The sequence below is a fragment of the Ranitomeya imitator genome, chromosome 4 (assembly GCF_032444005.1).
Source record: "Ranitomeya imitator isolate aRanImi1 chromosome 4, aRanImi1.pri, whole genome shotgun sequence".
In the NCBI taxonomy this organism is placed as follows: Eukaryota; Metazoa; Chordata; class Amphibia; order Anura; family Dendrobatidae; genus Ranitomeya; species Ranitomeya imitator.
The window spans coordinates 510,600,851-510,745,029 of record NC_091285.1 but is presented as its reverse complement, the minus strand read 5'-3'; the positions used below and the strand labels follow the sequence as shown (position 1 = coordinate 510,745,029).

At 44.0% G+C, this 144,179-nt stretch overlaps 1 protein-coding gene across 1 annotated transcript; it reads left to right on the top strand.

The window, feature by feature from the left end:
- The first annotated feature begins 26,705 nt into the window (after positions 1 to 26,705).
- On the top strand, positions 26,706 to 111,562 carry SLC27A2 (solute carrier family 27 member 2). Its single transcript, XM_069766076.1, has 10 exons — positions 26,706 to 27,271; positions 62,859 to 63,068; positions 65,490 to 65,648; positions 68,517 to 68,641; positions 71,583 to 71,777; positions 82,463 to 82,553; positions 86,476 to 86,674; positions 91,852 to 91,949; positions 95,853 to 95,983; positions 109,954 to 111,562. Exons 1-10 carry the CDS (start codon positions 26,794 to 26,796, stop codon positions 110,128 to 110,130), a joined length of 1,863 nt encoding a protein of 620 aa, XP_069622177.1. The 5' UTR covers positions 26,706 to 26,793; the 3' UTR covers positions 110,131 to 111,562.
- The last annotated feature ends 32,617 nt before the right edge of the window (positions 111,563 to 144,179 follow it).

Below are 144,179 nucleotides of genomic sequence, written 5' to 3'. Positions count from 1 at the left end.
GACAAAGACTGTCATGGTTGGCACATCAGCCAAAAAACACTCTCTACTGAGGACATTCCGGGAGGATAAGCTATGAACAGAACAGTGCACTACTATTTGTCCATTGGATTACAGTGGGTAAGAGATAGTTTGGCCTAGTGCGGCTTCTCTGATCCGAAGATAGGCTTTCCTTTGGAGTATCTCAGAAACTGACTTAACGTTTTATCTTGTTTAAAGTTGTGTTATTGCATTGCATGCATGTTTGGTTTCATTTTCTAGGTTGTTGGACATTATTTCAAGGACATTAATATAGTGAAATCCCTTACAGAATTTCAGACAGGGAGTGTGCTGTTCCATGTATGTTTCCATGTATGTTGTTATATTTCACTCTGTATTTAACTCTGCTGCCACCCAATGGCCTTTTTCCGTATGGCAGCTTGTTATTCATTTATTTCTTGTGGGCATGTCTTACTTCCGGTTCAGGGGTCAAGTCTTCACTTCCTCTGGCAGCCATTTCAGTTTCAGTTTTATGCTGTTATGAGAGGACACTTGAACCGGCTTAGGAAGGCATCAGCCTTTCGACCTCTTGCTGCTCTTTGTTGCTCACACTTGCAGACATACTTGGTGCTATATCTTACTGTACCCTGTCTACACCTGCATTTCTGGAGAAAGTACTGTATTACCAGTTATCGGCTGTATGTCCAGATTTCCAAATAAACAAGTCTGGATTACACAATCCCTGGAGTGCATCATCTCTTCGGACACTGAGCAGCATTGGTCCTGTCTGCCTCACTTGGAGGAAAATACGGGAGGTACGTTTCTCTCTCACAACGCTTATTAATCAATCACACCTCCATTCGCCTCATGTGGGGACAGAACATCACCAATTAGCGAGATTGGGTAACTTGCATTTCTGAGTGCGTTTTTTTTTAAATGCATTCAAGTCTAAAGAGAAAATCTACAAAGAAAATGCATATTTACCACAAAAAAATTGATATATTGATCGCGGATCTCAAACACGCACAGCAGGTCAGTTTACGCAGTGTGAAAAAAGCACAGTGGGACACTTTGCTGGAACTGTAAAATATGGAGATTTTCCTGCAACCTACAATAGTAGCGGAAAAAGTGTACCAAATGCTCGCAATGGGCCTAAAGTTTTATCAAAGCTAAGTAGGAAGTTTCCCAAACAAAAAAGTTAACGAGATAAAAATTGCAGCTGAAAAAAAAAGCATGGAAAGAAACACATTGAAGAACATAATGAAAAAACGGCAGGTACACACGACATCCATCACTAAGGGTATGTACACACAATCAGTAAGCGCTGCGGGCTGGACGCTGCGTACATCCGCAGCGTCCAGATGTTACAGCATAGTGGATGGGATTTCAAGAAATGTTCGCAGCATGTTTATTTATCTTGTGGAGACGCTCAGTCACAATGTGTTGGACATGGTGATTCCACACGGTTCAATGAACACATGCAGAATCACCTGTGTTCAATAGATGAGAGAGCTTTGGATGCAGTGAAAATACGCTGTATCCAAAGCGCTGCTCATTCCGGATCGTGAGCCCGTAGCCTAAGGCTTCTTTCACATTTCCGTCTGGACTCTCCCGTCCTGCTGGGTTGCCGAGACGTAGCGACGGACGTGTGTCAAAACGTATGTGACGGGTGAACTGGGCCCGTCTTTCTGACGGACCCATCTAGGCTATTTGCACCTGTTGTGTATGCGTCTTTGCAGCGGTTTTCCGCTGCGAAAATGCATACAAAACACAAACCAGGTTAAAAATAATAAAAAAATAAAAAACATCAATATTCTCACCTACCGGCGTCCCGCGCAGTGTTACCGATGCTCCCGGCAGCTAGCTTTCCTAGTAATACATTGCGAAATCTCACGCATACGCAGCATCAATAGTAAAAAAGAGTAAGAGACGGGAAATTCATCCACGCATGCTCAGTTTGAAAAGACGGGACCCGTCGCTGGATTCCTGCTTTTCACAGTCAGCGACGCATCCTGCACCCATAGGCTTCCATTGTAGCCAGTGACGGACAGCGCAGGATGCGTCGCTGACAATTTTCCGACGTGCAGAAAAAACGTTCCTCAGAACGTTTTCTCTGCCCGACGGACCGTTTTTTTTATGCAGGATCCAGTGCATGACGGATGAAACGGATGGCCATCCGTCACAATCCGTTGCTAAGACAAGTCTATGAGAAAATGCAGGATCCTGCAGATTTTTTTTGCAGGATCCTGTATTCTCAAAAATCAACGTATCTCGACAGGAGCTGAAAGACGGAAGTGTGAAAGAGGCCTAAACTGTTGAGGTGTGGTTTCTCTGTACTCCAATAAATCCTGTGGTGTGAACAAGCCCTCCCAGGGTGCAATGCATCTTCTTCAGCTGAAGTCAAGACACATGGTGATACAGGATGGAGCATTTACTACATAAGTGGTTATAGATGACAGTAAAGAGCTATTGACTATAGTACCAGAGCGGTCACCTTTGTGTATCTGTGTGTGGTGGGAGGACAGTGAGTAAATGCACACCCCTTGTCCTAGGTACCTGTGTGTGGAGTGGGAGGGCCGTGGGTGAGCGCACATCCCCCGCCCTAGGTACCTTTGTGGAGTGGGAGGACAGTGGGTAAGCGCACACCCCCCCGTCCTAGGTACCTGTGTGTAGAGTGGGAGGGCAGTGGGTGAGTGCACACCCCCTGTCTTAGTACCTGTGTGTGGAGTGGGAGGGCAGTGGGTAAGTGCACATCCCCTGTCCTAGGTACCCGTGTGTGGTAGGAGGGCAGTGGGTAAGCGCACACCCCCTGTCCTAGGTACCTGTGTGTGGAGTGGGAGGGCAGTGGGTAAGCGCATGCCCCCTGTCCTAGGTACCTGTGTATGGTGGGAGGGCAGTGGGTAAGCGAACACCCCCCGTCCTAGGTACCTGTGTGTGGAGTGGCAGTGGGTAAGCGCATACCCCTTGTCCTAGGTACCTGTGTGTGGAGTGGGAGGGCAGTGGGTAAGCGCACCCCCCCCTGTCCTAGGTACCTGTGTGTGGAGTGGGAGGGCAGTGGGTAAGCGCACCCCCCCATCCTAGGTACCTGTGTGTGGTGGGAAGGCAGTGGGTAAGTGCACCCCCCCCCCTCCCCGTCCTAGGTACCTGTGTGTGGAGTGGGAGGGCAGTGGGTAAGCGCACACTCCGTCCTAGGTACCTGTGTGTGGTGGGAGGGTAGTGGGTAAGCGCACACCTCCTGTCCTAGCTACCAGTGTGTGGTGGGAGGGCAGTGGGTAAGCGCACCCCCCTGTCCTAGGTACCTGTGTGTGGAGTGGGAGGGCAGTGGGTAAGCGCACACCCCCTGTCCTAGGTACCTGTGTGTGGTGGTAGGGCAGTGGGTAAGCGCACACCCCCTGTCCTAGGTACCTGTGTGTGGAGTGGGAGGGCAGTGGGTGAGCGCACACCCCCCGTCCTAGGTACCTGTGTGTGGAGTGGGAATGCAGTGGGTAAGCGCACACCCCCTGTCTTAGTACTTGTGTGTGGTGGGAGGGCAGTGGGTAAGAGCACACCCTCCGTCCTAGGTACCTGTGTGTGAAGTGGGAGGGCAGTGGGTGAGCGCACCCCCCCGTCCTAGGTACCTGTGTGTGGAATGGGAATGCAGTGGGTAAGCGCACACCCCCGTCCTAGGTACCTGTGTGTGTGGTGGGAGGGCAGTGGGTAAGCGCACACCCTCCGCCCTAGGTACCTGTGTGTGGAGTAGGAGGGCAGTGGGTGAGCGCACACCCCCTGCCCTAGGTACCTGTGTTTGGAGTGGGAGGGCAGTGGGTGAGCGCACACCTCCTGTCCTAGTTACCTGTGTGTGGTGGGTTGGCAGTGGGTAAGCGCACACCTCCTGCCCTAGGTACCTGTGTGAGGTGGGAGGGCAGTGGGTAAGTGCACACCTCCCGTCCTAGGTACATGTGTGTGGAGTGGGAGGGCAGTGGGTGAGCGCACACACCCCATCCTAGGTACCTGTGTGTGGAGTGGGAGGGCAGTGGGTGAGCGCACACACCCCATCCTAGGTACCTGTGTGTGGAGTGGGAGGGCAGTGGGTGAGCGCACACCCCCTGTCTTAGTACCTGTGTGTGGAGTGGGGGAGACAGTGGGTAAGCGCACACCCCCAGTCCTAGGTACCTGTGTGTGGTGGGAGGGCAGTGGGTAAGCGCACACCTCCCGTCCTAGGTACCTGTGTGTGGAGTGGGAGGGCAATGGGTGAGCGCACACCCCCTGTCCTAGGTACCTGTGTGTGGAGTGGGAGGGTAGTGGGTGAGCGCACACCCCCCGTCTTACGTACCTGTGTGTGGAGTGGGAGGGCAGTGGGTGAGCGCACACCCTCCGTCCTAGGTGTCTGTGTGTGGAGTGGGAGGGCAGTGGGTAAGTGCACACACCCCCCATCCTAGGTGCCTGTGTGTGGAGTAGGAGGGCAGTGGGTGAGCGCACACCCCCCGTCCTAGGTACCTGTGTGTGGAGTGGGAGGGTAGTGGGTGAGCGCACACCCCCCGTTCTAGGTACCTGTGTGTGGAGTGGGAGGGCAGTGGGTGAGCGCACACCCTCCGTCCTAGGTACCTGTGTGTGGAGTGGGAGGGCAGTGGGTGAGCGCACACCTTCCGTCTTAGGTACCTGTGTGTGGAGTGGGAGGTGTTGTGAATTCTGTTGTCGGGCTCCCTCCTGTGGTCATGAATGGTACTTCGGCTGGTTCTGTCCATGGACTTCCTCTGGTGGGTGGAAAGTGGTACTGCGGCTTCTGAGTTTCCTTCCACAGGTGACGAGGTTAATGCGTTAGCTGCTGCTCTATTTAACTCCACTTAGATCTTTGCTCCAGGCCACCTGTCAATGTTCCAGTATTGGTCTAGTTCACTCCTGGATCGTTCTAGTGACCTGTCTTCCCAGCAGAAGCTAAGTTGCAGCTTGTATTTTTTTGGTTTGCTATTTTTCTGTCCAGCTTGCTATTATTATTGTTGTCTTGCTTGCTGGAAGCTCTGGGACGCAGAGGGAGCGCCTCCGCACCGTGAGTCGGTGCAGAGGGTCTTTTTGCGCCCTCTGCGTGGTCTTTTTGTAGGTTTTTGTGCTGACCGCAAAGTAACCTTTCCTATCCTCGGTCTGTTCAGTAAGTCGGGCCTCACTTTGCTAAATCTATTTCACCTCTGTGTTTGTATTTTCATCTTTACTCACAGTCATTATATGTGGGGGGCTGCCTTTTCCTTTGGTGAATTTCTCTGAGGCAAGGTAGGCTTTATTTTTCTATCTTCAGGGCTAGCTAGTTTCTTAGGCTGTGCCGAGTTGCATAGGGAGCGTTAGGCGCAATCCACGGCTATGGTGAAAGAAACCCACATCCGCACTGCTCGAGGGTCAAACTAAGTGACCGTGTTATATTATCGGTCTGGCACCAAAAAAAGTGATACTGGCTGTATAAATCCTCTACATCTAAATCAACGGGGTGCTGCAGCCAGAAAAAATGTTCACAGAATGCAGTAACAAAATAGAAAAAAGTAGGCGCACACTTACCCTGTTGCGGTGAATATCACTTTATTAGGACATATTAACAAACGAAAAGCAGGGAGGGATAGAGTCAGCTACGGACAACGGCCGTTTCGTGCTCTGCGGCACTTCAACGGGTCCTAATGCTGTGTGGAACAAGAAAGAGTTTTATAGACCCATCTGGATCTTAAACTCCTCCCCCTGGACTCCAAACATAAACAGTGTTACATTTAAAATAAAATTATGTTAAAAACAACAATATTAAAATAGCACATATTGAAAACTACAAACTAAACCGAATATAACTTTTGGTAATGAAAATAGAGACACTCTATAAGAAGACCGACATGTCGACCTTGTCATTTAAACCAGATGGTCCTGCTGCGTCTGTGCGCAGGATCCATCTGGCTTCCCTACGTAGCAGGAGGCGGCACAAGTCCCCTCCTCCTTCAGGCAACGAAACCCGCTCCAGACCTGCAAATCTCAGCACTTGGGCATCTCCCGCATGGTGAGTATGTAGATGGTCTATTAACCTCGGAGCTCCTTTCCCTGTTCTGATGGAATAGAAATGCTCCCTAATACGAACAAATAGTGGGCGAAACATTTTGCCAATATAAAAGCATCTACACGGGCAAAAAAGAACATAGACGACATGAGTAGTCCTGCAAGAAATAAAGTCTCGTACATGCTGTATATGACCTACTCTAACTCTATTGCCTGTATGGTGGTATTTACAGAAATTACAGCTCCCACATGTGAAGTTGCCTGTAGGGATACTGTCCGTGAGCCAATTATTTTTGGTGGTAACAAAGCGATTACGGACTATGCTGTCTCTAATATTTCTAATGCGGCGGCTAGCAAAAAGAGGTCCCCTATCTGCTACTTCTTTAAGGTCGGTATCTTGTCGTAAAATAGACCAATTTTTACGTATGAAGGTTCTGATGTGGTTGTCGAGAGGACCAAATTTAAAACTAAAAACAAACTTTTTTTCTTTTTGTCTTTTTTTCAGGTTGGTAGAAATATCCGTGGCAACTGCTTTATCATAGGCAGTATTTAGCACCAATGGGGGGTACCCTCGTTTCTTGAACCTACTAATCAAATCGACTGACTGCTGCGCAAACCTTACAGGGTCACTATTGATTCTCTTGACCCTAAGAAGTTGACTATAGGGCAAGGATCCCTTCATATATGGCGGATGAGCACTATTGTAATGTAATAAAGAATTACATGCCGAGGGTTTACGGTAAACTGTAGTGGAGATCCCTCCATCTTCAATATGCAACTGGACATCTAGAAAAACCAAATTGGTACCTCCAAATTGCGAGGTAAACCCCATGTTCATGGTGTTGGATGTCCCCAGGTACCTCACAAAATCTGCGAAGGCATCCTGGTGCCCATCGCACACCATGAACATGTCATCGACATACCTAGCATATATGATATGTCGAAGAAATGGGTTTTTTTTGGAATAAATATATTCCTCCTCAAACCTCGCAAGAAAGAGGTTTGCCAGGGTACATGCGACGGGGGTACCCATAGCGGTACCCACCGTCTGTAGGTACCAATGGCCATCAAAAGAAAAGGCATTATGTTCTAAAATGAACGAGAGTCCATCACAAATGAACTCCACAGTATCATGACTGGTAGGTGTATTCTCCAAAATGCATCTGATCGTTTCCACCCCCAACTTTTGTGGAATACGTGTGTAGAGACTTTCGACATCAATCGAAGTCAAAGCGTATGACTCATGCCATTCAAAATCTTTAATCATATTAAAAAAATCACCCGTATCTTTAATATACGAAGGGACGTCTGATAAGAGGGGGCGCAGCAGCCAGTCGATGTAAGAGGAAATAGGCTCAGTCAAAGAACCCACCCCTGACACTATAGGACGGCCAGGGGGGGTTTCTACTGATTTGTGTAATTTGGGTATATGATACCAATGTGGGCGTCTCGGAAAATCCGGTAATAGCTTTTCAGCTTGTTTAAAAGAAAACACCTTTTTGTCCACAAAATTTCTTAACAAAGAACGCAAGAGGTTTTTAAATTTTACCGTGGGGTCCCCTTTAAGCTTCAGATACGTTGTCTCATCTGACAACTGTCTCAATGCCTCTGTTTTGTAGTATTCTCTTGTAAGCAGCACCACATTACCACCTTTGTCTGCACTACGGACAACCACATCAGACCAGCCCTGTATTTCACCTAAAGCCTGTTTCTCTTTCAAGTGAAGGTTTTCTGTGGGCTTTTCATATATTAAGGCCTCCATATCTTTTAAGACCTGCGACTGAAAAACGTCAACAAGATTACCTGGAGCCACAGGGGGCATGTAAGTGGATTTATTCCCCCCAGTGAAAGGTGCACTCACTCTATCTTTGTGACTTATAGAAACCGGGGTGATCCCCATAGAATCCAGAAGATCATGGGTCTCTTCCCGCACATCGCCAAATGGGTCCTCCGAAACAAAAAAGCCCAGGGGACCCACCTGGCAAGGTGACTCTCCTGGATACACTTCACGAGAGGCCGCATAGTTTTTTACTGCAGAAAACGATTTAAACAAATGAATTTTACGAATCGCCTTAAAAAGGTCGATTTTAAAATCTACCAAATTGAATGGTTCTGCTATACAAAAATTTAATCCTTTTGACAAGACCGACAGGTGTGCTTCACTCAGAGTTCGTGGGGTTAAATTAACAACCGCTACTTCGTTGATCTCCAAGAGACTTGTCGCCTTTTCTTTGGATTTTCTTCTGCCATTTCTCCTACCCCCTCAGCGCATCCTGCGTCTAAAGGGGAAACACCTGAAATAGATGCTAGTGGCAGAGGCGCTTGATTTTTAGATGTACAAGGATCTTCTGTAGCGCTAGTGTCTGAGTCTGTTGTGAGGTAGTCTTTTTTATTTTTGTTCTTTTAAAACAAAGGCTTATTACGTCCTTGTCCCTTGTTCTGATTCCATTTATTGCGGGATCTGCGATGACCCTCTGACAAGTTTCCTTTATTCCAAGTAAAAATTCTATCTGTTTCAAAATCAATTTTGTCTCTTATAAACTTGTCTCTTTTTCTTTGCTTTATCTCATTTTGTAAAATAACCAGTTTTGTATCAAGTTTTTTGTCAATTGTTAACCATTGTGTATCCGACAACCTGGTTTTCAATTCTTCTTTGGTTTTAGTAAATTCGGCTTTAGTGGCTTCATAATTAATAATGTTTTGCTTCAACACAAGGCGGAGCAGTTCCTGGGAGCATTGTAGTAAAATTTTCTCCCACTCTTTAATGAAGGATGCATTATCTTTATATTGAGCCATTTCTTTTATGACACGCAGTCCTCGCGGTACTCGGCCGAATTCCATGTAGGACTTCAAAGAATTATTTGTCCAAAACAAATTTACCTCTCTTTCTGTGGCCATAAATAGTTTGTGTTCCAGCGTTTTCGTGCTAAGTGAAAAAACGTTGTCATGTAGTTCACATTCAGAAAAATAAGCATCCACATTTTCCCTCCCTGCTAAAAGTCCATGTGATAGGGAAACAGCCTCGGACTCCATAATTCTGGAGATCCAAACAGTGCAACAAACAAAACCTGTTGATGATCACCTGGTGCAAGGGTGTGAGCGACCGAGCGTGCTGGTAGTGTGTGCAAAGAAAGTCAATATACAAAGTCCAATGGTGAAAGAAACCCACATCCGCACTGCTCGAGGGTCAAACTCAGTGACCGTGTTATATTATCGGTCTGGCACCAAAAAAAGTGATACTGGCTGTATAAATCCTCTACACCTAAATCAACGGGGTGCTGCAGCCAGAAAAAATGTTCACAGAATCCAGTAACAAAATAGAAAAAAGTAGGCGCGCACTTACCCTGTTGCAGTGAATATCACTTTATTAGGACATATTAACAAACGAAAAGCAGGGAGGGATAGAGTCAGCTACGGACAACGGCCGTTTCGTGCTCTGCGGCACTTCAACGGGTCCTAATGCTGTGTGGAACAGGAAAGAGTTTTATAGACCCATCCGGATCTTAAACTCCTCCCCATGGACTCCAAACATAAACAGTGTTACATTTAAAATAAAATTATGTTAAAAACAACAATATTAAAATAGCACATATTAAAAACTACAAACTAAACCGAGTATAACTTTTAGTAATGAAAATAGAGACACTCTATAAGAAGACCGACATGTCGACCTTGTCATTTTAACCAGATGGTCCTGCTGCGTCTGCGCGCAGGATCCATCTGGCTTCCCTACGTAGCAGGAGGCGGCACAAGTCCCCTCCTCCTACAGGCAACGAAACCCGCTCCAGACCTGCAAATCTCAGCACTTGGGCATCTCCCGCATGGTGAGTATGTAGATGGTCTATTAACCACGGAGCTCCTTTCCCTGTTCTGATGGAATAGAAATGCTCCCTAATACGAACAAATAGTGGGCGAAACGTTTTGCCAATATAAAAGCGTCTACACGGGCAAAAAAGAACATAGACGACATGAGTAGTCCTGCAAGAAATAAAGTCTCGTACAACATGCTGTATATGACCTACTCTAACTCTATTGCCTGTATGGTGGTATTTACAGAAATTACAGCTCCCACATGTGAAGTTGCCTGTAGGGATACTGTCCGTGAGCCAATTATTTTGGGAGATGCCCAAGTGCTGAGATTTGCAGGTCTGGAGCGGGTTTCGTTGCCCGAAGGAGGAGGGGACTTGTGCCGCCTCCTGCTACGTAGGGAAGCCAGATGGATCCTGCGCGCAGACGCAGCAGGACCATCTGGTTTAAATGACAAGGTCGACATGTCGGTCTTCTTATAGAGTGTCTCTATTTTCATTACCAAAAGTTATATTTGGTTTAGTTTGTAGTTTTCAATATGTTTGTTATATATATATATTATTATTATTATTGTTATATATATTGTTGTTTTTAACATAATTTTATTTTAAATGTAACACTGTTTATGTTTGGAGTCCAGGGGGAGGAGTTTAAGATCCGGATGGGTCTATAAAACTCTTTCCTGTTCCACACAGCATTAAGACCCGTTGAAGTGCCGCAGAGCACGAAACGGCCGTTGTCCGTAGCTGACTCTATCCCTCCCTGCTTTTCGTTTGTTAATATGTCCTAATAAAGTGATATTCACAGCAACAGGGTAAGTGCGTGCCTACTTTTTTCTATTTTGCAATCCACGGCTATTTCTAGTGTGTTTGATAGGATTAGGGATTGCGGTCAGCAGAGTTCCCACGTCCCAGAGATCGTCCTTTATTATCAGTAACTATCAGGTCATTCCGTGTGCTCTTAACCACCAGGTCCATTGTTGTCCTGACCACCAGGTCATAACAGGGAGGGTAGTGGGTGAGCGCACACCCCCGTCCTACGTACCTGTGTGTGGAGTGGGAGGGCAGTGGGTGAGCGCACACCCTCCGTCCTAGGTGCCTGTGTGTGGAGTGGGAGGGCAGTGGGTAAGTGCACACACCCCCCATCCTAGGTGCCTGTGTGTGGAGTAGGAGGGCAGTGGGTGAGCGCACACCCCCCGTCCTAGGTACCTGTGTGTGGAGTGGGAGGGTAGTGGGTGAGCGCACACCCCCCGTCCTAGGTACCTGTGTGTGGAGTGGGAAGGCAGTGGGTGAGCGCACACCCTCCGTCCTAGGTGCCTGTGTGTGAAGTGGGAGGGCAGTGGGTGAGTGCATACCTCCTGTCCTAGGTACCTGTGTGGAGTAGGAGGGCAGTGGGTGAGCGCACACCCTCCCTCCAAGGTACCTGTGTGTGGACTGGGAGGGCAGTGGGTGAGTGCACACCCCCTGTCCTAGGTACCTGTGTGTGGTGGGAGGGCAGTGGGTGAGCGCACACCCTCCGTCCTAGATGCTTGTGCGTGGAGTGGGAGGGCAGTGGGTGAGCGCACACCCTCCGTCCTAGGTACCTGTGTGTGGAGTGAGAAGGCAGTGGGTGAGCGCACACCCTCCGTCCTAGGTACCTGTGTGTGGAGTGGGAGGGCAGTGGGTGAGCGCACACCCCCGTCCTAGGTACCTGTGTGTGGAGTGGGAGGGCAGTGGGTGAGTGCACACCCCCTGTCCTAGGTACCTGTGTGTGGTGGGAGGGTAGTGGGTGACCGCACACCCTCCGTCCTAGGTACCTGTGTGTGGAGTGGGAGGGCAGTGGGTGAGTGCACACCCCCTGTCCTAGGTACCTGTGTGTGGTGGGAGGGCAGTGGGTGAGCGCACACCCTCCGTCCTAGGTACCTGTGTGTGGAGTGGGAGGGCAGTGGGTGAGCGCACACCCTCCGTCCTAGGTACCTGTGTGTGGAGTGGGAGGGCAGTGGGTGAGCGCACAGCCTCCGTCCTAGGTACCTGTGTGTGGTGGGAGGGCAGTGGGTGAGCGCACACCCTCCGTCCTAGGTACCTGTGTGTGGTGGGAGGGCAGTGGGTGAGCGCACACCCCCGTCCTAGGTACCTGTGTGTGGTGGGAGGGCAGTGGGTGAGCGCACACCCCCGTCCGGCCTGAGTCATCAATGGATCGCATCCCATTGTGGGTGCGATTCATTGATGACATATTCTTTATCTGGCAGGGGTCAGTGGAGTCTTTAGAAAATTTTATGTCAGTATTGAATCAGAATTCTCGTAATTTAAGGCTGACATATAAATATGATATGAATATGATGGAGTTCTTGGATGTGAGTATACACAGGGATGGTGAAAACTGTTTACAAACTAGGATGTTCCGTAAAGAGACAGCTGTGAACTCCCTGTTACATGCGACATCCGCACATCCTCCTACAATGATCAACTCCATCCCCATTGGCCAATTTTTGCGGCTGAGGAGAATTTGTTCTGAGGATGTAGAATTTGAAAGGCAGGCTTCTGAACTCAAGGACAGATTTCTAGAGCGTGGCTATAGCCGACGATCAGTGAAAAAAGGCTATAATAGGGCAAAAAATATTACACGGCACCAAGCACTTTATGGAACAAAACCAATCAAAACTAACCAGGTGGTAAGATACATTACACAATATCATGGGCAAAGTGATATGGTAAGGTCCCAATTAAACAAATCATGGGGAATTCTAAAGGCTGACCCCATTCTATCCCAATATATTGGTGAGAAACCCACGATTACTTACAGGAGGACCAGAAATTTAAAAGACTGTCTAGTGAAAAGGCATTATCCACACAATTCAACTCCCCCATCATTTCTGGATAACGCAAAACGAACATTGGGGTGTAGGCCATGCGGAAAATGTGTGGCGTGCCCAAATATAGCGAGGGAGCAGACTTTCTGTAACTCAGATGGTAAAAATGTTTTTCAAATCAGACATAGTATAACATGCACGTCCAAGGCAGTCATTTACTATGCTACGTGTCCTTGCTCCCTGATATATGTGGGTATGACTACTAGGCAGCTCAAAACACGGGTCCGGGAGCATGTCTTGGGGATCATAGCGGCAAAAAATGTGGAGGATGTCTCGTTCTTGAAAACCATCCCGAAACATTTTAGAACCCATCACAACTGTGATTCTTCATTGTTTAAAGTAATTGGCATCGATATTATTGAAAATGGGGAACGGGGTGGACCAATTACAATACCACTTTCAAAAAAAGAAGCGAGATGGATATGGGTTCTAAATACAGTGTCACCAATGGGCCTAAATGAAAATTTAAGCTTTGCCCCCTTTTTATGATACAGGATCTCAAACTAACCAGTTTTTTAATTATATTATATATCTTAATATTTTTCAGGCTCTTGGGTCTGGATTTTAGTGATTTTATTATTCTTCTAATATTTTTAATACTTTTTTGTTTCTTTAACTATTTTAGATTGCTACTTACCTAGGATCTGTAGATCATGGAGGATGTTCGGTGGTTCTTGATGATGATTGTTTTCTGCACTGCGTGGATCCAGATGGAAGTCTTCGGCCCATTTGGTGAAGATTTCGATATAGTTAGGATTGATTATTACTCTGGAAAAGATTAGGAGGATATATTTATCTTTGTAACATTATGTTCATTACATGCAGAGATATATTTATAGGCAAATAATTCCACTTATCGGGATATTACGAGTATTATATCTATGTATATATGTATTGGATGTTGTAGATATTAACATTCATGTAAATGTAGGAGTGATTATTTAATCTTCTATTATGCACCGTCTCTGTATAATATCATACATCTGATGATTCCACTATGAGCTAACATATTCATCTGTTTAAATTCTAATAGATGTGGAACCTTTTAAATAATGGGTCACTTGGGCCGTAATGGTGAACCACAATACATGTACTCCCTATGGAATATATATTCTTTATTAGAATTCTGTCTGTGCTCCATATGGAATATGTTGTATTGGGATGCGATTATTGTGTTCCAATGATATGGATAATGTGGATGTTTACATGCTCTTGCTATTGTTGCATAGCATGTGATATCCATATTAGTATTTAGCAGAGATAGGATATGATCTTATACACCTGTTGAGTATGTATATACCGCATTAAAAGACACGACTGTTATTGAGATTCAGCATATGGTCAGTGTCAGATATACTAAATGCTCCCCTCTGGCTTTTTTACAGGTTAGTCATTTGTTTAGTTTGGTTATTAGAGTAGTAGTTATAATACCGCGTTATTCCTCCTATAGTACGCTCCAGGTGGAGCGCATGCGTGGTTTGTGATCCGGAGTCTGTGTGTGGCATCCCCGTGTCCTTGGCAACGTCGGGTACTCGGCCCCGTACGTCCGGTCACGTGGGGCGTGACCTCAGTCTCCTGGATCCTCCTGACTGCGCATGCGCCGAACTCACAGGGGGCGCGAGGGATAGGGGAACGCCGATATATAAACTCCTTTCGGACCCATAGTTTACACCCCCTGACGAAGGATTTATCCGAAACGCGCGTCGGGGTGCGTTACCATCGGACACAGCTACCCAAGGTATATACCGGTATTAATACTATTACTATAGGTCCCCTCCGCGCACTATATGTACACTCTGCCACATGGTGCATGTATGCACTTAGATGCGCATTTATTATTCCTTGCACGTAGCACTTCATTGTTTGGTTTACTATTTGCAGACCATATATATAGCACTTTGCACATTTAGTTTGGTAGGCTGAGATTTGCAGGTGTATACCAGCTCATCTAGTAGCATTTTTTTGCACATAGCACTTTAGTATTAGGCTTATAATAGCTGTCCATTTGCATAGCACTTAGCACCTGTTGATTTTCAGTGTTGTTGATCAAACAAGCACCTGTAGGTGTATTTGTAGTTTGTCTTTGTTTTTTCTTGGCACATAGCACTTTTTATATAGGCCTGAATTAGCTGGTCATACTCTTGAACCCTTTTAGATGTATGTAACTCATATAACATTTGGATAATTTTTTAACTATTTCTGTGTGATTCTTGTATGTTATATTGCACAGTGTTTATTTTGGTGGGGACCTATTGATGCAATATTGGGTACGCGGTTATTTTAACACTCTCTCATTGTCCTATGGTACGTACTAAATTGTGATTTTATATGATATATATTTTTATCAATATTTGTTGCCATCTTTGAATTATGTAATAAAGGCACATTTTTAATTACTATTCCTTGTATGGTGCTGACTCTGGTGTGTCTGTAATCAGGGTGTCTGGGATTAGTTACTCCACATGGTGATGGTAATCACATAATTGCACAGAGTACCTGGGACTGATACATGATTAATGTGAAATAGGTATATAATATATTTCTAGTTATCATTTGGTACTTTCTGTGTTTTAATTCTATACAATTTACTGTGTTTTGCACAGGCTTTTCTTTCTCCCTTCACTGCGATTATGGACTTTAAAACCAGGGAGGCATCATGGCAGGGTCAGATCAATGAGGTTTTCTCAAATAATGATGTGGCAACTACATCAACTGGTGGTATACAGTTTGAGGAGATATTTAAAGCAATAAAAAATTTAGCATATAAGAGAACCCGTTCCTGGTGGAACAGAGCTTTTTTAGAGAACTACATCCAGCATCACCTGATCCCGAGAGGATTACGCATTCATGTCACTCCAGCATTTCCAGTAAATGATGATGAGTTCATTAAAAACTGGGAGGAGGTATGTAATGGTGCATCGAAACAACTTATGGAGCTTGTGGTTAAGCATCATTCCAAGAATTTAATAGAAGTGGATAAATTGCTGGATGACATGTTTATAAAAGCCAAGTCCTGTTTACCAAATGACCAATTTTCCTCTATGGATGGTCAACTTGAAAAATTGATGGACCAATGGATAAAGGAGATCCGATTGAACCAAACAAATAAATTAATACGTGACCAGAGAGACTTCTCAAGTGGGAAAATTTACAGATGGCGTAAAGATAACCCAAACGTGGAAACCAGAAGTCGGAATTTCTCTGCTTCATCTAGCATTGCCGTCGTGGATATGTCTGGTGCCTCCTCTTCCGCCTCAGGGTTTACAACTACAGCCTCTACACCTAAACGAAAACGGGAGCCGCGCTATGTACCAGCCAAACGTAACTTTGGACAATCTCCTGAGAGATTTGGAAATACATTAAAGGTGATTAATTTGAGTTCTCATGTATTGTCAGTAAATGAAATTGATGTCCTTCAGAGAGGTTTGATGTTTTGCCCTACGGCCAATTTTAATAAGTTTGTGGCTGTTAAGGACTTGCATTTATTTTCAAGGAAACTTTTGTTTAAGAGACATTTTCATAACGAGGACACGTTACGGTTGTTCCCTACAGAGGCGGAACAGGAGGCACTAGCCACCTTGGAGGAGTTGGCTCATGAACACAACGAATCAATAGGAGGTAAGATTCCGCCGTCCATTCGCCCTAAATCACACAAGTTCCCACCTTTGTCAGCCTGCTCTACAATTGATGTTTTTGTGAAGACAGTGAGTAAGGCCTTTGATAAAATCCCTAAATACCCTCAGAGTGAGAATCTAAGCATGGGGGAGAAAGTTGCCTTGAAAAATCTACAAAATTTGAAGGATGTAATAATTAAGCCGGCTGACAAGGGTGGGAATGTGGTGGTGTGGCCAAAATGCCTCTATGAAAAAGAAGCCCTTCGCCAACTAAGGGATGAGGTATGCTACAAGAAGATGACATTCAATCCGTTGATAAAATTCCAGGGTGAACTTCTGTGTATGCTCCGAGAAGCCTATGAGGGAAAGGTGATCTCCAAGGATTTATTTTTGGCTCTTCAAGTAATGGAACCTACAATACCAACGATGTATTTGTTACCTAAGGTCCACAAAGACTGTAATAATCCACCCGGGAGACCAATAATCTCAGGGTGTGGGAATTATATAGAAAAAATAAATAAATTTCTGGACGCTAAACTAAAACCATTAGTTGAAGAGCTACCATCGTTTATTAAGGACACAAATGAGTTTTTAAAAAAAGTAGATGGTTTATACGTTGGTACAGACTCTCTTTTGGTGTCATGTGATGTGGAAAGTTTATATACAAACATCAGACACAGTGATGGGGTTCAGGCTGTTAAATATTTTTTGGAGTCGTCTTTTTTGCCCATAGCCATGAGACGATTCACCATTCAATTGTTGGAATTCGTATTAACAAAAAATTTTTTTCTGTTCAGGGGGTCCCTCTACCTACAGCTCCAGGGCACTGCAATGGGCGCGGCTTTCACGCCCAGTTATGCAAATTTGTTCCTGGGGCTGTGGGAGAGGGACCTGTTGATGTCGGGGCCTGAGTCATCAATGGATCGCATCCCATTGTGGGTGCGATTCATTGATGACATATTCTTTATCTGGCAGGGTTCAGTGGAGTCTTTAGAAAATTTTATGTCAGTATTGAATCAGAATTCTCGTAATTTAAGGCTGACATATAAATATGATATGAATATGATGGAGTTCTTGGATGTGAGTATACACAGGGATGGTGAAAACTGTTTACAAACTAGGATGTTCCGTAAAGAGACAGCTGTGAACTCCCTGTTACATGCGACATCCGCACATCCTCCTACAATGATCAACTCCATCCCCATTGAGCCAATTTTTGCGGCTGAGGAGAATTTGTTCTGAGGATGTAGAATTTGAAAGGCAGGCTTCTGAACTCAAGGACAGATTTCTAGAGCGTGGCTATAGCCGACGATCAGTGAAAAAAGGCTATAATAGGGCAAAAAATATTACACGGCACCAAGCACTTTATGGAACAAAACCAATCAAAACTAACCAGGTGGTAAGATACATTACACAATATCATGGGCAAAGTGATATGGTAAGGTCCCAATTAAACAAATCATGGGGAATTCTAAAGGCTGACCCCATTCTATCCCAATATATTGGTGAGAAACCCACGATTACTTACAGGAGGACCAGAAATTTAAAAGACTGTCTAGTGAAAAGGCATTATCCACACAATTCAACTCCCCCATCATTTCTGGATAACGCAAAACGAACATTGGGGTGTAGGCCATGCGGAAAATGTGTGGCGTGCCCAAATATAGCGAGGGAGCAGACTTTCTGTAACTCAGATGGTAAAAATGTTTTTCAAATCAGACATAGTATAACGTGCACGTCCAAGGCAGTCATTTACTATGCTACGTGTCCTTGCTCCCTGATATATGTGGGTATGACTACTAGGCAGCTCAAAACACGGGTCCGGGAGCATGTCTTGGGGATCATAGCGGCAAAAGATGTGGAGGATGTCTCGCTCTTGAAAACCATCCCGAAACATTTTAGAACCCATCACAACTGTGATTCTTCATTGTTTAAAGTAATTGGCATCGATATTATTGAAAATGGGGAACGGGGTGGACCAATTACAATACCACTTTCAAAAAAAGAAGCGAGATGGATATGGGTTCTAAATACAGTGTCACCAATGGGCCTAAATGAAAATTTAAGCTTTGCCCCCTTTTTATGATACAGGATCTCAAACTAACCAGTTTTTTAATTATATTATATATCTTAATATTTTTCAAGCTCTTGGGTCTGGATTTTAGTGATTTTATTATTCTTCTAATATTTTTAATACTTTTTTGTTTCTTTAACTATTTTAGATTGCTACTTACCTAGGATCTGTAGATCATGGAGGATGTTCGGTGGTTCTTGATGATGATTGTTTTCTGCACTGCGTGGATCCAGATGGAAGTCTTCGGCCCATTTGGTGAAGATTTCGATATAGTTAGGATTGATTATTACTCTGGAAAAGATTAGGAGGATATATTTATCTTTGTAACATTATGTTCATTACATGCAGAGATATATTTATAGGCAAATAATTCCACTTATCGGGATATTACGAGTATTATATCTATGTATATATGTATTGGATGTTGTAGATATTAACATTCATGTAAATGTAGGAGTGATTATTTAATCTTCTATTATGCACCGTCTCTGTATAATATCATACATCTGATGATTCCACTATGAGCTAACATATTCATCTGTTTAAATTCTAATAGATGTGGAACCTTTTAAATAATGGGTCACTTGGGCCGTAATGGTGAACCACAATACATGTACTCCCTATGGAATATATATTCTTTATTAGAATTCTGTCTGTGCTCCATATGGAATATGTTGTATTGGGATGCGATTATTGTGTTCCAATGATATGGATAATGTGGATGTTTACATGCTCTTGCTATTGTTGAATAGCATGTGATATCCATATTAGTATTTAGCAGAGATAGGATATGATCTTATACACCTGTTGAGTATGTATATACCGCATTAAAAGACACGACTGTTATTGAGATTCAGCATATGGTCAGTGTCAGATATACTAAATGCTCCCCTCTGGCTTTTTTACAGGTTAGTCATTTGCTTAGTTTGGTTATTAGAGTAGTAGTTATAATACCGCGTTATTCCTCCTATAGTACGCTCCAGGTGGAGCGCATGCGTGGTTTGTGATCCGGAGTCTATGTGTGGCGTCCCCGTGTCCTTGGCAACGTCGGGTACTCGGCCCCGTACGTCCGGTCACGTGGGGCGTGACCTCAGTCTCCTGGATCCTCCTGACTGCGCATGCGCCGAACTCACAGGGGGCGCGAGGGATAGGGGAACGCCGATATATAAACTCCTTTCGGACCCATAGTTTACACCCCCTGACGAAGGATTTATCCGAAACGCGCGTCGGGGTGCGTTACCATCGGACACAGCTACCCAAGGTATATACCGGTATTAATACTATTACTATAGGTCCCCTCCGCGCACTATATGTACACTCTGCCACATGGTGCATGTATGCACTTAGATGCGCATTTATTATTCCTTGCACGTAGCACTTCATTGTTTGGTTTACTATTTGCAGACCATATATATAGCACTTTGCACATTTAGTTTGGTAGGCTGAGATTTGCAGGTGTATACCAGCTCATCTAGTAGCATTTTTTTGCACATAGCACTTTAGTATTAGGCTTATAATAGCTGTCCATTTGCATAGCACTTAGCACCTGTTGATTTTCAGTGTTGTTGATCAAACAAGCACCTGTAGGTGTATTTGTAGTTTGTCTTTGTTTTTTCTTGGCACATAGCACTTTTTATATAGGCCTGAATTAGCTGGTCATACTCTTGAACCCTTTTAGATGTATGTAACTCATATAACATTTGGATAATTTTTTAACTATTTCTGTGTGATTCTTGTATGTTATATTGCACAGTGTTTATTTTGGTGGGGACCTATTGATGCAATATTGGGTACGCGGTTATTTTAACACTCTCTCATTTTAACACTCTCTCATGGTACGTACTAAATTGTGATTTTATATGATATATATTTTTATCAATATTTGTTGCCATCTTTGAATTATGTAATAAAGGCACATTTTTAATTACTATTCCTTGTATGGTGCTGACTCTGGTGTGTCTGTAATCAGGGTGTCTGGGATTAGTTAGTCCTAGGTACCTGTGTGTGTGGTGGGAGGGCAGTGGGTGAGCGCACACCCTCCATCCTAGGTACCTGTGTGTGGAGTGGGAGGGCAGTGGGTGAGTGCACACCCCCGTCCTAGGTACCTGTGTGTGTGGTTGGAGGGCAGTGGGTGAGCGCACACCCTCCGTCCTAGGTACCTGTGTGGAGTGGGAGGGCAGTGGGTGAGCGCACACCCCCGTCCTAGGTACCTGTGTGTGTGGTGGGAGGGCAGTGGGTGAGCGCACACCCCCGTCCTAGGTACCTGTGTGTGGTGGAAGGGCAGTGGGTGAGCGCACACCCTCCGTCCTAGGTACCTTTGTGGAGTGGGAGGGCAGTGGGTGAGCGCACACCCTCGTCCTAGGTACCTGTGTGGAGTGGGAGGGCAGTGGGTGAGCGCACACCCCCGTCCTAGGTACCTTTGTGGAGTGGGAGGGCAGTGGGTGAGCGCACACCCTCGTCCTAGGTACCTGTGTGTGGAGTGGGAGGGCAGTGGGTGAGCGCACACCCTCCGTCCTAGGTACCTGTGTGTGGAGTGGGAGAGCAGTGGGTAAGCGCACACCCACGTCCTAGGTTCCTGTGTGTGGTGGGAGGGCAGTGGGTGAGCGCACACACTCCGTCCTAGGTACCTGTGTGGAGTCGGAGGGCAGTGGGTGAGCGCACACCCTCGTCCTAGGTACCTTTGTGGAGTGGGAGGGCAGTGGGTGAGCGCACACCCTCGTCCTAGGTACCTGTGTGGAGTGGGAGGGCAGTGGGTGAGTGCACACCCTCCGTCCTATGTACCTTTGTGGAGTGGGAGGGCAGTGGGTGAGCGCACACCCTCGTCCTAGGTACCTGTTTGGAGTGGGAGGGCAGTGGGTGAGCGCACACCCCCGTCCTAGGTACCTTTGAATAGTGGGAGGGCAGTGGGTGAGCGCACACCCTCGTCCTAGGTACCTGTGTGTGGAGTGGGAGGGCAGTGGGTGAGCGCACACCCTCCGTCCTAGGTACCTGTGTGTGGAGTGGGAGGGCAGTGGGTGAGCGCACACCCACGTCCTAGGTACCTGTGTGTGGTGGGAGGGCAGTGGGTGAGCGCACACCCTCCGTCCTAGGTACCTGTGTGGAGTGGGAGGGCAGTGGGTGAGCGCACACCCTCGTCCTAGGTACCTGTGTGGAGTGGGAGGGCAGTGGGTGAGCGCACACCCTCCGTCCTAGGTACCTGTGTGGAGTGGGAGGGCAGTGGGTGAGCGCACACCCCCGTCCTAGGTACCTGTGTGGAGTGGGAGGGCAGTGGGTGAGCACACACCCCCGTCCTAGGTACCTGTGTGGAGTGGGAGGGCAGTGGGTGAGCGCACACCCCCGTCCTAGGTACCTGTGTGGAGTGGGAGGGCAGTGGGTGAGCGCACACCCTCGTCCTAGGTACCTGTGTGGAGTGGGAGGGCAGTGGGTGAGCGCACACCCTCGTCCTAGGTACCTGTGTGGAGTGGGAGGGCAGTGGGTGAGTGCACACCCTCCGTCCTAGGTACCTGTGTGTGGTGGGAGGGCAGTGGGTGAGCGCACACCCTCGTCCTAGGTACCTGTGTGGAGTGGGAGGGCAGTGGGTGAGCGCACACCCTCCGTCCTAGGTACCTGTGTGGAGTGGGAGGGCAGTGGGTGAGCGCACACCCTCGTCCTAGGTACCTGTGTGTGGTGGGAGGGCAGTGGGTGAGCGCACACCCCCTGTCCTAGGTACCTGTGTGTGGTGGGAGGGCAGTGGGTGAGCGCACACCCCCTGTCCTAGGTACCTGTGTGGAGTGGGAGGGCAGTGGGTGAGCGCACACCCTCCGTCCTAGGTACCTGTGTGTGGAGTGGGAGGGCAGTGGGTGAGCGCACACCCCCGTCCTAGGTACCTGTGTGGAGTGGGAGGGCAGTGGGTGAGCGCACACCCTCCGTCCTAGGTACCTGTGTGTGGTGGGAGGGCAGTGGGTGAGCGCACACCCTCGTCCTAGGTACCTGTGTGTGGTGGGAGGGCAGTGGGTGAGCGCACACCCTCCGTCCTAGGTACCTGTGTGTGGTGGGAGGGCAGTGGGTGAGCGCACACCCTCCGTCCTAGGTACCTGTGTGGAGTGGGAGGGCAGTGGGTGAGCGCACACCCCCGTCCTAGGTACCTGTGTGTGGTGGGAGGGCAGTGGGTGAGCGCACACCCTCGTCCTAGGTACCTGTGTGGAGTGGGAGGGCAGTGGGTGAGCGCACACCCTCCGTCCTAGGTACCTGTGTGTGGTGGGAGGGCAGTGGGTGAGCGCACACCCCCGTCCTAGGTACCTGTGTGTGGAGTGGGAGGGCAGTGGGTGAGCGCACACCCCCGTCCTAGGTACCTGTGTGTGGTGGGAGGGCAGTGGGTGAGCGCACACCCCCGTCCTAGGTACCTGTGTGTGGTGGGAGGGCAGTGGGTGAGCGCACACCCCCGTCCTAGGTACCTGTGTGTGGTGGGAGGGCAGTGGGTGAGCGCACACCCCCGTCCTAGGTACCTGTGTGTGGTGGGAGGGCAGTGGGTGAGCGCACACCCCCGTCCTAGGTACCTGTGTGTGGTGGGAGGGCAGTGGGTGAGCGCACACCCCCGTCCTAGGTACCTGTGTGTGGAGTGGGAGGGCAGTGGGTGAGCGCACACCCCCGTCCTAGGTACCTGTGTGGAGTGGGAGGGCAGTGGGTGAGCGCACACCCCCGTCCTAGGTACCTGTGTGTGGTGGGAGGGCAGTGGGTGAGCGCACACCCCCTGTCCTAGGTACCTGTGTGTGGTGGGAGGGCAGTGGGTGAGCGCACACCCCCGTCCTAGGTACCTGTGTGTGGAGTGGGAGGGCAGTGGGTGAGCGCACACCCCCGTCCTAGGTACCTGTGTGTGGTGGGAGGGCAGTGGGTGAGCGCACACCCTCGTCCTAGGTACCTGTGTGTGGTGGGAGGGCAGTGGGTGAGCGCACACCCTCCGTCCTAGGTACCTGTGTGTGGTGGGAGGGCAGTGGGTGAGCGCACACCCTCCGTCCTAGGTACCTGTGTGTGGTGGGAGGGCAGTGGGTGAGCGCACACCCCCGTCCTAGGTACCTGTGTGTGGTGGGAGGGCAGTGGGTGAGCGCACACCCCCGTCCTAGGTACCTGTGTGTGGTGGGAGGGCAGTGGGTGAGCGCACACCCCCGTCCTAGGTACCTGTGTGTGGAGTAGGAGGGCAGTGGGTGAGCGCACACCCCCGTCCTAGGTACCTGTGTGTGGAGTGGGAGGGCAGTGGGTGAGCGCACACTCCCGTCCTAGGTACCTGTGTGGAGTGGGAGGGCAGTGGGTGAGCGCACACCCCCGTCCTAGGTACCTGTGTGTGGTGGGAGGGCAGTGGGTGAGCGCACACCCCCTGTCCTAGGTACCTGTGTGTGGTGGGAGGGCAGTGGGTGAGCGCACACCCCCGTCCTAGGTACCTGTGTGTGGAGTGGGAGGGCAGTGGGTGAGCGCACACCCCCGTCCTAGGTACCTGTGTGTGGTGGGAGGGCAGTGGGTGAGCGCACACCCTCGTCCTAGGTACCTGTGTGTGGTGGGAGGGCAGTGGGTGAGCGCACACCCTCCATCCTAGGTACCTGTGTGTGGTGGGAGGGCAGTGGGTGAGCGCACACCCTCCGTCCTAGGTACCTGTGTGTGGTGGGAGGGCAGTGGGTGAGCGCACACCCCCGTCCTAGGTACCTGTGTGTGGTGGGAGGGCAGTGGGTGAGCGCACACTCCCGTCCTAGGTACCTGTGTGTGGTGGGAGGGCAGTGGGTGAGCGCACACCCCCGTCCTAGGTACCTGTGTGTGGTGGGAGGGCAGTGGGTGAGCGCACACCCCCGTCCTAGGTACCTGTGTGTGGAGTGGGAGGGCAGTGGGTGAGCGCACACCCTCCGTCCTAGGTACCTGTGTGTGGTGGGAGGGCAGTGGGTGAGCGCACACCCCCTGTCCTAGGTACCTGTGTGTGGTGGGAGGGCAGTGGGTGAGCGCACACCCCCGTCCTAGGTACCTGTGTGTGGTGGGAGGGCAGTGGGTGAGCGCACACCCTCGTCCTAGGTACCTGTGTGTAGTGGGAGGGCAGTGGGTGAGCGCACACCCTCCGTCCTAGGTACCTGTGTGTGGTGGGAGGGCAGTGGGTGAGCGCACACCCTCCGTCCTAGGTACCTGTGTGTGGTGGGAGGGCAGTGGGTGAGCGCACACCCCCGTCCTAGGTACCTGTGTGTGGTGGGAGGGCAGTGGGTGAGCGCACACCCCCGTCCTAGGTACCTGTGTGTGGTGGGAGGGCAGTGGGTGAGCGCACACCCCTGTCCTAGGTACCTGTGTGTGGTGGGAGGGCAGTGGGTGAGCGCACACCCCCGTCCTAGGTACCTGTGTGTGGAGTGGGAGGGCAGTGGGTGAGCGCACACCCTCCGTCCTAGGTACCTGTGTGTGGTGGGAGGGCAGTGGGTGAGCGCACACCCCCTGTCCTAGGTACCTGTGTGTGGTGGGAGGGCAGTGGGTGAGCGCACACCCCCGTCCTAGGTACCTGTGTGTGGTGGGAGGGCAGTGGGTGAGCGCACACCCTCGTCCTAGGTACCTGTGTGTGGTGGGAGGGCAGTGGGTGAGCGCACACCCTCCGTCCTAGGTACCTGTGTGTGGTGGGAGGGCAGTGGGTGAGCGCACACCCCCCGTCCTAGGTACCTGTGTGTGGTGGGAGGGCAGTGGGTGAGCGCACACCTCCGTCCTAGGTACCTGTGTGTGGTGGGAGGGCAGGGGGTGAGCGCACACCCTCCGTCCTAGGTACCTGTGTGTGGTGGGAGGGCAGTGGGTGAGCGCACACCCCCGTCCTAGGTACCTGTGTGTGGAGTAGGAGGGCAGTGGGTGAGCGCACACCTCCGTCCTAGGTACCTGTGTGTGGTGGGAGGGCAGTGGGTGAGTGCACACCCTCCGTCCTAGGTACCTGTGTGTGGTGGGAGGGCAGTGGGTGAGCGCACACCTCCGTCCTAGGTATCTGTGTGTGGTGGGAGGGCAGTGGGTGAGTGCACACCCTCCGTCCTAGGTACCTGTGTGTGGTGGGAGGGCAGTGGGTGAGCGCACACCCCCGTCCTAGGTACCTGTGTGTGGTGGGAGGGCAGTGGGTGAGTGCACACCCTCCGTCCTAGGTACCTGTGTGTGGTGGGAGGGCAGTGGGTGAGCGCACACCTCCGTCCTAGGTACCTGTGTGTGGTGGGAGGGCAGTGGGTGAGTGCACACCCTCCGTCCTAGGTACCTGTGTGTGGTGGGAGGGCAGTGGGTGAGCGCACACCTCCGTCCTAGGTACCTGTGTGTGGTGGGAGGGCAGTGGGTGAGCGCACACCCTCCGTCCTAGGTACCTGTGTGTGGTGGGAGGGCAGTGGGTGAGCGCACACCCTCCGTCCTAGGTACCTGTGTGTGGTGGGAGGGCAGTGGGTGAGCGCACACCCTCCGTCCTAGGTACCTGTGTGTGGTGGGAGGGCAGTGGGTGAGCGCACACCCTCCGTCCTAGGTACCTGTGTGTGGTGGGAGGGCAGTGGGTGAGCGCACACCCTCCGTCCTAGGTACCTGTGTGTGGTGGGAGGGCAGTGGGTGAGCGCACACCCCCGTCCTAGGTACCTGTGTGTGGTGGGAGGGCAGTGGGTGAGCGCACACCCCCGTCCTAGGTACCTGTGTGTGGTGGGAGGGCAGTGGGTGAGCGCACACCCCCGTCCTAGGTACCTGTGTGTGGTGGGAGGGCAGTGGGTGAGCGCACACCCCCGTCCTAGGTACCTGTGTGCAGTGGGAGGGCAGTGGGTGAGTGCACACCCTCCGTCCTAGGTACCTGTGTGTGGTGGGAGGGCAGTGGGTGAGCGCACACCCCCGTCCTAGGTACCTGTGTGTGGTGGGAGGGCAGTGGGTGAGTGCACACCCTCCGTCCTAGGTACCTGTGTGTGGTGGGAGGGCAGTGGGTGAGCGCACACCCCCGTCCTAGGTACCTGTGTGTGGTGGGAGGGCAGTGGGTGAGCGCACACCCCCGTCCTAGGTACCTGTGTGCAGTGGGAGGGCAGTGGGTGAGTGCACACCCTCCGTCCTAGGTACCTGTGTGTGGTGGGAGGGCAGTGGGTGAGCGCACACCCCCGTCCTAGGTACCTGTGTGTGGTGGGAGGGCAGTGGGTGAGTGCACACCCTCCGTCCTAGGTACCTGTGTGTGGTGGGAGGGCAGTGGGTGAGCGCACACCTCCGTCCTAGGTACCTGTGTGTGGTGGGAGGGCAGTGGGTGAGCGCACACCCCCGTCCTAGGTACCTGTGTGCAGTGGGAGGGCAGTGGGTGAGCGCACACCTCCGTCCTAGGTACCTGTGTGTGGAGTGGGAGGGCAGTGGGTGAGCGCACACCCCCGTCCTAGGTACCTGTGTGTGGTGGGAGGGCAGTGGGTGAGTGCACACCCTCCGTCCTAGGTGCAGGGCTGTCACCTGCGCTCGCACAGAATGGTGCATGTTCTCCGGTGCCGGTGCAGCTCCTGACCGCGATGATCACCGTGTTCTTCACTGCCCTCCCGGGGCTGCTGCTTCTCCCGCTGCTCATCAGCTTCATCTTCCCCTACATCTTCCAGGACATCGCCCACTTCATCACTGTGGTGCGCTTTGGCATCAGGGACAAGAAGCAGAGCACGCGGACCCCGCCGCACACGGTGGTGGACACGTTCCTGGAGCAGGTGGAGAAGTCTCCGGACAAGCCGTTCATCGTCTATCAGGAGGAGGTGTACACGTACTCCGAGATAGACCGGCTCAGCAACCAGGCGGCCCGGGCGCTGCGCAAACACGCGGGGGTGAAGTCTGGGGACTGCGTGGCCATATACATGAGCAATGCCCCCGCTTACATCTGGCTGTGGCTCGGGGTGGCGAAGCTGGGCTGTGCCCTGTCCTGCGTCAACAACAACCTCAGGTCCCAGTCCTTCCTGCACTGCTTCAGGTGCAGCGGGGCCAAGATCCTCCTGGCAGAGCCGGGTAAGTGAGTGCACCCCATGGCGAAAACCTCTGCCCTATGGAGCCAAGCTACACTGACAGCACATGGCTCTCCTGCTGCACCTCTGTTACTCTGCTATTACACCTCTGTTACTCTCCTATTATACCTCTGTTACTCTCCTATTACACCTCTGTTACTCTCCTATTGCACTTCTGTTACTCTCCTATTACACTTCTGTTACTCTCCTATTACACTTCTGTTACTCTCCCATTACACTTCTGTTACTCTCCTATTACACCTCTGTTACTCTCCTATTACACCTCTGTTACTCTCCTATTACACTTCTGTTACTCTCCTATTACACCTCTGTTACTCTCCTATTGCACTTCTGTTACTCTCCTATTACACTTCTGTTACTCTCCCATTACACTTCTGTTACTCTCCTATTGCACTTCTGTTACTCTCCTATTACACTTCTGTTACTCTCCTATTACACTTCTGTTACTCTCCTATTACACCTCTGTTACTCTCCTATTACACCTCTGTTACTCTCCTATTACACTTCTGTTACTCTCCTATTACACCTCTGTTACTCTCCTATTGCACTTCTGTTACTCTCCTATTACACCTCTGTTACTCTCCTATTACACTTCTGTTACTCTCCTATTACACCTCTGTTACTCTCCTATTACACTTCTGTTACTCTCCTATTGCACTTCTGTTACTCTCCTATTACACTTCTGTTACTCTCCTATTACACTTCTGTTACTCTCCTATTACACCTCTGTTACTCTCCTATTACACCTCTGTTACTCTCCTATTACACTTCTGTTACTCTCCTATTACACCTCTGTTACTCTCCTATTACACCTCTGTTACTCTCCTATTACACTTCTGTTACTCTCCTATTGCACCTCTGTTACTCTCCTATTACACTTCTGTTACTCTCCTATTACACCTCTGTTACTCTCCTATTACACCTCTGTTACTCTCCTATTACACTTCTGTTACTCTCCTATTGCACCTCTGTTACTCTCCTATTGCACCTCTGTTACTCTCCTATTACACCTCTGTTACTCTCCCATTACACCTCTGTTACTCTCCCATTACACCTCTGTTACTCTCCCATTACACTTCTTCTATAACACTTTTATTACACTTCTGTTGCTCTCCTATTACACTTCTTCTATAACACTTTTATTGCACGTCTGTTGCTCTCCTATTACACTTCTTCTATTACACTTTTATTACACTTCTGTTGCTCTCCTATTACACTTCTATAACACTTTTATTGCACTTCTGTAACTTTCCAATTACACTTCTTCTATAACACTTTTATTACACTTCTGTTGCTCTCCTATTACACTTCTTCTATAACACTTTTATTACACTTCTGTTGCTTTCTTATTACACTTCTTCTATAACACTTTTATTACACTTCTATTACTTTCCTATTACACTTCTTCTATAACACTTTTATTGCACTTCTGTTGCTCTCCTATTACACTTCTTCTATTACACTTTTATTGCACTTCTGTTAATCTCCTATTACACTTCTTCTATAACACTTTTATTACACTTCTGTTGCTCTCCTATTACACTTCTTCTATAACACTTTTATTGCACTTCTGTTGCTTTCCTATTACACTTCTTCTATAACACTTTTATTGCACTTCTGTTGCTTTCCTATTACACTTCTTCTATAACACTTTTATTACACTTATGTTGCTCTCCTATTACACTTCTTCTATAACACTTTTATTGCACTTCTGTTGCTCTCCTATTACACTTCTTCTATTACACTTTTATTACACTTCTGTTGCTCTCCTATTACACTTCTTCTATAACACTTTTATTACACTTCTGTTGCTCTCCTATTACACTTCTTCTATAACACTTTTATTGCACTTCTGTTGCTTTCCTATTACACTTCTTCTATTACACTTCTGTTGCTTTCCTATTACACTTCTTCTATAACACTTTTATTACACTTATGTTGCTCTCCTATTACACTTCTTCTATAACACTTTTATTGCACTTCTGTTGCTCTCCTATTACACTTCTTCTATTACACTTTTATTACACTTCTGTTGCTCTCCTATTACACTTCTTCTATAACACTTTTATTGCACTTCTGTTGCTTTCCTATTACACTTCTTCTATTACACTTCTGTTGCTTTCCTATTACACTTCTTCTATAACACTTTTATTACACTTATGTTGCTCTCCTATTACACTTCTTCTATAACACTTTTATTGCACTTCTGTTGCTCTCCTATTACACTTCTTCTATTACACTTTTATTACACTTCTGTTGCTCTCCTATTACACTTCTTCTATAACACTTTTATTGCACTTCTGTTGCTCTCCTATTACACTTCTTCTATTACACTTTTATTACACTTCTATTGCTCTCCTATTACACTTCTTCTATAACACTTTTATTGCACTTCTGTTACTTTCCTATTACACTTCTTCTATAACACTTTTATTACACTTCTGTTGCTCTCCTATTACACTTCTTCTATAACACTTTTATTGCACTTCTGTTTTACTTCTATTACATTCCTGCTATACTGTACTTCTATTACACTTTCATTTCACTTTGTTTGTTTTTTACTTGTATTACACCTCTATTGCTTTTCTTTATGCTTCTATTAGTTTTCTATAAGTTGATCTCCATAAAGCTAGTGCATTGACCTGGCCAGATCTCCTAATAAGAATCTTATAGCAGAGAGTGGAATATTCTCATGATTTCTGCATTAGATGAACCATGTCTGTCTGTCTTTTATATGTTTCTGTACCAGACTATACATTATAATCCAATGCAGAGCCCAGATTAAATGCTGTAGGTCGCCATCCTATTACTGTTTTATCTACTGATATTGGCCTTTTCATTATAACAGATCAGACTGGGGTACTACCTGCGGCTATCAGCCTGTTTACATTATACCATTACTAGTCATCATGAGCTATTGTCCGCTGTTATCAGCAGTTTCCTTTAATACCACGGGCACGTCAAAACGACACACGCAGACGCATCCGCGTACAACGCATGTCCCTGCATACCCAATGTTAAAGATAGGTACGCAGGCCACATGCACATCTATGCGGATCTGCAGGGAAGAAGTACGCAGCCCTACACAGAGCACCAAAATGCAAATGTGAACCCGGCCTTTGGCTATGCTCACACTATCAGTATCTGAAAGCCAAAACCAGGAGAGGCTCTTAGGGTACCGTCACACTAAGCGACGCTGCAGCGATACCAACAACGATGTCGATCGCTGCAGCGTCGCTGTTTGGTCGCTGGAGAGCTGTCACACAGACAGCTCTCCAGCGACCAACGATCCCGAGGTCCCCGGTAACCAGGGTAAACATCGGGTTACTAAGCGCAGGGCCGCGCTTAGTAACCCGATGTTCACCCTGGTTACCAGCGTAAACGTTAAAAAAACAAACACTACATACTTACCTTCAGCTGTCTGTCCTCCGGCGCTCTGCTTTCCTCTGCACTGTCAGCGCCGGTCAGCCGGAAAGCAGAGCGGTGACGTCACCGCTGTGCTTTCCGGCTGGCCAGCGCTGACACAGGATGCAGGAGGAGTGCAGAGAAGCAGAGCGCCGGGGACAGACAGCTGAAGGTAAGTATGTAGTGTTTGTTTTTTTAACGTTTACGCTGGTAACCAGGGTAAACATCGGGTTACTAAGCGCGGCCCTGCGCTTAGTAACCCGATGTTTACCCTGGTTACCAGTGAAGACATCGCTGGATCGACGTCACACACGCCGATCCAGCGATGTCAGCGGGAAGTCCAGCGACGAAATAAAGTTCTGGACTTTCCTCAGCGACCAATGATCTCCCAGCAGGGGCCTGATCGTTGGTCGCTGTCACACATAACGATTTCCTTAACGATATCGTTGCTACGTTTCAAAAAGCAACGATATCGTTAACGATATCGTTATGTGTGACGGTACCTTTAGGCTGTCAGTGTATGCAGCGGAGCTCCCAGCCAAGCTCTGCAGCGGCTGCATACACTGACAGCCTAAGAGCCTCACTTCCATTGTGTGGGGACTGGATAAACTTAAAGGGACACTGTCACCTGAATTTGGAGGGAACAATCTTCAGCCATGGAGGCGGGGTTTTGGGGTTTTTGATTCCTTACCCGCTGGCTGCATGCTGGCTGCAATATTGGATTGAAGTTCATTCTCTGTCCTCCATAGTACACGCCGTACTACGAAGGACAGAGAATGAACTTCAATCCAATATTGCAGCCAGCATGCAGCCAGCGGGTAAGGAAAGGGTGAATCAAAAACCCCAAAACCCCGCCTCCATGGCTGAAGATTGTTCCCTCCAAATTCAGGTGACAGTGTCCCTTTAAAAGGACTATCATTTCTATGTAGCATCTACTGAGCATTATAGGGACTTCTATCCCTCTACACTGCAATCTTCCTCTTGGCATTGTATTAACCCCTTTACCCCCAAGGGTGGTTTGCACGTTAATGACCGGGCCAATTTTTCAAATTCTGACCACTGTCCCTTTATGAGGTTACAACTCTGGAACGCTTCAACGGATCCCAGTCATTCTGACACTGTTTTCTCGTGACATATTGTACTTCATGATAGTGGTAAAAAATTTTTGATATTACCTGCGTTTATTTGTGAAAAAAATGGAAATTTGGCGAAAATTTTGAAAATTTTGCAATTTTCCAAATTTGAATTTTTATGCAATTAAATCACAGAAATATGTCCCAAAAAATACTTAATAAGTAACATTTCCCACATGTCTACTTTACATCAGCACAATTTTGGAACCAAAATTTTTTTTTGTTAGGGAGTTATAAGGGTTAAAAGTTGACCAGCAATTTCTCATTTTTACAACACCATGTTTTTTTAGTGACCACATCTCATTTGAAGTCATTTTGAGGGGTCTATATGATAGAAAATACCCAAGTGTGACTCCATTCTAAAAACTGCACCCCTCAAGGTGCTCAAAACCATATTCAAGAAGTTTATTAACCCTTCTAGTGCTTCACAGGAATTTTTGGAATGTTTAAATAAAAATGAACATTTAACTTTTTTTCACAAAAAATTTACTTCAGCTCCAATTTGTTTTATTTTACCAAGGGTAACAGGAGAAATTGGACCCCCAACGTTGTTGTACAATTTGTCCTGAGTACGATGATACCCTATATGTGGGGGTAAACCACTGTTTGGGCGCATGGGAGAGCTCGGAAGGGAAGGAGCGCCGTTTGGCTTTTCAATGCAAAATTGACAGGAATTGAGATGGGACGCCATGTTGCGTTTGGAGAGCCACTGATGTGCCTAAACATTGAAACCCCCAAATGACACCATTTTGGAAAGTAGACCCCCTAAGGAACTTATCTAGATGTGTGGTGAGCGCTTTTACCCACCAAGGGCTTCACAGAAGTTTATAATGCAGAGCCGTAAAAATAAAACAAAAATACTTTCCCCCAAAAATTATTTTTTTAGCCCCCAGTTTTGTATTTTCCTGAGGGTAACAGGAGAAATTTGACCCCAAAAGTTGTTGTCCAATTTGTCCTGGGTACGCTGATACCCCATATGTGGGGGGGAACCACTGTTTGGGCCAATGGGAGGGCTTGGAAGGGAAGGAGCGCCATTTGGAATGCAGACTTAGATGGAATGGTCTGCAGGCGTCACATTGCGTTTGCAGAGCCCCTAATGTACCTAAACAGTAGAAACCCCCCACAAGTGACCCCATATTGGAAACTAGACCCCCTAAGGAACTCATCTAGATGTGTTGTGAGAACTTTGAGCCCCCAAGTGTTTCACTACAGTTTATAACGCAGAGCCGTGAAAATAAAAAATCTTTTTTCTTTCCCACAAAAATTATTTTTTAGCCCCTAGTTTTGTATTTTCCCAAGGGTAACAGGAGAAATTGGACCCCAAAAGTTGTTGTCCTATTTGTCCTGAGTACACCGATACCCCATATGTTGGGGTAAACCCCTGTTTGGGCATACGGGAGAGCTCAGAAGGGAAGGAGCATTGTTTTACTTTTTCAACGCAGAATTGGCTGGAATTGAGATGGGACGCCATGTCACGTTTGGAGAGACCCTGATGTGCCTAAACAGTGGAAACCCCCCAATTATAATTGAAACCCTAATCCAAACACACCCCTTACCCTATTCCCAACAGTAACCCTAAGCACACCTCTAACCCTGACACACCCCTAACCCTAATCCCAACCCTATTCCCTTCCGTAAATGTAATCTAAACCCTAACCGTAACTTTAGCCCCAACCCTAACCCTAACTTTAGCCCCAACCCTAACTGTAGCCTTAACCCTAGCCCTAACCCTAACCCTAGCCCTAACCCTAATGGGAAAATGGAAATAAATACATTTTTAAAATTTTTCCCTAACTAAGGGGGTGATGAAGGAGGGTTTGATGTACTTTTATAGCGGGTTTTTCTAGCGGATTTTTATGATTGGCAGCTGTCACACACTGAAAGACGCTTTTTATTGCAAAAAAATACTTTTTGCATTACCACATTTTGAGAGCTATAATTTTTCCATATTTTGGTCCACAGAGTCATATGAGGTCTTGTGTTTTGTGGGACGAGTTTACGTTTTTATTGGTAACATTTTCGGGCACGTGACATTTTTTGATCGCTTTTATTCTGATTTTTGTGAGGCAGAATGACCAAAAACCAGCTATTCATCAATTTCTTTTGGGGGAGGCGTTTATACCTTTCCGCGTTTGGTAAAATTGATAAAGCAGTTTTATTCTTTGGGTCAGTACGATTACAGCGATACCTCATTTATATCATTTTTTTATGTTTTGGCGCTTTTATACGATAAAAACTATTTTATAGAAAAAATAATTATTTTTGCATCACTTTATTCTGAGGACTATAACTTTTTTATTTTTTTGCTGATGATGCTGTATGGTGGCTCAATTTTTGCGGGACAACATGACGTTTTCAACGGTACAATTGTTATTTATATCTGTCTTTTTGATCGTGTGTTATTCCACTTTTTTGTTCGGCGGTATGATAATAAAGCGTTGTTTTTTGCCTCGTTTTTTTTTTTTTTTTTTTTTTACACATTTGGAAACATTTTTTTTTACTTTTTTACTTTGTCCCAGGGGGGAACATCACAGATCGGTGATCTGACAGTTTGCACAGCACTCTGTCAGATCACCAATCTGTCTCAGAGCACTGCAGGCTTACCAAGCACCTGCTCTGAGGAGGCACTTGGTAAGCCACCTCCCTCCCTGCATGACCCGGATGCCGCGGCCATATTGGATCCGGGCCTGCTGCAGGGAGGGAGGTAAGAGACCCTCGCAGCAACGCGATCACATCGCGTTGCTGCGGGGGTCTAAGGGAAGCCCGCAGGGAGCCCCCTCCCTGCGCGATGCTTCCCTATACCGCCGACACACCGCGATCATGTTTGATCGCGGTGTGCCGGGGGTGGTCCGTGACCGCTCCTGGCACATAGTGCCAGATGTCAGCTGCGATAGGCAGCTGACACCCGTCCGCGACCGTCCGCGCTCCCCCTTGAGCGCGGCCGATCGCGTATGACGTACTATCCCGTCGGTGGTCATACGGGCCCACCCCACCTCGACGGGATAGTACGTCATATGGCAGAAAGGGGTTAAGCGATTCTGTGCTAAAGGCTCCAGAGGAGCCGAAACGTTGTTTTGTTAATATAATCGCTTCCACTGCATAATTCTGTTATGCTCCCTGATTTATTGTATGAATAAAATTGCAAGCTATTTGGAAAGATAATCCACAGAGTGTGCAGTAAATTTTCATAATCTATGTTTTGTGGACGGAACAGGACCATTCAAGTGGATTGGTCATTGAAAAAGAATGAACAGCACACAAATGCACATGCCATCCTAGTTGAAAAGCCTCCATTGGTTTCTATTGCATACAAGTATAAGAGGTAACATATTATTATTATTATTATTATTATTTACAGTATTTATATAGCACCATTAATGCCATGGTGCTGTACATTAGACTGGGTTACATCAAAATACAAATATCACTTACAATAAACAAAACTAACAATGACAGACTGGTACAGATGGAAGAGGACCCTGCCCTTGCGTGCTTACATTCTACAGGATTATGGGGAAGGAGACAGTAGGTCGGGGGTTGCGGTAGCTCCGATGGTGTTGAGTTGATCATTACAGGTTGTAAGCTTTTTTGAAGAGATGGGTTTTCAGGTTCCGTTTGAAGGATCCAAATGTGGTAGATAAACGGACTTGTTGGGGCACAGAATTCCAGATGATGGGGGGATATTCGGGAGAAGTCTTGGAGGCGATTGAGTGAGGAGCGAATAAGTGTGGAGGAGAGAAGGAGGTCTTGGGAGGACCAGGGATTACGTGAGGGAAGATATTGAGAGATTAGTTCAGAAATATATGGAAGAGAAAGGTTATGGATGGCTTTGTAGGTCAGTGTTAGTAGTTTAAACTGGATACCCTGGGAAATTGGGAGCAAGTGAAGGGATTTGCAAAGAGGAGAAGCAGGAGTGTAGCAAGGAGAGAGAGATTAATTAGTCGGGCAGCAGAGTTAAGGATGGACTGGAAGGGTGCGAGAGTGTTAGAGGGAAGGCCACAAAGGAGGATGTTGCAGTAGTTGAGGCAGGAGATGATTAGGGCAGGCACAAGCATTTTTGTAGAGTGAGGGTTGAGGAAAGGACGGATTCTGGAAATAATTTTGAGATGGAGGCGACAAGAGGTGGTGAGAGCTTGGATGTGCGGTTTGAAGACAGGACAGAGTCAAGGGTTACTCCGAGGCAGCGGATTACTGGAACAGGGGAAAGTGTAAATTAATTTATTGAAATAGATAGATCAGGTAGGGAAGGTATGCGAGATGGAGGAAAGATAATTAGTTCAGGTTTGTCCACATTGAGTTTGAGGAAGCGAGAGGAGAAGAAGGAAGATATGGCTGATTGACACTCTGGGATTCTGGAGAGCAGAGAGGTGACATCTGGGCCAGAGAGGTAGATCTGAGTGTCATCAGCATATAGCTGGTACAGGAAGCCATAGGACTTTGAGTTGTCCCAGGCCAAGGGTATAGATTGAGAAGAGAAGAGGTCCTACGACAGAGCTTGAGGGACACCAACAGAGAGGAGGCGAGATGAAGAGGTAGTATGGGAGTAGGAAACGCTAAATGTGCGGTTGGTAAGGTATGAGGAGATCCAGGATAGGGTAAGGTCTTTGACACCAAAGGAGGAGAGGATCTGTAGTAGGAGGCAGTGGTAAACTGTGTTGAAGGCAGAGGACAGGTCCAGCAGGAGGAATATAGAGAATTGTCTGTTAGCTTTGGCTGTAAGCAAGTCGTTCGTAAGTTTGTTTAGGGCAGTCTCAGTGGAATGGTGGGGACGGAAGCCAGATTCTAGCTTATCGAAGAACAAGTTAGATGCAAAGTGAGAGGAAAGTTCAGCGTGGACGTGCTGCTCAAGGAATTTGGAAGCAAATGAGCGCAAAGATATGGGGCGATAGCTGGACTTAGCGCTCGGGTCAAGGGAAGGCTTTTTTATGATAGGTGTGATTGTGGCATGTTTGAAAGCAGAGAGGAAGGTACCAGAAGTTAGTGGTAGGTTGAACAGATTGGATAGGGATGAGATAAGTGTAGTGGTGAGGTTGGAGAGTAGGTGGGATGGGATGGGATGGGGTCAAGTGTACAAGTGGTGAGGTGTGATTTGGAGAGATGAGCAAACTGTCCTTCAGTGATTTTGGACAGGAAAGTTATGGGGTTAGGGCATGGTCTGACAACAAAGACTTGCCTTGTATGATCTTTCTTATTTTTAAGGTACCTTCACACTGAGCAACTTTACAACGAGAGCGACAACGATCCGTGACGTTGCAGCATCCTGGATAGCGATCTCGTTGTGTTTGACACGCAGCAGCGATCAGGATCCTGCTGTGACATCGCTGGTTGTAGCTGAAAGTCCAGAACTTTATTTGGTCATCAGGTCGGCGTGATTCGTCATGTTTGACAGCAAAAGCAACGATGCCTGCAATGTTTTTTCACGGAGCTAACAACCAGCGAGAACGATAAGTACGTCACTGGATCGCTCCTGCATCGTTCTGGAGTTGCTGTGTTTGACGTCTCTACAGCGACCTAACCGACGCTCCAGCGATATAGTTTAGGTCAGATCGTTGTCTATATCGCTGGAGCGTCGCTAAATGTGACGGTACCTTTAAAGTGAGTGTCAAAGTCCTCAGCAGAGATTAGGGAAGTCGGAGGGGGCAGTGGGGGGTGGAGGAGGGAGTTAAAAGTGTTGAACAACTGTTTGGGGTTGTGGGATAAGGAAGATACAAGGGATGTAAAGTAGGCCTGTTTAGCAGAGGTGAGAGCTGATTTAAATGCAAGTGTTGCTTTTTTTTTAGTGTTAGTGACATCATCTTGCAAATGTGTTTTCTTACAACGCCGTTCTGCAGTTCTGGATACTTGCAGAAGCTTTTTAGTGATGTGATTGTACCAAGGTTGTCTATTGATTCGTCGCACTCTGCTATGCATGACGGGCGACCGAGTCGATGGCTGACGCCAGAGTGGTATTGTAGAAACTAGTGGCAGTGTATGTCTCGTGGAGTGAAGATATGGAGGACAGCGGTAGAATAGAGTCAGAGAGTGTGCAAGTGTCTAGATGTGTAAGGTTTCTGCGGGGGAGCGCATGTTGCTGGACATGGGTGACAGGTGTGGAGGACAGTGATGAGAAAGTGAGTAGATGGTGGTCAGATAGAGGGAGAGGGGAGGTGGTGAAGTTAGATAGGGAGCAGAAATGGGTGAAGACCAGGTCTAATGTGTGTCCGTCTGTGTGGGTGGCTGAGGAGGCTTCAGACTGGTGGGTGTCAATGGGGATGTTGAAGTCACCAATGATGATGGTGAGAATGTCAGCAGAGAGAAAGTGAAGAAGCCAGTTGGAGAATTGGTCAATAAAGGCAGTGGTCGGTCCCGAAGGTCGGTATATGATGGCCACTTGGAGGTTGGAGGGAGAGAAGATGCGGACAGAGTGGACTTCAAAAGAGGGGAGGATAATCGAGGGTAGAGGTGGGATTGTGTTAATGTTACAGTTGGAAGAAAGGAGAAGGCCCACTCCTTCACCATGTCTGTTGCCAGGGCGAGGAGTGTGGGTGAAGTGGAGGCCGCCGTAACATTGCGCAGCAGGGGAGGCTGTGTCAGAGGGTGTCAGCCATGTTTCGGTGAGGCCCAGGAAGGAAATATTACAAGAGGTAAAGAGGTTGTGAATCACGTGGAGTTCATTGCAGATGGAGCGGGCATTCCAGAGTGATCCAGAGAGAGGGAGCAGGGTGGTGGGCGTCAAGGGCATGGATTTGAGGTGGGCAAGATTTCGGGTGTTTATATTGGGTTGGGAGTGATAGAAGGGGATAATAATGGGAGGTATGAGATGTGGGGGTCCAAGATTGGGAGATATGTCACCAGCAGTGAGAAGCCGAGAGAGACAGAGCAGGTGGGAGAAGGAGAGTGGGCGCTTGTTTTGTGCTTTATTAGGAGAGATCTGAGGTTGAGGAGCAGTTCAGCGAAGAAGGTCAGGTGGGGAGGGAAGGAGAGATTATTACTTGGTTAGAGGGTGCTGGGGTTTGTGGATAGCAAAGGAAAGTGAGAAGTAATGGAGCCAAAACTGTTAGAGCGTATGTCAGCATGATGAGAATAAGTGTTGAGGGAAGAGAAATAAATTTAGTATATTTAATAACCGTGGTTACCTTCTGTTCACTTCTGGCTCATTTCTGGCATATATCTGCTATATCCTTTTAGAGACATCCTTATAGCTACAGACCATATGGATGGTATAAAGGAACACACAGACTAAAAACTGATTTAAAAAAAATCTACTTTTTTGTGGCCATGATAAAACAGTGACATGTAAATAAGGCCATATTAAATGACTCCTTTGCACCATAATGTATGTCTGGTCACCTTTATCATATTTTTTGCATGTGATGCTAGTTTTACTATATATTTGATGTCGTTCTATACTTTCATTATGTACCATTTCCCTGAAGAAGGGGCTGTTATGCCCTAAAAAGAGGTTTTTTTCTTACTAATATATCCCTGCGAGAATATTCCATCTTACTCTTATTGAGTTCTTACTTGAATCTTGGTCCAGGTCTTTTCTTCAGTATCAAATAGATATTAGTCTTTGTTGGACTAAGGTGTCTTTTTCTTTTTAACCAATTCATAAGGTGAGGGCACTTCTGCTATAGTATATGTGTGGAGGTCATGTATTTTTGGGGTTAATTACAAATACTATGATTATTTCTCTATGGAATATTGCATTGTTTTTGCATTGTTATATTTTACTTGCTAGAAAAAAGTATTTCCCCTCAAATATGATGTTAAGTCAACGTGGAACTCTACCATTAAGAAAAAAAAATTCTGATATACTTTTCCATGTAGGCAGAGTTGCATGTGGAAAATCTGCTATATATTTTAGTATCAGGATTATCAATGAGTTTTCACAAAACTCCATTCACATACTGCATGCAAAATCGGCATAGTCAGTGGACCAGGGCTGCAGATTTGAAATATGCGGCATGTCAATCAATTTATGGAGCAAGCAAAGAGGGAAAACTCCGGCAGATCCTTACCTTTCCTGCAATAAAGTCTGCAATAAAGTCCATAATGGTAATTACAGACATGTGAACGGCCCCATTTATTATAGGTAGCAGTGCTATGTGTGAACAACACGGATAGCACTCATACACAAAAAAACGTATGTCTGCATGTACACTAATTTTGCTCCATGATTCAGATCAAAATTTGGACATGTCTGCATGATTTTTGTAGCAGACACTAAATGTAATGGGAAAGTGTTCTATCCATGAAAACCATGGATAGAACACATACATGAAAAAACGATGTTTGAATGGGGTTTAATTAGAACGTACAGTACCTTGCAAAAGTATTCGGCTCCCTGGAACTTTTCAACCTTTTCCCACATATCATGCTTCAAACATAGATACCAAATGTAAATTTTTGATGAAGAATCAACAAGTGGAACACAATTGTGAAGTTGGACGAAATGTATTGGTTATTTTAAATTTTTTGCGGAAATTCCAAAACTGAAAAGTGGTACGTGCAATATTATTATTTTAATAATATTGCACGCACCACTTTTCAGTTTTGGAATTTCCACAAAAATTTAAAATAACCAATAAATTTCGTCCAACTTCACAATTGTGTTCCACTTGTTGATTCTTCATCAAAAATTTACATTTGGTATCTTTATGTTTGAAGCATGATATGTGGGAAAAGGTTGAAAAGTTCCAGGGAGCCGAATAGTTTCGCAAGGCACTGTAAATAGGATTGGGGATCTGGGCGGGCCCTCCTTCCCTCATGACATGTTCGTTGTCACGCTACTGGCCGAAGACCAGTGATTCACTCACCAAAAATGACCACATAGTGATTGTAAAGCTTTCCAGTTAAAAATATAGTAAAGTAGAATTCATTTGTTTATTACTGTGCCATGAATTAGAATGTGTAAGGAAAGGGTTATTATCCACAACTACACCACAGGATAATATTGGCAACAGGCTTGTTGTAGCGGCAGCTAATTAAAATAGGTGCCCCCAGACTAAATAGAGTCCTGTGGGATCTAGAAACTTGGGACATTTTAACTGTTTATCGGCTTAGCTGCCATCACGTATCTGTTGAAAGCCTGACTATATAGTGAACATTTGTTTTCAGTGAGGTAGATGGATGAGAAAAAGGGGCTGAGAAGTGTTAAATCATTACACTATAAGGCCACGCTCCCACATTTAGTATTTGGTCAGTGTTTTACCTCAGTATCTGTAAGCCAAAACCAGGAGTGGGTGATAAATACAGAAGTGGTGACGTTTTTCTATTACACTTTTCCTCTGATCGTTACACTCCTGGTTTTGACTGACGAATACTGAGGTAAAATACTGACCGTGTGAACATGGCCTGAGGCTACATTGACAGGACCACATATTTGGTCCGAGTTCTTCCCTTGGATCAAACTGATATCACACAGACAGAACTATGACCGACGTTATTCATATTGGCTATTCAGAAGACAGTTGTTTTACACAGATCGAATGTCTATGAGAAAAAAATCTAAGCATGCACTGGTCTTTCCCATATTTTGGATGAGACTTGCGTATTCAAGTCAATGAGTGCGTTAAACAAATCTAATCCCATACAGACATGCGCGACAATCGGACTTCACTTTTTTTTTTTCCATGGTCTCATTGACTTGCATGGGTGGCTGTGATTCAATAATCAGATCCTACTGCGGCAAACTGCAATTATTTTCCTAAGGCCAGCTCTTGAGAACGGCAAAAGATGCATAAATTTAGTACAGTCGCCAATTGTGATAAAATCATGCACATTTTCAAAGATTTTTGTGCCAGAAAATTGCTCCGAAGCTTTGATGTATAAGACCCCTGAGTTTTTGAGGAGCTTTTCATTCAAAATCCTTTTCAAATGCTGCTTCAAAAATGCTTGGAAAAACACTTTCTTTTCATTTGCATGAGAAATAGACTTTGAAGAAAAATGTGCATGAGACTACTTTAGCTGATCTTGATGGAATCTGCTCAGCTGCTCACTGGCTTTTCAAAAGGCTCCAAAAATGTTTAAAGAAAAAAAAACTTTAAACAATTCAGGAAAAGAACAACCCTTCCGCTTGAACAAACCCCTCCACATTATGAACAAAGCCTAATATCTCCTTACCTGCAGTATTTGTGCTGTATAATATGTCCTATACTTTCTTCCGTAACCAAACGATTATCTTCTTCAGCACCTGTAACAATTTTTTTATTCCTCACTGTGAAATGTTTTGGGCAATATTATATGTAAAGATTTACGGTATTTCCCTTTCTCAGACATACAAACACATTAGGGCTAACTTCCTAGAAAACCAATGAACCCATTGAGGGGCAGATATATCATTGGTGTAACCTATTCTGCCTCATAGGGGCCCAAGAGGAAAGGGGACCCAACTCTACTTCCAAAGCAGCAAACAGTTTCTGTTATAAACAGAATTATTAGTCTGCAAAGAGCCTATATAGTGTTCCTGCACAGGGGCCCTTTTCTGTCTATGTCCACCACTGACCCCATTAGAATGTTTTTGCAGTGTTAGGCCGGTTTCACACTTCCTGATACTTCCGTTTTTTCCAGAACCGGAGATGTCCGTGTGTTGCAACTGTGTGCCGCATCAGTACCACACGGATGGCCACCAGGGAAGAAGCGCTACAGTAAGCGCTGTTTCCCGGCGCCGGGTGCTGGAGACGCTCTGCGAGCAGAGGAGAATGATGAGAGTTGCCACACATGTGCCGCAAGTATTACATTCACAACACACGGACACATGGATATCTCCGGTACCGGTTTTTCTGGTACTGGAATTATCAGGACATGTGAAACCAGCCTAATTCAGTATACCTACAGAGGGTGTACTGTCTTTAATACAGTTTCCAATATAAAATCATATTCTAGACATGAAAATATGATTCATGGGCTTATGTATTGTTGTTTTTTATTTAAATTTTTTTTATAAATCTTTATCACATTACAGTTACACTTTAGCACAATACTAAACCACGTTAATTTACAATCAGATATCTACAGGATCCGCCATGTTCCCACACAATTATGGTACTTTTTTATTTTTCTTTTATTGCTCTAAATAGTGATTATTGTACTATAGCGCTGACTTAGCTGTCAAAGCATCTGTCTGTCATGTGAGGGGAGAACACTTACTGTAATGTTTTTTCCTGACAAAGTAACTTGAAGCTCTAGGGTCCCAATGCAAAGTGCCGTATATACACTGTGTGTACAATTATTAGGCAATTTTTATTTTTGATGACTAATTCTACTATTAAACAACCACAGTGGTGTTGATCAATCCAAAAATTTAATAAATCTGAAACCTGAATATTTAAGAAAGTAAAAATGAAGTTTTGTCTTTCATAGTAGAATATCTATGTGTGCAAAGTAATTGGGCAATTACTAGTATGCAGTATTATTATGCAAATAAATGAAAAATGTATATTTCCCATCACAATTGTTTATCTTCATATTTTAGTGAGTGTTACGTGTTACGAAACCACTCAGCACCCAGAATATGTTGTGCAGTTATATGTATGTATAATAGGTTCCATGTGAGATGCATGTCCCTAATCCATCAGCCCACAGGCTGCTCCCCTGGGCAGAGGGGACACGATATTCCCCTTTTGTCCGCCCACCCCCCCCCACCTTTGTAATTCCCACAGTAAATATCGGCAGGCTCCGGCCACCTGCGGCTATTGTATTGTGTGTCTGGCCTGCCGCTTTTCTATTGGCCTGCCCTCTGTATCTGTGTTATATATTCTGTGTCCTGTGAGTAAAGTGTTGTCAGACTGGAAATACGTGGAGAAGCAGTGATCTTTTATATGCGCCCATGTAACCAAGGAATTCCAGCCAGCGTCCTTCATTCAGACTCCAGCCAAAGCAGAGTGGACCGCCGGAAACACGGGGTGGTACTGAAAGAGGTACCCCAGATTGGTAGACCCCGTTACAGTGAGAATAACCAAACAACTCAAAATGTACAAAAATTTAATTCTGACATCTAAAATAAAATATCAGTAACCAATATTGCCTCTTTTCTTTTTAATAACAGTCAAAAGTCTTCCAACAATGGAGAGTGTCAGTTTCTTAATCAACTTTTTGGGCAGCACCAACCACAGCCCCCAAGAGAGGTGACTGTTTTTCTTCACTGTACATTTCCCGTTTAAGAAGGGCCCACATATTCTCAATATGGTTCAGGTCAAGTGACTAAGGGGCTATGTGATTATTTTTTCATCTTTTAAGGCCTTTACTGGCATCCAATTAGTTGAGTACTTCGATGCTGTGATGGAGCATTGTCATGTATAAAAATCATGGTTTCCTTGGAAGATCTATTTCTTCCTGTTTTTCCCTGTTTTTAAGTCTATCTTCACTCCTTAAGGGTCCAAATAGCTCATCTATAGCACCAGCACATAGCAGTATCCCACCTCCACCTTACTGTTGCCTGAGTCGAAGTGGAAAACTGTGATCATTACTAATCCCGCCATGGGCCCGCCCATTCATTGTCCATCGAGAGTCACTCTCTTCTCATCAGTCCTTTTAAACCTTTGAAAAATTTGTCTTCATATACTTATTGTCCCAGTCTTGACATTTCCTCTTCTGTGTCTTGTTCAGTGGTGATCGTGTTTCAGTCTCCCTTACCTTGGCCATGTCTCTGACCACTGACTGAACATCTTGTACTTCATTGACATCTTGTACTTCATTGACACCTTGTGCTACATTGACCCTTTGAAATAAAACTTTGGACATTCCCTAATATCTTAGCAATTTCAAGAGTGCTGCGTCCCTCTGTAAGACAACAGTTTTTGAGTTTTCAGAGTCAGTTAAATCTCTTTGAGCCTGTTTTGCCTCAGGAAAACACCATGCTTAATATTTCTGCACACTTTGATAGGTAGTGATATCATTAGATCTCACCCTCCTCATTACACAAATTTATACAACTTGGACTTTGAAAATGTGTATAAAATGATGATATGGTCAAAGTACTGACTTGCCTAATACGGTAATTGTGCTGACAGTGTGTTAAGGACCCTCTTCTGCAATTTATGATAATCTCATTTATAATAATGGTTTCTTCCTATTTGACAGAAGGGCCTTTGGGCCACCTTAGCCACTAGGGTCTGTGTGTGGGTAAGGTTTCTGCCCCCCACCATAGCTATGCTATGCTTCTGACCAAGGCATTCTCTGTCAGGGCAGAAATTGACTGGTGACTTCTCCCCTATATCAGTTCTGCTGGTATAAATTGTGATTGCAAAATGTAATTTCTGTGGTGAAATTTATATGGAAAAAGGAGCTTTGGATTAGGTTCATTCCACTCTGTATGTTATCTTGATGGCAGCACATGGTGTCCCAATGCAGCTCCGCAACACCTTTTTAATTAGTATTACCTTCATGGCAGCATGTCAAATGACTGTGAGACATTAAAGCTTGGTGCCCTGTCGGGATGATGTGTTGGAACATGACAGAACACACCATCAAATTACATTTCCACTAGTTTTTTAAAAATCTCTTCCCTTGAAGTATTTTACCATCACGCATAATTACGAAACCAGCAAAATGAAATGACGAAAGTGAAGTTTTAGGAAATAATGTGACAACTAATATAAAATATTCTTTAGATGGAATGGTGACCCGTCCACATTTTTACACACCTTCTACTCACTTGTGTTATTTAGGATCTAGGTCATGTAACCTCCATTCTTAAAACAAGCCTGGTTAAGCTGGTCCTCCTCTATTATTAGTCAAGACCGGCTTACCTTTCTCCAAGATGTTGCTTTCCCATATACAGCACTATAGTTTACAGTTTAACATTCACAACATTGTTGTCAGAAATAGTGTGTCCACATGTTCTGTACATATTAGGTCATGTGTGATGTCAAGTGACCTTCTACCTCCCATGTAAAAGAACACAAAATCTGCTCTCTGAATCCCAAATATGCTTCTATCCAACAGTTGCTCAAGTTTTCTGGTTGTAGTCATTGAATGGAAAACTTCATTGTTTATTTCAGATGGTCCTTTCCCCTCTGTACCAGTCTGTCACTGTAAACTTGTTTACTGTAAGCGATAGCTATAACTCTGTATGTAACCCCTTTCTCATGTACAGCACCATGGAAGTAATGGTGCTATATAAATGAAAAATAATAATAATAAATCTGTCATGGGATGAGCATGCAGGCACATTGCTTATTAGAAGAGATTCTCCCTGCGTTTAGCATGTACGCCAAAATAGGCCCCCAATATACACGGTAAACTTGGGCATATGGCTCTATTCCCAAATGGAGGTCAAAAGAGTATTCGTCAGTATAGAAAAGGTATTAAATAGTATATGGATGACAGATGACATTTTCTGGCGTCCATCACAGTTGTCGATGTAACGGGGACATAATAAGCCTTTTCAATAGCTTTTCATATCATGTACGCTAAATTATAGAATTTGGGTGATGGATGCGTTAAACACAAAATTACTATTGAGGCTACATTTGCATCCATTTAACCAATATTTAATAAAATAGATTACAATGTATCTACTAAACAGATCCCTTATTTGTCTATTGGTGACTGATACCACAGCTCATGTTTAACATGTACGGTACTTTTAGTGCTTCTAGCTGAGACCAAAAACACCATGTTAACCCAGCCTGACTTTAATGAGCTGCAAGTCATTGGGGACCATCTGTATAAAGGACTAAAGCTAGAATACTACTTTAGAGAGGTAAATTAAATAGTAATTGCTAAGGAGAGCCACCATACAGTCTCCTGCCCAAGCTGCAGGCAGGAAGGTTGTGCACTGCAGAAAGTATTCTGTAGTTTTGTGGATGTTTCTGATGACAATGGAGTGTTGCAGGTTCTGAAAAATGGATCTGGTGTGGCGGTTTTTCCATGATCGAGACAGGATTTGAATGTTTTGATGTGCTCTATTGAGCTTTTTAGTCTTTAGATACAGGTTATTTGACATTTCACTCCTGGGTTTCAGTGTGTTCACTACCTGTGCAACACTTTGATTTTCTTTGTAGAATCGGTGTGTAATAGGGTATACAGGGCTATTCATCGTTGAGCAGCGGCACCTTTGCACATATTAAGGCTGCCAACCTCCATGGTTAGGTAGGTACATATTAGGGCCCGCTAGAGACAATTAGTCTCTTCTTGAGTCTTGGCCATCCCTTTCATTGGTAACACTATTCTTTTTTTAACCTTTTTTGAGGATGTTTTTCTATTTTATGGGTAACTTAGTAAAAGTTATATTTAAGGGGGAGGGTTTCTGTGTTGGTTTATAACTAAACGGAGACTAAAAATACCATATATTTTTTAGTAGACTACGCTTTTCCAACTAGTAAAATGTATGTGTTCAAGGGATTAATTTTTTAAATATAAAAGTCGGCAATAAATTCCATTGTTGGCATCCGTCAAAAGCCTCTGTTTAACATATACAGTGGGGAAAATAAGTATTTGATACACTGCCGATTTTGCAAGTTTTCCCAGCTCCAATAAAAGGAGAGGTCTGTAGTTTTTATCGTAGGTACACTTCAACTGGGAGAGACAGAATCTAAAAATTAAAAAAAAAAACCAGAAAATGACATTGTATGATTTTTAAATAATAAAATTGCATTTTATTGCATGCAATAAGTATTTCATCACCTATCAAACAGCAATAATTCTGTCTCTCACACACCTGTTAGTTTATTTTTTAAGAAGCCCTCCTACTCTGCACTCATTACCTGTATTAATTGCACCTGTTTGAACTTGTTACCTGTATAATAGACACCTGTTCACACACTGAATCACATTCCAACCTCTCCACCATAGCCAAGACCAATATTAGGATTCTAAGTAGAAACCTGAGAGTGGACCCTCTGGGTCATGGCTCTAGAGCCCCTGAGGGTGAGCGGACCTGATAGAACCACCCCGTATACAGGGAGCGTTAGGGGCAGGCCCAAGAGGGATGAAACCACAACCGCTGTAGCCAAAGGGGCAACTAAGGGCAGGTCAAGGAAGAGAAGAGACCGGGTTATAGACGGAGTGGTTAGGAAACAGAGAACAACTGGAAACAGAGGAATATGGGAGACAGGTGGAACCAGGAAGACCAGAACCTGGTAGCTGCACGATGCTGCAAAAAAGGGAAAACAAAAATAGTAATGACTGGCAGGTATGCGTGGAACTGGCAGACAAGACTAGACACTGGACAGGCACAGCTGAGACACAGGGCAAGCATGGCTGAGACACTGGACAGGCACGGCTGAGACACAAGACTGGAATGACTGAGACACAGAAAAGGCACGGCTGAGACTAATTAAAGAAAACCGTGATAGGGAGCCTGAGAACGAGGGAGAGCGCCAGCAAGGATGCTAGCGTAACCGCAATAACATAGTAACATAGTAACATAGTTAGTAAGGCCGAAAAAAGACATTTGTCCATCCAGTTCAGCCTACATTCCATCATAATAAATCCCCAGATCTACGTCCTTCTACAGAACCTAATAATTGTATGATACAATATTGTTCTGCTCCAGGAAGACATCCAGGCCTCTCTTGAACCCCTCGACTGAGTTCGCCATCACCACCTCCTCAGGCAAGCAATTCCAGATTCTCACTGCCCTAACAGTAAAGAATCCTCTTCTATGTTGGTGGAAAAACCTTCTCTCCTCCAGACGCAAAGAATGCCCCCTTGTGCCCGTCACCTTCCTTGGTATAAACAGATCCTCAGCGAGATATTTGTATTGTCCCCTTATATACTTATACATGGTTATTAGATCGCCCCTCAGTCGTCTTTTTTCTAGACTAAATAATCCTAATTTCGCTAATCTATCTGGGTATTGTAGTTCTCCCATCCCCTTTATTAATTTTTTTGCCCTCCTTTGTACTCTCTCTAGTTCCATTATATCCTTCCTGAGCACCGGTGCCCAAAACTGGACACAGTACTCCATGTGCGGTCTAACTAGGGATTTGTACAGAGGCAGTATAATGCTCTCATCATGTGTATCCAGACCTCTTTTAATGCACCCCATGATCCTGTTTGCCTTGGCAGCTGCTGCCTGGCACTGACTGCTCCAGGTAAGTTTATCATTAACTAGGATCCCCAAGTCCTTCTCCCTGTCAGATTTACCCAGTGGTTTCCCGTTCAGTGTGTAATGGTGATATTGATTCCTTCTTCCCATGTGTATAACCTTACATTTATCATTGTTAAACCTCATATGCCACCTTTCAGCCCAAGTTTCCAACTTATCCAGATCCATCTGTAGCAGAATACTATCTTCTCTTGTATTGACTGCTTTACATAGTTTTGTATCATCTGCAAATATCGATATTTTACTGTGTAAACCTTCTACCAGATCATTAATGAATATGTTGAAGAGAACAGGTCCCAATACTGACCCCTGCGGTACCCCACCGGTCACAGCGACCCAGTTAGAGACTATACCATTTATAACCACCCTCTGCTTTCTATCACTAAGCCAGTTACTAACCCATTTACACACATTTTTCCCCAGACCAAGCATTCTCATTTTGTGTACCAACCTCTTGTGCGGCACAGTATCAAACGCTTTGGAAAAATCGAGATATACCACGTCCAATGACTCACCGTGGTCCAGCCTATAGCTTACCTCTTCATAAAAACTGATTAGATTGGTTTGACAGGAGCGATTTCTCATAAACCCATGCTGATATGGAGTTGAACAGTTATTCTCATTGAGATAATCCAGAATAACATCCCTCAGAAACCCTTCAAATATTTTACCAACAATAGAGGTTAGACTTACTGGCCTATAATTTCCAGGTTCACTTTTAGAGCCCTTTTTGAATATTGGCACCACATTTGCTATGCGCCAATCCTGCGGAACAGACCCTGTCGCTATAGAGTCCCTAAAAATAAGAAATAATGGTTTATCTATTACATTACTTAGTTCTCTTAGTACTCGTGGGTGTATGCCATCCGGACCCGGAGATTTATCTATTTTAATCTTATTTAGCCGGTTCCGCACCTCTTCTTGGGTTAGATTGGTGACCCTTAATATAGGGTTTTCATTGTTTCTTGGGATTTCACCTAGCTTTTCATTTTCCACCGTGAATACCGTGGAGAAGAAGGTGTTTAATATGTTAGCTTTTTCCTCATCACCTACAACCATTCTTTCCTCACTATTTTTTAAGGGGCCTACATTTTCAGTTTTTATTCTTTTACTATTGATATAGTTGAAGAACAGTTTGGGATTAGTTTTACTCTCCTTAGCAATGTGCTTCTCTGTTTCCTTTTTGGCAGCTTTAATTAGTTTTTTAGATAAAGTATTTTTCTCCCTATAGTTTTTTAGAGCTTCAATGGTGCCATCCTGCTTTAGTAGTGCAAATGCTTTCTTTTTACTGTTAATTGCCTGTCTTACTTCTTTGTTTAGCCACATTGGGTTTTTCCTATTTCTAGTCCTTTTATTCCCACAAGGTATAAACCGCTTACACTGCCTATTTAGGATGTTCTTAAACATTTTCCATTTATTATCTGTATTCTTATTTCTGAGGATATTGTCCCAGTCTACCAGATTAAGGGCATCTCTAAGCTGGTCAAACTTTGCCTTCCTAAAGTTCAGTGTTTTTGTGACTCCCTGACAAGTCCCCCTAGTGAAAGACAGGTGAAACTGCACAATATTGTGGTCGCTATTTCCTAGATGCCCAACCACCTGCAGATTTGTTATTCTGTCAGGTCTATTAGATAGTATTAGGTCTAAAAGTGCTGCTCCTCTGGTTGGATTCTGCACCAATTGTGAAAGATAATTTTTCTTGGTTATTAGCAGAAACCTGTTGCCTTTATGGGTTTCACAGGTTTCTGTTTCCCAGTTAATATCCGGGTAGTTAAAGTCCCCCATAACCAGGACCTCATTATGGGTTGCAGCTTCATCTATCTGCTTTAGAAGTAGACTTTCCATGGTTTCTGTTATATTTGGGGGTTTGTAACAGACCCCAATGAGAATTTTGTTACCATTTTTCCCTCCATGAATTTCGACCCATATGGACTCGACATCCTCATTTCCTTCGCTAATATCCTCCCTTAAAGTGGACTTTAGACAAGAATTTACATAGAGACAAACCCCTCCTCCTCTCCGATTTTTACGATCCTTTCTAAACAGACTGTAACCCTGTAAGTTAACTGCCCAGTCATAGCTTTCATCTAACCATGTCTCGGTTATTCCCACTATGTCAAAGTTACCTGTAGATATTTCTGCTTCTAGTTCTTCCATCTTGTTTGTCAGGCTTCTGGCGTTTGCGAGCATGCAGTTTAGAGGATTTTGTTTTGTTCCAATCTCCTCGCTGTGGATTGTTTTAGAAATGTTCTTACCTCCCATCTGAGTATGTTTTCCTGGGTCTTCTTTGTTCAAGTCTAATGTTTTTCTTCCCGTCCCCTCTTCTTCTAGTTTAACGCCCTCCTGATGAGTGTAGCGAGTCTTCTGGCGAATGTGTGTTTCCCAGGTTTGTTGAGGTGTAGTCCGTCTCTGGCAAGGAGTCCATCGTACCAGTAATTCACACCGTGGTCCAGGAATCCGAATCCTTGTTGTCTGCACCATCGTCTTAGCCAGTTGTTTGCATCAAGGATCCTGTTCCATCTCCTGGTGCCATGCCCGTCTACTGGAAGGATAGAAGAAAAAACTACCTGTGCATCCAGTTCCTTTACTTTCTTCCCCAACTCTTCAAAGTCTTTGCAGATTGTCGGTAGGTCCTTCCTTGCCGTGTCATTGGTGCCAACATGTATCAGAAGAAATGGGTGGACGTCCTTGGAGCTGAAGAGCTTTGGTATCCTATCGGTCACATCCTTGATCATCGCACCTGGAAGGCAGCATACTTCTCTTGCAGTTATGTCCGGTCTGCAGATGGCTGCTTCTGTGCCTCTCAGTAGTGAGTCTCCCACCACTACCACTCTTCGTTGCTTCTTGGCTGTACTTTTTGCTGTCACTTGTTGCTGTGTGCCCTTTTCTTTTTTGCTTGCTGGTATTGCTTCATCCTTAGGTGTGCCATCTTCATCCTCTACAAAGATTTGATATCGGTTCTTCAGTTGTGTGGTTGGTGATTTCTCCATGGTCTTCTTGCTTCTTTTGGTCACATGCTTCCACTCATCTGCTTTTGGAGGTTCTCTGACACTTTTTCACCTTCTGTGACCAGTAGAGATGCTTCTGTTCTGTCTAGAAAGTCTTCATTCTCTTTGATGAGTTTCATCAAAGAGATACATCAATAGATGTTTCATCAATAGATACACAAGCGTCTTACCACAGAAGACGCCGAGAAGAAATGCCCGGTGGACGGCGCACGCCATGATGAGCCGGAGCCACCGGGTCAAGACCTCCCAGGAAATTGAGTGGTAAAGGAAGCGCGACCGCGCATGCGCGATCTGCTGCGATCCCGAGAAGTCGGGCGAGGAGCGGCGAGGGACCATGTTGGGAATGAGCCGAGTGATGGAGACAGGCGGGTAAGTATCCGAGGCCGTGACAACCAAAGAGCTGTCTAAGGACACCAGGGACACAATTGTAGACCTGCACAAGGCTGGATGGGTACAGGACAAGAGGCAAGAAGCTTGGTGAGAAAACAACAAGTGTTGGCACAATTATTAGAAAAGAAGAAGAAACACAAGATGACTGTCAATCTTCCTTGATCTGGGGCTCCATGTAAGATCTAGACTCGTGGGTTAGGATGATTATGAGAAAGGATAAAAGCTCAAGGCAAGGGATACAAAGATTCATAATATTCTTAGTAAATATAAGGTATGCAATTTGTGTATATATGATGTTATATGTATCCCATAATGGACGAAATAACGGACAAATCGGAAGGAGATATATATATTGTATTGAGGTATTGTGCCTTCTCTTTGGTTTTCCTTCCCCTCTACCATTTGGTATATTTATATTTATTTCTAATAAATCTATTTAATTTATTTGGACATTTGTTCGGTTTCTTTGTTCTCTTCCTTTGATTATGAGAAAGGTCTTAGGAATGAGTCCAGAACTACATGGGAGGACCTGGTCAATGACCTGAAGAGAGATGGGACCACAGTCTCAAACATTACCATTTGTAACACACTAAGCCATCATGGATTTAAATCCTGCAGGGCACGCAAGGTCCCCCTACTCATGAGAGCACATGTCCAGGCCCGTTTGACATTCGCCAGTGACCATATGAACCCATCTGAACTCCAAGATCACAGACCCCACCGCGAAGCATGGTGGGGGAAACATCATAATTTGGGTGTGTTTTTATGCAAAAGGGGACAGGACAAATGCACCTTATCAAAGGTAAGATGGATGGGGTCATGTATCATGAGATTTTGTCCAACAACCTCCTTCCCTCAGTAAGAATATTGAAGAAGGGTCATGGCTGGATCTTCCATCATGACAGTGACCCAATACACACAGCCAGGGCTTCTATGGAATGGCTCCGTAAGAAGTATTACAAGATCCTGGACTGGCCTAGCCAGTCTTCAGACCTGAACTCAATAGAAACTCTTTGGAGGAAGCTGAAACTCAATATTGCCTAGTGACAGCCCCGAAACCTGAAAGATCTGGAGAAGATTTGTATGGAGGAGTGGCCCAAAATCCCTGCTGCAGTGTGTGCAAACTTGTTCAAGAACTACAAGAAATGTCTGACCTCTGTAATTGCAAACAAAGGTTTCTGTACCAAATATTAAGTTCTGTTTTTCTATTGTATCAAATACAGTTGTGGCCAAAAGTATTGACACCCCTGCAATTCTGTCAAATAATACTCAGTTTCTTCCTGAAAATGAGTGCAATCACAAATTCTTTGGTATTATTATCTTCATTTAATTTGTCTTAAATGAAAAAACACAAAAGAGAATGAAGCAAAAAGCAAAACATTGATCATTTCACACAAAACTCCAAAAATGGGCCAGACAAAAGTATTGGCACCCTCAGCCTAATACTTGGTTGCACAACCTTTAGCCAAAATAACTGCGACCAACTGCTTCCAGTAACTATCAATGAGTTTCTTACAATGCTCTGCTGGAATTTTAGACCATTCTTCTTCAGCGTCCGGGACTCGAATCCCTGGTCCCACTGCAGCCAATGTCCTGAACCCGTATCCCGGATCCTAGTGCATCCAGTGTCCTGGACCCGATTCCCTGGTCCCAGTGCGGCTAGTGCCTGAGCATTGTCCTCTGGTCCTGGTGTGGCCAGTTCTGAATCATAGTAACATAGTAACATAGTAAGGCCGAAAAAAGACATTTGTCCATCCAGTTCAGCCTATATTCCATCATAATAAATCCCCAGATCTACGTCCTTCTACAGAACCTAATTGTATGATACAATATTGTTCTGCTCCAGGAAGACATCCAGGCCTCTCTTGAACCCCTCGACTGAGTTCGCCATCACCACCTCCTCAGGCAAGCAATTCCAGATTCTCACTGCCCTAACAGTAAAGAATCCTCTTCTATGTTGGTGGAAAAACCTTCTCTCCTCCAGACGCAAAGAATGCCCCCTTGTGCCCGTCACCTTCCTTGGTATAAACAGATCCTCAGCGAGATATTTGTATTGTCCCCTTATATACTTATACATGGTTATTAGATCGCCCCTCAGTCGTCTTTTTTCTAGACTAAATAATCCTAATTTCGCTAATCTATCTGGGTATTGTAGTTCTCCCATCCCCTTTATTAATTTTTTTGCCCTCCTTTGTACTCTCTCTAGTTCCATTATATCCTTCCTGAGCACCGGTGCCCAAAACTGGACACAGTACTCCATGTGCGGTCTAACTAGGGATTTGTACAGAGGCAGTATAATGCTCTCATCATGTGTATCCAGACCTCTTTTAATGCACCCCATGATCCTGTTTGCCTTGGCAGCTGCTGCCTGGCACTGACTGCTCCAGGTAAGTTTATCATTAACTAGGATCCCCAAGTCCTTCTCCCTGTCAGATTTACCCAGTGGTTTCCCGTTCAGTGTGTAATGGTGATATTGATTCCTTCTTCCCATGTGTATAACCTTACATTTATCATTGTTAAACCTCATATGCCACCTTTCAGCCCAAGTTTCCAACTTATCCAGATCCATCTGTAGCAGAATACTATCTTCTCTTGTATTGACTGCTTTACATAGTTTTGTATCATCTGCAAATATCGATATTTTACTGTGTAAACCTTCTACCAGATCATTAATGAATATGTTGAAGAGAACAGGTCCCAATACTGACCCCTGCGGTACCCCACCGGTCACAGCGACCCAGTTAGAGACTATACCATTTATAACCACCCTCTGCTTTCTATCACTAAGCCAGTTACTAACCCATTTACACACATTTTTCCCCAGACCAAGCATTCTCATTTTGTGTACCAACCTCTTGTGCGGCACAGTATCAAACGCTTTGGAAAAATCGAGATATACCACGTCCAATGACTCACCGTGGTCCAGCCTATAGCTTACCTCTTCATAAAAACTGATTAGATTGGTTTGACAGGAGCGATTTCTCATAAACCCATGCTGATATGGAGTTAAACAGTTATTCTCATTGAGATAATCCAGAATAACATCCCTCAGAAACCCTTCAAATATTTTGCCAACAATAGAGGTTAGACTTACTGGCCTATAATTTCCAGGTTCACTTTTAGAGCCCTTTTTGAATATTGGCACCACATTTGCTATGCGCCAATCCTGCGGAACAGACCCTGTCGCTATAGAGTCCCTAAAAATAAGAAATAATGGTTTATCTATTACATTACTTAGTTCTCTTAGTACTCGTGGGTGTATGCCATCCGGACCCGGAGATTTATCTATTTTAATCTTATTTAGCCGGTTTCGCACCTCTTCTTGAGTTAGATTGGTGACCCTTAATATAGGGTTTTCATTGTTTCTTGGGATTTCACCTAGCATTTCATTTTCCACCGTGAATACCGTGGAGAAGAAGGTGTTTAATATGTTAGCTTTTTCCTCGTCATCTACAACCATTCTTTCCTCACTATTTTTTAAGGGGCCTACATTTTCAGTTTTTATTCTTTTACTATTGATATAGTTGAAGAACAGTTTGGGATTAGTTTTACTCTCCTTAGCAATGTGCTTCTCTGTTTCCTTTTTGGCAGCTTTAATTAGTTTTTTAGATAAAGTATTTTTCTCCCTATAGTTTTTTAGAGCTTCAATGGTGCCATCCTGCTTTAGTAGTGCAAATGCTTTCTTTTTACTGTTAATTGCCTGTCTTACTTCTTTGTTTAGCCACATTGGGTTTTTCCTATTTCTAGTCCTTTTATTCCCACAAGGTATAAACCGCTTACACTGCCTATTTAGGATGTTCTTAAACATTTCCCATTTATTATCTGTATTCTTATTTCTGAGGATATTGTCCCAGTCTACCAGATTAAGGGCATCTCTAAGCTGGTCAAACTTTGCCTTCCTAAAGTTGTGTTTTTGTGACTCCCTGACAAGTCCCCCTAGTGAAAGACAGGTGAAACTGTACAATATTGTGGTCGCTATTTCCTAGATGCCCAACCACCTGCAGATTTGTTATTCTGTCAGGTCTATTAGATAGTATTAGGTCTAAAAGTGCTGCTCCTCTGGTTGGATTCTGCACCAATTGTGAAAGATAATTTTTCTTGGTTATTAGCAGAAACCTGTTGCCTTTATGGGTTTCACAGGTTTCTGTTTCCCAGTTAATATCCGGGTAGTTAAAGTCCCCCATAACCAGGACCTCATTATGGGTTGCAGCTTCATCTATCTGCTTTAGAAGTAGACTTTCCATGGTTTCTGTTATATTTGGGGGTTTGTAACAGACCCCAATGAGAATCCGAAGTCCCGTAATCCTGCTGCAGCTAGTCCTGTTCCCGAAGTCCTCTTATCCCAGTGCAGCCAGTCGCTGAATGTTGTCCCCTGGTCCTTGTGCAGCCAGTCCCTGATCCGGTATCCTAGACTGGTGTATCTGAACATTGCTCAAATCAATGTCAGTGCACTTGACCCCCGGGACAGCAGCTGCAGTATACAGATCTGTCTAAGAGTGGTTCCTGGCAGCTACCTGCAGTACAGTCTGTCTCCACCATCAGGAACTCAAGTGAACACTAGGTAGCCGCTAAGCTACGCCTCTTCCTGGACAGGCCCGCTCCTGTGGCACAGTGGATCCACAAATCCACATGTGCCACCATTACATGTAACTGCTAGCCTATTTAGCTGACCAAGGTACATAAGTTCACTGAGGTCAATGTACTTCCCACTATGGATTATGTTGCATAAAAACTAAAGCTTGGGAACATTTACTCTCGTCTTTAGTGGGAAAGATAAATATATACAGGATAGTCCTCCTTTCAAGACTTTTGTATTTCTATAGAGCAACCCTCCAGACTCTACCTAAAGCCCATTTTAAAGTTTAAATAAATTCCTTACACCTTTCTTATAGAGCAGTCTGACAGAATTGATAGACCATAGAATACCCATATGTTCATATACAGTATTATATTGCCACACAATAGCCTTATGATTGCAGCATTAGTGCTAACAATAATAAACCAATAGTGGTGCATGAAGGCGATTTTATTGGGTTCATATGTGGGGCTCATCTCACCCGTCCATTGTATAGAGAGTAGTAGGTAACCAATGAAAAACTCTGATATGACTCTTATATGTGGCATAAGTGGAGGCGACCTCACACAATTGTACCAGGAGGGTAACTTCAAAACAATTATGTCTCTAAAATAAAGGTTTAATAAAATACCGTAATTAAAATATCTGCAGGAGCACAACTTTATATAGAAAGTCAGAAGATAAAATTTGAGTATGCTATTCTCTAAGGGTACCGTCACACAGTGGCATTTTGATCGCTACGACGGCACGATTTGTGACGTTCCAGCGATATATCCGTGACGTTCCAGCGATCTCGCTGTGTCTGACACGCTCCTGCGATCAAGGAACCCGCTGAGAATCGTACGCCGTAGCAGATCGTTTGAAACTTTCTTTCGTCATCTAGTGTCCCGCTGTGGCGGCATGATCGCATGGTGTAACAAAGGTGTGCACGATATTGTATACGATGTGCGCATAGTAACCAACGGCTTCTACATCGCACATACGTCATGAAATTATCACTCCAGCGTCGTACATTGCAAAGTGTGACAGCAGTCTACGACGCTGGAGCGATATTGTTACGATGCTGGAGCGTCACGGATCGTGCCGTCGTAGCGATCAAAATGCCACTGTGTGACGGTACCCTAATTGTTCACATATTGCAGCAATATCTAATCTAATCCAAGTCTGTCAGTTGCTATCACACATTAATGCCCCTTTCACCTAGATCTATTATTGTGTAATTGGAGACTTTCAGCTCGGAGTAGACTTTTGTTCAGTTGCTCAACACAACATTAGACCAAAGGTCAGCAAATTAGTAGATAAACCGCATTTCTGTCCATTTGACCATGGAGCAAATTACAACAATAAAATGCAGTTCATTTGCATACAACATTAACATGGTACCCACATATTCTAAAGAGGTTCTCACCAACCAGCGGTAACTCACAGGCCTCCCCAGCGCCATTCTGCTCACCATGTGGTTTCTCCTCATGTCTGGCCATCCCGCTAAGTCAGCTTCATGCAGCACTTCCACACCTGCATGTGGCTTACATCTAGCCTTAGGGGGCATGGCCAGTCTCTGTAGGAATTTAACCCTACTCTGTCCTGCAGAGATTAGGTTCCCCAACTTGTCCCGTGCCAGCAGGGCCTATAATTGACAGCGCCTGTTACCATTACTCGCCCGATTGTTTGTTCCTATTTTGCTAGCAACCAGTCTTGTGGTCTTCCATAGTCTGTATCTCGTTAATTACCTCTACCTGCGCCTCTGACCCTCCGGTCAGCTGCTGCAGACCTGGGGACTGCCTTGGAGTGGTACCTGATGACTACCGGCGCAAAGCTTATCCTCACTCAGTGGCTCTAGCGAATACCCGGTAGTCACTTAGTTACACCCCTTCAAGGTAAGTCCGGCCTGTGGCACAGTGGGTCCACACCCACCAGGGTTGCATTATGCATGACCACTCCTCAGCATTAAAAAAAAAAAATCACTTGAATAAGGGCAGGTGCAGACTAGTGTATTTGTTGTCCGACTGCGATGCAACAAAATATCAGCTTGTTCTACCAATGTTAATGTATGGTGCCACGCACATGATTGATTTTTTACCTTGGACACAGACTGATCGGTGAAAAAATCACTGAATGCCCAAGTTTGATCTGACATTTGGATTGCACTTGGCCATGCAAGCCAATCGGTGTGTGGGAAAAACATAAGACTGCACTTGGATGACATATGAACGAACTCCGTTTTCCACTCACTAACACAATGGAGAAGATGGAGAAATTTTAATAATAATAATTAGTCCAATTCTCTCAGATGAGAGAATCTAAGGCCGTGTGCACCTGCCCTAAGAAATAGAAATCAAGGCCAGATTGTACAAAGTAGTTGTTTTTGGCACCCATAAAAAAGCTAAAAAGTGTCTCCGGATCCATTTTTCAACACAATAATAAGATCGACCAGACAAGGCAAGTCTTTATTGTTCAACCACCACAACCCCTTTGTATACCAGACCAATGCCCAAACCCCATAACCTCCCTATCCAACATCACTGAAGGGGGGCTTAATTGTCTCCTCTCCAAATCCCACCACACCACCTGTGTGCTCGACCCCATCCCATCCCACCTCCTCCCCAACCTCACCACCACACTTATCCCATCCCTAACCCACCTCTTCAACCTATCACTAACTTCTGGCACCTTCCCCTCTGCGTTCAGACATGCCACAATCACGCCTATCCTTAAAAAGCCAACCCTCGATCCAACTGCTATGTCCAGCTATCGCCCAATATCACTGCTCCCATTCGCTTCCAAACTCCTGGAGCAGCACGTCCACGCTGAACTCTCCTCCCACCTCTAATCTAACTTGTTGTTCGACAATCTACAATCTGGTTTCCGCCCCCATCACTCAACTGAGACTGCCCTGACCAAAATCACTAACGACCTACTTACCGCCAAAGCTACTGGACAATACTCTGTACTCCTCCTTCTAGACCTGTCCTCTGCTTTCGACACGGTTGACCACTGCCTCCTACTACAGATCCTCTCCTCCTTTGGCATCAAAGACCTCGCCCTATCCTGGATCGCCTTGTACCTTTCCAACCGCACATTCAGTGTCTCCCACTCCCCTACTACCTCCTCATCCCACCCTCTCTCTGTTGGAGTCCCCTAAGGCTCTGTTCTAGGACCCCTACTCTTCTCAATCTATACACTTGGCTTGGGACAACTCATAAAGTCCCATGGATTCCAGTACCACCTCTATGCTGATGACACTCAGATCTATCTCTCTGGCCCAGACGTCACCGCTCTGCTGTCCAGAATCCCAGAGTGCCTATCAGCCATATCCTCCTCCTTCTCCTCTCGCTTCCTCAAACTCAATGTGGACAAATCTGAACTCATCATCTTTCCTCCATCCCACAAATCTTCCTTACCTGACCTATCTATCGCAGCCAATGACATCATGCTTTCCCCCGTACCCGAAGTCCGCTGCCTCGGAGTAATCTTCGACTCTGCCCTGTCCTTCAAACCACACATCCAAGCTCTTTCCACCTCCTGTCGCCTCCAACTCAAAAATATCTCCAGGATCCGTCCTTTCCTCAACCCCCAATCTACTAAAATGCTTGTGCATGCCCTCATCATCTCCCGCCTTGACTACTGCAACATCCTTTTCTGTGGCCTCCCTGCTAACACCCTTGCACCTCTCCAGTCCATCCTTAACTCTGCTGCCCGACTAATCCATCTCTCTCCTCGCTACTCCTCCGCTTCCCCCCTCTGCAAATCTCTTCACTGGCTCCCATTCCCTCAGTGTATCCAGTTCAAATTACTAATACTGACCTACAAAGCCATCCACAACCTGTCTCCTCCATATATCTCTGAACTAATCTCCCGATATCTTCCCTCACGTGATCTCCGGTCCTCCCAAGACCTCCTTCTCTCCTCCACACTTATTCGCTCCTCATCCAATCGCCTCCAAGACTTCTCCCGAATATCCCCCATCCTCTGGAACTCTCTGCGCCAACACGTCCGACTATCAACCACAGTCGGATCCTTCAGACGGAACCTGAAAACTCATCTCTTCAGGAAAGCCTACAGCCTGCACTGACACTGCTGCCGCCTCATCACTATCGAAGCTACCGCCTCACCAACACCGGAGCTACCGTCTCACCAACACTGGAGCTACCGCCTCACCAACACCGGAGCTCATGCAACCCTCAACCTACTGTCTCTTTCCCCATAATCCTGTAGAATGTAAGCCCACAAGGGCAGGGTCCTCGCCCCTCTGTATCAGTCCGTCATTGTTAGTTTGTTTACTGTATGTGATATCTGTAACTTGTATGTAACCCCTTCTCATGTACAGCACCATGGAATCAATGGTGCTATATAAATAAATAATAATAATAATAATAATAACACAACAGCGCCAGACCACATGTTGCTTGTGCTACCAAGAGCAGCCTGCGTGGCTTAAATATGCTACTTTGGGCTACAGTTTTCTCTGGACTTGACTCCTTTTGAGTACATCTGGGACATCACTAGTCAGCAATTGCAAAGGCATCTGCCAGCAGCAGATTTTGATTATTTGTGTTCCCATTTGTGTTTTCAGAGTGACAGAACATTCCTCTGACAACCATGAATAACTTAATTGACAGCAGCCAAGGCATGTCAGTGCTAATATATCTATATACTTGATACTGGATCAATAGTGATGTTTTGAAAATGTGGGCCTCGATTCGTTAAAGCTGGCACTGCACATGCCAGTCTTAATTAAGGGGCGTTTTGGAGTAATAAAAATTCCTACTCCTTAATTCATTAAGAGGAATTTGATATTTCTTTGTGGTTGTGGCGCCTCCATGTTCCTCGCCAAAAATGATACTCCAGTCTGGGGTAGCACTCCAGGAATAAAAAGAGCCGCCACTATTGATACAGTTGACGGCAAGGCGTTGCCACCCTCTGTCCCACTCCCACCCCGTCTCCTCAGCAGCTCCGCCTATCTTGGTGGAGCTGCCAAAAACTGGTGTCGCCAAAAGTTGCAAAATGTTAGAATTTGGGAACTTTTGAAACTGTTTTACTCTTGCCTTCTGGCGTAAACACTTTGATAAATGGGGCCTTGGTTTCCATTTTTCATCATTCCCATATCAGTAACATGTCTACCATCTGTGATTTCCATAATACCACAATTTTCCCTTCTTGGTCTTACAAGTTCAATGTTGAGTGTATTCATGATTACTGCATACACCTTAAGCAGCCTTGAAAATAAAACAAAATAAATATACATTTCATATTAGCATTGTAAGGAATAACAACCCAGTGTGTATATTTTTGAAGGATTTATCTAGTCCAAACACCTAAAAAAAGGTTGTTTCATTTTGTATCTTCTATATTGTAGGTTTTGTTTTTTGTTATTTTGTCTCGTTATTTCTGATTTTCCAGATTTACTTGTCACAATAATATTTCTCGATTTTTATTAAAGTTTTACTAGGATATGTTATATTTTGTTATAGTGCAATAATATTTAATGAATCTGGTTTAAATGAGGTAAACACAGAGAGCTGTTTTTACTGTTTAGCAGTAGGCAAAGGTCAAATAAAGATACAGGAACAAAGGTCACCAAAAGCAGTAAAAGGAAAAAATGGACGGCAAAATAAAATATTTGCTGTTACTATCTCTCTATCTTTTGTTTTCTAGTTCAAACGTAACTTCATTGAAGGCACAATATGACCCCATACAACACATACATTCTGCACCATTCTTCCATGGCATGGATCCCCCTCCTGTCTTTTCTGGACTATGGTGATGTTTGGTTTATAGTGACATCCAGGCAGTCATTGGTCATCACAGTAATGTAACATGGATAGATGATTAATTCTGTAGGCACACAATATCCTTTTAATAACCCAATTCTCAGCAGGACATCATTGTTCTAAACCTCATAATAACTAGAACAGATTCATCTTCCTTTCTTTGGGATGGTTTCCATGTAGCCTTTATTGTTGTTTTTTCCATTTTCCTACATGCAATGTGCTTATTGCTCTTTCTCTTGTACTGCCTTGAAGAACTCAAGGATGCCATAGATGAAGTCATGCCAGAGCTGAGGAAAGAGAATGCCAGAGTATTCTACATCACTGAAACACCCGTCAGTGAAGGGACAGAAACCTTTCTCGACAAAGTCAAATCCGCTTCGTGTGACTCCGTTCCAAAATCCCTCAGGTCATTTGTTGGGAAAAAAACACTGGCAATGTACATTTTCACATCTGGAACCACAGGTAATGCTTCTCATCCCACCTTTTATCTTTGCCTTGAAATCCTGAAAGATCATATTGTCGACCTCGTATCTGTACAAACTTTCCACTGTAGATACGGCTGGAAACCAGTGAAATACACCTATATTGCTGTGGATTTTACAGCAGATTTCACACTTAGCAATGCAAAGAGAGCGATCTTATATAAAGTATGATTTAAAGAAGCACTCCTCCTCCCCACCTCAAAATTTGTATCCTCTTAGTATATTACAATCATCAAACTATAAGGCACTGTGTACTTATAATTGCTCATTTTGCCCTTCAACCCAGTTCATTCTTCTCTTTTCCATTAGGTCTATGACATCACATGTTTAATAAATGACTAGCTGAATCCTTCTAAGCTCTATGTAGAATCAGGAGGTCAATTTTCCCTGTATGAGTCACAAGTCGCTGCAAAAGTCCCTGGCAGGAGAAGGAGCGAAGTAGCTGGGTCAGGAGTTGAAGAGCGGGAAAATTCATGCAGGAAAAAGAGGCTTCCTGTTTATAAAAACTGAGAAAAGTGAAGAATTAGCAGGGTAGAAAGGCAAAATGTGCAATTGTAAGTACACAGTGATTATATAATATGATGATTGCAATATATTAAAATGATATAAACTTTGATGGGAGGATTGCTTCTTTAGGTGGATTTTTCATTACTTTTTGTACTGATGACCTTTCCTTAGGATATGTTATTAATATCAGATCAGTGTGGGCCGACATTGGGACCCCCACCAATTAGCTGTTATCATATCCTGCAGTGGACAAATGTAAACTATGTACACCTCCGTCACACAGTATAGCGTCTGCTGACTAATGGATACTGTGTAGGACCTGATGTGTAGTTCCTGTAGTGGCCACTAAACGGTATGATGGAGCTGTGGTGTTCTACTCCATACATTGTTATTTACCTCTGGCCACCACCAAATCTGATAACAGCTAATCAGTGAGGTTGTCAGGTGTCAGACCGCCACTGATCTTCCATTGATGACCTATCTTTTATAATTTGTGCTGTTGAGTATATTTTTGGCAGCATATGTACAGTGGGGCAAAAAAGTATTTAGTCAGTCAGCAATAGTGCAAGTTCCACCACTTAAAAAGATGAGAGGCGTCTGTAATTTACATCATAGGTAGACCTCAACTATGGGAGACAAACTGAGAAAAAAAATCCAGAAAATCACATTGTCTGTTTTTTTATCATTTTTTTTGCATATTATGGTGGAAAATAAGTATTTGGTCAGAAACAAACAATCAAGATTTCTGGCTCTCACAGACCTGTAACTTCTTCTTTAAGAGTCTCCTCTTTCCTCCACTCATTACCTGTAGTAATGGCACCTGTTTAAACTTGTTATCAGTATAAAAAGACACCTGTGCACACCCTCAAACAGTCTGACTCCAAACTCCACTATGGTGAAGACCAAAGAGCTGTCAAAGGACACCAGAAACAAAATTGTAGCCCTGCACCAGGCTGGGAAGACTGAATCTGCAATAGCCAACCAGCTTGGAGTGAAGAAATCAACAGTGGGAGCAATAATTAGAAAATGGAAGGCATACAAGACCACCGATAATCTCCCTCGATCTTGGGCTCCACGCAAAATCCCACCCCGTGGGGTCAGAATGATCACAAGAACGGTGAGCAAAAATCCCAGAACCACGCGGGGGGACCTAGTGAATGAACTGCAGAGAGCTGGGACCAATGTAACAAGGCCTACCATAAGTAACACACTACGCCACCATGGACTCAGATCCTGCAGTGCCAGACGTGTCCCACTGCTTAAGCCAGTACATGTCCGGGCCCGTCTGAAGTTTGCTAGAGAGCATTTGGATGATCCAGAGGAGTTTTGGGAGAATGTCCAACAGTGTGTGGCAACCTTATGAAGACTTACAGAAAACGTTTGACCTTTGTCATTGCCAACAATGGATATATTACAAAGTATTGAGATGAAATTTTGTTTCTGACCAAATACTTATTTTCCACCATAATATGCAAATAAAATGATAAAAAAACAGACAATGTGATTTTCTGGATTTTTTTTTCTCAGTTTGTCTCCCATAGTTGAGGTCTACCTATGATGTAAATTACAGACGCCTCTCATCTTTTTAAGTGGTGGAACTTGCACTATTGCTGACTGACTAAATACTTTTTTGCCCCACTGTACACTACTTTGTAAGAAAACACGAGATATTGCACTGAGAGAACAGCTTGTGGATATTTTATTTATTTGTCAGTGTAGTCAGAGACTGGCAGAGCGTTGTGGATGAACCATGCCGAGTTCAGGATTGGTTTGGATATGCAAAGTGTTATGGGCGGCCACAAAGAAGGATGATGCAATAGTTTAGACAGGACATGATGAGGACATGTAGAAGTTTTTATATTTTTCTGTAAGATTCCATGTTATGTCTCAACAGGACTTCCAAAAGCAGCTATCATTGATCACCAGCGCCTCAGCGCGGCTAGTGGCCTGTTTGAACTTTGCCACGTTCGGCCCAGGGACATTGTGTATATTACCCTCCCACTATACCACAGCTCAGCTATGTTGATTGGAGTCCACGGCTCTATCCTTAAAGGTAACATCACTTATTTTGATGGTTTCTGCAAGCAACTGCCGTCAAGCAAAAAATATTTTGTGGTTCATTTGTTTGTTTTCTTTTACTCCAGATTAAAAAGTGAAAGCTGAACACAATGTTTAATTTTGTCAACAGGTTCACTTTCCACTTTGACACCTGTGATATTTTTCCATGGATGCGAGCCTTTAAAGAGTAACTGTCATTAATTTGTATTTCATAAATGAATAGTACACGTGAAAATAAGCAACTTTGTAATATATCTGCTTCTTTCTCAGCCAAAATTGATCAGCCATTATCAAAATTGTCAACTCTGAGGTAAAATCTGTATTCGGGGAAGACAGACTTTCCCATTGCTGAGATAGGAGATGGCGGCTGCTACTGATACAATTCTTTCTTAGATGAGAGAAGGGAGGAGCTAGAGACAGAGCTCCACCCTCCTATCTACATAGATTTGTATCCGAAGCTACCGCCATCTCCTCTCAGTAATGGGAAAGTCTGTCTTCCCTTAATGCAGATTTTACCTCAGAATTGAGGATTTTGATAATGACCAATGAATTCTGGAAGAGAAAGAAGCAGATTTATCTGATAAGATATATTACAAAGTTGATTATTTTGCTGTGTACTATTGATGGATGAAATTAAAAGTAAAACGATGATATCGCGTTAAATAATGACCTTATGTCCGACAATTAACAGTGGAAAACCAAAATATTTTATTGAAAACTAATAGGTGTGATGAATGCTGTACCGCATATAATTCATCAGACTTGTTAGTAATCAAAAGTTGTCCACAGATTTATTGGCATTTGTGTAATTACCTGAAGACCAACCAAGGAAACCGAGAGGCACGTCTCAGCCAGCACCTGGCGAGTACACTTACTTGGTCTGAATGTTGCGTGGTGCGGGTGGCAGTAGCCATGGGCGAGGCACTCCTCTCATATGCTCCAGCATGTTACATGAAAGTGGGTGTCCTTGCTGGATGTGTGGACTTGTGCTGTGAGGGCGCTACCCCCGTGCAGGGCGCATGAACTGATGACGCTGGTTTGTAAGCACCATCTGTTTCATAGTTCAATGAGGGAGACCATCAGTCAAAAATAAACTTTTTACTAAACTGAATCTTGGTAGGGAATATGTACAGGAGATAGAGGTTACACTACTTTGCAAATGTTTTTTTCACAACCAGGAGCATGTTCCACATAATCTTGATTCCTTCCTCTTTACTTGTCCTCGGTGTTCACTATTTCTCACTAATTCACCACAACCCAACTCGACACTATAGTTCAGCTTTGCAAGAGTCCTTTACTCAACCCGCGGTTCCTTGGTTTTCCTCTAAGGGAAGCTATGATGCCGGTATTGTCTGTTACTTAACTTTTCTAACGCTGATGATCTGAAACTGCTGCCCAGAGCTTTCAATATGCCTCATGTACTCAGTCCTCTCTAGGCCTGTTACCTTGAGGAGATATAAACTGCAAGGTGTCTTCTCCTAAGACCCTTCAGCAGGGAATCACTGTGTCTTTCAATCACTATACCTCTTTACTGCCCCTGATCATGTTCTTTTTCTTCCAGTTTCCTCTCACTTCAGGGACACCCAAGAATGCGACACTACTCACATTGAACCTTATGTCCTTTCTCTATGCACCGTGGACCCTGTCTGACTCACTACCAGGAAACTGTCACTTTCCCTTCATATTTCCCCTCCCACTATGGGCTAGTCCTAAACATTAACTCTTGCTATCTCTACTGTCAGGCAATTCACATTATTAACATTACTGACATTTAATGCACATCATTATTCACATTAATCATCACAGTTCATATTACAGAGACTCATTTAAATCTTCAATGGTGAACATGGGCAATATGTCCATCTCCTTACATGAGCATCTTAATTTGGCTGCATACCATCTAAGCATTTGAGCAACATATTACACATTCGCATCCCATTATTTAACCCTTACAGGAGAGTAACCAAGATATTACAAAATCAGTATCCGTGCAGTGTGTTGTACAGTAGAACCAGTGGTGTAAGTTGAAGTCATAGGGCACCAATTCAAAGCCTCCAACGGAGCCCAAAATGGGTCAAAAGGGCCTTTTAGAGGCCCCCAGAGCCCAGACTTCGGGGCTCAGATATGACTGCAAGCCTTGCACCCACTTTAGTTACGCCCTTAGTATCACTTCATCTATACCAATGTGTCATTGACAGTACAGTGGCATGTAAAGTTTGGTCACCAGTGGTCAACATTACTGTTCTTTTAAACCATTAAGCAAGTTGAAGATTAAATGATTGACCAGGGTGCCCAAACCTTTAAAATCCACAGTAGAAAGTTTAGAGAATGGATATTGTCCTGACAGGCAGAAGTGAAGGGAAGGTTTAATTTCATGGCACAGATATTTCTACACACTAAAGAATAATGTTAAGGTATGTGTCCACGTGCAGGAAACGCTGCGTGTCTGGCGCTGCATAGAGCCGCAGCGTCAGACACGCAGCGTCCAGATGTTACAGCATAGTGGAGGGGATTTAATGAAATCCCGTCTCCACTATGCGTGGTAACACGCACGCGGCGGCCCTGCGACTCCGGACATGCTGCGCGTCTTTTCAGATCGCAGCATGTCCGTATATCTTGCGGCGACGCTGCGTCACCGCAAGATATAGCACAGGGCCCTATGGTGGGGAGCGATGATGCCGGATGTGTGCTGTGAACACATCCGGCATCATCGCGTCCCAGAAAGGGGGAGGGGCTTACCGCAGAGCGGCTAAGCCGCTCCGGCGATACCGCCGGCCATCCTGAAAGTGGACACATACCCTTACTTTGTGGGAAGTTATTTAATGATTTATCGAGTTATGTTTTTTTTACTTATTGTTCTCAGGTGCTACTATAGTCTTGCGAAAGAGGTTTTCAGCGAGCCAATTTTGGGATGACTGCCGAAAATACAACGTGACTGTTGTGCAATACATTGGGGAGGTGCTACGATACCTATGTAACGTACCAAAGGTACCTTTATCCTCTAGTGAAATGTAAAATTTTAATAGGATCAGGTGTAAGATATTTCTCATATTTAGTGGAATGCCACCAGGGCCTAGGGATACTCAATACCGGGTCCGGTGGTCATTAAAGGGGAAGTCACAGTGGCAGTGACCCAGTCTGTGGCCCTGGGAGTCCAAATTAAAGAAAATGTCTTTAAAGGGGTTATTAGAAATAATAATGTTTGTGACGCCACCTGTGGTATTCGGTCAGGGATGACCGACGCTGCTTAAAGGGGTCCTCTGGGGAGTGATAGCACTGCAGCAAGGATGGTATGGCTTTCCACAGGTGAAGCGATGGGTTGGCATGACAACCAGAGGTCTCCTGGAGACCTCTATGGTTGTCACTGCCGGATTGCTATGAGCATTACCCAGTGGTCGGTGCTCATAGCAAGTGAGGTATTCTGCTACATACAGGCGATCTGATCATTGGCTGCATGTGGCAGAGCCAATCGGGTTATGGCAGCTTCTAGTCTCCCATGGAGACTATTGAAGCATGCCAAAAGTGGAAAAAAATTGTTTTTAAAAACATAAAAGATCATATAAAAGTTCAGATCACCCCCCTTTGGCCCAATTTAAAAAAAAAAAGAAAAAAAAACAAATCAAACCTACACATATTTGGCATCACCACGTTCAGAATCGCCCGATCTATCAATGAAAAAAAAAGATTAACCTGATCGCTAAACGGCGTAGCGAGAAAAAAAAAAGTCAAAACGCCAGAATTACATTTTTTTGGTCGCCGCGACATTGCATTAAATTGCAATAATGGGCGATCAAAAGATTGTATTTGCACCAAAATGGAATCATTAAAAATATCAGCTCGGCATGCAGAAAATAAGCCCTCATCCAACCCCAGATCACGAAAAGTGGAGACGCTACAGGTATCGGAAAATGGCACAATTTCTTTTTACCAAAGTTTGGAATTTCTTTTGACCACTTAGATAAAAAAGAACCTAGACATGTTTGGTGTCTATAAACTCGTAATGACCTGGAGAATCATAATGGCAGGTCAGTTTTAGCATTTAGTGAACCTAGTAAAAAAGCAAAGCAAAAAAATTTTTTGCAATTTTACTGCGCTTGGAATTTTTTTCCCATTTTCCTAGGACATGATATGTTAAAACCAATGATGTTATTCAAAATTACAACTCATCCCGCAAAAAATAAGCCCTCACATGGCCATATTGACGGGAAAATAAAAAAAGTTATGGCTCTGGAAAGAAAGGGAGCAAAAACCAAAAATGCAAATCCAAAAATACCTCAGGTCATGAAGGGGTTATATACATCTGTTAATCCTAATGGGGCTGATATACTTACTTTGAAAATTCACTTCAGCATTTCTGTATAAAATTCATATTAAAATTAGCATGTAATGAGTTCACACAGAACTGGACTCATAAAATGTTCATTATAGTAGTAGGCAGTAAAACTTTCAAAAATGGTTATACTGTCATTCTGACATAGATTTTTCAAACTAACTACACCAGCCTCATCAGAAATATTTAATAAATGTTTTCAGTTTGCATTGTGAAATCTGGTGGCAGATCTCCTTGCATATAATAAGAACTTCCACTTGCAAAGTAGATATTATTTTGAAAATATATTTTAATTATTTCTATAGATCCATCTATAGAAATGTTTAAACAGCTGGCACTGATGATTTTGGTAATATTGTAAAACATTTTGGCTATCATCACCGTGGTTAAATTATTACCAATTCTTGTTAATTTCTGACCAGCTTTACACTTTAAGCAGTTAATTTCCAACTTCTTTAAAAAGGAGTCTATCAGGGCGAAATTACTTAATTAAATAATCTCATCTCCATGTAGGGCAGCGTTCCATGAGAAGCAGTATACCTGTGGTAAGAAAATCTGCAGGCTACTATTCAATAGAACTCTTTTGAAATAATATGCAAATTTGGTGCTCAGTTCACTGTGGGTGGTTCACAGCTCTGTGCCTCAATCAGTCTGGCTGTTTGTCTCCTCCCTCCATTTCCTTGATCAACAGTGACAGAATAGGAAAAATAAAGGACTACACAGTTCCTGCTAAATTCATTAATTATTCCTTGAGGGGAAGAAAAAAGAACAATCCAGCCATAAAAGTCCCAGTACATCAGAGTTATGTTTGTGAAACAGAATTATATTTTATTAGGATCAGGTGACAACAAATAGAATAACAAACCAATGTCATAAATCCATGAAAGATAAAAAGACTAATAAAAACATGAGGTGCACACCCACAAAAATAATGACCAATGTCCAGAGGGGAGTATTAAAGAAAAAAATGAGGTAAAAGAGTATACGTTATATATGAAGCCCATAGAAGTTTGTATATATAGATATCACATATACAGCTCATGTACAGTATAACTATACCAGTACAAAATATAGAAAAAGATTATAAGTAAAGTGCTAGCGCAAGAATTACATAGTTCTTTAACCTTGCTTCTTGCACTGGCAGTTTGTATATACTTCGATCCCATAAACATCAGTTGAGTATGCACTAGCACTTTCTACATACTGTACTACACATAAGACTATGTAATTTTTGCACTAGCACCTTACATCTAATCTTTTTACTTGTCCTATATTTTGTTCTGGTATACTTATAAATGAGCTGTATCTGTGACATCTATTATCTATGGACCAACTGTCCAATTTTAGGTCTATAGGATCCAGTCTTTCGGTTTGTGAGGATGCTATATACATTACATAAAAGTAATATCAGATGAAAATCTCACATCTTATTCCTTATAATGCCCGCTCTTCAGAGTCAAATAGATGGGATACTAACAATTTCCAACTCGTGCCTGACCGATCGCATACTGCAATATGGACCATGGTGTAGGTTACTACGTGTGCTCTTTACAGTCGCTGATGTGCAGGTCCTGACTCCTGATGTTTGGCTTCCCTTAGACTGATGACGATGGGTCACATAATGTCCGGATCGCTATTGGGAACGGCCTGCGTACTGATGTGTGGAGCGAGTTTCTACGAAGATTTGGTGACATTCAGATGTATGAGTTTTACGCAGCGACTGAAGGAAATGTTATGTTCTTGAATTACACTAACACAGTTGGCGCAGTGGGCAGAGTAAATAAGTTCTACAAGGTAAGTTTCAAGGATCAATCAGATAATTGTAATAGTTGTATCTCATGGTCACATATGTTGCTATATTTCTGGCACAGATTAGTAATAAACAAATTATTCCTCCTTCGTTTATGACTTTTAATCATGGTGTTTCCCATGATTTTAATAATATATTAGATATGTTTATAGCTCAGTTTTATCCATATATACTAGAAATTGCAGGGATGGTATATATGATGGATACATACGTTTGCTAAGACTAGAGTTGTTTTATCTTGTTGTTTACAGTAACCATAGGAACCATTGCAGCACTTGCTTGCACTCATTGTGAGGCCAGTGTTTGCCTTGGCTGCTGATCTGTTAGAGTACTATTATCCTTTTCTATAACGCTCGTTTAGAAAAGATGCAGTTGTTCAACATACATTGTCATTTCAACTGTAACCTTCATTTGCGGTGAGGCGCCCTCTGCTGGTTGTTCCTGGAGCGTGGGAACTTTCCTAGAAAGCTCCCAGGCTCGAGTTCATATGAGGACCACCAGCAGAGGGCGCCTCACTGCAAATGAAGGTAAATATAGGTCATTGACCTACTTTACCTTCATTCCCTGGGGTTTTGCAAAATATTTTAACCCCTTCAGATGGATTTACATCGTGGGACCTTACAGATCTTCGGAAGGTATGTATATTGTTGGTTTATTATTTTTTCTTTGTTACAGAGCGAGGGTCTTCAGATGGATCGAGCGTAGAATAAATTATTACAACAACCTTTGTTTTTATTTCATTAAAATAATTTTTAATAATGTGTTTGTGTTTTTTTTAACTCTTTACTAGTATTGGATTAATAATGGATAGGTGTCATAATTGACGCCTCTCCATTATTAATTTGGCTTAATGTCACCTTACAATAGCAAGGTGGTATTAACCCTTCATTACCCCATATCCCACCGCTACACAAGAATGGGAAGAGAGTGGCTAAGTGCCAGAATAGGCGCATCTTCCAGATGTGCCTTTTCTGGGGTGGCTGGGGGCAGATGTTTTTTAGCCAGGGGGGGCCAATAACCGTGGACCCTCTCCAGGCTATTAATATCTGCCCTCAGTCACTGGCTTTACTACTCTGGCGGAGAAAATTGCACGGGAGCCCACGCCAATTTTTTCCGCCATTTAACCCTTTAATTTAATAGCTAGAACGGCCAAATTTTGCACATACTCACTACTAACATTAGTAGTGTGGAATATGCAAAAAAAAGGGGGATATGACATGGTTTACTGTATGTAAACCATGTCTCATATCATGTCGGGTTTAGGAAGGAGATAGCAAAAGCCGGTAATTGAATTACCGGCTTTAAAGCTATCTAGCGCTGTATGAAGTAATAATATACAGTGGGGCAAAAAAGTATTTAGTCAGTCAGCAATAGTGCAAGTTCCACCACTTAAAAAGATGAGAGGCGTATGTAATTTACATCATAGGTAGACCTCAACTATGGGAGACAAACTGAGAAAAAAAATCCAGAAAATCACATTGTCTGTTTTTTTAACATTTTTTTTTTTGCATATTATGGTGGAAAATAAGTATTTGGTCAGAAACAAAATTTCATCTCAATACTTTGTAATATATCCTTTGTTGGCAATGACAGAGGTCAAACGTTTTCTGTAAGTCTTCACAAGGTAGCCACACACTGTTGTTGGTATGTTGGGCCATTCCTCCATGCAGATCTCCTCTAGAGCAGTGATGTTTTTGGCTTTTCGCTTGGTAACACGGACTTTCAACTCCTTCCAAAGGTTTTCTATAGGGTTGAGATCTGGAGACTGGCTAGGCCACTCCAGGACCTTGAAATGCTTCTTACGAAGCCACTCCTTCGTTGCCCTGGCGGTGTGCTTTGGATCATTGTCATGTTGAAAGACCCAGCCACGTTTCATCTTCAATGCCCTTGCTGATGGAAGGAGGTTTGCACTCAAAATCTCACGATACATGGCCCCATTCATTCTTTCATGTACCCGGATCAGTCGTCCTTGCCCATTTGCAGAGAAACAGCCCCAAAGCATGATGTTTCCACCACCATGCTTTACAGTAGGTATGGTGTTTGATGGATGCAACTCAGTATTCTTTTTCCTCCAAACACGACAAGTTGTGTTTCTACCAAAAAGTTCCAGTTTGGTTTCATCAGACCATAGGACATTCTCCCAAAACTCCTCTGGATCATCCAAATGCTCTCTAGCAAACTTCAGACGGGCCCGGACATGTACTGGCTTAAGCAGTGGGACACGTCTGGCACTGCAGGATCTGAGTCCATGGTGGCGTAGTGTGTTACTTATGGTAGGCCTTGTTACATTGGTCCCAGCTCTCTGCAGTTCATTCACTAGGTCACCCCGCGTGGTTCTGGGATTTTTGCTCACCGTTCTTGTGATCATTCTGACCCCACGGGGTGGGATTTTGCGTGGAGCCCCAGATCGAGGGAGATTATCCGTGGTCTTGTATGTCTTCCATTTTCTAATTATTGCTCCCACTGTTGATTTCTTCACTCCAAGCTGGTTGGCTATTGCAGATTCAGTCTTCCCAGCCTGGTGCAGGGCTACAATTTTGTTTCTGGTGTCCTTTGACAGCTCTTTGGTCTTCACCATCGTGGAGTTTGGAGTCAGACTGTTTGAGGGTGTGCACAGGTGTCTTTTTATACTGATAACAAGTTTAAACAGGTGCCATTACTACAGGTAATGAGTGGAGGAAAGAGGAGACTCTTAAAGAAGAAGTTACAGGTCTGTGAGAGCCAGAAATCTTGATTGTTTGTTTCTGACCAAATACTTATTTTCCACCATAATATGCAAATAAAATGTTAAAAAAAACAGACAATGTGATTTTCTGGATTTTTTTTTCTCAGTTTGTCTCCCATAGTTGAGGTCTACCTATGATGTAAATTACAGACGCCTCTCATCTTTTTAAGTGGTGGAACTTGCACTATTGCTGACTGACTAAATACTTTTTTGCCCCACTGTATATACATATATGTGTCTACTGATTTTATATATATATATATATATATATATATATATATATATATATATATATATATATAGAGACAGTATATATGTTTTTGGTTTTTTTTAACACATGGATCCCTTGTATATCCGTATGTCGGTTTTGCAAGCCTGCGAGAAAAACACGCAGTACGGATGCCATACGGATTACATACGGAGGATGCCATGCGCAAAATACGCTGATACACCCTGCCTACGGAGGAGCTACGGACCACTATTTTGGGGAATTTTCAGTGTATTACGGCCGTAATATACGGACCGTATTGTCTTACGCTGAGTGTGACGCCGGCCTTAGACAGTAAAAAATAATCCAGTGCTCAGATGACATGGATCGCATGCGAGTACTATTCTTTTTTTTTTTTTTTATATAGACTCTTTCTCTTGAATGGACAATTTTGATTTGCAAACTGGATCAAAGGCAGACAAATCTATATCGTCCTGTCCAGACGTACCAGCTAGTTTTAATTATTTTTTCAAACCTATATGAGACTTTATTCACAGTGTTCAAATGAAGAGCTCATAGATTATCTATCCCAAATTTATTTTCCTAATCCCTCCCTGAAACTTGGAAGGCCCTGAATAAAGATCTTGCACAAGTTAAGGTTTTGGAAGTGATTGTGACAATGGTCACTAGTAGGTCTCCAGAGCCTGATGGCATTCCTGTAGAAATGAAAAAGAAATGTATAGACCAGCTTTGTTCCACTCTGTTGAAACCTACATAGAGGTGGGACATCGACCGCTATCCTTGAATGATGCTACATTAGTAGTTATATTTAAATCTGACAAACCTCCAGAAGAATGTGGGTCTTTTAGAGCCATATCCCTTCTCAATGTAAACTGTAAAATATTCACAATATCATGGCAAATCGGCTAATTTAAGTTATACTTGACATTGTTCATCTGGGTCAGTCTCCTTTTATGTCAAGTAGAACCACTTCAAAAAAATATCAGAACACAAGTCTTAGAACATGCCCGATGGGAAGATTGGACACTGGCATTATCAACAAAGCCAAAGCCTTTGATTCATTGTAGTGGTGATACCTGCAGCACTCGTTAATTACATTTTAATTTGTCTCTGGTTTGGTAACTGGATAAAGTATTATAGAAAAGTTATAGAGCTAGTATACTAGTTATTAATCGAATTAACTCCATTTTTTTTTCGAATTAAATAGGGGCACTTGACAAGGGTATCCACTTTCACCAATGTTATTTACATTGGCTATAGTCCTTAACTCTAAAACTGTATCAGGACTGCCTGGTTGAAGGAATTGTGCTTGGTGGGAGAGCAGGCAAGGTGGGGTGTATGATCTGATTTTGTTTCGTTCACATATTTAGACACTTTTTTTGCCTCGATCTATTAATCTTATAAGCCAGTTTGGGTCCTTCTCAGATCTTAAAATAAATTGGGAAAAGTCAGTCATAATGTCTTTTAAAGTTGACTACGATATCACTGAGCTATGTGGCCTTAAATATCTAGGAATAACTATTAATAGAGTCCCTATAGAGCTGAGCCCACATCTTTCTGTTTTGAACAGCTGACATGTGCCTGTAACAGCTGCTGATGGAATCGCAATCCACCTGTGGCTTTTAATCCAGTAAATGCTGCTGTCATCCTCTGACAGCTGCATTTAACTCACGCTTCCGGGAAGTGCGCCGGAAATCCCGTCCATCGGTGACCCCGTCATGTAATCGCGGGTCACCGATGGGTTGGCACGACAACCAGAGGTCTCCAGCAGACCTCTATGGTTCAACCACAAAAGAAAATCCAGCTCACCACTTGGCAATTCCACATTTCTGGAGCCTGTCCCCCAGTGCTGTATATCCTCCCCCCAGTGCTGTATATTCCCCCCAGGGCTGTATGTGCCCCCAAGTGATACGTATATTCCTCAGTGCTGCATTTACCCCAGAAGTACTGTATATCCCCCACCTGTGATGTATATATCCCCCAGTGATGTATGTGACCCCACCAGTGATGTATATTTCCCCCAAGGACATATATACCCCCAGTGCTGTCTGTGCTCCCTAGTAATGTATATAGCCCTTCAGTGTTGTCTATTCCCGCCAGCCTCCTCGGTGATGAATGTGTGGCCTCCGAATGATTGTAGAGATTTCCAAATGGCCCCCCGACTGGAAAAAATGCTCCCCACCCCTGACTTAAATAAAAAAGAACCAAGACATGTTTGGTGTCTATGAACTCGAAAGGATCTGGAGAATGATAATGGCAGGTCAGTTTTTACATGTAGTGAACATGGTAAAAGAAAACCCCCCAAAAAACTGTGACATTGCATTTTTTTGCAATTTCACCACACGTTGAATTTTTTTCCCATTTTTCAGCACATGATATGTTAAACTAATGGTGTCATTCAAAAGTATAACATGTCTCGCAAAAATCAAGCCCTCACATGGCCATTTTTACTGAAAAATAAAAAAAGTTGTGGGAAGAAGGGGAGCAAAAAACGAAAACGAAAAATGGCCCGGGTGTTAAGGGTTTAAGAATAAATTTAAGACTTAAGGTACCTTCACACTGAACAACTTAACAACGATAACGATAGCAATCTGTGACGTTGCAGCGTCCTGGATAGCGATATCATTGTGTTTGACACGCAGCAGCGATCAGGATCCTGCTGTGACATCGTTGGTCGGAGCTAGAAGGCCAGCACTATTTCGTCGCTGGATCACCCGCTGATGTCTTCACTGGTAACCAGGGTAAACATCGGGTTACTAAGCGCAGGGCCGCGCTTAGTAACCCGATGTTTACCCTGTTTACCAGTGTAAATGTAAAAAAAACCAAACAGTACATACTTACATTCCGGTGTCTGTCGCGTCCCCCGGCGTTCTGCTTCCCTGCACTGTGTCAGCGCCGGCTTGCCGTAAAGCAGAGCACAGCAGTGACGTCACCGCTCTGCTTTACGGCCGGCGCTTACACAGTGCAGGGAAGCGGACGCCGGGGGACGCGACAGACACCAGAATGTAAGTATGTACTGTATGTTTTTTTTTACATTTACACTGGTAACCAGGGTAAACATCGGGTTACTAAGCGCGGCCCTGCGCTTAGTAACCCGATGTTTACCCTGGTTACCCGGGGACTTCGGCATCGTTGGTCGCTGGAGAGCTGTCTGTGTGACAGCTCTCCAGCGACCACACAGCGACGCTGCAGCGATCGGCATCGTTGTCTATATCGCTGCAGCGTCGCTTAATGTGACGGTACCTTTAAGGTTACCTTAGTGTAGTTAACACCAGTTTCTGAACGGATGTATCTTAATAAAATTGGTGATCATCCGTAAATGTCTGTATATGCTTGAGCATTCCTTGACACCAATACGCAGGCCCTTTTACACCGTTTGCATTCATTAACAACTATAATTATCTGGAGGTCTATGTAGGGGATAGAAAAATTGCAGTGACCTAGAGATCATGGTGATTATACCATGTTTGTAGTTTTATTATTTAGCAGAGCAGCTACAATATCTGAGATCTCGAGATAGACCCAACTCTGAAGCTCACCTAATTCTAAATCACTTTGGGCGACTACCAGGGGATCACACAGACTTTCACGTGGACCCCTACCTATACATATTAATTACAGGTTTGGAAGGCATTCAGACTTTGTGAATTTTACAGATTTGATTGAAGAGACCCACATTATGGGACAACCCCACATATTTACACTTAATACTCTTTAGCAAGAGTAGAGTTCTGGAAGCATCATGGAGTAACCCTAATTAAGAATATTATTGTAGATGGCGTATTTCCTTCTTTTTATTAAATAGCACCCCAATTTGACTTACCACGTTCAGCCTTTTACAGGTACCTGCAATAGATGCATGCATCTGCAGGATAGTTCTTTCCTCCGTGGCAGATGGTATCCATATCTGTGCACAGGGGTACTTAAAACTCAGGGTCCTATGGATATAGTATCAGCGCTTTTTACACATTTATGAAATTCTCTGATCTCTTCAACTTGGTACTTGAGTCCCCCATGTTAGTTTCTGCAGCGACAAATAATAATACAATGATTAAACTTCATATTGTACACCAGGGTTAATGAAGTCCTTCCAGAATACACATAATGGCTAAGCTGCCCCATGATTGCTGCCAGGGGTCACATTACTCATGCTGATTCTTGTCGGCAGTGGACAGTATTTTTTTTCTTTTTGGAGTGGTGGAAGTTCCAGTAGAAGATACAGCCGAGGGAATATGAGTATTCGGAATTGTAGATGAAGAATTATGGTCTGTCTCATTATGGTTGAATCCTCCTCCAAGAGGCGCTATTTATCGGAAAGAAAACTATTGCCAGGCACGGGATGGAAGAAAGATTGCCCAATATATCCCAATGAAAAACATTAGTCAATGTAATATCTTAGAAATATATAATTTCTAAAAATAAAGGATGACATCAAAAGTTTACAAAGCTATTGGGAAAATGATGTAATTCGCCCCTTACCTAGTCTTTGGGTCCAGCCCTTATTGAGACCTTATCCCATAACTCCATAATCTCTAGCAGTGATTATATTTTGTTTTCTTTGTCCAGTGCAAATGATGAATGTAATGCAGATGATATATCCTCTCTGTAACCAATAATTTCATTCCATGCTGATGCTAAAGTTTTTCTTAAAGCAAAAACAAAGGCAAAACGCAAAAAAAAAAAAGTCTGGTCATCTTCCTGACGCCTTCCAGGCGTCTTTTGAGCTTTCCCATTGCCTTGTATTGTAAAGTATAGAGCATCTTCTGAGTGGGGAAAAAAAACCACCAGAAGGATGGACATTTCAGTTCTTGTAACTGCTTGGCGGTTTTAGAAACCTGTAGTGGTTAAAAGACTTGCAAAAGCCTTAACATATGCCCAGGTGGTCATCTTTTCATAGAATTTCTTATGTTCATTCTTATGAGTATTGTTTGATAAGTTTTTCAAGCATTTTTTGGTGGCTGAAACTACCTGAAAAAGACATTGTGTGCACATACTCAACAGCTGTATTTAGGAGCAAAGGGAACTTTATAGGTGAAAAGGAGGATTACAATTGTCAAGATATTATTCTCATGTGGTTTAGTCATTATAATGAACAGGATATAATCTATCCTTGCATATACTGCATAAAAAATAAATATTTTTTTTAAATAAATAGTGCTTTTGGTCCCATTTCCACATCTATTATTTATGGTTACCCATTATAGTCTATGGGGTTATTCACATGTCAAGTTTTTTGTTTTTTTCTTGCGGAATAATTATCCACAGAATAAAAACAGGTAACTTGTTTGCTTGATTTTTTTTTAAACTTGCTTAATTAAAGAATAAAATAAATACATACAACAAAATATTTACTGCTCACGTATTGTGATTAGGAGGATTAAGATCATAAGATAATAATAATATAATAATAATAATTTTTATTTATATAGCGCCAACATATTCCGCAGCGCTTTACAAATTATAGAGGGGACTTGTACAGACAATAGACATTACAGCATAACAGAAATACAGTTCAAACAGATACCAGGAGGAACGAGGGCCCTGCTCGCAAGCTTACAAACTATGGGGAAAAGGGGAGACACGAGAGGTGGATGGTAACAATTGCTTTAGTTATTCGGACCAGCCATAGTGTAAGGCTCGGGTGTTCATGTAAAGCTGCATGAACTAGTTAACTGCCTAAGTATGTAGCAGTACAGACACAGAGGGCTAATACTGCATAAAGTGTATGAGAACATGATGCGAGGAACTTTTTTTTTTTTTTTTTTTTATTATAAATAGGCCACACATTGTTCCTTATTGCAGGAGGATTGCAATTACAAGATACCATTGCCTGCTAATATCTGGATTAGATCTTGGCTTTGCTATCATAACATGTGCCTTAATAGTACACCCTTTGGGGCTGTGTGTTATGAGATATGTTTAGGCATGCAGATGCCTAAACATATTGAATTTGAATTTGATAGTTTGTTTTTCTTCTTCTAGAACCAGTAGATCTGCAGGGTTTCTTAGGGACAGCCGCCTAGTAGCGGGGGCGCCATATCTGCTGTAAAGTAGGGTGCAAACCTCCGCTGTGTAGGCAGGTGTACTGAACACCTGCCTACACAGCGGAGGTTTGCACCCTACTTTATCAGGAGACAGTTTAGTGTTACTTTGGAGTTTTCTTCATTTTTATCTATCAACAAGTCCTATCTTCTTATATCATTAGGATGCATCTAGGTTCACTATTTTTGTAATTTCCTGTGCACATACAAATTTCTTAAGGCATTTTTTCTTGCTGCTACTAGTGCAATTTTTGCAAGCCTGTTTCATATGGTGGTTAGCCAGATTGGCACCCACCATTTATGGGTTGTGTGTGATTGATGTTATCACGCATCTAGAGCTTTACAGGGCAGTTAGAGACAGCTGCCGAGAAGCGGGGGCACCATTTGCGTCTATATGGGGTTCCAATCTTCGCTGGTAGGCAGGCAACAGGTTAGGCATTAGATCTATAGGGCAACCTAGTGTGCACCTTTTGTCTTTCTAGTATGTTTGTTGTTGTTAGTCCTTTTAATGTACTTAATAAAACTTAATCTTTATCTTATTTTTGGGGTTTTTTATGTTAGCCACTGTTATACCTCACCTATAGAGTTTAAGATAGTCATTTTCAATTCAGAATTATTTGTATCAATAAAAGTTTTTTTTATTTGCAGCACTTTAGACTCCAACTTCCTTCCCTTGTATACAAAGAATTATTTATGTAATAAGTATACATTGACACACCTTTTTTTAATTTAATAATATCTAATAATTGCGTTCCGGCGATCTTTTCTTTGTACATTACTTTTTTCTGTCCCTTTTTATCTTGCATTCTCTAATCTCTTAATCCCTTAATTTGAGAGGCAATGAAGATTTCCTTATTATTAGTTTAGTGCTCATTACTGATTGCTTTAAATGCATATATTATAATCACGCATGCTATTTAGTAAATTAATCCTCTTTTGTATATTTTCAAACATAAATACCTCAACCTGTTTAAATATCTGATCAACCTTCCTTATCCCAAATCTTTAATCTTTCACTATAATAATCTTTTACCATTGTATTTTACGTGTCTATTTCAACTAAATAGTGTGACCTAAATAGTGTCATGGTTTTAAGGTGTCCATTGGGTTCAACATATGACCTAAAATATTGATCCAGAAGAAAGCAATAACCCCATCAGGCAGATGCGCACTGCTCCATATTAGAGGAAAAACTCCTTCCTGACTCTACATACAACAATCAGACCACAGTAGTTCCCTAGATCAATTTCCCATCATAGAATTTAGTACCCAATAACCTGTAATATTATATTTTTCAAGAAAGGCATCCAGGCCCTCCTTGAACTTTCTTATTGAATCAACCATAACAAGATCACGTGGCCGAGAGAGAGTTCTATAGCTTCAGTGCTTGTACAGTGAAGTATCGCTGTCTGTGATGATGGAAACCTTTTTTCCTCTAGACGTAAAGGATGCCACCTTGTCACCATTGAAGACCTAGGGGTAATAAGTTCATTATGAAGATAGCACCCTCTCTCTACCTCTAGCTTTTTATTTCTATTTCCCAATCCCAAAATGTTCACATCCTGTTTCTTCTATACTCTCAGGTACTTTCCTACTAATGACAGTGAATACATTCAACATTTTTATGGCTTTGTTTATTCCTTAATACTAACTTAGCTCATTTCCTTTTAACAGAAAATATTACCATATGAATTTATCAAATATGATATTGAAAGAGATGAGCCTGTGAAAGATGCCAAGGAACGCTGTGTCAGAGCAAAGAAGGGTAAGTTATGCTTGAATCATCATATATGGACTCCTTTCTTGGCAACGTCTTGTTAATAGCAGGTATCATGTTTCCCCGAAAATAAGACCTACCCTGAAAAAAAGCCTTAACATGATTTTATAGGATTTTTAGAGTATGCTTGATAAATAAGCCCTACTCCAAAAATAATCCCTAGTTACAGTCAGAGCCAGAATTAGAGGGAGTCATACTGGACAATCGTCTAGGGCTCCCATTCTCTTAGGCGCCCCTTGTGTTTCTATCTCCAGGTTAAGACTGCATAAGGACCTTTGGTGACTTCATAGTCATGTGACCATAATGTTATCAAAGGTCTCTTAACTGCAGAAGTTTAGAGGAACTGATATGCAGGGCTGATTTTAAGGGGAAGTAAGAGTAAACTGGGCAAATTCTCAGGCTCCCCCCACTCTTTTAGGAGCCCCCAGAGTTTTAATTTCAGGGTATGTTCCTACAGTCAGTAAACGCTGCAGTTGCCTCAGCGGCCAGATGTTACAGCATAGTGGATGGGATTTGAAATCCCATGCCCACTATGCATGCACCTGTGCTGGCGGCTTACCTGCGGAGATGGACATATGGCACGTCTTTCCAAATTTCACCCGTACAATGTATTGGGTTCGGTAATTTTGCACGGTTCAATGAACACATGCGGAATCACCTGCGTTCAAAATCCAGCAGCGCTTTGGACACAGAGAACATGTGCTGCGTCCAGAGCGCTGCCTAATACTGAACATGTGGACATACCCTCAAGGTTAAGACTGCTTAGGGTATGTGCACACGATCAGGAATGGCTCAGTGCTTGTTTAGGATTTGACGCAGGTGAAATCTGAACCAAATCTGCATCTGAAGTCACTTGCAGGTCACCTGCGTTTTTATCTGCGTTTTACATAGGTTTTTGATGCTTTTTTTTCCGCATGCATTTTTTATGCATTTTTTCATTGCATCCGTTTTTTTTGTCACTTGAAATAAAGCTAATTGAAAGTTGTATTCCGGGAAGGAAAAAAAAAGTGATTTCCTGTTTGCAGATATATTGTGGTATGTGCACACGGTCAGTAAACGCTGCAGGTTGGACGCTGCATACATCAGCAACGTCCAACCCATAGCGGCCAGATGTTACAGCACAGTGGAGGAGACTTCAAGAAATCCCATGCCCACTATGCGTGTAGAGCGCCCCCAGACACAGGGCCACGAGTTCTCGGTACTGGGCCTCTCTGGTTCGGTTCTGAGGCTGTCACGGTGGCTAGACCCGGTCCGCGACCCTGCTAAGGGGCGTCCAATAAAGGTGGTACAGTCTGTCAGGGGTTCGTGACGCCACCTGTGGTGTTCGGTCAGGGTGACCGACGCTGCTGTGGGATCCGCTGGGGTGATGGAATGGCAGCTGGATGGTATACCTTCCCACAGGTGAAGTATGTCCCCAGGGCTTCCCAGTAAGGTAGATGGTAATGGTGTAGGGTGCAGTCAATAACGAGGACACAAAGTTGCAGTCTCTTTACCTCTTTACTGAAGACTTCAGGATCCGCAATCCAGAGCACGCTTAACAGGGCCATCTGAGACCGGCCGGTCCGATGGGCACATCCAGAGTTTCCTTCGCAGATGGAAATCGTTGCCTACCACTAGCGCCTGTGTGTTGTAGTCCTACCCTGCTGAGCATTCGGAATAGTCCTCACAACTGCTGTTCTCATTCGTTCTCTACAGCTCTCTCTCTTTCTTTGGTTCCAGATCTTTCTAGTTCAACGTCCCCCAGGTATGTTATGGCTGGGACGCACCCGTATGACGGGAAGGCCTGGAGGTCTTCCGGGACCCTAGAGACGCCCCTCTCCCACTGTTGCCCCCTATGTCTTCGTAGGTGTTTAGGTGAGACAGCCAACCTATAATTAACTGTCCTGTGGAGTTCGAAGTAAGGCCTAGAGTCAGTTACTCCCGCGGTGTTCCGGCCACTGGCTACGCGCCTCAGTAGGATGTTGCCTCGGTCTCACGGCACGACTCCTACTGGTACTCCTTTGTGCTTGATCTCGTTTACACTGTTCCACAATATCCTTCCCTTCGTGTCTCTCTCTTGGATACCGCCGCGGGGTGTGCAGGCGCGGTTCCGTTATGTTCTATTCTGTTTGCTAGGCACCTGCCAGGTTCCCACGCCTGACAGGGACCCCCCTGTGTCTTCTCCCTGCAACACCCCTTGCCACGGGATGTTGCCTGAATCCAACCCAGTCAGCTTCTAACTAACCTCCTCCCCGACCCCTAGTTTTACCAGTGTGAGGAGTGGCCCAATAAATAAAGCCTTTTGCTCCCCCTAGTGGCCGGAGTGTGAAGTGTAAAGTGTTCTGGTGATACCTGGTCAGGAGAACTCCTTCAGTGCCATCAGACGTACCATCACTCCCCTTAGTGGCAGAGCGTCATACTGCAACGACCAGGTCTCTGGGGCGCTGCACGTGCACCGATGCCCGCGGCTCACCCGCAGAGACAGACATGCGACACGTCTTTCCAGACCGCAGTATGTCAATTTATGTAGCGGAGACACTCAGTCTCCGCTGAGTAAATTACTCATAGACTTTCATTAGATGAGGTAAAAGCGCATTATCTTCCTAATTACGTGCGTATTAAGTGCAGGTTTTCTTGAAATCCCATCCACTATGCTGTACCATCTTGGCGCTGCGGGTTGGACGCTGCAGATATATTCAGCGTCCATTCCACAGCGTTTAATGACCGTGGGAATGTACCCTTAAGGAAGTTTGGTTTCATTGATTCATAATCGCATTGTGTGTCCGGTCTATGAGACTCTGAGCACGTCTGTTCTCATCTGTATTGTGGATCAGTCTCAAACATTAAAGGGACTTTTCAAAAATGGATGAAAAACAGAAGACTTTTTTATTTTAGCTTTCCATCTATGTTTCTTACATTTTTACTGATCCAGTTCTAAGGCCTCATTCAGACATGCAGATTTTTCTATATTTCTTCAGTGTTTTAGAACTGGGTGACATTAGTTTTTGGCCAGTGTTTGTTTGTACTGTAGTGCAGCGGGGTTCACACAGTGCGACAGATAGGCAGGGACCCGAGAAACTTCAACATAAAATGTCTTTATTGCAAAAACTCACATAAACAGGTAAACGATATCCTTCGGTTCGCAGCCATGTCCTCCAGTCTGTGCGCAAACCCTTTGCCGTGGGCAATTGCACCGCTGTACCCCTTGGGTGCATCAGCCGCTTTGAAGTCCCTGGCTCTGTGTTAGCTTCATACAGGCCTGGGTTGCACGGAGCCTCCTGCTCTGCAGCTTGCAAAACAAAACTGACAGCCCATGTCGGGTTTTCCTAAAATCTGACTTGGTCAACTACTTCGACCAAATCCACACTTACTTTTACTTTTCCTTTTAATCACAGATGTTTTTCTGTAATCACAATGTGCTCCAGCAGATTTAATATGTCTCTATACGCATCCTGGATGACACATACCGGCCAACGTATATGATCCCCTCACTGCCTCACAGTACCATCAGTGTTTTTTCTATGGACCCATAGACTTTTATGGGTAATTTTAATCCATGTCTCGGCTCAAAAATAGACTCCATGTTTTTCTATCCATGAAAAACACGGAAAAAACATGTGCATAAAAAAGTGATGTCTGAATAAAGGATTTGATGGATAAATAAAAGTTCAGACATTTTTAACTCCTTCAGTTTTTAAAATTGTATGAGAAAAAATCCGATGCAAAATGGATGAAGTGAAAAATGTATATGAATATAGCAAAATAGGGTCAAGCTGCAATATCAGGCTCAGTGTATGGTCCAGAGTGGTGCTGTTTCTGGAAGAATTGTTATGTCTGTTTTGTTTTTTAGATTAAATTATTGTATGGGATCAGATAACAAACCCTAATGTACATGAATTACATTTAATTCCCCCTTTCTGTATGCGATTAGGTCAGCCCGGGCTTCTTATCAGCAAGATCACAACACTTTCTCCATTTGGGGGCTATGCTGGAGACAAGAGTCATACAGAAAAGAAGATCCTTAGGGATGTGTTCCGGAAAGGAGACATGTATTTTAACACTGGCGATATTTTAATGGTGGATCAGCAAAACTTTGTCTATTTCCATGACAGAGTGGGAGACACTTTCAGGTCAGGTCAGATCTCAATGTCAAATCACCTTTAGGCCATTTGCACACGTTGAGTATTTGATGCGTTTTTTACTTCAATATTTATAAGCCAAAATCAGGAGTGGAACAGTCAGAGGAAAAGTATAATAGAAACGTGTCACCACTTCTGCATTTTGTACCTTCTCCTGGTTTTGCTTACAAATACTTAAAGGGGTTTTCCCACAAACAAAAGTTCATTTTAATCAATAGATCTTGGAATAATAATCAGTTCCACAATTGGATGTGTTTAAATAAAATGTTCCTGTGCTGAGATAATCTTATAAATGTGCCCCTACTGTGTACTGTGTAATGACTGTGTCTGACTGTACAGGAACATGGTCTGATTGTACTACAGCTCCAGGGCAGAGGAGGAAGCAAAAGCGTATACAGACATTACAGCAGGGGATCGCAAATGATTCTTTCTTTGAAGCAAAACATTGTTTAAAAACAGGCAGTGAAATGTTTTACCTCACAAAAAGAATCAGCTGTGATCCCATGTTGTAATGTCTGTATACTCTTTTGCTGATTCATTTTGTTCTTGCACAGGGGCCATTTTCTGTCCCTGTTTGTCAGTGCACAGTGATATTACATGACGTTACAACACAAAGATGTTATACTCAGTTATGAAACCAAACAAAGAGGGATCTATCATTAGTAAGATAATATTACCCAGTGATTTCACAGTACAACAGTAATGCACAGGATGATTATTGCACATGCTTTACATCCGCACCTTCCAGCATCCACTGACATCAAAGTCCAGCCATGCAGCTCTTTGCCTTCTATGTTGGCCTATCAAATCACTTCTAAGGGTACCGTCACACTAAGCGACGCTGCAGCGATACCGACAACGATGTCGATCGCTGCAGCGTCGCTGTTTGGTCGCTGGAGAGCTGTCACACAGACCGCTCTCCAGCGACCAACGATCCCGAAGTCCCCGGGTAACCAGGGTAAACATCGGGTTACTAAGCGCAGGGCCGCGCTTAGTAACCCGATGTTTACCCTGGTTACCAGCGTAAACGTTAAAAAAACAAACACTACATACTTACCTTCAGCTGTCTGTCCTCCGACGCTCTGCTTTCCTCTGCACTGTCAGCACCGGTCAGCCAGAAAGCAGAGTGGTGACGTCACCGCTGTGCTTTCTGGCTGGCCGGCGCTGACACAGGATGCAGGAGGAGTGCAGAGAAGCAGAGCGCCGAGGACAGACAGCTGAAAGTAAGTATGTAGTGTTTGTTTTTTTAACGTTTACGCTGGTAACCAGGGTAAACATCGGGTTACTAAGCGCGGCCCTGCGCTTAGTAACCCGATGTTTACCCTGGTTACCAGTGAAGACATCGCTGAATCGGCGTCACACACGCCGATCCAGCGATGTCAGCAGGAGTCCAGCGATGAAATAAAGTGCTGGACTTTCCTCAGCGACCAACGATCTCCCAGCAGGGGCCTGATCGTTGGTCGCTGTCACACATAACGATTTCCTTAACGATATCGTTGCTACGTCACAAAAAGCAACGATATCGTTAACGATATCGTTATGTGTGACGGTACCTTAACCCTTTGCTGCTAAAAGCTCTGGTTGAGTTTATGGGCCCTTTGCAGTCAATTAGCTCATCATAATACACAATTGTACAAGTTTTGTGTATGAGCTCCTTTACCCATTGGTCCCCTTTGGGGCTGCACAGGTTGCACCAATGATATGTCTGCCCCTGTGTGTATTTTATGCTTTTTGTGACATCACTGTGTGCATTTTTCTTGGTAAGTAGGAAAAGCCTACCATTTTCTCTCCCTTACACCATTTATAGTATATTTTACATGGTATGCCTTAAAGGGGTTATCCACTAACTCTAACAACTCCTTCTCAACCATTAGGCTTCCCCCAAGTAAAATAAAAACACCTATACTCACTGCCGGAGCTGGCACCGTCTCAGCAGTGTTGGCACTGGCTCTCCTGGAGCTCACATGACATTAAGTCACGCGATCCCGGTGGCCAATCAGTGGCTGTTTCACTGTCTCCTCCTTCAGACAAATTTGAGTGAGAGTCTGATAGGTGTGCACCCCTGAGGTGTCTCTTGTGTCTGTCACCAGAATGACCCCTCACTCGCCTAGTGACTTGCTTGGCTGTTTACATATCTCCTATAGAAGTGAATAGAGAGAGCTGCGCAATGTGTGGGAATAACTGTCCATTCAGTGGCTGCATCACCAGATAGGTTGGGTCGGGGATCTCAATTGTACCTCCAGCTGCCACATCCAGGTGTACAGTGAATGGACAGGTGGCTGTGCATGTGCTTGGATATCTCCTTTCACTTCTATAAGAGCAGCTAAAACACTGACATGTAGAAGTCACAGACTGCTGGGTGAGGATATGACTACTATATGAGGATATGACTACTATATGAGTAACGGAAATACGGTAGCTTCCATTCTCCACCTAAATATAGAGGCTGGGGGATCCTATCCAAGCAGGTCTGGGGGTCCTAGAGGTTGACTCGCACCCAGTTATTAAATAACTTCTGGCGTTGGTAATGTCCTTTTAAAATTTCTTGTTTCCATTTGAGTCTGGATATTAATATTGCTTATTATTATTATTTATTTATATAGCACCATTAATTCCATGGTGCTGTACATGAGAAAGGGGTCACATACAGGGTTATAGATATCGTTTACAGTAAACAGGTTTACATTGACAGACTGGTGCGGAGGGGAGAGGACCCTGTCCTTGCGGACTTACATTCTATGGCTTATCATTTCATGCCATGTAAGGCTGACATCACTAACATGACAAGATGTTGGCTGTGTTGCATATAGTCTCTAGGTCTCAATTAGAACATTTTGGATTTAGAAATGAAAGCGTGTTATGCAGCTCACATATCTAGAGTAGTTACCCACAGCAATTCACTGTTGTCAGGAAATACAGAATTTCAGATTAAGTTCTAAGCAAAAAAAAAAACAGATTGCTGCACCACCGCTAGTGAAAACACCTGTACATGTGTGTGTCAGATATCCAGCGTGTGTGCCACTTGCAGAACTTGGGTGCTGCTACAGAAATATAATCCATGAAATAGCAAAAATTGTAGAAAAAAGTGGGCACTCACCATCTGGTAATATTCAGTCTTTATTGTGCCACATGCCAAATGCAGAAATAGCAGGGAGAAACGTGATATAAAAAGACGACGATCGTTTCGCGTTGCTGCGCTTCCTCGGGTCTTGATGCAGAGTGTGAGTGAGAAGACTCTATATAGCGGAAACCACCACCAGGTGGCCACTCACTCACCTGCATAATCACAATCCTACCAGTCTAATAAAAACATAAAAGTGATTAAAAACAATGTGAGAATAAGCACCTTACATGAATATGAAATCTTGAACATGAACTGTGCAACCAACATCATATTATATTGCCAACTCTCCATTATAAATCTACTGACATATCCAGTCTCTCGTTTAACCCCAAGGGTCCTGTGTAGCATTAACACTCATGATCCACTTCCCCTCCCTTCTCAGAAGTAATTTATTATGATCTCCTCCCCGATCAGACAAAGCTCCTCTTTCTAGTCCCGCAAATCTCAAAACTGACGAATCCCCTCCATGATGTGAACGCATATGTGATATTAACCGAGGGACACCCTTACCAGTGCTGATCGAATTGAAGTGTTCTCTGAACCTCACAAACAACGGTCTAATAGTTTTCCCAATATAGTAAAATCCACATGGGCAGAACAAGGCATATACCACATATGTGGTCCTGCATGAAATGAACTGCTGCACTTTATGTGTGACAGGACCTAGCCTTATTAGTTTGTCAATCATGTGATAACCACAAAAATTGCAGTGACCGCATTTGTAGTTACCTTGAGGGGTCCCGTCCTGAAGCCAATTAGATCGGATTGTACCGATATTATTATGAACTAAAATGTGTTTTAAATTCTTACCCCGAAGGCACGCAAATAAGGGGCCTCTGCTGGCCAGTTCAGTTAATGCAGGATCTCTTTCTAAAATGTGCCAGTTCTTCCAGACTGCTGTTCTTATTGCCGAATCCAAGGGTCCGAAGGTAAAACGAAAAGTAAATCTATTCTGCCCTTTATCTTTATGTGCTCCCTGTGAGGATTTGACATCTGATTTGTCAGCCCTGACTAAGGCTTTATCTAAAGTTGACCGGGGGTAACCTCTAGCACTGAACCTGTCATATAACTCACGCGTCTGTTGCCTGCATTTTTCTTGATCGCTGTTCACTCGTTTAACCCTTAAAAACAGACTAAAGGTACAACCCGATCTAATTGGCTTCAGGACGGGACCCCTCAAGGGAACTACAAATGCGGTCACTGCAATTTTTGTGGGTATCACATGATTGACAAACTAATAAGGCTAGGTCCTGTCACACATAAAGTGCAGCAGTTCATTTCATGCAGGACCACATATGTGTTATATGCCTTGTTCTGCCCATGTGGATTTTACTATATTGGGAAAACTATTAGACCGTTGTTTGTGAGGTTCAGAGAACACTTCAATTCGATCAGCACTGATAAGGGTGTCCCTCGGTTAACATCACATATGCGTTCACATCATGGAGGGGATTCGTCAGTTTTGAGATTTATGGGACTAGAAACAGTAGCTTTGTCTGATCGGGGAGGAGATCATAATAAATTACTTCTGAGAAGGGAGGGGAAGTGGATCATGAGGGTTAATGCTACAGGACCCTTGGGGTTAAACGAGAGACTGGATATGTCAGTAGATTTATAATGGAGAGTTGGCAATATAATATGATGTTGGTTGCACAGTTCATGTTCAAGATTTCATATTCATGTAAGGTGCTTATTCTCACATTGTTTTTAATCACTTGTATGTTTTTATTAGACTAGTAGGATTGTGATTATGCAGGTGAGTGAGTGGCCACCTGGTGGTGGTTTCCGCTATATAGAGTCTTCTCACTCACACTCTGCATCAAGATCCGAGGAAGCGCAGCAACGCGAAACGATCGTCGTCTTTTTATATCACGTTTCTCCCTGCTATTTCTGCATTTGGCATGTGGCACAATCACAATAAAGACTGAATATTAGCAGATGGTGAGTGCCCACTTTTTTCTACAATTTTTGCTATTTCAGATTAAGTTCTGCTACTGCGTTCAGTGACAAAATTGCTAAGAACCTTTTAAATCTGCTTTTTCAGGTGGAAAGGAGAAAACGTTGCTACCACAGAGGTCGCCGATATCTTAGGTCTTGTGACTTTCATTGAAGAAGTGAATGTGTATGGAGTACCCGTGCCAAGTAAGGAGGACTGAAATTAGTACAAGTGTTGGGTACTCAATATGAGACATAATGCCTTGTATCTACAGGGTGGGCCATTTATATGGATACACCTAAATAAAATGGGAATGGTTGGTGATATCAACGTCCTGTTTGTGGCACATTAGTATATGGGAGGGGGAAACTTTTCAAGATAGGTGGTGACCATGGTGTCCATTTTGAAGTCAGCCATTTTGGATCCAACTTTATTTTTTTCCGATGGGAAGAGGGTCATGTAACACATCAAACTTACTGAAAATTTCACAAGAAAAACAATGGTGTGCTTGGTTATAACGTAAATTTATTCTTTCACGAGTTATTTACAAGTTTATGACCGCTTTTATAAAATGTGTTCAAAGTGCTGCCCATTGTGTTGGATTTTCAATGCAACCCTCTTCTCCCACTCTTGACACACTGATACCAACACCGCAGAAGAAATGCTAGCACAGGCTTCCAGTATCCATTGTTTCAGATGCTGCACATCTCGTATCTTCACAGCATAGACAATTGCCTTCAGATGACTCCAAAGATAAAAGTCTAAAGGTACCTTCACACTCAGCGACGCTGCAGCGATATAGACAACGAGCAGATCGCTGGAGCGTCGCTGTTTAGGTCGCTGTAGAGATGTCAAACACAGCAGCTCCAGAACGATGCAGGAGCGATCCAGTGACGTAAGGGTTACTCACTTATCGTTCTCACAGGTCGTCACAGGTCGTTAGCTCCATGTAAATCATTGCAGGCATCTTTGCTTTTGCTGTCAAACAGGACAATACACGCTGATCTGACGACCAAATAAAGTTCTGGACTTTCTGCTCCGACCAGCGATATCACAGCAGGATCCAGATCGCTGGTGCGTGTCAAACACAACGAGATCGCTATCCAGGACGCTGCAACGTCACGGATCGTTCTCGTTCTCGTTGTAAAGTTGCTGAGTGTGAAGGTACCTTAAGGAGGTCAGATTGGGAGCACTTGGTGGCCATTCAACTGGCCCACGATGACCAATCCACTTTCCAGGAAACTGTTCATGTAGGAATGCTCGGACCTAACACACGTAATATGGTGCACCACCACCTCCTTTCGCACTACTATGCTGTGCTTTTTCAATGATCAATTCATGCTCATTTAGAAGATCCTTTCAACTGCAACTCGGGGAGAATCCATTCATTACATTCAGTCACAGGATGAGACTTTCCTTGACTAAGGGAATGTGCACACCGAGTGTTTTTTAGGAGGTCTGGGAGCAAAAACTGAGCAGAAACATCCCAAATCCTTCTCAAAACTCTTCAAAAACGTGACGTTTTTGCCCAGCTTCTGCTCTGAAAACTTTGCAAAAAGACTTTGTGTGCACATAGCCTAAGCCTCTTTGATCCCCAAACCTGTACTATAAAGGGCAATTTCCTTAAACAGACTGTTTGAAAATGTTGTACAAATACTGCTGAGCAGTTGAAAGCAGCTTCTAAAGGAACAAGAATTGAGCATAGAAACTGCATTACAGCATGGTGTTAAGTAAGAACGAAGCAACAAAAGGTAAAGAAGTATAATACAAAAATTCATAACTTTTAAGTGCCTTTAGGATAGTATAATTATATTTATAAACAAATGGGGCATTCCAAGGATGAAAAAGGGTCTTCATTTTTTCCAGAAATAACATAGTAACATAGTTATTAAGGTTGAAGGAAGACTTTAAGTCCATCTAGTTCAACCTATAGCTTAACCTAACATGCCCTAACATGTTGATCCAGAGGAAGGCAAAAAAAACCATGTGGCAAAGAGTAAGCTCCACATTGGGGAAAAAAATACCTTCCCGACTCCACATACGGCAATCAGACTACTTCCTTGGATCAACGCCCTATCAAGGAATCTAGTATATATAAACTGTAACATTATCCTTTTCAACAAAGGCATCCAGTCCCTTCTTAAATTTTAGTAATGAATCACTCATTACAACATCATACGGCAGAGAGTTCCATAGTCTCACTGCTCTTACAGTAAAGAATCCCCGTCTATTATTATGCTTAAACCTTCTTTCCTCCAGACGTAGAGGATGCCCCCTTGTCCCTGTCTCAGGTCTATGATTAAAAAGATCATCAGAAAGGTCTTTGTACTGTCCCCTCATATATTTATACATTAAAATAAGATCACCCCTTAGCCTTCGTTTTTCCAAACTAAATAGCCCCAAGTGTAATAATCAATCTTGGTATTGCAGACCCCCCAGTCCTCTAATAACCTTGGTCGCTCTTCTCTGCACCCGCTCCAGTTCAGCTATGTCTTTCTTATACACCGGAGACCAGAACTGTACACAGTATTCTAAGTGTGGTCGAACTAGTGACTTGTATAGAGGTAACATTATGTTCTCCTCATGAGCATCTATGCCTCTTTTAATGCATCCCATTATTTTATTTGCCTTTGTAGCAGCTGCCTGACACTGGCCACTAAATGTGAGTTTGTCATCCACCCATACTCCCAGGTCTTTTTCATTGATGGTTTTGCCCAGAGTTTTAGAATTAAGCACATAGTTATACATCTTATTACTTCTACCCAAGTGCATGACCTTACATTTATCCCTATTAAAGCTCATTTGCCATTCATCAGCCCAAGCTTCTAGTTTACATAAATCATCCTGTAATATAAAATTGTCCTCCTCCGTATTGATTAGTTTAGTGTCATCTTCAAATATTGAAATTCTGCTCTGTATTCCCCCTACAAGGTCATTAATAAATATGTTAAAAAGAAGAGGGCCCAGTACTGATCCCTGTCGTACCCCACTGCTAGCCGCGACCCAGTCCGAGTGTGCTCCATTAATAACCACCCTTTGTTTCCTATCCCTGAGCCAGCTCTCAACCCACTTACATATATTTTCCCCTAGCCCCATTATTCTCATTTTATGTATCAACCTTTTGTGTGGCACCGTATCAAAAGCTTTTGAAAAGTCCATATACAGTACGTCCACTGGGTTCCCTTGGTCCAGTCCGGAACTTACCTCTTCATAGAAATTGATCAGATTTGTCTGACAGGAACGGTTCCTAGTAAACCCGTGCTGATACTGGGTCATGAGGTTATTCCTCTTCAGATACTCCAGCATAGCATCCACTAGTGGCACCACTTTTGTAAATGAGTGTGAATGGACTGTTTGGCTTTGCAGTTAATTCCCATGTAAATTAAAAAGATTGGGCTGTGATACTAGATTCAGCTGAAAGTAAAGAGTGGTGCTACTTTTGAAAAAGATAATTTTTTTTCAAACAAGCCTTTGATAACCATGCTTAATGGGTTCCCTGGGATTTTGTATGTGTGTGCATATAATTATATAATACACACAGTGTGTGTATACACTTCACATTGAGCATAGAGGACATCTCCACTCGAGGGTAACTATTCACTTACAACACTGTCCATCATACTGTAATTTGCTGTTGCATTTTTTAAGCAGTTGAATTTAAAGGGTGCCCACTATGTTTTTTATGTTAAAAAAAAAAAACCCAATCATATACTCATCTATCAAACACCTGCCACGTTTCCTGTGTCCCCCATCGATCTCTTCGTTTCCTCTCTCACCAAGTCGGCAACCATTCTGTGGCCAAGGAATTAAGTCTTCAGATCAGTTTTCAACAGTCAAATACCATATCTGATCACATTTATCAGTAGCAATCTACCATATTCTATAATGATAAAGTAATGCCACTTTTACAAACATTTCACAGCATAAATTCACAAAAAAGCATTTAGTGTCAATTTGGGGTAAATATTCCATGGAAAATAAGGTTTAATATTGCAAATACAGTTGAACTAAACTGTTTCGGAGTTGCTTTCAAGTATCACATTCTTACACCGTGCAATAGTTAGTATTTTATACTTAGTTGCAATCTGAGATATTTGCTTTCCTTACAGATCACGAAGGCAGAATAGGAATGGCCTCTCTTAAACTGAGAGAGTATGAGCATTTTGATGGTAGGAAGTTGTATGCTCATGTCCGAGACTTTCTTCCAAACTATGCAAGACCGCGCTTCATTCGTATTCAGGTAAGGAAACTAATACATACTTCATTAATTTATGGTGGCATTTATATATATGATTTCCTAAGTAAAACAATAAGATGCATTATGGCTCTGCTTAAAGACAGATATAAAAGTTTTCCATACCTGCCATGGTATCAGTAATTTGGGCCATTCTTCCCTCATTCACAATTTCTCCTGTTTGGGTGATGCAGTGACATTATGCCTGGTGCCTTCCTGTCCTTCTCCACCTGCAGTGTAAATGATTTAGAAGGTTGAGGGCAGTCTAACATACATAAGATTATGTTATGGATGAATTGGTCACTGTACTGTATGTTGGTTTTATTTATGCAACCTGCGGTATTGTCCTACATTGCTACTTAAGGCTGTATAGTTTATTTTTGTAATGTAATGATGGTGTCACCAGCGTAGGACTGGAGCACCTTGGGCCCAGAGAAAATCATTCTTGGGGCCCACTATGTAGCTACATAGAAATAAATACAAGACCACCAACTGTGCGGTAAAACACGCTAATATCAGGGTATAATATAAGGTAGTACACGTCTTAATTATGTAGCCCCCCTCATAGAATATAAAGTAGTCCCCTCATAGAATATAAAGTAGTCCACTCATAGATTATAATGTAGCCCCCACATAGATTATAATGTAGCCCCCTCATAGAATATAGTGTAGCCCCCTCCTAGAATATAATGTAGCCCTCTCATAGAATATAATGTAGCCTCCCTCATAGAATATAATGCAGCCCTCGTCATAAAATAATGTAGCCCCCCTCAGAATATAATTCAGCTCCCTCTCATAGAATATAATGCAGACCACCTCATAGAATATAATGCAGCACCCCACAAAATATAATGCAACCCCCTCATAAGGTATAATACAGTCCCCACCATAGAATATAATGTAGCACCCTGATAGGGTATAATGCAGCCCCCCTCATATAGTATGATGTAGCTCCCCAGAATATAATGTAGTCCCCTGAGGGAATAATGCAGTCCCCCCACAGAATATAATGTAGCCCCCTCATAAAGTATAATGCAGGCCCCCTCATAGGGTATAATGCAGCCCCTCTCCACCTCCATCATTGCCTTCTCCCCCACCACCCCTATCATTGCCCTTTTCACCACCTCCATCATTGCCTTCTCCCCCACAACCCTCATAATTGCCCATTCCACCACCATTATTGTCTTTTTTCACTACCATCATTATCCTTTACACCACAACCATCATTGCTTTCTCCCCCACCACTCCAATCATTGCCCATTTCAACACCTCCATCATTGCCTCCCCCCACCACCATCATTGTCCTTCCCACCACAACCATCATTGCCTCCTTCCCCACCACCCCATCATTGCCCATTTCACCACCTCCATCATTGCCTCCTTCCCCACCACCCCCATCGTCCTTCCCCACCTCCCCATCATTGACAATCTCCAATGCACACATCTCCAATACACACACACACACAGCACTGCACCACTCACTCTCTCACACACACACACACACATACACACACACTCACAGAGCACTGCACCACTCACTCTCTCACACACACACACAAAGCACCGCATCGCACCACATAACACACACGCACACACACGCACACGAACACACACGCAGACAGACACACAGCACCAGTCACCTGTCGCAGCACATCGCGGCAGCCTCTTCCTCGCCGGCTGCTTTCTGTTTGAAACAGCCACGTGCTGAATGATGACGTCATCCACCTGCACTGTCTCAGACAAGAAGCACCGGGCAGGAAGCAGGACGCCGAGAAGTGCTGCAAGACATGCATGTGTATATGTGGTGCGGTGCTTTTGTGTGTGAGTGTGAGAGAGTGGTGTGGTGCTGGTGGGGCTTTACATGGGGGCAGTGTTAGCTGCAGCCTGCGACTAACACTGCCCGCAATTAAAGTGAAATGGTATTCACTCCTCTCCACGCCCATGGGGGCTTGGAGAAGCGTGAATATTCATTTCTCTTTAGTAGCGGAGACAGGCTTGGCTTCCTGTCACCCGCTGCTGCTCCACTGGCGCAGGGCGGGCCCCCTTGACTCAGGGGCCCCATAACCACTGGCTGGGGGCCCCTAGGGCAGTGAGGGCCTTAGGCAGCTGCTGGCCAGTATACCAGGAGGTGTGAGTGCCTGGGCCCACTAGAGAATCCTCCGGTGGGCCAGTACGACCCTGGGTGTCACTTTATAATATTGTTTTCTAGGCATCTGTATAGAAGTTTCATTTGACCAGCACATGGATACCATAGTGTGTAGCACTTTAATTTAGGTACTGTATGGTAAGGTTATTAGTAGGATTGTACATACAATTGACATGAAATTCTGACCAGATGTCGATAACAACCCATCCAATCCACACAGGCAAAGAAATCACACCATAGATGTCCATAAATCAAGTTATATGTAATAATGAGAAATGACACAAGGAAAAAGTATTGCACCCATGATGAAAGAGGTGCAAAAAAGCCATGAAAAATCATGACAGCAGCTGAAATCTATCAGTAATTAGAAAGCAATACTGCCACTTAGTGAAAAATAATCAGTTGATGGCCTAACAAAGGGTGTCTCATTACAAGGTGCCACACAAGAAACAGCTCATGATGGGTAAAACCACTAAGCTGTCTCAAGACCTTTGCAACCTTTTGTTGCAGAACATACTAATGGCATTGATTAGAGACAATCAGTGTGCAAGACTCCATTGCTGAGCAAAAGGCATGTACAAGTGATTTTTAACCCCATTTACCCGTTTTCACCTTCCTGACCATGCCAATTTTTTTTCAATCCTAATCACTGTCACTTTATGAGGTAATAACTCTGGAATGCTTAAATGGATCCCACTGATTCTGAGAATGTTTATTCATGACTTATTGTACTTTATGAAAGTGGTAACATTTCTTTGGTATGACTTAAGTTTATTTGTGAAAAAATTGGAAATTTGGTAAAAATTTAGAAAATTTTGCAATTTTCAAACTTTTAATTTTGATGCCATTAAATCTGAGAGTGATGTCACATAAAACAGTTAATAAATAACATTTCCCACATGTCTGCTTTACATCAGCACAATTTTTGAAACTTTTTTTGTGTTTGGAAGTTATATAGATTAAAAGTTGACCAGCAATTTCTAATTTTTCCAACAAAATTTCCAGAACCATTTTTTTATGGACTACCTCGCATGTGACTTTGAGGAGCTTATATGACAGAACATACACAAAAGTGACAATATTCTAAAAACTGTGCCTTTCAAGGCGCTCAAAACCACATTTAAGAAGTTTATTAACCCTTCAGGTGCTTCACAGGAATTAATGGAATGTGGAAGGAAAAAATAAACATTTTTACTTTCATAAGAGTAACAGGTGAAAATGGACCACACAATTTGTTATGCAATTTCTCCTGAGAATGCCGCTACCCCATATGTGGGGGAAAACCACTGTTTGGGCACACGGCATGTATCAGAAGGGAAGGAGCGCCATTTGACTTTTTGAATGTAAAATTTGCTGGCATAATTAGTGGATTCCATGTCATGTTTGGAGAGGCTCTGATGAGCCTAAACAGTGGAAACCCCCCACAAGTGACACTATTTTGGAAACTAGACCCCTTAGGGAACTTATCTAGATGTGTATTGAGCACCTTGAATCCCCAGAGGCTTCACAGAAGTTTATAACGTTGAGCCGTGAAAAGAAAAAAAATCTAATTTTTCTCACAAAAATGTTTTTTTAGTCCCACATTTTGTATTTTGACAAGGGTAACAATATAAAAGGGACCCCAAAATTTGTTATGCAATTTCTCCTAAGTTCTCCGATACCCCATATGTGGTTAAAAACTACTCTTGAGGCACAATGCAAAGATCAGAAAGGAAGGAGTGCCATATTACACTGTAGATTTTGCTTCATTGGTTTAATGGTGCCATGACACATTGGCAGAGCCCCTGAGTTGACATAACACCAGAACCCCAGTAAGTGACCCCATTTTACAAACTACATCTCTCAATGTATCCATCTAGATCATATTGACACCACAGGGGTGTCACCAAATTTTCTTCCATTGGGCAGTGAAGAAAAAATAACTTACCGTACATTTTTACCACCAAGATTGTGTGTTAGCCCCAAATTTCACATTTTCATACTGGGAAATGGGTAAAAATGGCACCAAAATTTGTAACAAAATTTCTGCTGAATGTAGAAATACCCTATATGTGGCAGTACAGTACTTCTTAGATGCACGGTGAGACTCTGGAGGGACGGAGTGCTGCTTGCCTCCTGGAGCGCAGATTGTCCTAGAATAGTTTGTGGACTCCATATACAGAGCCCCTAATTGCTAGAAAAGCAGAATTCCCCTTCAAGTGACCCTATTTTGGAAACTGTACCCCTTTGGGAATTTATCTACAGGTGTAGAGACGATTTTGACTCCATGGATGTTTTCCAGAAACAAGCAGTTGTGGATGTTGCTAAGTGAAAATTGCAAACTACCATTGTAGTGACCAGTACGTTGCAGTGACCAGTACATTATGTCCAGCTCATGATTCTGGAGACACCCATAAAATAGGCGGACTCTCGTCTCTACAGAAATGCCAAACATGTAGGCGTTAAATGTGATTTAGACACACTGGGGCTCAGAATGGAGGGGGGGGCATTTGGATTTGGGGGCGCAGAATTTGCTGAATTTCTTTTCTTTTGCTGAGCCTTTGTACTACCAGTAATGTGGAATGTGGAAACCCCCTATATTTCTGTTAACAGATTAAAGACCTGAGTGGGGACTTGCTTTTTTTGTGAATTGAGTTGAAGCTTTTCTTGGGAACATTTTAGATAACATTTAGGATCACATTTATGTGGCAATCTAACGTTGAGCACTTACTTTGGAGTTTCTTTCTAAATCTCTGAGTGACGTGATTCAGATGGAGATCTTATCACTATACTGAGGCAGCAGAGTTGCTCTGGACTCTGTGTGGCCTCTGTTCAGTGTTGGCCTTCTTTTCAGAAATACACAAAACTGTGGTCAACCGTGCTTTTATACTCGCCTAAAAAGACAGTCACAGCCGTATCACAGGTCCTGTGACGTTCACAGTGCCTCCATCTCCCTCATTATAGGGAATCTTCTGCTGGGGTTCCATCTGAGTCACATATTTCAAATATTTACTCGGAAACCCCGGTGTAATCGCTCAGCGCAGAGGGCAGGATAATTTACGCCAAGCCTTACTGTGATCTTGGGGAGGCAGAGTGAAAAAATCAACAGCAGGTGAAGAATTGGTTCAAATTATTTTTTTACGCCGTTCCTCGTGTGGTATAAGTGATGAGGCGACTTTATTCTTTGGGTTGGTGCGATTACAGCGATACCAGATTTATATCAGGTTTTTATGTTTGGCTACTGTCACACACTAAAACACGCTTTTCATTGCAAAAACTGCATCCCCGTTTTTAGACAGCTATAATTTTCCATATTTCGTCTGACAGAGTCATGTGATGGCTTGTTTTTTGCGATACAAGTTGCCGTTTTTATTAGCACCATTGTTGGGAACATGACATTTTTTTTTTTTTAAATTCGTTTATTTATTAATCACAAATAAAATACAGTATAAATGTTTGTCTTTGTTATCGACTTGCACGGTTACATTCACAAGAAAGGAAAAGACACCAGAGCATACATATACCAATCATTTGTATGTATATAAAGAAGACATATATATAAAATTATGAAACTGTCAGTATACAAAGTTCCTAAACTACAACCGAACTACACCTAACTAAACTAAGCCTCCAAAGCTACTACTACTTCGCCTTATTACAGTAACATTATACTCTCTATTGCGCAATATCTGCAGAACAAAAGGTCAAATACACTGTATCCTTATCAATTGGTTAGATCACAAAGTGAGATGGGAGGCATTCCACCCATCCCAGATTTTATTGAACTTACCCGGGCAACCCCTATTCTGGTAAAGTGTGCGTTCATATGGGACAATTGTGTTCACCAGCTCAACCCAGGACCTAAGCGTGGGGGGTGACCTTCCCATCCACCGCAGCGCTAACATCTTTCGTGCCAAGAATAATACTTCACGTAAAAAAATCCCAACATAATGTTCCCAAGCCTCCTCATCCCAAACTCCAAACAGACAAACCAGAGGTTCAAGAGGAACCGGGATTGATAGTAGTGAGGTCAATAACGACGTTACCTCCCTCCAATATTGAAAAATAATTGGGCACTGCCATATCATGTGTATGAAGTCAGCATCTGGTGAGTGGCAACGCAGACATTCCGACGTCGAGTATCGACCCATCCGAAAGAGTCTCACTGGGGTCAAATATGACTGATGAATTATATATAACTGGGTCATCTTGTTATTAATTGACGGGGATACTTTAAGGGGAGAGTCAAGAACGTCCTCCCATACTTCATTCTGCATATCGGAGATAAGTCCCTCCCACTTGCTCTTAACCAAGTCTATGGCTGAATTCGACCCCATTGATAACAGATATGTGTATATGGATGAAATAAGACCCTGAGGCCCCTGTGATTTAAGAATGCCTATCAGTGGCAAAGACGAGATGCTGCGATTTGCTCCCATATTTCTAATATATGACTGAATAGCTGTTCTAAGTTGCAGATAGCGAAAAAACTGAGATCTTGGAAAAGCATATTTAGCCTGCAGCTGTTCAAAAGACATAAAGACCCCCTGATCGTATAAATCCCCCACCGAGAAAACCCCGTTGGAAATCCAAAAACCTGCAGATGGATGATCCACCAACATGGGGAAATAACCATTGTCCCATAAAGGCATTTCAGCAATAATATCTCCAAATCCAATAACTTTTTTAATCTGCCTCCAGGCTGATCGTGCCAGTCGGAGCATAGGTAACATACGTGGAGCGTTTATTTTCCCCGACTCCAAAAGGCCCAATGGACATTTAGCGCTAACAGAACTAACCAGATGACTTTCAGAATTAGGGAGGTAGTTATGTGGCATCCATTTACTTAGTGCCCTCGCCTGTCCCGCCAGATAGTATAGAAAAAAATCGGGCAATGCCGCTCCTCCCCCCTGCTTAGATCTCTGCAAAGTAGTTAATTTAAGCTTAGGCCTGCTTTTTCCCCATATAAACGAAGCAACCTGAGAGTTTAAATTGGTGAAGAATAACTTCGGCACAGTTACTGCGCTATGTTGGAGACAATAATTAAATTTAGGGAGCAATATCATTTTAATGAGGTTAATACGACCTGCCACAGATAACGGAATCTTGCTCCAGGACGCAAATTTCAATTTAGCGTGATCTAGCAGGGGAAAAATATTGAGTTGTAAGTCCGACCCACTATGTTGAGACATATATATGCCCAAGTACTTAAAGTTAGATACTATGGGCAACGAGGAAAGAGTATTGAGATTAGATGCTGGGGACTGAGAGAGAGGCATTAGAGCAGATTTATCCCAATTAATATATAGGCCTGAGAACCCACTAAATCTATCTATGGTAGTAATCACCCTCGGTAACGTCTCTTCTGTGTTATCCATGAATACTATCATGTCATCAGCGTATAAACCAATGGTATCAGTGCGATCCGCTATTTTTATACCCTCAATACCGGGGGAAGATCGGAGGCGTATTGCCAATGCCTCTATTGCTAGAGCAAATAGGGCTGGGGAAAGGGGACACCCTTGACGGGTTCCTCTATATAATAGAAAGGGCTCAGAAATGGAGCCATTTACTATTATGCGGGCCTTTGGTTTCATATATAATACATTAACCCAATTCAGGAATTTAGCCCCGAAACCATATTTCTGCAGACAAGCAGACAAAAAGGGCCATTCAAGAGAGTCAAACGCCTTAGCTGCATCCAGTGACGCCAACGCCCAGTTATTATCAGGCAGCAAAGAGCTATATTGGATTATTGATTGAACCCGCCTGATATTTATAGAGGTACTCTTACCAGGCATAAAGCCAGTTTGATCCGGGTGTATAATGTCTAATATAATAGAATTCAGCCTAGTGGCTAAAATCTTAGTAAAAATCTTATAGTCTACATTTACTAACGATATGGGGCGATAGGACCCGCACTCTAATGGATCTTTCCCCTCCTTTCTGAGTACAATAATATGTGCCTCATAAAAAGTATCGGGCAGACATCCCCCTCTCCATATCTCTCTAAATACTTGCAATAAAAGTGGAGCTAGTACTTCTCGGTATTTCCTATACAATTCGATTGGGAAGCCATCTGGCCCGGGGGCCTTCCCAGAGGCCATATCCGTTATAGCTTGCTCTATTTCTTCTAGGGTAAATTCAGCGTCCATAAAAGCCTGCTGGGTGGGATCCAGTGTAGGGAATTCTATATCGGATAAATATTCTAAACAATCTGAAACACTGAAATCGCTCTTGGACTCATATAACCCTTTATAATAATTATAAAAGCACTGAAGTATTTCCTCGGTGGTGGTGTTCAACAAGCCATCTGGCGAGCGAAGTTGTAGTACCATATTAGACGTATTGTGTTGACGTACCAGGAAAGCTAAAAATTTCCCTGCCTGATTCCCCACTTCAAAATATGATTGTCGCGTAAAGAACAGTTTACGTTTGGATTTAGTGTCCAGGTGTTGGGCATATAATCTTTGCAGGGTTAACCACTCAACCTTATTGTTGTTAGTTTGATTGGCTGTATATGCGGCCTCCGCGTCTTTCAAGCGTTGCTCAATCTCATCGTCGTCCCTCGATGTCACCCTTTTTACATAAGAAATCGTAGAGGACAAACAGCCCCTTAGGTACGCCTTAAGGGCGTCCCAAAATAAATTAATATCTTGAGGTTCTGGGTGAGAACGAGTGTAACAATTCAACTGGTCAACTGTTCTATCACTTGAATCTATTAGTTTAAGCCAAAAGGGGTTTAACTTCCATATTCTACCATTAGTCAGTTTCCCAAATGTAAGCGTGAGAACAACTGGACTGTGGTCCGAAATTCCTCTATTACCATGTTCTATACTGCTTACCCATTGCACCAAGCCGACAGACCCAAAAATATAGTCTATACGGGACAGGGAACCCTTAGTAGATGAGTGGCAGGTATATCCCCCTTCCCCAGGGTGATGCATCCTCCACAGATCCACCCAGCCACTATTTTCCATGAACAGTGCCAGCTGAGTCGGGGCCAATGAAGAAGACAAAGACAGAGGCTCCCCAGACGACCCATCTCCCAGTCTCAACCTATCCAGACCACTATCCATGACCAGGTTAAAGTCACCCATACAGATAACATGTGCGTCTGGGTAATTTAAAGCAAAACTCATTGCCATCTTAAGTACCGAAATGCTAGCTGGAGGGGGGTTGTAAATGCACAATATAACATACTCGCGGGAATTAATTAATGCATGAACAAAAACAAAACGCCCCTCTGTATCCCGCCGGATCGTCCGGGCCTCCCATCGAACATCTCTGTGTATTAGCAGTGATACCCCTCTCGAGTAGCTGGTGTGGAACGCATGAACATGCCACTGTACCCAAGGTTTCTGTACACTTCTGGCTGTGTCTCTAGTTAAATGCGTTTCCACCAGGGCCACAATATGAGGATGATATCGCCTGATCTGGGAGAACACTTTAATTTTCTTTCGGGGTGATTTAATACCCCGTATATTCCAAGTCATGCATATCAATTTAGACTCCATATTCATTCCTTAATCTATGACATATAATGATGGTCGAGAGAGGTCTACAGATTACGCATAGATAACCATAACAGCTCTGGAGGCGACTTTTACCTAAATACTCATTAAGGCTAGTTAAACTTAACAAAAAAAGAAAACTTAACAAGAACTGAACAAACCAGGAGCATTGTTTATCGCTCCCATCTTCAGATAAACCTGGGGATACCCCCGCTGACTCCAGCGTCCGGTATTGTTGGTGTTTGGAACGCTCGCAGAGAGAGCTCCAATTTCAGGAATTTAAAGAGATATTAGTTAGTCGGAAACTTTTCAGGGTTCCGTTGCATTAGACTTCCCACGGGATCGCAGCCAGTCTTCTGCCTCCGATGGGTCAGTGAAGAATAAGGAGGAACCATTGCAGACCACCCGGAGACGTGCTGGATAGATCATGGAGTAGACAATATTCTTATCTCTGAGTTGTTTTTTGACATCCATAAATCTTGCCCGCTGTTTCTGAAGTTCGACGGAGAAGTCTGGGAAAATCGAGATTGTGACACCATTAAACTTGATGGGACTCTTTTGTCTCGCCAGTCGCAGAATAGCATCTCTGTCCTTGCAATTAAGGATGCGTGCCAGGAACGGTCTAGGTGGGGTCCCAGGAGGAAGGGATCTTGTAGGGACTCTATGGGCTCTTTCCACCGAGAACATTGGGGAGAATGTATCTCCCAAAGAGGATTTGAGCCAGTCTTCCAGAAATTTTTCAGGTTGCTGGCCTTCTGAGCGCTCCGGCAGACCAATAATGCGAATATTGTTTCGACGTAGTCTGTTTTCCAAATCGTCTGCCTTTTGTCTCCAGGCGTTTATGGACCCAGCAACTTTCGCTAGTTTTGCCTCCATAGGTTTAATAGTGTCCTCCACCTGAGACACCCTTGTTTCAACTTCTGTTATACGTCCCTTCATGGTCTGCATGTCTTGTCTTAGACGTCCCACCTCCGTGTGGACATCTTCTATTTTTTCAGAAAGAGATGTCCTAGTTAGAGATATAGCTTGCATTAATTGCTCAGATGCTTGTTTAAGAGTCAATTCATCTTGCTCACTCTCATCAACACTATCAGAGAGACGGATTTTCCCACGTTGAGCTTGTGAGGAACTATTTCTAAGAGATCTTGCACCATCTGAGGTATCACTTCTAGCGAATTCCTTTAGCCTGTCAGCTGCAGTTGTATTCTTTGGACGGTGCATGGTTAATAATTGTGTGGTCCAACAAAGTAATAAAGTTAGATCTGCAGAGTGATATATGGTCACACCAAGGTTGAGTGTGATGTGTATCCCGGCTGGGCACCCCTATAGTCAGAAGGTGTACTGCTGTATAATCAGGGGGCACAGGCTGCTAATATGGTGGAAACCCCTGTTACAGGGGAAGTTCTTTTGCAGCGACGGTAGCAGAGGGGAGGCCCAATAGAAGTGCAGCCGACTGTGCTGTGATTAATAGGGGAGCGTGGGGCTCAGTCTTTCAGAGCACTCACCACGGTTCCCCTTAATATGTGTCTAGCAGGTTAAGCGCTCACTTCCCAGCCACGCTGCAGTGACAATGAGCCGCACCGCGCCTCCTACTGCAGGAGCGCGCGCTTCAGTAGTGACTGCCGCCCACACAGCCGCCGCCGCCAACGCAAGTCTCTCTGTCCCTCCGTCAGGCCCGGATCCCGCAGCTCTCACCCGCAGGTGCCAGGTACCGTCCGGGGGCTAAGGGGGGTTCCAGCCACAGCCTCAGTCAGCCTCGCGCCGTCTGCCCGCAGAGCGTCTTCCCAAGAAAATGGCCGCCGTCACACGTGGAGCTCACCGCTCCGCTAGATATATTCTCTCCTCCGGCTCCCTCCAGACAACGTTGTAGTACCCTCCCGGGGGTCGGCAGCCTCCAAGTCTCCAGGAGCCTCAGCAGAGGCCAATTATGTATTTAGAAGGGGTCTTAAATACAGGATATATGCAGGATTCTAGGAGCTCTCCCAATATGCGTCCTTCCTCGCTCACTCCATAGCCACGCCCCCAACATGACATTTTTTGATCACTTTCTATTCCAATTTTTGGGAGGCAGAATAAACAAAAACCTGCAATTCAGGAATTGTTTTTTTGGGGATTTTTTTTATGCTGCTACGTGTGGAAAAATTGATAGGGTATCTTTATTTTTTGGGTCAGTATGATTACAGCAATACCCCATTAATACAGTTTTTTAATGTTTTGGTACTTTTACACAATAATAATAATAATCTTTATTTTTATATAGCGCTAACATACTCCACAGCGCTTTACAGTTTTGCACACATTATCATCACTGTCCCCGATGGGGCTCACAATCTAAATTCCCTATCAGTATGTCTTTGGAGTGTGGGAGGAAACCGGAGTGCCCGGAGGAAACCCACACAAACACAGGGAGAGCATACAAACTCCTTGCAGATGTTGTTCAAGGTGGGATTAGAACCCAGGACCCCAGCGCTGCAAGGCTGCAGTGCTAACCACTGAGCCACCGTGCTGCCCATAATAAAACTATTTTATAGAAAAAAATAAATTATTTTTGCATTGCTTTATTTTGAGAGCTATAACTTTTTTATTCACTGACGGAGCTTTCTGGTGGCTTGTTTTTTTGTGGGACAAGATCACATTTTTAGCGTTTTATTGCACTTTTTGTTCGGCGGTATCTTGATAAAGCATAGTTTTTTGTCTTGTTTTTTTTTACTTTTTTTAGGGTGTTCACTGAAGGAGTTAACTAGTGGGACAGTTTTATAGAGCAGGTCGTTCCAGATGCTGCAGTACCAGATATGTACTTTTTTTGTTTATTTTTTTACATGAATAAATGTATTTATTTGATTCACATCTTTTTTTGTTCTTAATTTGGGATTTTTTTTAAATTTTTAAAATTTTTAATAACTTTGTTTTTACTTTTTTTTACATTGTCCCACTATATCCTTACACTGACAGATCGCTGATCTGATACTCTGCAATGCTTCTGCACTGCAGACCATCAGAGCAGCTTCTGACAGGCAGGCAGGTGCTCACCAGGCACCTTCCCTGCATAACTCTGAAGGGCTCCATCTTGCGGCTGGGAGTCACCATGGAGACCATCAGCATAATGAGATCGCATCGCGTTGTGCTGATGTAAACACAGAGGGGGCTCCCTCCCTCTGCGATGCTCATCGATGACACTATTGACAGCAGCATCAGAGGGGTTAAAGGTCCGCGATCACTGCTAGCGCCGATCATGGGCGTTTCTATAGTGTGTCAGCAAATGAGCCTGCGTGATCGTGGCGCTGTGTATGTTCTGTGGTTTGTGAGAACACAGTTCCCACAGTGCCGTACATGTACGGCGCATATCTGGAAGGGGTTAAAGTTTGCTCAACATTTAGACAAGTCTGTTGAATACTGGGAGAATATAGTTTGGTCAGACGAGACCAAAGTTATACTCTTCGGATGCCATAATCCACATCATATTTGGAGGCCAAAAGGCACTGCATATCACCCCAAAACACCATACCAACAGTGAAAGTTTGGAGGTGGGAACTTCAATTGGGGTGGGGCTGTTTTTCAGCATACAGAGCTGGCAAACTTCATATAATTGAAGTAAGAATGATTAGACAAATGTGCTGATACATTCTTGATCTGCTGCCATCTGCCAGGATGATGAAGATGAAACGAGGGTGGACATTTCAGCAAGACAATGATCCCAAACACACAGAGCCAAGAAAGCTCTCAATTGGTTTCAGAGAAAGAAAATAAGGCTTCTAAAATGGCCCAGCCAATCACCTGACCTGTATCCAATTGAAAATTTATGGAAGGAACTTAAGTTCAGAGTTCATAGAAGGAGCCCATGAAGGCTTTTAAGAGAGTTTGTGTGGAGGAATGAGCCAAAATCACACGTGATCAATGCCGTTTCTCCATACAGGAGGCGTCTTGAAGCTGTCATTATCAGCAAATACTTGTACAAAGTATTAAATACATTTCAGTAAGCGTGTTCAATACTTATTCCCCGTGTCATTTTTCATTATTTCACATAACTTAATGTATGGACATCTATGGTTTGATTTCTTTGCCTGTGTGGATTGGATTGGTTGTTACCGACATCTGGTGAGAATTTCATGTCAATTACCCCTTTAGAAATATATTCACTTAGAAAACTGATTATGTGTTCAATACTTATTTCACTCACTGTATACGAGAGGACCATAAGTATGGTACGCAACATATAGTCAGCCCAAAATACAACCATTTTCTAGTGAAGCAAGGTTTTTCTTGACCGGAAAAGGCACAGCAAGTGTCTAAACACATGGATTGGTCCTGTTCTTATAATATGTTTTTACTCTTTTTAGAAGGAACTAGAGATCACAGGAACCTTCAAACAACGCAAAGTGGAACTTGTAAAACAAGGGTTTGATCCGTCTAATATTCCAGACCCCCTCTATTTTCTGGATGAGAGAGAAAAGAAATACGTCCCCATGACCCAGACTATTTATGATGAGATAAAGAATAAAAGAATCAAACTGTGAGACTATGAACAACTGGAAAGCGCTGGTCACTCTGAATTGATCCTACCCCGGGAGTTAACACTGCAGCTAGATAATTCTATATAAAAAGAGATTGTTAATGTAAGGATATGTTTGTACTTCTTAAGAGGGTTACTTAGTAACAACATCAATTCCATCAGGATGATATTAGGCGCCCCACCGGGGCCAATTTGTGAGCTGTGACCCCCTGAACTGGTTACAAAAATAAACAACATGAGCGGCTTGTGTTGTAATACAGCTGCAATACTCGGCACTGCTCATTTAGAGCAATCCATGTAAGACATTACAAAATATGATGCGGCTCGCCCTACAAAACAAATACTAGAGAAATGGACACCATGTGACCCGATGGGTTACAGGTACTAAGTAGACTTACTCAGGAGAACATAACTGATATCTATGGCTATGGTCCATACAGGCTGGGGATTTAGCGTAATAGCGGCCCTTTTAAACCACATTAAGAAGCTGTGATAATAAAATCTCAAATTTATAGAAAGGTCAAAATCAGTTGTCAAAATCCCACCCAAAGTGACATTGCTGGTATTACACCAGGTAAGAAAATGACCTATTTATGGCACAGGTTCTCTTTTACATTCCTGACTATTACTATGAATATTAATTTTAATAATAACCATGTCCTCATGTCTGCTTGTATGAAATTGAGGAAGGAAACAAAATAGTATTTGTTATCTTTGCACCTATTTACATAACTAAACACGTGTAGTTGGGACTAGCCCCAACCAATGACGTGTGGCTTGTTAGCACCCTAACCTGCGCCCGCAGGGGACCCAGCTCCCAGGGCACATGCCACTTCAGCCATCCTAAAAGGTTAGCTAGAAATACAGAGTTAACACATTAGTTATTTTGTTGTCAGATCTGTATCCATAGCCGTGGAAAATCTCACTATGTATTTATTCTCTGAGGAAAAGGGGATTTTTAGAAAGTACTGCTTTTACCTGAGCACTTTCAGTTTTAAAGCCGGCGTCACACTAGCGTATTGCATCCGATGCGAGATCATCGGATGCGATATGCTAATGACTCTCGGCTCCTGCTCGCAGTGTCATGCGTCTATACTCCGATTCTCTCGCACAGGGAGGATCGGAGCACAGCTGCGGAGGAGGCGGAGAAATGAATTTCTCCATCTCCTCCATTGCTGGGGTCCGCTTATAACGCTCAGCACTCGGATGATATCCGAGTGGTGTGCGCTGTCTCACTCGCACCCATAGGCTTATAGTGAGCCGAGAGTTTTCCTCGGTCCGAGACAATCGCACCATCCTGCGATTGTTTCGGACCGAGGAAAACGGCCGACAAAAAGTCGGCTGGTGGGAGCTTCCCCATAGCTAAACATTGGTCCGAGTGCAATGCGATTTTTTTTTTTTTTTTTTTTTTTTTTTTTTTTTTTTTTTTTTTTATCGCATCGCACTCGGCTGTTTAAAACGCCTGTGTGACGCCGGCCTAAGGGTCTACAACAGGGGTGTCAAACTGTATTCCTCGAGGGCTGCAAACAGGTCATGTTTTCAGGATTTCCTTGTACTGCACAGGTGATAATTTAATCACCAACTCATTATTTGTGTAGGTGATTAAATTATCACCTGTGCAGTACAAGGAAATCCTGAAAACATGACCTGTTTGCAGCCCTCGAGGAATGCAGTTTGACACCCCTGGTCTACAACAACTGTGCCAGTTATCTGATTCTACTAATGTCACTCATCATCAATCTGTTTCCTGACCAGTCACATAGCTCAGATGTAGATATTTACCACTGAGGCTCCAGCAATAATATCCTGAAATGTTACCAGCTTACTGCTATTTTTATGTAATTCAATAAAGAAATAATAACCATTTAAAGATAGATCGCACCTGGACTAATGTTATGCTATGGGGCTCTGCACTTGTCAACTTTTTTCATCGGACAGAGCACATCCAATGAAAAATTTCAGCGTGCCTGATTTTGATCCGATATTCATATTATACTCAGCCATACAAGTCAGTGAGGGCATGGAAATTTCAAACTGCACTCAAATTACATCTGAGTGCAGTCTGATTTCCGTGGCCTCACAGAATGGAAAAGATGGAGACATTTTCTCTTTATCTTCTCTTCATCTGAGAGAATCTGATCCCACAGCCATTATACTCTAATCAAACTCTCTTCAGAGTTTGATCAGAGTGTTATTTGCATTATCGTCCCAAATCTCTCGAATGAGATAATCTATGGCCGTCTGCACCTGCCCTAAAACAAGGTGTTTAAGATTTTTTTTTTTACTTACGAGTCAGAGCCCAGCAGACAGATTTGCATTGTTAATTAGCACAGTTTACTCTGGTCTTTTACTTTATTAATCAATAGTAAACATTTGGTTTGAAAATAATTTATAGAAGTGTATAATTTGCTTTTGTAATATTTATCTAGAACGCTATTGGTAATAAAAAAATAATATTAATAATAAATATGCGAACACCAAAACAATTATTGCTGCTGTTTACTTATTCCATAGAGAAACAATAGTTGTACATGTACTTGACACAATGAAGCTTTCAATCTAATGCTCTCATCACATTCATGAGCAGAAAACATACATTTAGAAGATTGTATGATATTTATGTGACCCTGAGGCTATGTGCCCAAGTTGCAGAATGTTTGCAGAATTTTCCTGATCAAAACCGAACTCCTTTCGCAGGAAATCTGTTCGCCTTTTCCTCACGTTTTTTTTCCGGAGCGTCCCAATACAATTATATAGTGCCAAAATCGCCAAAATTCCGCAAAATTAATGAACATGCTGCGTTTTTTTTCCACGATGCGTTTTTTTGCGGAAAAAAAAACGCAACATGGGCACAACAATGCGGAATTCCATAAAAAAAAATAATGGGATGCGTTTTCACAGTGAAAACGTGGAAAAAGTGCAATGTATGCAGATAGCCTAAGAGTTTTAGCAGCAGTTCAGCATCCCAGTCTGTTCTTTTTTCCATGCTTCATGTCCTTCCAAAATGATGCACCGATGCCTGCATTGTCCTATTATTATTATTATTTATTGTTATAGCGCCATTTATTCCATGGCGCTTTACATGTGAGGAGGGGTATACATAATAAAAACAGGTACAATAATCTTAAACAATACAAGTCACAGCTGGTACAGGAGGAGACAGGACCCTGCCCGCGAGGGCTCACAATCTACAAGGGATGGGTGAGGATACAGTAGGTGAGGATAGAGCTGGTGGTGCAGTGGCTTAGTCGACCAGTGGTTGCTGCAGATTGTAGGCTTGGCGGAAGAGGTAGGTCTTCAGGTTCTTTTTGAAGGTTTCCATGGTAGGCGAGAGTCTGATATGTTGTGGTAGAGAGTTCCAGAGTAGGGGTGATGCGCGAGAGAAATCTTGTATACGATTGTGGGAAGAGGAGATAAGAGGGGAGTAGAGAAGAAGATCTTGTGAGGATCGGAGGTTGCGTGTAGGAAAGTACCAGGAGACGAGGTCACAGATGTATGGAGGAGACAGGTTGTGGATGGCTTTGTATGTCATGGTTAGGGTTTTGTCCTACTAAATAAGTACCCATTGCTAATGGTCCACGACATTATTAACATCTCTAGTGGCTCATTGATTTAATAAGAACACTGCTGGTCCTGTGGATTAACAAACATTATCCTTATATTCTATACTCCTCATTGACATGATAAAAATGGCACTGAATCTGTAGATCAACCAATGGGCTTTTAATGTAGCCTGTAGCGGAAATGCTGAAAATCTGCAAAGCATCAGATTTATAAAACTTTGAATGGGCTCTTAGACAACATTGGACTTTGTGTCTGTGCAATCATGTCTACAATCAGTGGTGTATCGTAAAGCACTACTTCAGCATTTTTTTTGGGGGGAGGGGGGGTTCCTGACCTTAGTCTTATACTTACCAGCTGTCTTCATCTCCTCCTGGCGCCGCTCTTGTCCTGCGCTGCCATCTTGTGACTGCAACTTCTGACTGTCTGGAAGTAAGAGGAAACGGGCACAAGCTCTCAGTGTAAGTCTATGTTCTGGCCTTGTTCTCGCTACCATAGACTGACATTGAGTTGTGACTTCCGGATCGATCAGCAAACACTGGAGAAAACCAGCAGGTCACAGACTGCTGGAGAATGACTGAAGCGGTACCGATAAAAAATCAAGATGGCAAATGTTGAGTATAATACTAGTGGCATAATACTTGGATTAGTAGCACCGCAATAAAAAAATGCTGGGGTGGTGCTGTAATACTTCAGGTCCCTGAGCAACATCTTCAACATGGCCTCTCCTCTACTACTGGTCTTTTTCTTGACAAAGGGGTTCTTAAGGTCCTTCAGGCACCATAACCACTGTTGCAGCCAACCAAAAGTGAACAAAAACAATCAGAAACTACTCAAAGTTACTCTTGATTATAATAAATACGTACATGAATGTGGGACTCCCATAACATGAATGGGTTGTACAATAAATGTAACATAGACATATTTACCATTAACAAAAACAATGTTAAGATGGTTCCACAGGTCTGTGAAAACAAGCACCATGCCCGGATCTCAGCCCAAATGCAGGGTCTCCTTTCCTGGCTACCTGCCTCATATATAATATAACGGTGAGAGCGTCATTCTGTCCGAAGCCTTTATAGACTGCGCAAGCGCGATGCACCGCGCCTGCGCAGTCTGGACCAGAGTGACGCAGCCGAACTTACTTATCCCCCCCCCAATATACCGGCCATGGGGGCTCCGCACACCCGTGTATCCCCCATAATATAGCGGCCATGGGGGCTCCGTGCTCTGCAGCTCCCGCGGAGCTCCAGGACCTTCGATGATGTCACCAGCATGTGACCAGTGACGCGAGTGGGCGGAGTCAGCCCTCGCTGTGCTGGCTGCAGGGGTGTTGTACCCTTGTACCCATTATAGCCAGTGCCGCACTCAGGCAGTAAGTACAGCCACACTCACGCAGTACAGCCACACTCAGCCACACTCACACAGTACAGCCACACTCAAACAGTACAGCCACACTCAGCCGCACTCACACAGTACAGCCACACTCAGCCGCACTCACACAGTACAGCCACACTCAGCCGCACTCGCAAAGTAGAGCCACACTCAGCCGCACTCACACAGTACAGCCACACTCAGCCGCACTCACGCATTACAGCCACACTCAGCCGCACTCATGCAGTACAGCCACACTCAGCCGAACTCATGCAGTACAGCCAAACTCAGCCGAACTCATGCAGTACAGCCACGCTCAGTATAGCCGCACTCAGGCAGTACAGCCACACTAAGCCGCACTCAGGCAGTACAGCCACGCTCAGTATAGCCGCACTCAGGCAGTACGGCCGGGCTCAGTATAGCCGCACTCAGGCAGTACAGCCGCACTCAGTATAGCCGCATTCAGGCAGTACAACCACTCTCAGTACAGCCGCACTCAGGCAGTACAGCCGTGCTCAGTACAGCCGCACTCATGCAGTACAGCCACGCTCAGTATAGCCGCACTCAGGCAATACAGCCACGCTCAGTATAGCCGCACTCAGGCAGTACAGCCGCGCTCAGTATAGCCGCATTCAGGCAGTACAACCACTCTCAGTATAGCCGCACTCAGTCAGTACAGCTGCGCGCAGTACAGCCACACTCAGTACAGCCGCACTTCGGCAATACAGCCACGCTCAGTATAGCCGCACTCAGGCAGTACAGCCACACTCAGCCGCACTCAGGCAGTACAGCCGCACTCAGTATAGCCGCACTCAGGCAGTACAGCTGCGCTCAGTATAGCTGCACTCAGGCAGTACAGCCGCGCTCAGTATAGCCGCACTCAGGAGGTACAGCCGCGCTCAGTATAGCTGCACTCAGGCAGTACAGCCGCGCTCAGTATAGCCGCACTCAGGCAGTACAGCCGCGCTCAGTATAGCCACACTCAAGCATTAAAGCCACACATAGGCAGTTCAACTGCACTCAGTATAGCCGCACTCAGGCAGTATAGCCGCACTCAGGCAGTATAGCCGCACTCGGGCAGTAGAGCCAAAGAGAGAAAGATGGGAGCAACATATGGCAGAATGGAAACAGGAACAGGCAGAATGGGTACAGCACATTACAACAGAATGGGGGCACAGGATGGGAACAGCACATGACAGAATGGTTGCGCACAATGGGAGCACCACATGACAGGATGGAGCCAGGATGGGAGCAGCACATGACAGAATGGTTGCGTAGGATGGGAGCAGCACTGTTGTGAATTCTGTTATCGAACTCCTTCCTGTGGTCATGAATGGTACTTCGGCGAGTTCTGTCCATGGACTCCCTCTGGTGGCTGTGAGTGGAGCTGCTGCTTCTGAGGTTCCTTCCACAGGTGACGTAGTTTATTCTTTGGCTGGCTGCTCTATTTAACTCCACTCAGATCGTTACTCCATGCCAGCTGTCAATGTTCTTGTACTGGTTCAGTTCGCTCTTGGATCTTTCTGGCGACCTGTCTACTCCAGCAGAAGCTAAGTCCCTGCTAGTTAATTATTTGTTCATTGTTTTCTTGTCCAGCTTGCTATCATGATTTTGCCTTGCTAGCTGGAAGCTCTGGGATGCAGAGTGGCACCTCCGCACCGTGAGTCGGTGCGGAGGTCTTTTTGCACACTCTGCGTGGTCCTTTTGTAGTTTTTTGTGCTGACCGCAAAGATACCTTTCCTATCCTCTGTCTGTTTAGTAAGTCTGGCCTCCCTTTGCTGAAACCTGTTTAATTTCTGTGTTTGTGACTTCATCTTAACTCACAGTCAATATATGTGGGGGGCTGCCTTTTCCTTTGGGGAATTTCTCTGAGGCAAGGTAGGCTTTATTTTCTATCTCTAGGGCTAGTTAGCGCTTAGGCTGTGAAGAGGCGTCTAGGCCGAGTTAGGTATGCTCCATGGCTATTTCTAGTTGTGTGATAGGATTAGGGGTTGCGGTCAGCAGAGCTCCCACTTCCCAGAGCTTGTCCTGTGTGAGTTTAACCATCAGGTCGTTCCGGGTGCTCCTAACCACCAGGTTCATAACACAGCACATGACAGAATGGGGTTGCAGAATGGGAGCAGCACATGACAGGATGGGGGCACAGGATGGGAGCAGCACATGACAGAATGGGGGCGCACACATGACTGGATGGGGGAGCAGGATGGGAGCAGCACATGACAGGATGGGGGTGCAGAATGGGAGCAGCACATGACAAGACGGGGGCGCAGGATGGGAGCACATGACAGGATGGGGACGCAGGGTGGAGCAGCACATGACAGGATGGGGCGCAGGATGGAGCAGCACATGACAGGATGGAGACGCAGGATGGAGCAGCACATGACAGGATGGGGGCGCAGGATGGAGCAGCACATGACAGGATGGGGACGCAGGATGGAGCAGAACATAACAGGATTGAGACCATTTACCAATATAAATGCTCGCCACCCGGGCGTAGAACGGGTTCAATAGCTAATAAGCATATATTCAGGTCAGAAGATCCGGATATTGTGATCTCATCACAGTTCGTGTTGCATGGATGTGTAAAATTGGCGGTATAATTTTCGTAGCTTTTTGTTTAATATTTTCTTTATCTCAGGATGCTTGCTAAATGATAAAAAAGCTTAACTGATAAAAAAAAATTCAACTTCTGATTGAACTGCATAGTTTGAATTATTTATTTAAAAAAAAAAGATATGGAAAGTGAAGACGAAATATTAAAAACAGAAATCCCTGAAATGTGTTGGTTCTAACATACAATCCAATGTATAATTTATAACGATGAAACCTCACTGCTCTGTGTCATATTTTATGCAGCAGTGAACATATAATGTATGAAACTTGGTGGATCATAAAAAGCCCCTTCCATCGTACAGAGTACATATCCCTATTAACATCACTGTGAGGGGTACTTGGAGATGGGAGCGCTGTCTTTACTGTGCGCTTTTTCTAACAAAGCATTACTGATCCCCCAGTGAAGGTTTCAGATCCCACAGGAGTCAATTTATTCCAGGTTTCTTCGCCGCACACTAGAGATTCAGTTCACCGAAACAAACATACAGTACATGTGTAAAAGCACAATTAAACTCTCCAAATTAAAGGCAGATCTAAGTTTAGCAATCTGCCGGCATCATTTGGGAGAATGGCTGCTTGAGAAGGTGGAGATGAAAGTATTTATTTTTAGAAAAGACAAAGAGAAAAAAAAGAAGAAAAGCTGCCACATCCAAACTAAAGATAATGAACTGTAAGCCCCCGTAGTTTGCAGTGCAATATTTTGGCTCATAGGGTCAAGGTGTTGGTGTGCAGTGTACGAGCAATTTCTACCTTTTCACTTTTCATGACATACTGAAATATATCCTCCCCTTGTAGATACAGCTCTGGCAAAAATTTGGAATGTAATCAAGAGGATGATGGATATTCACAAGCCATCAAACAAAGAAGAACTGCTTAAATGTTTGCGCCAGAAGCAGTGTGAAAGACTGGTGGAGCCAAAGAAACAATACAGGAGAAAAGCGCCAATAGGGTCTTATCTAATGACTAGATGGTTGCCCGATTCTAACGCATCGGGTATTCTAGAATATGTATGTCCACGTAGTATATTGCCCAGCCATGTAGTAGATTGCTCAGCCACGTAGTATATTGTCCAGCCACGTAGTACTGTATATTGCCCAGTCACGTACTATATTGCCCAGCCACGTAGTAGATTGCTCAGCCACGTAGTAGATTACCGAGCCACGTAGTATATTGTCCAGCCACGTAGTATATTGCCCAGTCACGCACTATATTGCCCAGCCACGTAGTAGATTGCCCAGTTACATTGTATATTGCCCAGTGACATAGTATACAGCAGAGCCACATAGTATATTGCCCAGTTACGTAGTATATTGCCCAGTGACGTAGTATACAGCACAGAGCAACATAGTATATTGCCCAGTGATGTAGTATATTGCTCAGTGACGTAGTATACAGCACAGAGCCACGTAGCATATTGCACAGCCCATGTAGTATATTGCCCAGCTATGTAGTATATTACCCAGCCACGTATGACACAGGTTAAAAAAATAAACATATACTCACCGTCCGCAGGCGCGTTGTAGCACTGTCGCCTGTGTGGGGTGTAGGCGGCATCTTCCGGTCCCAGGGTGTGCTGATGTCGCAGTCACGTGACCGTGTCGCGGTCACATGACCGTGACGTCACGGCAGGTCCTTGTCGTGCAGGACCTGTCATGACGTCGCGGTCACATGACCATGTAGCGGTCACATGACCGTGACGTCATGGCAGGTCCTTCTGCCAGACCATCCGTGCGACCGGAACGTGCCGGTTGCATCGCGAGGAGCGGGAAAGGCGGTGTAGGTGAGTACATAATCATTTTTTATTTTTTTAATTATTTTTAACATTCAATGTTTTTACTATTGGCGCTGCATAGGCTGCGTCAATAGTAAAAATCTTGGTCACACAGGGTTAGAAGCAGCGGTAACGGACTGCATTACACCGTGGCATAACGCGATCCGTTACCGCTGCCATTAACCCTGTGTGAGGGCAAACTGGAGGGGTGTATGCAGGCGCCGGGCAATGAGTGTGGGGAGTAAAGAGCGGCCATTTTCTTCCGGACTGTGCGCGTCGCTGATTGGTTGCGGCAGCCATGACAGGCAGCTGCCGAGACCAATCAGCGAACGAATAACCGTTACAGACAGACAGAAGGACAGACGGAAGTACCCCTTAGACAATTATATAGTAGATTACCGTATATACTCGAGTATAAGCCGACCCGAGTATAAGCCAACCCCCCTAATTTTGCAACAAAAAACTGGGAAAACTTATTGACTCGAGTATAAGCCTAGGGAGGAAAATGCAGCAGCTACTGGTAAATGTCAAAAATAAAAATAGATACCAATAAAAGTAAAATTAATTGAGATATCAGTAGGTTAAGTGTTTTTGAATATCCATATTGAATCAGGAGCCCCATATAATGCTCCATACTGTTAATTATGGCCCATAAGATGCTCCATACAAAATAGGCCCCATATAATGCTCCATACAATTCATTATGGCCCCATAAGATGATCCATACAAAATAGGCCCCATATAATGCTCCATACAGTTCATTATGGCCCCATAAGATGCTCCATATACAAATATGCCCCATATAATGCTCCATGCAGTTCTGTATGGCCCCATAAATGCCCCATATAATGCTCCATGCAGTTCTTTATGGCCCCATAGATGCTCCATACAATGCTCCATTCAGTTCTTTATGGCCCCATAGATGCCCCATATAATGCTCCATGCAGTTCTTTATGGCCCCATAGATGCCCCATAAAATGCTATATGCAGTTCTTTATGGCCCCATAGATGCTCCATACAATGCTCCATGCAGTTCTTTATGGCCCCATAGATGCCCCATATAATGCTCCATGCAGTTCTTTATGGCCCCATAGATACCCCATATAATGCTCCATGCGGTTATGTCCCCATGGATGCCCCATATAATGCTCCATGCAGTTCTTTATGGCCCCATAGACGCTCCATATAGCATTGTGCCACATGTAATGCTGCTGCTGCACTAAAAAAAAAAATGACATACTCACCTCTCGTCTCTGCCAGCTGCTCCTCACTGTCCCGTCTCTCCGCACTGACTGTTCAGGCAGAGGGCGGTGCGCACACTAATACGTCATCGCGCCCTATGACCTGAACAGTCAGTGCATAGGCGGAAGACGGGGCGGTGGTGGAATGGGTAAAGGTGAACATGACATACTCACCTGCTCCCGGTGCTCCTGGCGTTGGCCCTGCATGTCCCACGTCTCCGGGAGCAGCAGCTTCTTCCTGTAGTGAGCGGTCACGTGGCACCGCTAATTACAGTAATGTATATGCGGCTCCACCCCTATGGGAGTGGAGTCCATATTCATTACTTTAATGAGCGGTACCAGTGACCACTGAACAGTGGAAGAAGCTGCAGGCGTTCGAAGACCGTGGGACATGCGGGGACCACGCCAGGAGCACCGGGAGCAGGTGAATATTTGACAGGCGTCGCTCCCCCTCACCCGCCGACCCCCCCGCCTTCCATGACTCGAGTATAAGCAGAGAGAGGCACTTTCAGCCCATTTTTTTGGGCTGAAAATCTCGGTTTATATTCGAGTATATACAGTGGGGCAAAAAAGTATTTAGTCAGTCAGCAATAGTGCAAGTTCCACCACTTAAAAAGAAGATCTGTAATTTACTGTTATGAAAGGCAATTCAGTATCACAATGGACATGGAGGTCAGAGCACATACAGTGATCTGACAATAACCCAAAATAATAGAACGAGCTCTGAGACGTGGGAACTCTGCAGACCGCAATCCCTGATCCTCTCCAAACACAACTAGAGGCAGCCGTGGATTGCGCCTAACGCTACCTATGCAACTCGGCACAGCCTGAGAAACTAACTAGCCTGAAGATAGAAAAAATAAGCCTACCTTGCCTCAGAGAAATACCCCAAAGGAAAAGGCAGCCCCCCACATATAATGACTGTGAGTAAGATGAAAAGACAAACGTAGGGATGAAATAGATTCAGCAAAGTGAGGCCCGATATTCTAGACAGAACGAGGATAGGAAAGATAACTTTGCGGTCTACACAAAACCCTAAAGAAAACCATGCAAAGGGGCAAAAAGACCCTCCGTACCGAACTAACGTCACGGAGGTACACCCTTTGCGTCCCAGAGCTTCCAGCAAAACAAATAGACAAGCTGGACAGAAAAAATAGCAACAAATAGCAAAGAAGCACTTAGCTATGCAGAGCAGCAGGCCACAGGAATGATCCAGAGAAACACAAGTCCAACACTGGAACATTGACAGGAAGCATGAATCAAAGCATTAGGTGGGGTTAAGTAGAGAAGCACCTAACGACCTCACCAGATCACCTGAGGGAGGAAACTCAGAAGCAGCAGTACCAGTTTCCTCCACAAACGGAAGCTCCCAGAGAGAATCAGCCGAAGTACCACTTGTAACCACAGGAGGGAGCTCTGCCACAGAATTCACAACAGTACCCCCCCCTTGAGGAGGGGTCACCGAACCCTCACCAGAGCCCCCAGGCCGACCAGGATGAGCCACATGTAAGGCACGAACAAGATCGGGAGCATGGACATCAGAGGCAAAAACCCAGGAATTATCCTCCTGAGCATAACCCTTCCATTTAACCAGATACTGGAGTTTCCGTCTTGAAACACGAGAATCCAAAATCTTCTCCACAATATACTCCAATTCCCCCTCCACCAAAACCGGGGCAGGAGGGTCAACAGATGGAACCATAGGTGCCAGGTATCTCCGCAACAATGACCTATGGAAGACGTTATGTATGAAAAAAGAATCTGGGAGGGTCAGACGAAAAGACACAGGATTAATAACCTCAGAAATCCTATAAGGACCAATGAAACGAGGTTTAAACTTCGGAGAGGAAACCTTCATAGGAATATGACGAGAAGATAACCAAACCAGATCCCCAACACGAAGTCGGGGACCCACACGGCGTCTGCGATTAACGAAACGTTGAGCCTTCTCCTGGGACAAGGTCAAATTGTCCACTACATGAGTCCAAATCTGCTGCAACCTGTCCACCACAGTATCCACACCAGGACAGTCCGAAGACTCAACCTGTCCTGAAGAGAAACGAGGATGGAACCCAGAATTGCAGAAAAATGGCGAAACCAAGGTAGCCGAGCTGGCCCGATTATTAAGGGCGAACTCAGCCAAAGGCAAAAAGGACACCCAGTCATCCTGATCGGCAGAAACAAAGCATCTCAGATAGGTTTCCAAGGTCTGATTGGTTCGTTCGGTCTGGCCATTAGTCTGAGGATGGAAAGCCGAGGAAAAAGACAAGTCAATGCCCATCCTACCACAAAAGGCTCGCCAAAACCTCGAAACAAACTGGGAACCTCTGTCAGAAACGATATTCTCTGGAATGCCATGCAAACGAACCACATGCTGGAAGAACAATGGCACCAAATCAGAGGAGGAAGGCAACTTGGACAAGGGTACCAGATGGACCATCTTAGAAAAGCGATCACAGACCACCCAAATGACTGACATCTTTTGAGAGACGGGAAGATCTGAAATAAAATCCATAGAGATATGTGTCCAAGGTCTCTTCGGGACCGGCAAGGGCAAAAGCAACCCACTGGCACGAGAACAGCAGGGCTTAGCCCGAGCACAAATCCCACAGGACTACACAAAAGAACGCACATCCCGTGACAGAGACGGCCACCAAAAGGATCTAGCCACTAACTCTCTGGTACCAAAGATTCCAGGATGACCAGCCAACACCGAACAATGAACCTCAGAGATCACTTTATTTGTCCACCTATCCGGGACAAACAGTTTCTCCGCTGGACAACGATCAGGTTTATTAGCCTGAAATTTTTGCAGCACCCGCCGAAAATCAGGGGAGATGGCAGACACAATTACTCCTTCCTTGAGGATACCCGCCGGCTCAGATAAACCCGGAGAGTCGGGCACAAAACTCCTAGACAGAGCATCCGCCTTCACATTTTTAGAGCCCGGAAGGTACGAAATCACAAAGTCAAAACGGGCGAAAAACAGCGACCAACGAGCCTGTCTAGGATTCAAACGCTTAGCAGACTCGAGATAAGTCAGGTTCTTATGATCAGTCAATACCACCACGCGATGCTTAGCTCCTTCAAGCCAATGACGCCACTCCTCGAATGCCCACTTCATGGCCAGCAACTCTCGGTTGCCCACATCATAATTCCGCTCAGCAGGCGAAAACTTCCTGGAAAAAAAAGCGCATGGTTTCATCACAGAACAATCAGAACCTCTCTGCGACAAAACAGCCCCTGCTCCAATCTCAGAAGCATCAACCTCGACCTGGAACGGAAGAGAAACATCAGGTTGACACAACACAGGGGCAGAAGAAAAACGACGCTTCAACTCTTGAAAAGCTTCCACAGCAGCAGAAGACCAATTGACCAAATCAGCACCCTTCTTGGTCAAATCGGTCAATGGTTTGGCAATACTAGAAAAATTGCAGATGAAGCGACGATAAAAATTAGCAAAGCCCAGGAACTTTTGCAGACTTTTCAGAGATGTCGGCTGAGTCCAATCATGGATGGCTTGGACCTTAACAGGATCCATCTCGATAGTAGAAGGGGAAAAGATTAACCCCAAAAATGAAACCTTCTGCACACCAAAGAGACACTTTGATCCCTTCACAAACAAAGAGTTAGCACGCAGGACCTGAAAAACCGTTCTGACCTGTTTCACATGAGACTCCCAATCATCCGAGAAGATCAAAATATCATCCAAGTACACAATCAGGAATTTATCCAGGTACTCTCAGAAGATGTCATGCATAAAGGACTGAAACACTGATGGAGCATTGGCAAGTCCGAATGGCATCACTAGATACTCAAAATGATCCTCGGGCGTATTAAATGCAGTTTTCCATTCATCGCCTCGCCTGATTCGCACCAGATTATACGCACCACGAAGATCAATCTTGGTGAACCAACTAGCCCCCTTAATCCGAGCAAACAAATCAGATAACAAAGGCAAGGGGTACTGAAATTTAACAGTGATCTTATTAAGAAGGCGATAATCTATACAAGGTCTCAGCGAACCATCCTTTTTGGCTACAAAAAAGAACCCTGCTCCTAATGGCGACGATGACGGGCGAATATGCCCCTTCTCCAGGGATTCCTTCACATAACTGCGCATAGCGGTGTGCTCAGGCACGGATAAATTAAACAGTCGACCTTTTGGGAATTTACCACCAGGAATCAAATTGATAGCACAATCACAATCCCTATGCGGAGGTAGGGCATCGGACTTGGGCTCATCAAATACATTCCGGTAATCAGACAAGAACTCTGGAACCTCAGAAGGGGTGGATGACGAAATTGACAAAAATGGAACATTACCATGGACCCCCTGACAACCCCAGCTGGACACCGACATGGATTTCCAATCCAATACTGGATTATGGGCTTGTAGCCATGGCAACCCCAACACGACCACATCATGCAGATTATGCAACACCAGAAAGAGAATATCCTCCTGATGTGCAGGAGCCATGCACATGGTCAGCTGGGTCCAGTATTGAGGTTTATTCTTGGCCAAAGGCGTAGCATCAATACCTCTCAATGCAATAGAACACTGCAAGGGCTCCAAGAAAAACCCACAACGCTTAGCATATTCCAAGTCCATCAAATTCAGAGAAGCGCCTGAATCCACAAACGCCATGACAGAATATGATGACAAAGAGCAGATCAAGGTAACGGACAGAAGAAATTTTGACTGTACCGTACCAATGGTGGCAGACCTAGCGAACCGCTTAGTGCGCTTAGGACAATCAGAGATGGCATGAGTGGAATCACCACAGTAGAAACACAGCCCCTTCAGACGTTTGTGTTCTTGCCGTTCAACTCTGGTCAAAGTCCTATCGCACTGCATAGGCTCAGGTTTAAGCTCAGGTAATACCGCCAAATGGTGCACAGATTTACGCTCACGCAAGCGTCGACCGATCTGAATAGCCAAAGACATAGACTCATTCAAACCAGCAGGCATAGGAAATCCCACCATGACATCCTTAAGGGCTTCAGAGAGACCCTTTCTGAACATAGCTGCCAGCGCAGATTCATTCCATTGAGTGAGCACTGACCATTTTCTAAATTTCTGGCAATATACCTCTATCTCATCCTGACCCTGACAAAGAGCCAGCAAATTCTTTTCTGCCTGATCCACTGAATTAGGCTCATCGTACAGCAATCCGAGTGCCAGGAAAAACGCATTGATATTACTCAATGCAGGATCTCCTAGCGCAAGAGAAAATGCCCAGTCCTGAGGGTCGCCGCGCAAAAAAGAAATAATAATCAAAACCTGTTGAACTGGATCACCAGAGGAACGAGGTTTCAAGGCCAGAAATAACTTACAATTATTTTTGAAACTCAGAAACTTAGTTCTATCTCCAAAAAACAAATCAGGAATAGGAATTCTTGGTTCTAACATAGATTTCTGATCAATAGTGTCTTGAATCTTTTGTACTCTTGCCGAGAGCTGATCCACAAATGAAGACAGACTTCTAATGTCCATCGCTACACCTGTGTACTGAACCACCCAAATGTCTAGGGGAAAAAAAAGACAAAACACAAAGCCAAGAAAAAAAAATGGTCTCAGAACTTCTTTTTTCCCTCTATTGAGAATCATTAGTACTTTTGGCTTCCTGTACTGTTATGAAAGGCAATTCAGTATCACAATGGACATGGAGGTCAGAGCACATACAGTGATCTGACAATAACCCAAAATAATAGAACGAGCTCTGAGACGTGGGAACTCTGCAGACCGCAATCCCTGATCCTCTCCAAACACAACTAGAGGCAGCCGTGGATTGCGCCTAACGCTACCTATGCAACTCGGCACAGCCTGAGAAACTAACTAGCCTGAAGATAGAAAAAATAAGCTTACCTTGCCTCAGAGAAATACCCCAAAGGAAAAGGCAGCCCCCCACATATAATGACTGTGAGTAAGATGAAAAGACAAACGTAGGGATGAAATAGATTCAGCAAAGTGAGGCCCGATATTCTAGACAGAACGAGGATAGGAAAGATAACTTTGCGGTCTACACAAAACCCTAAAGAAAACCACGCAAAGGGGCAAAAAGACCCTCCGTACCGAACTAATGGCACGGAGGTACACCCTTTGCGTCCCAGAGCTTCCAGCAAAACAAATAGACAAGCTGGACAGAAAAAATAGCAACAAATAGCAAAGAAGCACTTAGCTATGCAGAGCAGCAGGCCACAGGAATGATCCAGAGAAACACAAGTCCAACACTGGAACATTGACAGGAAGCATGAATCAAAGCATTAGGTGGGGTTAAGTAGAGAAGCACCTAACGACCTCACCAGATCACCTGAGGGAGGAAACTCAGAAGCAGCAGTACCAGTTTCCTCCACAAACGGAAGCTCCCAGAGAGAATCAGCCGAAGTACCACTTGTGACCACAGGAGGGAGCTCTGCCACAGAATTCACAACAATTTACATCATAGGTAGACCTCAACTATGGGAGACAAACTGAGAAAAAAAAATCCAGAAAATCACATTGTCTGTTTTTTTATCATTTTTTTGCATATTATGGTGGAAAATAAGTATTTGGTCAGAAACAAACAATCAAAATTTCTGGCTCTCACAGACCTGTAACTTCTTCTTTAAGAGTCTCCTCTTTCCTCCACTCATTACCTGTAGTAATGGCACCTGTTTAAACTTGTTATCAGTATAAAAAGACACCTGTGAACACCCTCAAACAGTCTGACTCCAAACTCCACGATGGTGAAGACCAAAGAGCTGTCAAAGGACACCAGAAACAAAATTGTAGCCCTGCACCAGGCTGGGAAGACTGAATCTGCAATAGCCAACCAGCTTGGAGTGAAGAAATCAACAGTGGGAGCAATAATTAGAAAATGGAAGACATACAAGACCACTGATAATCTCCCTCGATCTGGGGCTCCACGCAAAATCCCACCCCGTGGGGTCAGAATGATCACAAGAACAGTGAGCAAAAATCCCAGAACCACGCGGGGGGACCTAGTGAATGAACTGCAGAGAGCTGGGACCAATGTAAGAAGGCCTACCATAAGTAACACACTACGCCACCATGGACTCAGATCCTGCAGTGCCAGACTTGTCCCACTGCTTAAGCCAGTACATGTCCGGGCCCGTCTGAAGTTTGCTAGAGAGCATTTGGATGATCCAGAGGAGTTTTGGGAGAATGTCCTATGGTCTGATGAAACCAAACTGGAACTGTTTGGTAGAAACACAACTTGTCATGTTTGGAGGAAAAAGAATACTGAGTTGCATCCATCAAACACCATACCTACTGTAAAGCATGGTGGTGGAAACATCATGCTTTGGGGCTGTTTCTCTGCAAAGGGGCCAGGACGACTGATCCGGGTACATGAAAGAATGAATGGGGCCATGTATCGTGAGATTTTGAGTGCAAACCTCCTTCCATCAGCAAGGGCATTGAAGATGAAACGTGGCTGGGTCTTTCAACATGACAATGATCCAAAGCACACTGCCAGGGCAACGAAGGAGTGGCTTCGTAAGAAGCATTTCAAGGTCCTGGAGTGGCCTAGCCAGTCTCCAGATCTCAACCCTATAGAAAACCTTTGGAGGGAGTTGAAAGTCCATGTTGCCAAGCGAAAAGCCAAAAACATCACTGCTCTAGAGGAGATCTGCATGGAGGAATGGGCCAACATACCAACAACAGTGTGTGGCAACCTTGTGAAGACTTACAGAAAACGTTTGACCTCTCTCATTGCCAACAAAGGATATATTACAAAGTATTGAGATGAAATTTTGTTTCTGACCAAATACTTATTTTCCACCATAATATGCAAATAGAATGTTAAAAAAACAGACAATGTGATTTTCTGGATTTTTTTTTCTCAGTTTGTCTCCCATAGTTGAGGTCTACCTATGATGTAAATTACAGACGCCTCTCATCTTTTTAAGTGGTGGAACTTGCACTATTGCTGACTGACTAAATACTTTTTTGCCCCACTGTATATGGTATTTCCAATCCACAATCAGTTTGCACTCACCTGATATTTCTTAATGTCAAAGCGTATAAACTCCTTAGAGTTTGACAGCTGCTGAAGATCCACCAGTCAAATCGATGACCGAATCATAGTTTTAAAATTGGAAGACTTGTGGATATCATCCGTGTTGCTGAACAAATAACGGCATAACATGTTGAAGATAGGAAATGGTGTTTTATTCTCAACGCGTTTCTAAGTCAATAGGACTTATTCCTCAGGAGATGCTATAACTATTGGACCATTATTTGTACAGAAGTGCGGATGATATCAAAGACAAAGACTGGTGGAAAGCATGCCAAGATGCATGAATGCTGTGATTAACAATCATGGTTATTCCACAAAATATTAATTTCTGAACTCTTTGTGAGTTAAAACATTAGTATTGCTGTATCTAAATGATTATGAACTTGTTTTCTTTGTATTATTTGAGGCCTGAAAGCACTGGGTTTTGTTGTTTTTTTTATTTTGACCATTTCTCCTTTTCAGAAAATAATACAAAATCTATTGCTTGGAAATTCAGAGACATGTTGTCTGAAGTTTATAGACTAAAAGAACAATTTACATTTAACTCAAAAATATACCTATAAAGAGAAAAATCAGACAAACTGAGCATTTTGCAGTGGTCTCTTAATTTTTGCCAGAGCTGTACAGGTCTAAAACACCAAGTCAGTAATGTTTTTTATTTTTTTTGTAAATTCTTTATTTAAAAATGTTGAGATAAGCACTATAACATCAAAGATAATAAGAAAAAACAACAACATTCATTTTCTATAAGGGGTACAAATTTTAGGGGATCTGGGAGCAGAAGAGAGAGTGAAAAAAAGGGAAAGTGAACAAGGGCAAGAGGGATTGAGAGGATGGAGGGTGTTAAAGCTGGCGGAACGCACCAAGTATATCTAGGTATAATTATTGGTGCGTTCGCAGCCCGGGGTCCACCATGCAGGAGACGAACCTGCTGCTAGCAAATGGTGGCACAATATGGCGGTATAAGCGAGCTCTGTTACTTCACAGAGTCGCACAGAAGGGAAAACGCTGTGCCCTGTTAGCGTTACAGGTGAACACAGCTGCCTAACAGAGCAAAAGTAATCAGTAGTCAGGGAGTAGCAAGCACACAAACATCTCCTCTCCGGTGGAGCCAGAGTTCTAATGGCTTTACGCCAGCCCTGAATTCACCATACATAACTCCTCACCGGAGGTGGCGGTATTCTAGTGGCTTAATTCAGACGGACCCTGACCACAAGCAGACAAGACAACTGAGTAGCAAAAGCTCATGACATAAGCTGATACTAGCGCATGATCGTGCGGCCATGCAAACCTTTTATAGCTGCAGCAACTTCAGGACCTTCCTAGAGAACCAATGGGAGCTGCCACAGGACCTGAGCAACTTCAGGACCTTCCAAGATGACCAATGGGAGCTGCTGCAGTACCTGAGCATGTGACCCCTGACCTCCAATGAGAGGTCTTACCTTGGGCATGCTCAGAAAGCGAAAAGCTGGACTTAGTCCCAGAGACGTCTGCTTGCCGCTGACCAGTACTGGCTACAATGGCTGAGCCTGGAAAGGCAGCAGTAACATCGGCACAGTATCAGGCTGAGAACGACATCTCCACTGAGCAGGCTCCACCGAGGCTGGAGAAGAATGGGAGACCGCAGCGGGGATGGTTCGAGACTCCCCCTGTGCAGAGGCGGGAACTCGACCCCCAGCAGAGGGTAAGGGTAGGGGGAGGTAGTCCTGCTGATAATTAGACAATTTTCTCCTCAATAGTGGAAGAAATAAAACATGCAAAACCATGTGTAGCATAAACATTAGTGATGAGCATATATACTCGTTACTCAAGATTTTCCGAGCACGCTCGGGTGACCTCCGAGTATTTTTTAGTGCTCAGAGATTTAGTTTTCCTCACCTCACCTGAATGATTTACATCTCTTAGCCAGCTTGATTACATGTGGGGATTCCCTAGCAACCCCCACATGTACTTATGCTTGCTAACAGATGTAAATCATTCAGCTGCGGCGATGAAAACTAAATCTCCGAGCACTAAAAAATACTCAAGAGGTCAGCCGAGCGTGCTCGGGAAATCTCGAGTAACGAGTATATTCGCTCATCATTAATAAACATAGCTGATTGCTTGATTCCATGATGTATAGCTTAATCTTATTTTGATATTCAAACCAACGTTGCCAGTTTTCCCAGAGTTTGTCTTGAATCAAGCGGATATTTGCAAATGAATATATACTGTTGGATTCATTATTATTATTATTATTATTGTTACGTGTTACGGAACCACTCAGCACCCAGAATATATTGTGCAGTTATATATATGTATAATAGGTTCCATGTGAGATGCATCAGCCCACAGGCTGCGCCCCCGGGCAGAGGGGACAAGATATTCCCCTTCTGTCCTCCCCCCACCTTTGTAATTCCCACAGTAAATATCGGCAGGCTCCGGCCCCCTGCGGCTATTGTAATGTATGTCTGGCCTGCCGCTTTTCAATTGGCCCACCCTCTGTAACTGTGTGATATATTCTGTGTCCTGTGAATAAAGTGTTGTCAGACTGGAAATACGTGGAGAAGCAGTGAGATTTTATATGCGCCCACGTAATCAAGGGATTCCAGCCAGCGTCCTTCATTCAGAATCCAGCCAAAGAAGAGTGGACCTCCTGAAACATGGGGTGGTACTGAAAAAGGTACCCCAGCTTGGTAGACCCCGTTACAATTGGTGGCAGCAGTGGGACACTACTCAGCCCGGCGGAATTGGGGAGCTGCAGGGGACTGGTGTTCATAGACACCGTCCAGGGCTTCACAACCAGGGAGTAGGGTTGAGCGACTTTTCTTTTTTAGGATCGGGTCGGGTTTCACGAAACCCAACTTTCTCAAAAGTCGGGTCGAGTGAAATCGGCCGATCCTATAGAAAAGTCGGGGACGGGGTCAGCCGAAACACGAAACCCAATGCAGTGCAATGGGATACTAATGGTTCCCAGGGTCTGAAGGAGAGGAAACTCTCCTCCAGGCCCTGGGATCCATATTAATGTGTAAAATAAAGAATAAAAATAAAAAATAGGGATATACTCACCCTCGGACGCGCCCTGGTTCTAACCGGCAGCCTGCGTTCCTAAGCCGCGACGTCATCGAAGGTCCTTCACTTGCTCATTTTTAGGAACGCAGGCTGCCGGTTAGAACCAGGGCGCGTCCGAGGGTGAGTATATCAATATTTTTTTTTTTTATTCTTTATTTTACACTTAAATATGGATTCCGATACCGATTCCTGATATCGCAAACATATCGGAACTCGGTATCGGAATTCCGATACCAGATCAGAAGATCGCCAACCTCATGGCCGACCCCACACAGGGGTCGGGTCGGGTTTCATGAAACCCGACTTTGCCAAAAGTCGGCGACTTCTGAAAATGGCCTACCAGGGAGGTATACAGACAGACCCAGCAGACCATTGATGAGGCATGCACAGCAGGTTTCGGATGCGACTATATCCAACCCCACCAAATCGGCCTTGGGAAGAGGACCAGAGTAGCTATATGACCTCAACAAGAAATGGAAACTACAGGAGATGTTCCAGCTTCAACGGATTAAATAGAATTTAATGCAGGATCTACGGACTGTGGAGGAAGCCATGCGTGGACCCAATGGATACCAGCTGTTACTCTTCAATTACGTATGGAGTTTATTTTTGTAAGGAGCATATGGAATATGCTCTAAGGAAACTGGATGATCGGAAGCCTATCATGTCTGGTTAATTAAGATGGGGGAGGAATGTAAAGAAACCAGATTGTATCTTAATTTCCCAGACAACCATGGTTTTGCAAAACGAAAAGAACTGGCTTTTTATCCGTATATTGGCTTATGAATTTAAGTGTTTATGTCTGGTGGGTCAAGAAGACAGACTTGCCAACTGATATACTATCTAACATACTGTGTAAACGTACCGTTACACTAAACGACTTACCAACGATCACGACCAGCGATACGACCTGGCCGTGATCGTTGGTAAGTCGTTGTGTGGTCGCTGGGGAGCTGTCACACAGACAGCTCTCTCCAGCGACCAACGATCAGGGGAACGACTTCGGCATAGTTGAAACTGTCTTCAACGATGCCGAAGTCCCCGGGTAACCAGGGTAAACATTGGATTACTAAGTGCAGGGCTGCGCTTAGTAACCCGATATTTACCCTGGTTACCATTGTAAAAGTAAAAAAAAAAAAACACTACATACTCACATTCCGATGTCTGTCACGTCCCACGCCGTCAGCTTCCCGCACTGACAATCAGTGCAGGGAAGCTGACGGCGGGGGACGTGACAGACATCGGAATGTGAGTATGTACTGTTTTTTTTTTTACTTTTACAATGGTAACCAGGGTAAATATCGGGTTACTAAGCGCGGCCCTGCGCTTAGTAACCCGATATTTACCCTGGTTACAAGTGAACACATCGCTGGATCGGCGTCACACACGCCGGTCCAGCGATGACAGCGGGTGATCAGTGACCAAAAAAAGGTCCTGATCATTCCCCAGCGACCAACTATCTCCCAGCAGCGGCCTGATCGTTGGTCCCTGTCACACATAACGAGATCGTTAGCGGGATCGTTGCTACATCACAAAAAGCGTGACGTTGCAACGATATCGTTAACGAAATCGTTATGTGTGAAGGTACCTTAAGTCTGTAGTAGTGACTGTACATAGGGTGTGTTAAGCTTTGTTTATTGATGTGTGCTTACAACACCATTGTTTACCTTATCTTGATGTTGGACTGAAGGACCCTGGGTAATTCTAAAAATAGCTTACATGTGTGGGTTATAAAAAGACTCAGAGATCACATCCTGGCAGATGGAAGTAACACAGAGCTACCAGCCGGACATTCTGCAAACCACCAAACAGATAAGAGAAAGGACTGCAGCCAATTCATCATGGCACCATCACGAGGGACACTGATCTATGATTCTATAGGATACAACCTAGGGGTTTTCGGCTCCAGTTGGAATGACACAGATCTGATCCAGTGACCATCTCTGAACCATGGATATGTTTGGAGAAAGCCAGGTTTGGAACCCGCTGGTCGCCTGGGTCAGTGGAGATGGTCAGATAAGCCAGGTGGTGACTCTCGTGTCAACTGGCTTTGGACCTTGTATGGACTCTATGGACAGTTCTTGGTCATCTCCCTACGCTTATCGTTACCTCTTCTCTGTGTGTGCATCACAGGTGGAATAGCGACCTTGGGAGCTCTGACATCATGTCATACTGGAAATACGTGGAGACGGAGTGATCTTTTATATGCGCTCATGTAACCAAGCAATCCCAGCCATGGTGGGATTGTTCTGTTTGCTATTGTGTGTTGTGGTTCAATAAAGTATTGCCACACTGTTTTACCTTAACCCTGTGTTGTCTGTGTAGTGTATTGCCCACTGGGAGATAGAGCGGGCGTTCAGTGGTATGAGCCGTGGTCCATGCAGTCTTGCTAAAGACCGCTGGGCCAGCAGACGAGAGCACCCACTTTTCTCCACAATTATTATTATTATTTATTGTTACAGCACCATTTATTCCATGGCGCTTTACATGTGAGGAGGGGTATACATAATAAAAACAAGTACAATAATCTTAAACAATACAAGTCATAACTGGTACAGGAGGAGAGAGGACCTTGCCCGCGAAGGCTCACAATCTACATTAATCCATTCTGAAAGGGAAGGGGGATCAATGTCCTTCCAATGTCTTGCAATGAAGCTTTTAAGCCTCTTTCACACTTCTGTCGTTTGGCATCCGTCGCAATCCGCTGTTTTGGGCAAAAAAACGGATCCTGCAAATGTGCTCGCAGGATGCGTTTTTTGCCCATAGACTTGTATTAGCGACGGATCGCGACGTATGGCCTCACGTCGGATCTGTCGTGTTTTGGCAGACCGTCGTCACAAAAAAAGTTCAAGTGAACATTTTTTTGTCCGTCGCGTCTGCCATTTTCTACTGCGCATGTGTGGCCGAAACTCCGCCCTCTCCTCCCCAGACTTCAGAATGGGCAGCAGATGCGTCTAAAACTGTATCCGCTGCGCACGTCGTGCAGAAATTTCACAACGTGTGTCGGTACGTCGGCCCGACGCATAACGATGGACCCGTACCGATGCAAGTGTGAAAGTAGCCTTAGCTGCATTGAGAAGATGGTAAATTATAGAATAGGCACTAATTGTCATGACTCTGGACAGGATGGTTCCGCCTCCATCCTTGTCAGGTCGGGGTTAATTCAGTCTACCTCTCTTTGGTATTTAATGTTGGCAGTACCTGCATTTAGTGTCGGTGATACTTCCGTATACTCGGTTAGTGGTTCATCTGGCTTTTGACTCTCAGCTTTCCTTGACCACGTATATTGTCTTTGTCCTGTGCTCTGCATGCTCAATGTCTTTCCCTGCACTCACATGCGGTGGCCCCGCCCCCTTGTCACATGATCAATCAGTGCCAGGTCCTGTGCTCACTACACTAGTCTAAGGTCCTTGTCCCTCTGCCTGCACTCCTTGTGCTCATTTCACGCGCCTCTGATAGCGCCCCCTGGTCAGCGCCAGTGGCACCTTAGGGGTCATTACACTAATATGTTGATGTTGAGAATGGATGTTAAGGAGGATTAGTTGGGGTGTTAAAGGGAATGATATGTTAAGAGCTTTTTCTATGTGACTAGTATTGTTTCCCAAAAGGATGCAATTTTAGAACAATTATACCAAATATGTGAGGGTGTTCTAGGTATCAGATTGCATCTCCAGCAATTAGGAGAGTAAGAATGATCAATTTTGTTAAGTATATCTGTAGTTTTATACGATCGAGATGTGATTTTGTAGTTTAACTTTTGATGTTTAATTGAGGCAGAAATTAAATGTACATCTTTTAAAAGTTTTGAAACCTCTTCTGTTTTCGGGGTTATATTTAGTTCTTTCTCCCATTTACTAATAAAGTGAGGGATTTCTCCTGAATCGCAGAGGATTTTATATATTTTAGAGATTATTTTTTCATTTTCATTCATTTTAAAAAGGGCAATTTGTATTAGGTTATCCACTGATTTGTTAGAGATATTTGGCACGTGAATTCTGACTGTTTCTTTTAGGATTTCCAATTCAGGATCCATCAATTTGCTATTATTAGAATTGTAAGTTTGCTAGTGGAAAGAATATTATTTTTCTGAATCAGTTGGCCTATTTGAATGAAAGAAGATTTTCCTGAAGATTTAATTTTATTTTTGACAGGTTTACATTTATTTGGGATCAGATATAATGGCTTAGTATGTGCAGATATTTGGGACCAGATTATGTTTTTGTCCAACACTGCATAATAAATTCAAATATTATGAAGTCATAAAGCCACTCACCATATTATCCTTAAGGTTATGGAACAAATCTAACAAAAAACATAATTTGGGTCACTTATTTTTTATATAAATCTAAAGACTCGATTCTTCAGGGCAATTTTGCGAGAATTCTGTCGTAAATAGTTTTTACACCAATTTCGCTCAACTCCACCAAAATAAGTAGGGGGTGGGACAGGGCATGACTGGCATGACGCCACAGCTTCTCTAATTCACATAGAGCTGTGTCGTTCCTTATATGAGAAATAGTCACCTTACTGATACCCCAGCACCTGTTGCATCCCTTCCTAATCCACCATTAGATTATGTTTTTACTGATCCAGTGATGACATCCTAACATGGACAAGTGACCACTTAGGAGACCTAGCCAGGAGTTCAGCACAGGGGACCACAAACCGCATCTGAGTGGGTTCCTAACCTAGGTAACCAAGCTTCAGACTACTACGTTATTACACCGTGTTCCAAATTATTATGCATATTGGATTTAAGTGTCAAAGATTTAATTGTTTTGTTTTTCAAATAAACTCATGGATGGTATTGTGTCTCAGGGCTCAATGGATCACTGAAATCAATCTTAAACACGTGATAATTAGTTTTCCAGGTGATTCTTATTAAAGGAAAACTACTTATGGAGTAGTGAATGGTTGGTGGATGGCCACCATGTCCTAACAAGGCTGTGACGTCAGAATGGAGGTGGAGGAGTCATGTTTTGCTAAAGAAAAAAGGAATGTAGTCAGCTTACCGGTCTTAGACGAAATCCCCAGACCTGCCAATGCCCAGCACGGTTCGGGGTGAGCGCCCACAGCAAATGAAGACAAAAAGAGAAATGATCCAGCTGGAGGTGGAGGCAGTTCAGACTTTGTGAGACTTTATTAGACAACTAAAGCGATAAAAAGTTCTTCAACAAGAAAAATCTTTACATAGCAAACACCTGGCACACCAGTGAGGAGGATCAACGCGTTTCAACTATGAAGTCTTACTCATGATCTCATGAGTAAGACTTCATAGTTGAAACGCGTTGATCCTCCTCACTGGTGTGCCAGGTGTTTGCTATGTAAAGATTTTTCTTGTTGAAGAACTTTTTATCGCTTTAGTTGTCTAATAAAGTCTGACAAAGTCTGAACTGCCTCCACCTCCAGCTGAGTCATGTTTTGGGCCGGAATCATGGGAAACAGCTGGTAGGGCCCTTTAAGGTTCCTGAAGGTGTGAAAATGACCTCTGCAAAGTATACATAGTTTCTGAATGACAACTTTCTTCCATGGTTTAAAAAGAAGAATCATGCCTTCAGGAGCAAAATCATCTTCATGCATGACAATGCACCATCTCATGCTGCAAATAATACCTCTGAGTCATTGGCTGCTATGGGCATAAAAGGAGATAAACTCATGGTGTGGCCACCATGTTCCCCTGACCTCAATCCTATAGAGAACCTTTGGAGTATCATCAATCAAACGATCTAAGAGGGAGGGAGGCAATTCACATATTCACATCAAAACAGCAGCTCTGGGAGGCTATTCTGACTTCATGCAAAGAAATACAAGCAGAAACTCTCCAAAAACTCACATATTCAATGAATGCAAGAATTGTGAAGGTGATATCAAAGAAGGGTTCCTATGTTAACATGTAACTTGGCCTGTTAGGATGTTTTGGAGTTAAATAGCTTTTTTGTTCAGTGAATGTGACCTCCTAATACTGCAAATTCAACAAATGAGCATTTTCAGTTCTTTAAAACATATCAAATGTTTAGAAATTCTACTGTTCCTAATAACTTGGAACAGTGCATTTTGAGTTTTTATTCATTTTGGAGATTATACTGTTTTCTTTGGGAGGTTTCTTCAATAAAATTTGATGACTTTTATTAGACTGACTGTCATTTGCACCGCCCATTTAGGAAAATCCGAGAAATATATAATTTGGATAATAATTTGGAACATGGTGTAGAGTGGGTGTAAGTGGGCACGAGATGAACATGCCGTCACTGAATAAAAACACTGAACGAAGAACAGTCCGATATTACCACCGTACAGTGACTGAAAAATGGTAGATACCAGTTCAGCAAATCCTATAATTACTGCACAGTACAGATATATAAAGTGACTTACAGGCAATGTTGTTTATGATGGTGATATTCACTTTTCCAGCCTTTGACATCTAGCCTAGACTGACATAATGATGATGACTTCTTCCAGCCAAGAATCGTCAGCGTTTGCAACAAGGACACAACCTACACAAACTTTCCTTCCAGCTGATATCTCAAAACTGAACCCATTGCTGCCCTATTTGTCCTTATTACTGGACCAGCTGTGTGGCATGGTAACACTGCTCCTCTTATTGTCCCACAAAGTAATAATGCCCACCACATTATGGCCCTCTAGCTGTGAAATAGCCCCTAAAAATAATGCTTTCAATGAGTGCCGTAGAAAATAATAGTGCCCTATTTTTGAACCCCAGAAAGTAATAATGATCCCTATGTGCTCTTTTGTTGGTTATAACATCCAGAGTGCCCCTCTAAAGTAATAATGTGCCAATTTAAAAATTCATATTGTTCCCTAAGTCCTGTAAAAAGCCATCATGCCCCTTAAGTTTTTGTTATGAACATGCACACACTCACACATGGGAAACACCGCAACCACACCCAACTGGTCCCTGTACAGACTAGAAAGACCCTAACTGCACAAATAAAAGCAGCACCTCGGACCTAACTCCCTAAAAGAACTTCAAGGAGGTTCTTGTACCTCCTAAGGAACCAGAGGGGAGGCCGCAACAAGGGGAAAGGAAAGTGTGAAGTAAGATATGAAAACCAGTGTGAGAAACTAAAGCACATTCATATAGGGTAGAGAGAGAAAGCTAAGAAGAACAAAAATTAAAAGGAACAAGTATAACCTCCCAAAATCCAAATAGAGGTAAAGGGAAATGGTGCTGGGAAGGAAAGCAAACATACTTACTGCAAGAATACAACTTGAGTTTACCTAGCAAAGTAAACCGCTTACCTATAGGGCTGGAAGTCCTGAACACACATCTTTCAAGAGGTATAGACAGCAAGGAAGTGCAGTGAAGGGCAAACATATGAAACCCCACCCAGAATGTGATAGAGCAAACCAAAACAGGAAAATGAGAAAAACCGTGGGAGGAGCAAACCAAGAAAAGAAAACAAAGACAATAGGATCCATCAGCATTTGGATAGGGAAGAAAGGGCAATACCTCAGCAGACAGAGGAACCGACCACACAGCAACTGGTCGCTGGCTTGATTCCCCATCCTGAGCTATGACAGTTTTCCCTTAAGCATAATGTCCCTAGTGCTCCAAAAGAGTAATAATGCCCCTCAAAAAGTAATAATGCCCTTATGAGCTCCCTTTTACAATTAATAATGCCCCTACTTCCCCTCCAAAAGGAATTAGTGCCCCCTGAATTCCCCACATATATTAGTGCTCATTGAGTGTCTCCTTAAAAAATGAATGCCTAAAAGAGTAATAAAGCACACTCGATGCTAGCAATTCCATCCCTCAATACATTACTCCTCTCCTGTGTGCTCTATCATGCAGTACATCAATCTTCTCCTATATATACATAGCCTCTCTTGCAGTACATCATTTTTTTGTCCCTCTACAGCTCTGGCAAAAATTAAGAGACCACTGCAAAATGTTCAGTTTGTCAGATTTTTTTTTTTTGAGTTAATAAATCAATATTTTGTGGAATAACGATGATTTTTAATCACAGCTTTCATGCGTCTTGGCATGCTTCCCACCAGTCTTTCACACTGCTTCTGGCGCAAAAATTTAAGCAGTTCTTTGTTTGATGGCTTGTGACTATCCATCATCCTCTTGATTACATTCCAGAGGTTTTCAATGGGGTTCAGGTCTGGAGATTGGGCTGCCCATGACAGGGTTTTGGTGTGGTGGTCTCTTAATTTTTGCCAGAGCTGTATATGCAGCCCCATCCTGCAGTACATCACTCCACTTTATACAGCTATTTCTGCAGTACATCATTGCTTTCAGTCCATCTATATACAGCCCCATACCAGCAGTATATCGCTCCTCTATATACAGTCCCATCTCACAGTACATCACTCCTCTCCTCTATTTACAGCCCCATCCCACAGTACATTACTCCTCTCTTCTATATACAGTCCCTCCTGCATAAAATTACTCCTCTCTATATACAGTTGCATCCTGCAGTATGTGACCTTTCTCAAGTTACCTACATACCCATCCCTTGTAGATTGTGAGCCCTCGCGGGCAGGGTCCTCTCTCCTCCTGTATCAGTTGTGACTTGTATTGTTTAAGATTATTGTACTTGTTTTTATTATTAAATTAAACCTATAGAGAACCGGAGTATGACGCCCCAAAATATTGCCAAAATGCCATAGTGAAAAAAATATTACTCTATTGAACAATACACAAAGATACAAAAAACTATATAAAAACACAGTAAAAAGTGATGGATGGTGGTGATGACACAAAAACCGGAGTCAGCAGCACCATATATATAATTATCTGCACCCAGTAACAAAAAAAAAGGGACACTCAATGCATAAAGTGCACACAATAGGATATGAGCGCCTGTGCGGCATAGCATATCACTAATCTCATGCTGAGTTAGAGTAGTAACATAGTCCCAATACAAAACACCTACTTCATTTAACACGCATACAAAGTGTTAACGCTGCAATAAAGTGCACAGTGCTTAAGGAGGTGCTACATGTAGTGCTTACCCATGTGGATGTGTCTGCTGAGTCCGTAGCCCCGACGCATATTTCGCAGTTTTTGCTTCCTCGGGAGGCTTGACACAAGCGATCCTACGTTGATTGTGACTTGTAGGATTGCTACTTTCAACAGGTGGTGCTATAGAGTTTAAGTCCTCTTTTTCTCTGAAGAGGCAATTTGCATATTATATTTCCCAGAGGAGCATTGCACGGCGAATAAGCCTCCTTGCCTTGACAAGCCAGAGCTGGTATGTCACTCTCCATAAGGAGAAATGTTGCCCCGTAGACCCCAGTTCAGAGCCTCTCATCTAGCCAAATTAGTTCTCAAGCTTCGCACTTACGATGGCCAAAAGCCCGAAACACTGTGTCTGCGAATTGAGATACTGATTTGGCTTTTATCTTAAGTCATATTGCATGACTCGTTAAAGGGTTGATTGTGTCTTGTAGGATCGCTACTTCCAACAGGTGGCGCTGTAGAGTCTAAGTCCTCTTTTTCTCTGAAGAGGCAATTTGCATATTATACAAATGTCAGTGAGACATATATATATATATATATATATTTAATACAGAGCTAGATAGCATAAAAGCCGGTAATTCAATTGCCGGCTTTTGCTAACTCCTTATCAAACCCGACAGGATATGAGAGTTTACATACAGTAAGCCATTTCATATCCGTTAGTTTTTTGCATATTCCTCACTAATAATGTTAGTAGTTTGTGTGTGGGTTAAATCACGTAAAAAACTGGCGTGAGCTCCCGTGCATTTTTCTCCGCCATAGTGGGAAAGCCAGTGACTGAAGGCAGATATTAATAGCCTAGAGAGGGACCATGGTTATTGGCCCCCTGGCTAAAAACATCCGCCCCCGCCCACCCCAGAAAAGGCACATCTGCAAGATGCGCCTATTCTGGCACTTAGTCACTCTCCTCCCACTCTACTGTAGCAGTGAGATATGGGGTAATAAGGGGTTAATGTCACCTTGCTAATGTAAGGTGACATTAAGCCTGGTAAATAATGGAGAGATGTCAATAAGACACCTATCCATTATTAATCCAATAGTAATAAAGGGTTAAAAATACACACACATTATGAATAAAGTATTTTAATGAAATAAATAAACACATGGGGTTTTAATATCTTTATTGTACGCTCAATCCACCTGAAGAACCTTGTTCTTCTGAAAAAAAAGGAAAAAATAAAAGCAACAATATCCCATCCCTGTCCACCATACAGTCATGTCCCACAATGTAAATCCATCTGAAGGGGTTAAATACAGTTATAACCAGGAGCGGTGCTAATGCGACTGCTCCTGGCTGTAAGAGACTGGGGAACTAACGAGGACTTTGGAATACAAGCTTTAGATCTCAAACGACGGTTGGTTGAGCGGGGTTACAGCAATCGCAAAATAAAAAAACATTTAATAGGGCGAGGCATGCATCACGGCCTACATTATTATATGAGGCTAGCACAAGGAAGGATCAGGATATTGTCCGTTTTGTGACTAAATTTCACTCTCACTTTCCACATATGAGACGGGCTCTTAATAGATCCTGGCATATTCTGAGGGCTGACCCCATTATTTCTAGATTCATACCTGAACGTGCTGCCGTCACGGCAAGAAGATCTAAGAATTACGAGATCATTTAGTCTATAGTCATTATGCAGGTGAACCTGCAACAGCCTTCCTTGATGTGGCGGTGGAGAAAGGTGGGTGTTTTCCGTGCGGTCGATGTGTGGCTTGCCCAAACGTTGACCGGTGTAATACATTTACTGTTTCTAAGGGCTCTCAACATTTTGAAATTAGAAAGCGGATTTCATGCACTGATAAAAATGTCATCTATTATGCTGTATGTTCGTGCAACAAAATTTGTGTCGGTCTGACTACAAGACAGTTTAAAGTCCGAATTAGAGAACATGTACGTGGTATCATGGCTGCAGCTACACAGACGGACACATCCCTATTAAAGATTCTCCCCCGCCACTTCAGGGATTATCATGGTTGTGATGGCAGCCTCCTTAGGTTCCGTGGTATTGACAAATTAGAGGTCGGTATCCGCGGTGGTGGAATCTCTAAGAGGCTTGCTCAAATGGAATCCAGATGGATTTGGACCCTTCACACGGTCCATCCATTGGGATTAAATGAAAATTTGTCTTTTGCCCCATTTCTATGATTAATCGTCTTTCAATCTGTATGCTAGTCTTATTGGCTTTCTACTGCATATTGGAATGTTACCATTATGTGTATATAGTTTTGAATTTTTTTATTATTGTTTTATTTTTGACAGATTTAGCTACTCTTTTTGAGTCTATAAATTATTGCCATTCCATCGCTATGTGGCCTTGTTTATCAGCATCAAATCGCTCTATGCAACACTACTTTGGGATATATTCAGGCTTGTGAAAAATTAATAATGTGGCAAATAGGATTTATGTTTCTATATGGACTTTCCAGATCAGATGGATGAACTAAGAATATATCGGATCATACTCAAAGTGATTTGGCCGCATCGTTAATTGGATTACTATTTGAAGATTGCTGTGAATTGTTTATATTGATATTGCATTTTGATTTATTGTTAACTTGTGATAATTCTGTGGCTATTGGCGTGACACTTTACCATGAAGGCCTTCTCGGTGTGTACGCGCCTGTCTCCCCCGTCCTTGGCGGCTTTCGGCGTCTTATCGTGTCAGTTAGTGTCCAAAGGACCTGCTGACACATGACGCCGACTGGCATCGTGGTTGGCATGGGGACGGATGCGTCAGTTTCGGCCAAGAACGTCACTTCCGGTCACGCGCTGTTGCCGCGCAAAGCTGCATTAATGGTGGGACGGTATATAAAAAAGAAGGCATACCGCCGTTGTGCAGGCTCCCCGAAGAAGGAAGGTCCGAAACGCGCATCGGGGCGGACGTGCTCGGACCTAGCTGTGCCCTCTTGCTCTATATTGCCGGTAATAACCATCACATTCATTATATCTTGCTAATTATGTATATACTTTAAGTACTAAGATTGGAAGGTGATTAATTGTTGTTTAGCGGTCGACATGGACATGATTATGGTGTATACTATGGAATGTACCATATTTTGACATTTTCTGAGAAAATATATTTATATACTTTGAACATAATTTATGGTGTACTATTTAGAGTTGAATATAGCCTAATATACGATAGTGATTATCTTATGGTAACAGCTTAGATTCCTGCGTGGCCAATTTTTTGCACTATTGTGTGTAATATTCACCTGTGACTAATCCCCCACTACTTTAGTCTGTTACATTTTATTAATAAAGTTTGTACTTTTATATGAATATAGACCTTTGTATTATCTGTTCTGTTAGTATGTCCATTGAATATGAGATGATAGGTCACTGTAATCCTAACTACTTATATACATGGCCCTACTGAGCGCTCAGGGTTGATTACTACAACATGTATAATTGTCATATAA

Coding starts and splice junctions, on each gene's coding strand:
- SLC27A2 (XM_069766076.1), top strand. CDS start 26,794: ATGATCACCGTGTTCTTCACTGCCCTCCCGGGGCTGCTGCTTCTCCCG. Junction 63,069..65,489: donor TTTCACATCTGGAACCACAG/GTAATGCTTCTC, acceptor ATGTCTCAACAG/GACTTCCAAAAGCAGCTATC. Junction 65,649..68,516: donor CCACGGCTCTATCCTTAAAG/GTAACATCACTT, acceptor TATTGTTCTCAG/GTGCTACTATAGTCTTGCGA.